The sequence below is a fragment of the Heptranchias perlo genome, chromosome 14, assembly GCF_035084215.1.
Source record: "Heptranchias perlo isolate sHepPer1 chromosome 14, sHepPer1.hap1, whole genome shotgun sequence".
Classification (NCBI taxonomy): Eukaryota; Metazoa; Chordata; class Chondrichthyes; order Hexanchiformes; family Hexanchidae; genus Heptranchias; species Heptranchias perlo.
The window spans coordinates 34,301,569-34,425,529 of NC_090338.1; the positions used below are offsets into that span (position 1 = coordinate 34,301,569).

The following is a 123,961-nucleotide window of genomic DNA, read 5'->3' on the forward strand; positions in this document are numbered from 1 at the left end:
AAAACAGAATATTTTTTAAATGGTGAGAAACTATTAAATGTTGGTGTTCAGAGAGATTTGGGTGTCTTCATAGAAGGAACACAGAAAGTTAGCATGCAGGTACAGCAAGCAATTAGGAAGACAAATGTCATGTTGGCCTTTATTGCAAGGGGGTTGGAGTACAAGAGTAAGGAAGTCTTGCTACAATTGTACAGGGCTTTGGTGAGACCACACCTGGAGTACTGTGCACAGTTTTGGTTTCCTTATCTAAGTAAGGATGTACTTGCCTTGGAGGCGGTGCAACGAAGGTTCACTAGATTGATTCCTGGGATGAGAGGGTTGTCCTATGATGAGAGATTGAGTAGATTGGGCCTATATTCTCTGGAGTTTAGAAGAATGAGAGGTGATCTCATTGAAACATATAAAATTCTGAGAGAGCTTGACAGGGTAGATGCTGAGAGGGTGTTTCCCCTGGCTGGAGAGTCTAGAACTAGGGGGCATCATCTCATGATAAGGGGTCAGCCATTTAAGACTGAGATGAGGAGGAATTTATTCCCACAGAGGGTGGTGAATCTTTGGAATTCCCAACCCCAGAGGACTGTGGAGCTCAGTCATTGAGTATAGTCATGGCTGAGAAAGATAGATTTTTGGACTCTTGGGGAATCAAGGGATAGAGCAGGAAAGTGGAGTTGAGGTCGAAGATCAGCCATGATCTTACTGAGTAGCAGAGCAGGCTTGAGTGGCCGTAAGGCCTACTCCTGCTCCTATTTCTCATGTTCTTATGATGAAATTTTGAAGCTGAAAGTGACAAGTCTAATTCATTTTTCTGTTAAAAGAAGCAATGCTCTATTATAAAATTGAGCTCTTATGATACTAAACCTTCATTTGTGTAAGTTATCGTTGAATTGATTCTTTTCATCGTTTAGTAGTCTAATTTGGAAAGAAATTTATTTCAATTTGAAGTGCACAACATGCTTTCTTAGGTATTTGGTGGAAATCTGAGAGAACGGAGACAAAGGCAGAAAGAAACAATATCTATCTATTGATCTATCTCATTAAAAATCTTGGTAGGATACACTCCATTGAAACTTGTTATAGCCAAAAAAAGGTTATTGCCTTTCAACCTGCAGCTGAAACAACAAATCAGATGTTGTAAACCAAAGGAACATATAACCTTGCTCAATTCTAGATAGGAATACTGAACAGGACAGGCAGCATCTGTGGAGAAAGAAACAGAGTTAACCTTTCAGGTCGATGACCTTTCGTTAGTTCTGATGAAAGGTCATCGACCTGAAATGTTTACTCTGTTTCTTTCTCCACAGATGCTGCCTCACTTGCTGAGTATTTCCAGCACTTTCTGTTTTTATTTCAGGTTTCTAGCATCTGCAGTATTTTGCTTTCAATTCTGGATAGGATAATTTCACCAGTTCGCCATATTCTGAATATCTGGAAAAGTAAAACATGTAGGGCTTTTTCATTAGAAGATTGAAAGGGGTTGTAATAGAGATTTTTTTAATTATGAAAGGTTTTGAGAGGGTAAATAGTGAAAGATTATTCCCACATTGGCAAGACAGTAACAGGGGAGTATAAATTTAGGATTATCACCAGAGAACAAAGGAGGATGTTGGAGAAAAATTTTCACACTGAGGGTAATTAGAATATGGAAAACTTTGTGACAGGTGATCATTGAAGCATGGTGTCTTACGTTCAGGCGTATGCCGATACTGTCCAATATATAATTGTACAATATTGTAACCTAGAGGCATAAGAATCAGGCACCGTTGTTATATAAATTGCCTATTGCCTCTTTTGCATGTGCCCTTATGTGCACTTCTCCAATTTGTTCGCAGGCAGATTGAGAAACTTAGTAAGACAAGGCCAGATATGAATCATTAAGCTGCTTTATTTCCCAGACAGCAAGTGAACATACAGAGGAACTATCAAAATAAATTCCACTTACTTAACTTAATCTTACTTCTCTGTGAAGCACCAAATGTCCAGGGCTCTTTTATGTTGCTGACTGTTTTGCACGTGGAAATTTATGAAATCATTGGCCCAGGCAAATAAGGCATCTGTCAATTTGTGGTGCACATTTGCATCTTACAAGTGTGAGATTTGACAGATATTTCCTGCTGTTGCTTGAAATGACTGAATGGCATAAAAATTCAAAGCAGGAGACACCTTGCCTGCCACTAACAGAGTAATCCCTGTCCTGGAAATGAATTATAGAGCTACCTGCACAGCTCTGTCATTGGCCTACTTGAAGATTTGCAATCTCCACATGCTGAGCTCCTCAAACATATCCAGGTTTGATTGCCTTGGCCGATATACAAGGTTGATGTATAAGGATGGATTCTTTTTGAGTACCTAAAGTGTAAACACACCTTCTTGCTACTGCAAAATCTGCAAATAGAGTGGGATGGCCAGTGGGTTACCCATAGCTCCTAATTAGGCTGTGCACAATTACAGTTCTCTTTGCAACCACCCTTAGGTGGGAAACGGGGTCCTGTTTTAAGAAGATCTGAATAGTTTCATTACTGAAATCAATATAATTAAGCAAATAAGAAGTCAAATACAGCTACTTGCCACAACTAGCACGCAGACAATCCTTAAGCAAGAGGCTGAATGGGCCTACCATAAAACTCCCAGGGTATATAGGCATTGAGCATCTACAGTAGAGTTGCCAACTCTGGTTGGAGGCACTCCTGGAAGTTTACCCACATCACATTCTGACCACATGATGCCTGATCATGTGATATCTGACCACGTGACATCTACAACTGTTATCGCACTTACCTTATAAAGGTTGGATCCCCTGTAGTTGAGTATTTTTGCTCATGGTTTCGCGTCAGCAGCTGTTGTGTGACAAGCTCCAAGAACCGGGAGACCACCAGTGGGCAAGCAAAGAGGGAAAACCGAGGGCGGTGAAGAGGGGAAACCGAGGAACCCCCCACCCTCATTTCAGAGACCCTCCCCCCATTTAAGAGGCCCCCACCGATTGCCGAGACTCCCCGAATGCCAACACCCCCGATTCCCGACTCTCCAGCCCCTCCCTCCGACTGCACTCCACGCGGTCGCGGATCTGCGAGTGACATCACTGATTCGGAGATTTCTCCAACAGCAGCTGGTGACATTATAAAACGGGAGGGGGCGCACTGCGGCAGGAAATTTCAATCGCTGATCTCCCAGGCTGCTGGAGGCAGCGTTCGGGGAGAAACCCCCGATTCTGGGAAACTCCCGGTCATTCCGAGAGGGCTGGGATCCCTAACCTACAGTAATGTCAACAGATTATGAAGCCACCTGACCATTTAAAAAGCTTTCAGAGTTTTAACGAGCCTAGCACACACCTGGTGCAGAGGCCCTTAGTGCTGTAGGCATTTGTCCAGGGAATTATTGTGTGTTGTGCGCAGTGATGCACAGCAGGCCCTGGGCCTTAGAACCTGATGATATAGCTTGCCTGCGGTAAGGGGCAGATGGGGCCTCGGTTTAACGTCTCATCTGAAAGATGGCACCTCTGACAGTGCAGCACTCCCTCAGTACTACACTGGAGTGTCAGCCTAGATTTTGTGCTCGTCTCTTGAACTCACAACCTTCTGACTCAGAAGCATGAGTGCTACCATCAATCAAAGGTTGAAAATCCTCAACCAGCAACATTTCACATTCAATATGGTGTGACTGACTGGTCAATATTTGTCAAACAAGTAGAAATTGAAAGACCAAAACTATTAATTTCAACATTTTATTTATCATTATTAGTTCAGTAGCTTTCAGTTGCAAATTACTGTAATGTAAATCCTACTCTGAACAGATTACATGATGTATTATGTCTACAGCTCACATTATGCATTCATCTTCTGCACCATGTCTTACCTTGGGACGTTAGTTAGAAATAAAAAAAGACAATAAATTATACCAAGTAAATTTAGAATGGCAGTGAATGAGTTATGAGAGTTAAATCAAGAGGTTCAGTTAACAGTAACGGCTGTGATACAGACTGGCATAAGTTAAATGTTATGCTCACTAACTAGCTACTGACAATTTAAAATTAGGAACTGAACCAAAACTAGCTAAAAATCCCCATTATGCCAACCATAAAGTAGAAAGTAGCTCTATGGGTAGGTAATTGATAGCAACTATTTACTTGTGTTATTGGTTTAAAAAAATCTTGCTTTGTATTCAACAAAGACTAATCATATGTGTTAGGGATATGATATGTATGTCAAAAGAGTTCTCTTGAAATTCCATGGCATCAGTGACAAGCGGAATGGGTTTCTTTAAAGACTACATCCAGGCATTTTAAAAATAATTTTTGGCCTCTGAGTGAAACTGCCAAGATATGCCATATTATGTGCTATGAACTCATACCCTCCAGCAGTGGGGTTCAGTGCCTAAACTCTTTACTTAGGACCATTATGGCCTACAGAAAGAGAGTCCTTTCATTGCTTCAGTTTGGGTTGGATCTAAATCCAGGTTCCAAAAGTGAAAGGACAATGTGCCACTTATTATTCCATTTAATAATCACACTCTCATTTTGCTTAGGCAAACTGTGGTAACGGAGTTAAAATTTCTACCAGTTTTTACAAATAAAAATGAATAAATTTGTAGGAGCTCAGAGTTCTGGGTGGGCTGAACAGTACATTGAAGCAGCCAAGTAAAGGTTTTAAACTTCAATCCTGGCACATACATTTTAATTTAACTCTTTCACTATAGCATAAGTTTCTTTCCTACATTCAGTCATTTAGACCATTTCGGAGTCAGGGTTGAACATGGGTCAATTCACATTAAATCTGTGGGCTCCACTTTGGTGGCAGTCAGCTAAAAGTTTTGAGCAATATTAGCATCACAGCAGAAATGGTGTATCCATTGGTACTGTTCAGCTTAGTCAATATTTCACGTATTTCATGATTTCTGTCTGTTTGGATGATGTGCCAGTCAACTGTTTTCTTTGTTAGCATTTACAATGAGGGATAAAAATCTACATTGAATAGTACAAATGATCCCACAAGATTTCCCTGCTAGTAATGTCATATCAATCTAAATAGTCAAGATGGGAATGATACTGCTTTCAAAAGGCAGTCTGAACCAGACAATAGCAAGTCAAGATAGTGTTTAATTACCTGATATAGTATCTCATTCATTACCATATAGAATACAGTATACACAATGTAATGCCAAATCAGTTTAGTTGCATAAATCAACATGGCAATGTGGTAGAAGTTAATTTTTTAACAAAATAAAATACATTTCTCAGGACTATAAAAGATACCAAGTTGAAACATTTAAGTTTCACAATAACAAATGTCATGTTGGGAATCCATATATTACACTCTGAAATTTTAGTCTTTTACGTGGAAGAAAACTTACTCATCATCACATTCAGATCTGATGATGATGCATTTAAAACGTTTCTGCGGTGGATTATCATGGATATGAACGTGAATGTCACCATGTAATTTATGAAGCTCAAAGATAGACTGGATCGTACTAGACATAATATCTGATGTATTACGTGAACTGACACCAACAGATCCTTTATTGATCTGTGATATACGTGGAAAATTTTCCACTTGCAGCTTATCAGGTGAATTGCTGCTCTGTGGTTCTTCCTTGATTTTTTTACATATGTTGCTGGAACTTGGAACATCTTGTAAGTTGATTGCATAAGAATTTCCAGTCACATTTGCAGCATTATCATAACAATGCAGATTAGGCTTAACCGTAGCATTTGGGCTGAAATTCTGTACAGATCGAGGCGAGATGTGCTCTCTTCCATCAGACAATTCAGAGCAGTTGTTAATATTCTGAAGATTTTTATTACCTGATATTTGAGGAATTTCCATTGGAGGAACACGAGTCTCCACGAGTTTCTGAATTGACGCTTCATTTGGGCTATGGTTAGTGAAATGATTATCATTGGGTAGGGTGTCCATTTGTTTCACGAGTTTTGCCATTGCTCGCAGGGTGTTTTTACCAATTCTCATGTTTCGATACCATAATGAATAAGACGGATTATACATGTAGTTTGGGGCAATATAGAAAGGAGAGTCTGGATTTTGCATATCAGGAGGGCGCTGGTCAGCGTACATTTTGTAGGCCTTTATAGGATCTCGTTCTGGGTTAGAATTTGTATACATGCGTAACCTAAATGCACATACATCATGAAAATTCTCCCCAGTTTCGGATCTGGTTTGCCTTTCCCAATACTCGAGGTATTCCAACCCTGACGAATCTATACATAATTTCACGTCTCCCCATTTTAAATCATATTGTTCCTTGGGACTTAAAGCAAAGTATATGCTGATATTGAAGAAAAGCATGTGAATTAATGCAGCTGGGTCATGTAGTCCAATGGCTCCACATTCATACAACTTATTTAATTCCTCCTCTGTTGGTGCTTCTGTACGATTCGGACGATTTCCTTTGCCTTCTTCCTTAAGCTGTTTTTGCTTTGCCTTTAGAGCATCTTTTGTTTTTTTGAACTGGTTTCCAGTTCCTTGAAAGATAGAATGGCCATACTTGTGACGTCGCAACCATCGGTCAATACTACCCAAAATTCCTCGTAATGAACTAGGTTCAAATTCATCTCCATTTTTTTTACGCACGGAGACAATAAAATCTGCCAAGATGGAATCAAGTGTGTCAAGCTTTATTTCATATATTTGCCTGGTCTCTCCAATGGAACTGAGGTATGAATTCAGTAGCCTCACATCCACAAGTGTCTTCCTCAATGTATTTTGATTTTCAGGCTCTGCAAGAGTTTTGTCTCTGTCTTCTTCAGACCCTGTCACATATGTACTTGTACAAGGTTGTTCAGGAGTCATTGTTCCCTCCCCCCCAACTCCCAACCCCCCTTCAGGATAACTTTGCTTCTGTGTAATACTTTTGGCAGTGTATGAGGAGAAGTTGAAAATCACCTGGCACTGGCAGCAAGCAGCTGGCAAGTTAAATCCTCGAACCAGACGACATTTTACAGCACTGCCCCCCACCCTCCCGCCCCCGACGTCAATGAATGAAGGTTACCCGTCAGGTGACCGCTTTCAAAACGCACCGGCCAATCGGCGCCCTCGCTCGCGCGACCTCTTTGAAACGGGCGAATGAGCGGACGTCACCGGTCGCACGGCGGCGCTGACGTCAGGGGATGCAAATTATCTAATCACGTGAGAGTGAGAGGACGGAGTGATGGCGGCGGGTGAGGGCCTGGGCTGTAGTCAGGTGGGAGCAGAGAGGCAGCCTGGCTGTTTGAGGTCGGAGCGATCCCGGGGCCGGCGGGATTCGAGTTGTTGTTTAAATCGGTTTAAAAAGCGTCGGCCCGGGAGGTGGAGGCGGAGGCGGAGGCGGCTCCGGCTCCGAGAATTTTTATTTCCAGTTGGGAGAATCCGTCTTGAGTTCACCTGCGGTTATTTGACAGCTTCTGAATGACTGGTAGCTCGGTAGGGTTTCTGGAGAACACCTTCATCTGGTGGCGCTTTAAAGAAACTAAAGGAGGCCAGTATACAGCGATAGAATATCTTGTCTCGTGGGAATGAGCCCAGACCCTCAGCAGGAAATAAACGAATAAATATGGCCCGGTCAGGAAAACTGAGAGACAGAGCCTTTTGATAGTTGAGGCACTGAACAAAAAACTTAATGTTACTTGAAGATTTAGGTGTCCATGTACACAAATCACTAAAGTCTAGTGCACAGGTAGAAAGAATAATTGAAAAGGCTAATGGAATGTTAGCGTTTATCTCAAGGGGGTTGGAATTCAGAAGTGAGGAAGGGATGCTTCATTTGTACAGAGCCTTGGGAGTACTGCATTCAGTTTTGGGCACCGTACTTAAGGAAAGATATACTGGCCTTGGAAGGGACACAGTGCAGATTCACCAGAATGATAGGGCTTGAAGGGTTAAATCATGAGGACAAGTTGCATTACCTTGGTTGTATTCCCTTGAGTTTAGATGGTTGAGGAGTCATGGCATGAAGTATTTAAAATGATGAAGGGATTTGCTGGGTAGATAGAGAAATAATTGAATTTATGCAAGGTGTCAGGCTTGACTTAGTGGTGCTACTCTCACCTCTGAGTCAGGAGGTCGTGGGTTCAAACCCTATTCCAGAAATTTGAGCATGTAATCCAAGCTGACACTTTTGTGTAGTACCGAGGGACTGCTGTATTGTTGGTGATGTTATTCAGATGAGACGTCAAGGCGAGGCCCTCTTCCCTATCCTGTAGACATAAAAAAATCCCATGGCATTATTTGAAGAAGAGCAGTGGAGTTCTCCTGATGTCCTGGCCAATATTTATCCCTCAACCAACATTAGTAAAACAGATTATCTGGTCATTATCTTATTGCTGTTTGTGGGATCTTGCTGTGTGCAAATTGGCTGCTGCATTTCCTTACATTACAACAGTGACTACACATCCGAAGCACTTAATTGGCTGTCAAGCACTTTGGGACATCCCAAGGTCCTATAGAAATGCAAGTCCTTTCCTTTTTCTTTTCATTGATTTGGTTACAACTGGAGCATTATGTGCAGTTGTGAGTGCTGTATCATAAGAATATTAAAGCCATGCAAAAAGTACAGCAAAAATTCACAAATTATAAAATGAATGTGAAATTATAATTATGAAGAAAGGCTGTGATTTTCTTTTCCCACGAACAAAGGTGATTGAGGGAGGGAGGGGTCTAAGAGATTTTCAAAATGATTGACAGCTTTAAGTGTGTCATTAGTGAAGGTTGTTTCCACTGGCTGGCAGATCTGTGAAAAGGGGGATTAGACTCTTATCAGTCGAAGAACAAGGGGGAAGTTAGAAGTTTTTTTTCCTTACAGGGCTATTAGAACAAGAATGCTTTACCAAAAGTGTAAACAATTTTACAACACCAAGTTATAGTCCAGCAATTTTATTTTAAATTCACAAGCTTTTGGAGGCTTCCTCCTTCCTCAAAAGTGGGTATTGAAGTAGAGACTGTAACATTTTAAGTGGAATTGAATAAATAATTGAAGAGAAAAATATACAAAGATATGATGCAAGATGGAGAAATGGGGTTAGAATAATTATTAAGAATAAGAATGAGCATCAGCACAGGTTTACAAAATACAAAAAATGACATAACAAAAGACCTATTGGTCCATCCAGCCTGTCCCCTGCAGTTGTAATGCCTAGTGCATCATAATACACATAATCCCCACCCACCCTGGAGCTATGTAATCTGGGAGAGGCAACAAACCAGCTTAAAAACTCAAGCCAATTAGGGGGGAAAATTTCTCTCCAACCCCTTAGGTGATCTAAATTGTCCAGGAAACCACCCTGGCTTTGATTAATGTTACAACATACCTATCCCTTATACAAGTTGATCTCCGCCCCAACCAGAAACATGTCCAGTTCTTGCTTGAACTAATTCAGTGTTCATCACATGAGTTGGCAACCTGTTCTACAGACCCACCACTCTGAGAAAAGAAGAACTACCTAGCATCTAACCTATTTATGCCCTTACATAACTTGTAAGAGTGACCCCTGATCCTTCACAACCTATTCAGTTGAAACAATTGGTCTACACAAACTCAATCATCGAGTCCTTTCATCATCTTATAAACTTCAATCAAATCACCCCCAGTACAGAGACCCAGTTCTTCAAGCCTATCTGGGTAATTAAGGTGCTTTAAACTGGGAATTAACCTTGTGATCCTTTTTTGCACCCTTTCCAAAGCCCCAATATCACCCACCATGTGAGGAGACCAAAACTCATCACAGTATTCTAACAGGCCTAACCAAGGTCTTGTACAAGAACAAAATGGTGTGCTTCATTTTATAGTGAATTGTCCTGTAAATACACCCGAGCAACCTATTCACTTTAGTTATCGCTTCTTGGCATTGGTTATGACCGTTAGAGAGCAATGCACTAAAATGCCTTAATGGGCTTAATTTTTTCCTGTGCTGCAATTTTATGATTGTGTTGTGTAAAATTTGAAGGGGTTATGTGTATGGTAATGTCACAAAGTGGCATGAAATGAGTGAAAACAATGAAAAATAATTTTAAATGCTAATTAAAATATAGCCACTTTTGTCCTGACAATGTGGAAAGCAGAGTTTAACATTGACAAAAACCACTGAGTAAATTACTGGTGTATAAGTTTGAGTTATCCTAATGTAGTGAGCTAACATGGGCTGCTAAGAGTACCTTTGCGGCAGTAGCATTGCAATGGGCAAAGCAAGTTTGATACCTCACACTGCTAATTTGGCAATCTAAATGGTGCACTTATAAGTGAAAATGAAAGGGAGAGTCATTTAAAGCTGCTGCCATGCACCTTCTAGTGGCTGTCTGAGATTGGCATTTGTGGAGACCTAAAGGAAATTTTGGATTTAATACTCCCAGAAAAATTACAAACAAATTATCTCTTGTATCTGGACTTGCTTTTTGTGTGTGTGTGCTGACCTTAACTTTCACATTAAACTGTCATGATCTTAAAAAGCCTGTTTACAAAATGAAAATTCATAGCTAAATATCAAAAGTACTTCAAGAGTTATGAAGCCTGGATAATGTTCCCTGACTTGATTATGTAAAAAAATACAAAGTATTCTGCATATTATTGTGTACATATCAAGTCAAAGATTGGAACCTTACCATAGCTCAATGATTCAGTGATCCAGCAGATTCAATTTTGGGCAGCAATGTAAACACAAATTTGTAAGAATAGGAAAAGGCCATTAAGCTTGTAACAACCCTGAGGAGATGGACAGCTCCACCTAGAGGAAGGGGAGAAGGAATTTGCTTATATATGTCAAAACCCAGAAGGTTCTGTAGGGAGAGAAAAGAAAGGCAAAATGCAAACTGCTGTTGCAGTTGCAGACTTGCACCATTGCTGGTATTATTAAATACAGTTTGTTCCATATATATATATATATATAAAAAACTGTGTTTGGAGGTTTGGAAGAAGTTGAAAACCCTGTTATCTGGTGCTTATGTGGGTCTTCACAGGTACAATAAGCCCATCATTTATTTGATAGGCTAATCCCACCGACTTTCTCACTAGCCCTCAATCATTTCTCATTCCAGAAATGTGCCTGATTGTCTCTGGAAACCAGTTATACTGGAGGCTTTAATGGCCTTCCTTAGTAAATGATTTCACTGGTTTATTTGAGTGAAAAAGGTCTGCCAAAAGAGGCTGGTATTACTTCAGTACCTGTAATGTGAGGAAACCTTTGACTATTATCGCAATCATGGTTAGTTTTTTTACTAATGTACTAAGACACATCTCTGCAGGTCACATGCGTATTGAAACCACAGATCATGCAAAATATTCTGAAACTTTGCTTTGGTTGAAAATTAAATTGGTTAAATAAAATGTTATAATTTAAATCTTTAAAAATGTTTCCCACTATAATTTTTGACTATGTTGATGGATATAAAAATATTAGTTAATTTCAGTAGCACTGTAGCTTAATACTGACTTATGTTGCTTGTGATTTATGGATTTTTGCACTCATGAAATAAACCCAGTATTTATAAATCACTAATATTGTTAAATGCATATTTCTGATACGATATTTATGAAGAAGCTTTCAGTTATGATAACGTTGTTTCAAAGCCTATGATAACATCTGTTCTCCTCTGATGAATAGTTTACTGTTTTAATCCTCAACAAATCAATACTGTTGAAGGAGCAATACTTTATTACAAGCAGCAATTAGAAATACGCATTCAATTAAAGCGGTGATTTTTAAATCATAGATGTGGAATATTTCAACAATTTTAATGATCAGGACCGTGCAAAAATACCAAATTTGTGTTGAGGTTCTAGAATATGCTGATTTTTATCCAGTGCCACATATTTAATGACCCAGTTCATAAATAACAACAACTTGCATTTATATAGCACCTTTAACGTAGTAAAATGTTCCAAGGCACTTCACAGTTATCAAACAAAACTTGACAAGCTCCTTTAGACCAGGGAAAACAGATGGAAAACAGCCTCAATAGGGGGCCTCAACAATGTATTAGGCCATTTATTATGATTCCTATTTTTAATGAAGGTATCCTGGGATTCTCTCTGAAGAAAGCATGTTCAACCTGTAGCAAATTCTGCAGGAAGGAAAGTGAGAGAGTCATTGTGAAAATTTAAGCACATTCGGAAGTGTATTAAAAGGATGGTTAGAGGGGAAAAATTAATCTTGAAATTAGCATAGTTTCAGACACTAAACACATTCTTTCAGTGCTATAAGAATAAGAGGGCAGTCAGAAAAGTGGTGAGAGTACTAAAGGATGCTAACAGCTGAAATGAATGAGAATATAAAATGATATATTGACCACTATCTCCAAGTATTCACTAGAGAAGACATGCTCTGTATTATCATAGATAATCCAAGTAGGATTAATGACTGACATAATTTAAGGTGAAGGTCCTGTACAGACCAGAATGACTAAAAACAAACAAATCCCCAGGGATGGATGGTATTGATCCAAGGGGACTAAGAGAAACAATGGATGAAATCTCTTGGTGTAGACGGCTATCGTGAAAGAAATGAGGACAGTGTGGAGCTTCTGCAAGATTGGAAACAAGCTAATGTGGTACCCATTATAAAAAACGGTGACAAAACAGACACAGGCAATTACAGATATCATAGTCTTGTGTCAATACTGGATTATTGGGTAAACTTGAGGATTGCCTGTATTATAATTGCATAGTTAACAACAAAAATGAGGGAGACTGGGGGTGGTGGTGGGAGAGGGAGACTGGGGATCGCGGGGGTCGGGGGGGGGGGGGGGGGGGAAGAGGGAGACTGGGGATCGCGGGGGTCGGGGGGGGGGGAAAGAGGGAGACTAGGGATTGCGGTTCGGGAAGAGGGAGACTGCTGGGGCTCGCGGCTCAGGAAGTTGGAGACTGGCGGTCGGGGTCGGGGGTGGGGGGGGGAAGAGGGAGTTGGGGTGATGGGGAAAGAGTAAGATGGGAGGTTGTGGAGAGGGGGAGACTAGGAGGGATGGGGAGAGGGGGAAACAGAGTGGAGAGGGAAATGGGAGAGGGGCTTGGGGGAAAAGAGAGGGATGATCAAGGGATGTGGGGCCTCAGGCTGGGGTCAGAGAGGGAGATGGGACTGGGGCTTGTGTGGGGGGAAAAGAAAGGGAGACTGGGGTATGGGGTGAGCATGAGTCCCTGCATTTCCTACAGCCAGGAGCAGCAGCAAGTTCATGAGTGGGAGTGGTGCTGAGAAAGGAGCAGCCAATAAAGGGGTGTGAAACCTGGGGATTTTATTTTGTGTAAACAGTGAAAGATTATTTCCAATGGTGGGCTAATTGGGAACAAGGGGACGGAGACTAAGGATTCTCACTGAAAGAACCAACGGGGAAGGGAGAAGGAAGGTTCTTAAACTGAGGATTATTAGACCATGAGATGCTTCACCACAAGTGCTTAATGAGGTAGAGACTCGAACATAATTTTAAAGGGAATGGGATAAATATTTGAAAAGGAGGAATGTAAAAGGACCTGGGGGGGAATGGGGTTACGGGAGAGACTGCCAACACTAGCAAAGGCACTGGGGGCCGAATTCTATGAAAACTTTCCTTTATTGAGTCCGAGCCCACAAAGTGGTTTAGAAATGTTGGTGCTGAGCTGCGTTTAGGATGATGTGACCTGTGAGAAATGTCCCAAACTCTGAGCCCGCTGCTCTTTGTGCAATATCTCAGTTTAGTTCAGGTCGGTCTGTGCTAACTGCTTTTGTCGTATGAAGTCCAAATAAAGATTGACTGACTGAGACTTCCAGTTCACACACAACCTGAGCCCAAACCAGTGTCCACGTAGATGGGAGAGATCGGGCCTATTTAAAGTGGTATCAAATGGGGAGACTGACCGCACCTTGTGCAGTGCTGGGGGGTTTCTGGCTGTAGTTTCAGGGTATCGGTGGGCTATAGGATTACTACTAGTTTATAGATAGGATAGCGGGGCATTTCACCTTTTACAACAAGTTACATATAGACGATCAGTGAATTATTGTTGACTTGGTTATAAGGGAAATCTGAGTGTTACCAGTATTACTATTAGTTATCGGTACAGTTCCAGTGAGTTACTATTAGTTAGTGGTGGAATCAAAGTTCCTTGCACCTCTGGTTTTCCTTCTTGCGAATCCCTCCCCCACCTTCAGTTTCCCCCATTTTCCACCCTCGGTTTCCCTTCTTTACCTGTTCATGGGTGGCCTCCTGGTTCTTGGAACTTCTCGCACAACAGCTGCTGGCGCGAAACCATGAGCAAAGATGCTCAACTACAGGGGATCTAATATTTATAAGGTAAATGCAAAAACATTTGTAGACTTCACATGGTCAGAACATCAAATGATCAAACCTCCAGGAATGCCTCCGATCAGAGTTCGCAACCCTAGGAAGAGCCAAGGATGGATTCTTGGGTGGGTGGCGGGTCTCCAGAAGTGATGGTGTGGGAGCAGGAAGAGAAGCCATTGGCAACGACCAGATAGGTAAGTGTGGAACCATGGAGCTGGACAATGGAGGAGAGGCTGCTTTACAACTGGAATTAGTGGAAAAACTGCTAAGTTTTTTTTAAAAAGGTTCGTCTAATTAAAACCGGAGTCTCAGCATTGAAGTTCATTCAGCACTTTGATGATCCTTGTAATTATTACCGTGTTTGGATAATTCGTATATGATTGACAGGTGCCATTTGGATTGGCCCCGCCCCAATGCACATTGCGCATGTTTGCTGCTGCTGTCTTTGTCCTTTCCTAATGAGCTCCGGGTGGCGCGGACGCTGCCGGAGTTGCAGTAAAAAAAATTAAACAAAAAACACTTGTTAGCGGGGGTTTCGCGCGCTCTGTGAATCGAGTTTTATTTACACTTGGGAGTTGGCGTCTACAAATCTCCTGAATCGGGAGCGGAGGTAAGCGGCGGGTTTTGGTTTGCAGTGACGAGCAGGAGGTAGTTTGAGAGCCCGGACTGGCCCGAGTGAAGCGCTGTGGGGAGACGGGAAAAGCCGCCATCTCGGGGGAGGGGGGCCGAGCTGATTAACTGGCCCACCGTTGAAAACGTTCCCGCCGGTACACGTGTGCAGCACAGATGTTCCGCGTCAACATCAAACGTATTTTTATTTTTGGTTTGATGCAATGACTTTTATTTCGGGTCTGATGCTGATGATTCAACGACGTACCGTATATTGTGTGTGCATTTTATGCTTCCGGCGTGCAGGATAAGTTGGATGATGCGCCATTACAGCAACCAGTATTAATAAGACACAATCAGTAAATGCATCATGTCACACTAAGGACTTTATTTTATATAAAACGAATGGTTGGAATAGTCAAGTCTAGATGGATCACAATTGCTGAAAAATCATGAGATTTTTCAGAATTTCTGAATTCTTCAATCACTGTGTATTTGGTGTATGATTGAAGATGATGGAATCATAGAATCTTATAACACAGAAGGAGGCCATTCGGCCCATCGTTCCTGATCTTTGAAAGAGCTATCCAATTAGTCCCACTCCCCTGCTCTTTCCCTGTAGCCCTATAAATTTTTACCCTTCAAGTATTTATCCAATGTCCTTTTGAAAGTTACTATTGAATCTGCTTCCTTCACTCTTTCAGGCAGTGCATTCCAGATCATTACAACTCGCTGCATAAAAACATTTTTTCTCATCTCACTTCTGGTTCTTTTGCCAATTATTGTAAATCTGTGTCCTCTGGTTACCAACTCTTCTGCCACTGGAAACAGTTTCTCCTTATTTACTCTATCAAAACTGATCATAATTTTGAACACCTCTATCAAATCTCCCCTTAACCTCTGCTCTAAGGCGAACAATCCCAGTTTCACAAGTCTCTTCATGTAATGTCTTCCATGCTAGTAAATCTCCTCTACACCCTCTCTAAAGCCTTGACATCCTTCCTAAAATTGGCCACAGTACTCCAGCTGGGGTCTAACCAGTGTTTTGTAATGGTTTAGCATAACTTCCTTCTATTAATAAAGCCAAAGATCCCATATACTTTTTAAACAGCCTTCTCAATTTGTCCTGTCACCTTCAAAGATTTGTGTACAAACACCCCCAGGTTTCTCTGCTCCGACACCACCTTTAAAATTGTACCATTTAGTTCATATTGCCTCTCCTCATCCTACCAAAATGAATCACTTCACACTTCTCTGTGTTAAATTTCATCTGCCATGTGTCTGCCCATTTCACCAGTCTGTTACTATCCGCCTCACTGTTTACCACATTTTGAAGTTTTGTGTCTTCTGCAAACTTTGAAATTATGCCCTGTATACTCAAGTCCAGGTCATTAATATATATCAAAAAGAGCAGTGGTCCCAATACCGACCCATGGGGGTTACCAGGGCACACTTCCCTCCAGACTGAAAAACAGCAAGCTGTTCACCACTACATCTTCCTTTTGGATCCCACGTACTCTGAGTTAAAATATGCAAGGCCGGTTCTTTAATATGAACAATTGTTTCTAAATACAGTAATATTTGGTGTGGGAACTTAGTGTTCAGAGTTTAAAGCTGCATCAGGTGTACAGAGTTTAAAGCTGCATCAGTTTATATTCTTTGCTGTTTCCAGTGCCCATCAGCCCACTTTGGCAACCTATTCAAAATGCCAGCTGCAGAAGACCACAGTCAGATAATCCGAGAGGTATGGGCAAATAACCTGGAAGAAGAGATGAGAAAAATTCGCCTGATTATTCAGAAATACAACTATATAGCTATGGTAAGTGTTTGTGAACCATGGGACAGAGTGGTCGAATTTTGACTACCTGATATCCTACTGCTGTAAATGGAGTGAAACAAACAGGTTATGAACTGAAAATAAGTATTGTCCTGTAAGAATTTTGACATTATGTATTTATCTGATAAAATTTGATTATGTGTATGTTTTGGGGAGACAGTAGAAGATAATAAAGCAGAGAGTGGAGTCCAAGCAATTCATAATTGAGGAGGTAAAAAAAAATAGACGGAAGAGTTAGTCTAGGCTGGAAATCTAATGCCTAGCTTTGAACTGGTACTGAAAAAAGCCTGGGAATACCTTACCTTGCCTGTTAGAAAGGGATGGTGAATGCATGGATCGGAAACTCAATTGGGAAAATAAGTAACTTAAAAAGGTTCTGAATTTGAAAATTTGTCAATTAAGGATGAGAAGAGGTATTTGTTTCCAAGAAAAATTGTTATACGTACAGTTTCCTACAATGAGGAAAGAGGAAAAAAAACTTGCATTTATATAGCACCTTTCACGACCTCAAAGTTCCAAAGTGGCTTCACATCCAATGAAATGCTATTGCAGTGTTGTAATGCGGGGCAACGTGGTAGTGAATTTGCATACAACAAGGTCCCTTAAACAACAATGGGATGAATTATAAATCTGTTTTAGTGATGTTGGTTGAGGAATAAATGTTGGTCAGAACACTGGGAGAAATTCCCGCTCTTCTTTGAATGGTGACTTGGGATCTTTTACGTCCACCTGAGAGCACCCCCTCAGTGCTGCACTGAATTGTCAGCTTGTATTATCTGCTCAAGTCTCTGGAGTGGGGCTTGAACCAATGACCTTTTGACTAAGAGATGAGAGTGCTACCAGTTTTTTAAAAAAGAACTGGGAGTAAATCCTTTATTCCTGTTCCTTCCTACTCAGTTTTTGACGGTATCCCAGAAAACTAAAAGGGCACATTGTTTGCATATTGCTAGAAAAACCGAGTAAGACCCAAGGGGCAAGATTGCAATAATTCCTTATTTCTTCTTCCTCGCACAAGAAAAATCACTTTTGACAAAGGAAATCAGAAATGCTTTTGTTGTTTACTATGGTTATTAGTAGTTGGTGTGCCTTGGTACTGCAAAACATCAAATACATAATGCCGGTGCTATACTATTTGATGATTTAGGGTGTACAAAGCATCCACGATTACCTGCACAAGTTTCTGATGATGCCTGCACCACTGGGCAAGGGGAATTTCTCTGGAGATTGAATAAGGAGAGGCAAATTATTTTTCAATAACATGAAAAGAGTACTCTCTCTATATTCTCAGGGGCGAATTCCAAACCCTTTTGGGCTGGTACTCTGTCGTTAACTAGGCCTAAATTCGGAACTTCAAACAATTTTTCTTATTTTCTGTCCATTCTAGGATTGTATGTTAATAATCTTACCTTGCACCCAGCTTTTTTTATTTTGCATTCCCTAAAGTGTCTACCCCTAACAAACTATCCAGTGGAAATAGTTTAAATCTTCCCATACTGTTTATTGTGACAAACAAAAGTTGGATTAGCCCTGAAATCTGATCTTCAAGTATCAACTAATTAATCACTGCAAGGATAATTAGTGGCAGTGAGAAACAGATGCTGATTTGGAGGTGTGACAATATGATAGAAGATTTTTGAGCACAAGTAAACATGGAATGGGAAATAGTCATTTGGTACACCAAGTGTGTTCCTTCTATACACAATATACTTTCTACCACGCATTTAAACTCCTTGAGGAAAGCGCTGCACATATGCTACCTGTTCCTAAAGATAATTAAATGAAACTCCAGAATATTTATCTGTTCTTGCATCTCCACTATTCATCCTAGGCCTGTTAACGCCCACACCTGTAATTCCAGCAGCGTAGAAATTATAGCAAAAGCAAAACACCGTGGATGTTGGAAATCTGAAATAAAAACAGAAAATGATGGACACCAAGCAGCAGGTCAGGCAGCTTTTGTGGAGAGAAACAGAGTTAACTTTTCAGGTCAATGACCTTTCATCAGAACTGCAGGTCGATGACAGTTCTGCTGAAAGGTCATCGACCTGAAATGTTAACACTCTTTCTCTCTCCACACATCCTGCCTGACCTGGGTGTTTTCCAGCATTTTCTGTTTTCATCAGCATAGAAACAATCATATTCTTTGAAGAATTTTGATCTCTTTCTATATCCAAATTGTTTTTGCAGGAATTAACTGGTATAGCATCAGCTTCTTTTGCTGGCAGATTTGTCCACATATTCACTGCTTTGGGGGAAAAAAAATCACCTTCCTTACAAGCATTAGATTCATTTTGAATCTGACTCAGTTTCACTGTGTCATCTTTTTCTACATTCATAGTTCAAAACTGCTTACATTTTTTATCAAGACCTGGACCCTGCATTTCCCCACCTGCCCCTCCATCTTTTCTACAATAAAAACAAGCTTGGCTCTGCTATTCTCTCCTTGTTACTTGTGTCTGTCCATTATTATTATTGCTGTTCAATGCATTAACGTTGTTTTCAATGTATCTACCCAAAATTTCAGACAGTATTACAAATATGACCACACTGGTGATTTTTTTTCTTCTGCCTCCTCTCCAGCTGCTTACTATGCTATTCCCACAAGCACATGTTTTTGACATTTTTATTGAAATTCTTGTCCTTTCCCCCCCTCTGCCTTTTTATGGTTGTACATCAGGGGTGGAATGCAACATGGGAATGACCAGTACTGAAGCTGCCCAACAGTATGAATGGGCAGCTATACAGACTATCCATTATGGATTTGGAACTGGATCCAGGATAACAGCACTGGGTCTCGGCATAAATGAGACGTGAGACTGTTCTGTGCTCCGTTAACAATATTTAACTTTCACTCTCATTTCACGAGCTGTTTGATTTTATCTCCCTTGGGTCATCAATTTACCGAGATTTTTTTCAAAGTTGTATTAATAATTGATCAACTATGATGTGTTCCATATTTGATCTTTTATAGGATACAGAGTTTCCTGGTGTTGTGGTAAGACCAATTGGAGAATTCCGTAGCACTGTAGATTACCAGTACCAGCTTCTGCGATGTAATGTGGACTTGCTGAAAATCATCCAGCTCGGATTGACTTTCATGAACGAAAAAAACCAGTACCCTCCTGGAACCTCCACCTGGCAATTCAACTTTAAATTCAACCTCACGTAAGTACAAATAACTTTGCCCAATTGTATGTATCATGTTTTTTTTTCCTTTACCTTCTTTCCCCATCTCTCGTGAATGCTTGACTTGTTGATTTTATTAGTGCTGGTCACCCTCTAGTATCTCATCCAAGTGGTCATTATTCAATGAACTATTTGACTATATGGCCCTTACAGCTGAGCTCTATCCCAGAAGTTCTTGCCCAGTGTCATGCACGTGCAGTTCCAGCAGGGTTTGCTGGATAGTGATCAGGAGCAGGACTCCATTTCCCCCAATCCTATGGTGCTAACGCCAATTATGGTACCCGACTGCCACCCTGGGTGGGATTGATTAACTCTTCATAGATTTGGCTCATATATGGTACCGTCCTGGTCTCTGTGGTACAGTTATTCACTGGATAAACTTACTGAGTCATTGGGGGTACCTTCATGCATTTTAACAGGATAACATTTAATTTCTTTAAAGTGATCCAGTTTCAAAATCTTATTTTATAATTAGTAACTGTTGTCTACAGAACTTTTTACTGCAGTGATTATTCTTTTATGTGGCAATTGTATAATGGGTGATACAACCTATTCATGGGTTACTTACTTTTACGGAAAAATAACTAGATAAAATTTGAGTTTTAGTATCAATCGAATGGTCATTGTTAATTTTACAGGTCACAATAGAGAGGAAAAACACACTTTAAGAATTTTTTTTTTAAAGGGAGGACATGTACTCTCAAGACTCGATAGATCTGCTGAGAACTTCTGGGCTCCAGTTCAAAAAACACGAAGAAGAAGGGATTGAAACCTCTTATTTTGCAGAGTTGCTGATGACATCTGGGGTCGTGCTGTGTGATAATGTTAAGTGGCTTTCGTTTCACAGGTTGGTCCCTGCAATTAAAACGGAGCTTTTGACATTGATTTATGTCATTGACCTGATCATGTGCTTTTTTTCCCATATTTCTCTTCTTTTTCTCCTCTCCTGAAGACACTGGTTCTTGCTGAAATACAGTTCAACAGGCACCAGCCGCCATCTGGTCCCTCTGATGGTTGGCCATTCTTCATGTGAGCTTAAACAAACTGTAGGCAGGCAATTTGATTGTTGAAGCCATCATAGCTGTGCTAGATTTTGTATCCACACATGCAAGGATGACTAGGAAAATGATCAGGAGTTGACACCTTGTTTGGTCTTCTCCCAATACTTGCTCTCCTGTTCATGGCTGAAAAGTAGTTTCGATAAGTAGACCAAGTCCCTGCTGATCCTTTCTCAGAACAAAATGTTAATTATTTTTAACACTCAAGTGGACAACATGTGAACTGACACTTATTGGCATCCTAATAATCTTTTTTGATAATTGATAACAATTAGAAAAAACAACTTCTGTCTCTGTGGTTGAAATGGAATCAGCATATGAATCCTTGTCAATCTATCAAGGAACCTACAATTTGATTGACAAGGGATCAAAGGTGACTGGGGTTTTGACTCAGGCATACTGTCTGTGGCAGTGATTAGTATGTTTTATATGTGTTTTATGGATCAAAAACTCTTATTGTCACACCCTGTATTTTTCCATTGTCCCTGTTTACGGATGCTGAGGCCAATTGTAGCAACTTCATTGCTGTCCTGGCTGAGCTTAGCTAATTCAGCACAGACCAAGGATTGAACCTGTAGGCTAAGTGACATGTCTGATCCTGCACTTACCACCTGAGCCACTCGAGCAACCAAGTGCTTTTAACTCGAGGCAAGAAAATCAAAATTGCATGTATTGCTTTATATTTTTGAAATTCCCTTCAGGAAGAGCTGGAGTTGGATATTAACTTCCATCTGTAGCTAGACCCCCATTTCCCTGGCAATGAATTGTCCACAGTCTTGCTAACCCACCCCTCCACCAATCCCTTTATTAACGTAGGGCCGGTCTTCAACATATGCTTACCTTTCTGAGATTTTTTTTAATGCATTGAATTGCACATGGTGACTGTGAAGCTGAAATCCTTTTTAAATTTCTACAAACTGTTGCAAACAGAATGCTTCCTTTTAAGACAGCTGACCAGTGATTTAGAATTAATACCCCAAGTTGACATTCCCCAGAACACCTCAAGTTGCAATTCTCAAACACTAGCAAATTACTTTGCTGCATAGTAAAAGAGAGGATTTGTTTTCTGTCCCATATGCTGGAGTAGTTCATATTTGTGAGGAATTATGCTGAGGAAGTTTTTTGTAGGAGAGTTTATATTAGAATTGATATGTATCACTCATAAACCTTTATGTACTAAAGCAAGGAAGTTATGCTAAACCTTTATAAAACACTGGTTCGGCCTCAGCTGGAGTATTGTGACCAATTCTGGGCACCATACTTTAGGAAGGATGTCAAGGCCTTGGACAAGGTGTAGAGGAGATTTACTGGAATGGTACCAGGGATGAGGGACTTCAGTTACATGGAGAGACTGGAGAAGCTAGGATTGTTCTCCTTAGAGCAGAGAAAGTTAAGAGGAGATTTGGTAGAGGTGTTCAAAATTATGAGGGGTTTTGATCGAGTAAATAGGGAGAAACCGTTTCCACTGACAGGAGGGTCACCAGAGGGCACAGATTTAAGGTAATTTGCAAAAGAACCAGAAGGGAGATGAGAATTTTTTTTTTACACACAGTGAGTTATGATAAGAACATAAGAAATAGGAGCAGGAGTAGGCCAATCGGCCCCTCGAGCCTGCTCCGACATTCAATAAGATCATGGCTGATCTGATCCTAACCTCAAATCCAAATTCATGTCCAATTTCCTGCCCGCTCCCCGTAACCCCTAATTCCCTTTACTTCTAGGAAACTGTCCATTTCTGTTTTAAATTTAAATTTGATCCAGAATGCGCCGCCTGAAAGGGTGGTGGAAGCAGATTCAGTGGTAACTTTCAAAAGGGAATTGGATAAATACTTGAAGGGGTAAAAATTGTATGGCTATGGGGAAAGAGCAGAGGAGCGGGACTAATTGAATAGCCCTTCCAAAGAGCCAGCACAGGCACAATGGAAAATTTGGCTGCCTCCTATGCTGCATGATTCTTTGATTCAATGTGGGTTTGCAGTTCCCCACATGGCTGAGATTGAGAAATTGCTTTTTTGGAGATGCTGAGTGGAGATTGGTTGCCACTTGAGGGGAACCTCAGAAAATCCAACAGCTTTTGCATACGTACTACTTAACAGTTGGAGAAAGGCATTAGCAGAGACTTCCCTACCCTCTCAGCTAAGGATTCATATGTAGCCTTTGGAGAAAATGTGGGGGGAGGCGGGAAAGGGAACCTCCCATCAGTGATCTTTATTTTAATAATCTTTGAGACCTCTATTAGTTCTTTTGTTCTTGTGGCATGAGTAGATTTTTTTTTTAAAAACTTGAAACTTTTCATTCTAACCATCAAACTGTGCAGTTCTAAAATATGAAAATTGTATTAAGCCTGAGAAATTTGTGTTTGGTGCAGTGGTTATGACTTTGGCTACTTGATTAAACTTCTAACCCACTCACGACTACCTGAAGAAGAGCAAGAGTTCTTTGATATCCTGCATTTGTTCTTTCCTGCTATCTACGATGTGAAGTACCTGATGAAAAGCTGCAAAAACCTTAAGGTACTTGTGTGAAATTGAATTTAAATTGCATGTTTTCTGGTTGTGTTTGGTATCTCAATTGAACAACAGTAAGAGCAGTAATAATGAAGAAAAGTGCTCTGATGTAGCAGGTGTACTTTTAATCTCACTGACGTCATTACAAGTAGGTTCACATAGTAAGACTTTTGTGTCAATGCGCATGTGTCTGGATGTCAGCGTTTTACAAAAATTAGGGAAATAATCATTGACTAAAATTGTTGTACTTCCATCAGATAAGTTTCTTGTCAAGATTAAAATTAAAGATTTATTATGTATGCAATGAGGAAGTCTCTAGTTTAAGTCAAGCATAGTGATTCATTTCATAAGAAATAGAAGCAGGAGTACACCATATGGCCCCTCGAACCTGCTCCGCCATTCAATAAAATCATGATGTGGAGATGCCGGTGATGGACTGGGGTTGACAATTGTAAACAATTTTACAACACCAAGTTATAGTCCAGCAATTTTATTTTAAATTCACAAGCTTTCGGAGGCTTCCTCCTTCCTCAGGTGAAGGAAGGAGGAAGCCTCCGAAAGCTTGTGAATTTAAAATAAAATTGCTGGACTATAACTTGGTGTTGTAAAATTGTTTACAATAAAATCATGGCTGATCTTTGACCTCTACTCTATTTTCCTGCTCGATCCCCATATCCCTTGATTCCCTTAGAGTCCAAAAATCTATAGATCTCAGTCTTGAATATATTCAACAACTGAGTATCCGCAGCTCTCCGGGATAGAGAATTCCAAAGATTCACCACCCTCTGAGTGAAGAAATTCTTCCTTATCTCAGTCCTAAATGTCCGACACCTTATCCTGAGACTCTGTCCCCTAGTTGAAGACTCTCCAGCCAGGGGAAACATCCTCTTGGCATCTACCCTGTCAAGCCCTCTTAAAATCTTTTATGTTTCAATGAGATCACCTCTCATTCTTCTAAACTCCAGAGAATATGGGCCCATTCTACCCAATCTCTCCTCATAGGACAACCCTCTCATCCCAGGAATCAATCTAGTGGCTTTTTCTTGCAGGTGCAGGAGTGCTTCTCCCAGCTCCACATTAAAACCACGGGCTAGCCACAGCTTGTGCCTCCCTCTCCATCCCCCCACTGCCACCACTCTCCCGTTCGCTGTCTCCTCCCACTTCTGGTGAAGCAGCGGCCCGAATTTCAAATGGTCTTCACTGGTGATCTGCATAAGGACACCCAGCAGGCACCTGTAGCTTGCTGGTCTGATGTAAACGAGGCCTTAGGCCTACCCGTTCCAGCGCAGGGGTCGTACATCCCCTGCGCCCAGTTCTCGTCGGTAGGTCGACACAAACCAATTTCTAGGCCAGTGGCTTCCTAATCACCCTCTCTTCTAACCCAAAGAAGAGTGTTATCAAACTTAAATTCTGCAGCAGCCATCTAGTCTGAAATTAAGCAGCCATACTTAATAGTTAGTGGACTTTTTTCACAGGGTGGTCTACAAGAAGTTGCTGAACAGCTTGAGCTGGAGCGAATTGGACGGCAGCACCAGGCAGGCTCAGACTCACTGCTGACGGGCATGGCTTTCTTCAGAATGAGGGAGGTATGAAAGTGACAAATGTTACAGCAAATTAGTTAAAAATAAATTGATCAACTGTTCAACTCCTTTTTCATGGCAAGAAAAATCCTGTACAGGTTGCAGAAAATAAATGCTTTAAGTAATGCAGAGTAATTTTTTTCCTACTTTTACTTGTTTTTCCGTCTTTCCAATTCTGTACCATACAACCCTTAACTTATATTTTGCAGCATGTTATTTATGCTCATCTGGATGAGTAAGGACGGTGCTAGAACACATGCAGACTATTAAATAGACAAAAGCAGCAGCCAAATCCCACAAACAGCAATGGCATAAATAACCAATGAACCTGTTTTCTGGTGGTATTGGTTGAGGGAGGAATGTTGACTGAGACATCAAGATAACTCAACTTATCTCGGGCACAGCTGGCTGATGCCATTTTAATATGAAGTTACCCTATTTAAAACTATATGAAACCAAAGGCAAAAGATCCAATTTTTGTCTGTATAGTTAGAAGAGGGTAAAAGAGGACACATAATAACTAAATAAAATGGAGCCATTTTAAAAAAAATACACATCTGGCCAGGCTACATCCAAATCCTAAGTGTGAGATGAAGGGACTGTTGTAACACACAGTGTCGTGCACAGCAGGCTTTCGTTCCATTTATTTTTGGGTGGACAGGTATGAGGCCTACAATGTTCCTGATTGGCTCAGTGCTGGTCAGCACAAAGGATGCTGGGAGCCTACACAAAGTGCAAGGCTTATTAAGGCCATAAAAATATTTAAATTGGGGATTTCAGTATTAGGTGACTGGAGTGCCTATGTAGTGCACTAGTTGTCAAGTGCCCGTTCCTAATGGTCTCTGAAGGGGAGACCTGGTAAACAGAAGCATTTTATGCTTTGGGGCCCCTTGCTCACTTATGGCTACTTAAATTACAACCTCGTCTGTATTTTGGCTTCCCTTACTGAAACAAAAATGTTACTGCTCTAGGGGTAGCCAATAGGCCTTCACTGGCTGCTGCTGCCCAAAATTTTGCACCAACCCCAGTGCTCCTGGCGAATTGATTGCTACATACTCGCGTACTGTCAAAATATTTAGATTAGCTGACCTCGCATTATGGGGTGAGGTTACTCATTTGTGCACAGGAGTTCTATTATGAACCCCATACCTCCCAGTGTTGGCTGTTGCTGTAAATGCATCCTAAATATTTATACTTTTATTTCTCAGTTATTTTTTGAAGACAACATTGATGACACAAAGTACTGTGGACATTTGTATGGTCTTGGATCAGGTTTAACTAACAACCACAATGGGACAGCTGGTACATCTGAAGAAGAAACCAACAGCAAACAGCACTGACCACAGCTGATATGTTTTACTGAACCTTGATGTTTTTAACAGACATTTTACTACAAAATGAGTATTCTTCTCCTGGCACAAATTTTGGAGATGTTTGGCAGTGTACTATCCAGAGGAATTAAACATGGGTGCTTTTTTAAAAAAAAACATTTTTGCCATTTAACATTTGTAAATGCTGAAAAGTTCCTGATTATTTTCTAGATCAGTAGAAGGCATGGGAGGGAAGCCACACTTTAGGCTAATCTGCAATGGTCCAGCAGGGCAATAGTGATGATCCTTTGGGTTGTATCCTGAAATATGTTTATTTTCTCTCTTTTCTTTTTCTCTATTTCCTCTCTCTTCCTTCACTTTCTTTCTGTCTTCTCTACGTCTCTTTCTTTCTCCTGTCCTCTTGATCAGGTGAATTTAGTAATAAAAATTACACATCACAAATGTTTTGCTGGCTTTGTGGAGTGCTGGGCCATAACACCATGGACTTGTGCATAGTGGTAACCTTTGTGTATTTTTATAAGAATTATTTACATATCCATGCCTAAAAAACATTTTTTTTACTGGTAGACTGTTGTGGGTGCAAAATAGTGGCTTCAGGAATAGCTTTTCTTTTAGTTAATGTTTATCCTGCGGTGGTGTTCATATAGCATTTTAATGGCATCTAGGGTGGAATATTCCTCTTCGACTGGAAGGGAAAATTCAGGACCCAGTAGCACTGTAGAAACCCCAAATCATCGTTGTCCTGTTCAATTGACTTAAACAATTAAAAGCAGGAATTTCAGCCGGGGGATTGAACTTGTTTTATGGTAGTACTGTCCTGTTGTTAATCTTCAACATAAATGAGTTCATTTAAAACGAGTTGTTCTTGTTTACGCTTTTATCAAATACCTGTTATTAAAGTTATAATTAATCCTGTTTAAAAGGAAGAAAATAGAATTAAGATTTTTTTTTACTTTAAATTTTTTAACAGGAAACTGTAGCTCTTGCTCTCATTTTCATCATCTGAGTATCAAATATAAGTATCCCTTTGTTAAAAGTAAATATAACTTTGCAATTGTGTACTATTACCATTCAAAGTATGTATCCCGAACCTGACTGACTTGAAATGTGATATTTGATGGCAGTTAGGGCCTCATCTTCCAACATGAACTGGATTGGATGCCTAGAGCAATGATCTTTTTGTTGTGGTATGATTAATGACTGCATTACTGATACCAGAAGAATCATAAATTGAACCAATGTCTCATTGGTTAAAGATTACAGTTTTGCTTTAAAATGATTTGAGTGAAACTAGGCCTTCGTACTGTTACTTTCACTTTTAAAGTGAGGAATCCGCTCAAACCTTTTCACGTTGCTTTGAAGGGGGTCTGTTGATGGAAGTATTTTTAAATGTAAAATGCTTCATTTACTTCATACATTGCTTAATTTGCTCCAACTTGCAAAAATGAATCTGGATGTAAAAAGCTGCTGCAGGACCTAGCGATTGATACTTCACGAGAGATTGGGGTCAATTAGTTTTAAGCACTTTCCTCTACAGAAATCTTCTTTTAAGAATTGGTTGTATTTATTTTAGTACTTTGGTGATGATGCAAGCTGTCCAAACTTCTTAAAAAAAAAATGGAACCAATGTATTTTAAATAAATTTGTAAATTAAAGATTTGTTTCATACAAGCACGAGATGTGTAATCTTTTGTCTTTGGAGGTGTAGCTTGGCGACAAAGAATAGCATATCATGACAATGTCTGCTTCACATCCATACAGACTTCATTGTATGGTGGATGTTATTTTTGTACATAGTTTGGAGTTGCAGAATGTAAGTATTTTTCTCCTCCCCTTTGTAAAGCACCATGGGATATTTTCTGTTAAAAGTTGTGATTTAAATGCGAGTTGATGTTTGCCACTTAATTTTTGTTCACTCTGTAATTGTGTGTCCACAACTTCCCTTTTGCTTTTTTTGTCTTCACATGTGGTCTAAATTACTCAGCCCATATGTATTTTTGTGTCATCTGCAAATTTAAGAATTGTACCATCTATGTCCTCATCAAAATCATTATTGAAAATGATGAACAATTTAATTCATTTCAATCACACTACAAATTCTGAACAGTTACATTGTGTGCTCTACCAGAATCAAGGTGCACTTGATCAGGCAATAAGCTAGACCAACAATCATGGAAGCTGTGCTTTAATGCCCTTCAAATTGTGTATGTTAAAGTGACTGTTTGTACTGCAAGTGGAGGCATTGTGTACTAATGTACACAAATGCAAAATGCTTAATTGTATGAGAAGTGGGCCCACTTTCCAGTATGGTCAATGGGTCCATGTTGACCAATCACTTGCCTCCATTCAGACTTTGAAAGGTGGTATGGCAGGTTGGACCTTTTTGGTTGTCTATGTAACTTTCTGTGATAGAACATGTGGTAGCCACAGTAGTGTTTGAAGTGAAATCATCATTATAGTGCCACTCTTGCTTCGGAGTCAGGAGATTGTGGGCTCAAGCTCCATGTCTGGATTTGAGCACATACTCTAGGTTGACATAGTGTTGCATTGTTGGAGGCCCAGCCTCTCAGATACAACATTAAACTGAGACCTATCTATTTATTAAGGTAGACACAAAAGGGTCCAAAAATGATGAGTGAATTCTGGTGTCCTGGCCAATATACATCAGTCAACTACTACCACCAAAACAGATGAATGGTCATTTATCTCATTACTGTTTGTGGGACCTTGCTGTGTGCAAATTGGCTGCTGCCTTTGCCTACAAACTAACAGTGACCACACATTTACATAAGAACATAAGAAATTGGAGCAGGAGTAGGCCAATCGGCCCCTCGAGCCTGCTCCGCCATTCAATAAGATCATGGCTGATCTGATCCCAACCACAAATCTAAAGAACACAAGAAGTAGGAGCAGGACCCGGCCACACAGCCCCTGGGCCCTCTCCGCCACCCACAGGGCATTGACCGATCCGAACTCAGCTTCATGTCCAATTTCCTGCCCGCTCCCCATAACCCCCAATTCCCTTTACTTCTAGAAAACTGTCTATTTCTGTTTTAAATTTATCTAATGATGTAGCTTCCACAGCTTCCTGGGGCAGCAAATTCCACAGACCTACCACCCTCTGAGTGAAGAAGTTTCTCCTCATCTCAGTTTTGAAAGAGCAGCCCCTTATTCTAAGATTATGCCCCCTAGTTCTAGTTTCACCCATCTTTGGGAACATCCTTACTGCATCCACCCGATCAAGCCCCTTCACAATCTTATATGTTTCAATAAGATCGCCTCTCATTCTTCTGAACTCCAATGAGTAGAGTCCCAATCTACTCAACCTCTCCTCATATGTCCGCCCCCTCATCCCCGGGATTAACCGAGTGAACCTTCTTTGTACTGCCTCGAGAGCAAGTATGTCTTTTCTTAAGTATGGAGACCAAAACTGTATGCAGTATTCCAGGTGCGGTCTCACCAATACCCTATATAACTGCAGCAATACCTCCCTGTTTTTATATTCTATCCCCCTAGCAATAAAAGCCAACATTCCGTTGGCTTTCTTGATCACCTGCTGCACCTGCATACCAACTTTTTGATTTTCTTGCACTAGGACCCCCAGATCCCTTTGTACTGCAGTACTTTCCAGTCTCTCGCCATTAAGAAAATAACTTGCTCTCTGATTTTTCCTGCCAAAGTGCATAACCTCACATTTTCCAATATTATATTGCATCTGCCAAATCTCCGCCCACTCACCCAGCTTGTCTATATCCCCCTGCAGGTTTTTAATGTCCTCCTCACTCTCTACTTTCCCTCCCATCTTTGTATCATCTGCAAATTTTGATATGTTGCACTCGGTCCCCTCCTCCAAATCGTTAATATAGATTGTAAAGAGTTGGGGACCCAGCACCGACCCCTGTGGAACACCACTGGTTACTGGTTGCCAGTCCGAAAATGAACCATTTATCCCAACTCTCTGCTTCCTGTTCGATAACCAATCCTCCACCCATGCCAGAATGTTACCCCCAATCCCGTGATTTTTTATCTTAAGTAATAATCTTTTATGTGGCACCTTGTCGAATGCCTTCTGGAAGTCTAAATACACTATGTCCACTGGTTCCCCTTTATCCACCCTGTACGTTATATCCTCAAAGAACTCAAGCAAATTTGTCAGACATGACTTCCCCTTCATAAAGCCATGCTGACTTTGTCCTATTAAATTATGCTTATCTAAATGTTCCGTTACTGTCTCCTTAATAATAGACTCCAAAATTTTACCCACCACAGATGTTAAGCTAACTGGCCTATAATTTCCAGCCTTCTGCCTACTACCCTTTTTAAATAACGGTGTTACATTAGCAGTTTTCCAATCTGCCGGGACCTCTCCTGAGTCCAGGGAATTTTGGAAAACTATCACCAAAGCATCCACAATCCCTACTGCCACTTCCCTCAAGACCCTAGGATGGAAGCCATCAGGTCCAGGGGATTTATCCGCTTTGAGTCCCATTATTTTACTGAGTACCATCTCCTGAGTGATTTTAATCGTATTTAGCTCCTCCCCCTGTCGAGTCCCCTGTTTGTCCAGTGTTGGGATATTCTTAGTGTCCTCTACTGTAAAGACTGAAACAAAATATTTGTTCAGCATTTTTGCCATCTCCATGTTTCCCACCATTAATTTCCCGGTCTCATCCTCTAAGGGACCTACGTTTGCCTTAGCCACCCTTTTTCTTTTTATATAACTATAGAAACTCTTGCTATCTGTTTTTATATTTTTTGCTAATTTCTTTTCATAATCTAACTTCCCTTTCTTAATCAATCCTTTAGTTACTTTTTGCTGTCTTTTGAAGAATTCCCAATCTTCTATCCTCCCACTAAGTTTGGCTACCTTATATGTCCTTGTTTTTAGTCGGATACTATCCTTGATTTCTTTACTTAGCCACGGATGGCTGTCATTTCTTTTACACCCTTTTTTCCTCAGTGGAATATATTTATTTTGAAAGTTGTAAAATAACTCCCTAAATGAACACCACTGCTCATGTACCGTCTTACCCTTTAATCTATTTTCCCAGTCCACTTTAATCAATTCCGCTCTCATACCATCATAGTCTCCTTTATTCAAGCTCAGTACGCTTGTTTGAGAATCAACCTTCTCACCCTCTAATTGGATATGGAATTCAACCATGTTGTGGTCGCTCGTTCCAAGGGGATCCTGAACTAGGACATTATTAATTAATCCTGACTCATTACACAGGACCAGGTCCAAGGTTGCCTGCCCCCTTGTAGGATCAGTTACATACTGCTCAAGAAATCCATCCCTGATGCACTCAATGAACTCGTCTTCAAGGCTGCTCTGCCCAATTTGATTTGTCCAGTTAATATGATAATTAAAATCCCCCATAATTATAGCTGTTCCCTTATTACATGCCCTGACTATTTCCTGATTAATACTTCTTCCAGCAGAGCTGCAACTATTAGGAGGCCTATATACTACGCCCACTAATGTTTTTTTCCCCTTATTATTCCTTATCTCCACCCAAACTGTTTCATTATCTTGATGCTTTGTCCCAATATCATTTATCTGTATTACAGTGATTCCTTCCTTTATTAACATAGCCACCCCACCTCCCCTTCCTTCCTGCCTGTCCTTCCTGATTGTTAAATACCCTGGCATATTTAATTCCCAGTGGTTGTCACCCTGCAGCCATGTTTCTGTAATGGCCACAAGATCATACCCATACATAGTTATTTGTGCCGTTAACTCGTCCATTTTGTTACGAATGCTACGTGCATTCAGATAAAGAACTTTCAAATCTGTTTTGTGACGCTTAGTTCCTGCTTTTTCCTTTTTTAACACTTTACCTATTACTCCATACCTTCTGTCCCTTCCTGTTACGCTTTCCTCTCTCTCCCTGCTCAGGTTCCCAACCCCCTGCCACTTTAGTTTAAACCCTCCCCAAGAGCACTAGCAAACACTCCTCCTAGGACAGCGGTCCCGGCCCTGCCCAGGTGCAGACCGTCCGGTTTGTACTGGTCCCACCTCCCCCAGAACCGTTTCCAGTGTCCCAGGAATTTGAATCCCTCCCCCTTGCACCATTCCTCTAGCCACGTATTCATTTGAAATATCCTCCTATTTCTACTCTGACTAGCACGTGGCACTGGCAGCAATCCTGAGATTACTACCTTTGAGGTCCTATTTTTTAATTTACCTCCTAACTCCCTATATTCTGCTTTTAGGACCTCATCCCCTTTTTTACCTATATCGTTGGTGCCTATGTGCACCACGACAGCTGGCTGTTCGCCCTCCCCCTCCAAAATGTTCTGTAGCCGCTCCGAGACGTCCTTGATCCTTGCACCAGGGAGGCAACACACCATCCTGGAGTCTCGGTTGCGGCCGCAGAAACGCCTGTCTATTCCCCTTACAATTGAGTCCCCTATCACTATAGCTCTTTCACTCTTTTTCCTCCCAGCCTGTGCAGCAGAGCTACCCGTGGTGCCAGGAAGTTGGCTGCTGCTGCCTTCCCCTGATAAGTCATCCCCCACAACAGCATCCAAAGTGGCATATCTGTTTGAGAGGGGGATGGCCACAGGGGACCCCTGCACTACCTGCCTGCACCTCTTACTCTTCCTGGTGGTCACCCATTCACTTCCTGCCTGTATACCCTTTACCTGCGGTGTGACCAACTCGCTAAACGTGCTATCCACGAGTTTCTCTGCATCGCGGATGCTCCACAGTGAGTCCACCCGCAGCTCCAGCTCCGAGATACGATCGGTCAGTAGCTGCAGGTGGACACACTTCCCGCACACATGGTCGGCAGGGACACTGGTAGTGTCCATGACTTCCCACATCTTGCAGGAGGAGCATATCACGGGTGCGAGGTCTGCTGCCATGACTTGCCTTAGCTGAGTTACCCCTTTTAAATTACGTTGAAATTAGAAAATGTTATCTATACTAGGGACCTAGGTTCACTAAAAAAAAACACTATCTGCTATAAAACCTGCAGATCTTCCCTTTCTTATTACTTTACTTACAGTAAAATGGTAGAAATACTCACCTGAACCTACTCACCAATCAGCTGCCTCCCCTGTGCCGCGTCACTTTCTGACTGGTGATGTCACCCCGAACTGCCGCTGGTCTCAGAGTCTCGCTCTCAGAGTAAGCTCTGGTCTCGCTCTCTCCCGCCGCTCACCGACTGAACTCTCGCTCTCTCCGCGCTGTTTATATCCCCGCTCTGGTCTTGCTCTCTCCCGCCGCTCACCGACTGAACTCTCCCTCTCTCCGCGCTGTTTATATCCCCGCTCTGGTCTCGCTCTCTCCCGCCGCTCACCGACTGAACTCTCCCTCTCTCCGCACTGTTTATATCCCCGCTCTGGTCTCGCTCTCTCCCGCCGCTCACCGACTGAACTCCCGCTCTCTCCGTGCTGTTTTTATCCCCGCTCTGGTCTCGCTCTCTCCCGCCGCTCACCGACTGAAGTCCCGCTCTCTCCGCGCTGTTTATATCCCCGCTCTGGTCTCGCTCTCTCCCGCCGCTCACCGACTGAACTCTCGCTCTCTCCGCGCTGTTTATATCCCCGCTCTGGTCTCGCTCTCTCCCGCCGCTCACCCACTGGTTGTGAAGTGTTTTGGGAGATTCTGAGGTTGTGAACAGTGCTATATAAATACAAGTTTTTTCCTTTGCACAGGGTATAGTTGGAATAGAAACAACTCCTCAAGAATGTGATATCCCCTGTGGCTGTCTGGTAGTCTCTGACATAAAGGTAGAGGTGGCCACTCCCACTGGCAGTGTATGAAAGATGGTTGATTGCTCCTGCAGGTCTTTTTGACCAATGGCACACTTCAGTTTTCATTTGCCATGTCCAAGTAGCTGAATCTGTTGTAGGACACCAGCTACCTTGGCTACTACTTGGTGTGTTGAGTGCTTCTTATGCCATTTGTATGGTGAGTCTTCCTGTTTCTTCTCTCTCTTCCCCCCCCCCCCATATGTGATAGACCCTCCTATGGGCATTACAATGATGCTATTGGGCAGAAAACTGTGTACTCTGATATTTGGAATATCCTTTTCATTGAACTGACCGAATCGAAGTCTGACTTGGAGTAAAGTATTGACTTTTTGATTTGACTGCAATTGCACGAGTTCACAAGAACATAAAAAATAGGAGAGTAGACAATTTGGCCCTTCGAGCCTGCTCCTCCATTCAATAAGATTCTGGCTGATCTTCTATCTCAACTCCACTTTCCCACCCTACCCCATATCCCTTAATTCCCTTAGTGTCCAAAAATCTATTGATCTCAGTTTTGAATATACTCTGGGGTACAGCATTTCAAAGATTCACAACCCTCTGAGTGATGAAATTTTTCCTCATCTCTGTCCTAAGCGGCCAAACCCCTTACCTTGAGACTATGACCCCTAGTTCTGGACTCTCCAGCCAGGGGAAACAGCCTCTCAGCATCTACCCTATCAAGCCCTCAGAATTTTATGAGATCACCTCTCATCATCTTAACTCCAGAGAATATAGGCTCATTCTCTCCTCTTAGACAACCCTCTCATCCCAGGAATCAATCTAGTGAACCTTTGTTGCACCCCCTTTAAGGCAAATATGTCCTTCCTTAGGTAAGGAGATCAAAGTGTACACAGTACTCCAGGTGTGGTCTCACCAGAGCCCTGTATAATTGCAGCAAGACCTGCTTACTCTTAGCCTTTATTGCAAGGGAGTTGGGAGTATAACATACCATTTGCCTTCCTAATTTCTTGCTATACCTGCGTGTTAACTTTGTGATACATGTACAAGGACACCCAAATCCCTCTGAACACAAACATTTCTTAGCCTCTCACCATTTAAAAAATATTCTGCTTTTCTATTCTTCCTACCAAAGTGGATAATTTCACATTTCCCCACATTATACTCCATCTGCCACTTTCTCGTTCACTCACTTAACCTGTTTATATCCCTTTGCAGCCTCTTTGCATCCTCCTCACAGCTTATTTTCCCACCTAGCTTTGTATTGTCAGCAAACTTGGATACATTACACTCTGTCTCTCATCTAAGTCATTGATATATATTGTAAACAGCTGAGGCTCAAGCACTGATCCTTGCAACACCCCACCAATTACAACCTGCCAACGTCCTCCTTATCTACCCTGCTAATTACACCTTCAAAAAGCTCTAATAGATTTGTCAAATACGATTTCCCTTTCATAAAACTGTGTTGACTCTGCCTAAGCATATTATGATTTTCTAAATGCCCTGTTACTGGATCCTTAATAATAGATTCTAGCATTTTCCCCACTACTGATGTCAGGCTACCCTCCTTTCCTGAATAGTGGGGTTACATTTGCTACCTTCCAATCCATGGGGACCGTTCTAATCTCTAGGGAATTATGCAAGAGATCAAAACCAATGCATCCACTAGCTCTGCAGTCAACTCTTAAAACTCCAGGATGTAGGCCATCAGGTCCAGGGGATTTGTTGGCTTTTAGTCCCATTAATTTCTCTAGTACTTTTTCTTTACTAATCTTAATTAATTTAAGTTCCTCACTCTCATTAGACCCTTGGTTCCCCACTATTTCTGGTATTTTTTTGTGTCTTCTACTGTGAAGACAGATACAAAATATTTGTTTAATGTCTCTGCCATTTCCTTATTCCCCATTATAATTTCTCCTGTCTCAGCCTTGAAGGGAGCTGCATTTACTTTTACTACTCTCTCCCTTTTTACATACTTGTAGAAGCTCTTACAATCTGTTTTTATATTTCTTGCTGGTTTACTCTCATTCAATTTTCTCCCTCTTTATCAATTTCTTGGTCATCCTTTGCTGCTTTCTAAAACCTCCCAATCCTCAGGCTTAGTACTTACTACTCTTTTAATCTAATACTATCCTTAACTTCTCTAGTTAGCCATATTCCCACTCTCTCCCCATACCCCTTGAACCTTTTGTGTCTAGAAATCTATCTAGCTCCTTCTTAAATATATTCAATGACTTGGCCTTCACAGCCTCCTGTAGTAGAGAATTCCAAAGGTTCACCATCCTCAGTGAAGAAATTTCTCCTTATCTCAGTCCTAAATGTCCTACTCTGTATCCTGAGACTGCGACCCCTCGTTCTGGACCCCCCAGCCAGGGGAAACATCCTCCCTGCATCTAGTCTGTCTAGCCCATGAACTCGTCCTCCAAATTACTTTTGCCAATTTGGTTTGCCCAGTCTATATGAAAATTAAAGACCCCCATGATAATTGCATTAACCCTGTTACGTGCTCCTCTAATTTCCTGATTTATACTCTGTCCAACATTATAACTACTGTTAGGGGGCCTGTAAACTACTCCCACCAGTGTTTTCTGCCCCTTGTTATTTCTTAACTCCACTCATACTGATACTACATCCTGATTTTCTGAGCTAAGATCCTTTCTCACTACTGCCTTTATCTCATCCTTTATTATCCCCCCTCCCCTCCTTTTCCATCTTGCCTATTTTTTCTTAAAATATGCTGGACTATTTAGTTCCCAACCTTGGTCATCCTGCAACCATGTCTCTGTAATGGGTACTAGATGAAACCCATTTATTTCTATTTGTGCCATTAATTCATCTATCTTGTTACGAATGCTTTGTGCATTCAGATATGGCGCCTTTAATTTTAACTACTATTTTTCCCTGCTGTGACCTTAGTCACTAATGCCTTATTACCATTGTTAAACTCTCTGTTCCTTCCTGACACACTCTGCTTGTTTTTACCCAAATCGCTACTCTGCTCTACAGCCTTGACTTTTCTCTTTAGACTTATAAATTTACCCTTACTTGAACCCTCTCCTTCCCTCCCCCCCCCCTTATTAATTAAAAACCCTATCTACCGCCCTAGTTATTCAATTCTCCAGGACACTGGTCCCAGCCCGGTTTAAGTGGAGCCCTTCTGAAAGCAACAGCTTCCTCTTTCCCCAGTACTGGTGCCAGTGCCCCGTGAATTGAAACTCCTTCTTCGCACACCACTCTGTCAGCCATGTCACCACCTAATCTGTTTGTCCCTATGCCAATTTGCGTGTAGCTCAGGTAGTAAACCAGAGATTATTACCTTTGAGGTTCTGCTTTTTAATTTGGTCCCTAGCTCCTCAAACTCCCTCAGCAGAACCTCATTCCTAGTTCTTCCTATGTCATTGGTTCTTATGTGGACCACAACAATTGGATCCTCCCCCTCCTGCTCCATGTTACTCCTCATCCACGAGGGGATATCCTTAACCCTGGCACTGGGCAGGCAACACAGTCTGCGGGACTCCATGTCGTGGCTGCAGAGAACAGTATTCATCCCCCTGACTATACCGTCCCCTAACACTACCACATTCCCTTTCGCTCCTCCCACTTGAATGGCCTCCTCTATCATGGTGCCGTGGTCAATTTGCCCATCCTCCCTGCAGGCTTTGTTCTCATCCACACAGGTAGCAAGTATCTCGTACCTATTGGACAAGGGCAAAGGTTGAGGCTCCTCCACCACTGCATCTGGGGTCCCCAAACCTGCCTGACTCGCAGACACATCCTCCTGTCCCTGACCACTAACCAAATCTAAACCACTGCCTAACCTAAGGGGTGTGACTGCCTCCTTGATAAGGTCACTCTTCCCCCTCCCTAATGCAGCGCAATGTCTGTACCTCCGATTGCAGCTCAAGAACTCTGAGCCGAAGTTTCGAGTTTCAGACACTTTGTGCAGATGTGGTTGCCTGGGATCACGCTGCTCTCCACAAACTCCCACATGCTGCAGTATGGCACACCACTTGCACTGCCATCTCCATCTAACCTTGTTTTATTTATTTTCTTGAAGTTTTTATGTAATTAATTCACTTGGTTTATTTTTTTTAAACTAATTAATTTATCTAGTTTTAAGTTATTAATTTAATAAAGTATTAGCAAGTTATAGGTTCCTAGTTTAGAGAGCAAAAAAATGTATTACTCACCAACCTGCTGTCCTGTGATGTCACTCTTTCAAACTTCTGCCTGTGTTTGAGTTGGTCTCAGCTTTATATGCTCTGCTCCTGCTCCTTCTGCTCTCTGGCCTCCGCTCCTGCTCCTTTTATCCCCAATAACCACAAAAAACACTAACTATTGAACTAACTACTTACTGACTTACCCTCGACGCTCCTCCTTGTCTTGTGACGTCAGTTGTTGACTTTTTCTTTATTTTTGATTCCTCATGCAGCTTCCTTTATGCTCTGCTCAGTCTTAATCTATAATTCTTTGGTTTAAATCACTTAGACCCTCCTTCAGAGGTTCACCCCCCTTTTCCCAACCTCTGTGCTCGAACTCTCATTAATGATCGTAACATGGCCTTAATGAGCAAACAAAAATCTATTTTTTAATCAGTCACTGGTCGTAAATCATACAATCTTACAGCACAGGAGGCCATTCGATCCATTGCGCTTGTGCCGGCTCTTTGAAAGAGCTATCCAATTAGTCTCACACCCCAACTTGTTCATTAATTAAATTTTGAAGAGTATGAATCTTCAAAAAAGCAGCACTGAACAAGAATAAGCAGTTTACTGGCACTTTTTGTTAATACTGCACCACCTTTCTTCTACTTTTTGGTTAGAATTTGCATAGGCAGGAACATTGGCCCATAGTCAGCAAATTGTTAATAAAATTGTATTAATTTAACCTGTAAATCCAATTAAAGCATAAATGGCCTTTGGCATTTTGTACCTTGTACATCTTTAACTTAGCATATATATGAAATATATTTTGGTAAATACTGGATTTTAAAGTCTTTGGTGGAAAAACAGCCACCAGTCAGTTTATTTTCTGAAATGCAGAATTACAGATTTATGAGACTTTAGAACTGAATGGGAGTTATTTGTTTTACCACCAGATGGTGCTCTAAATGATGAAAATACAATTTGGCTGCATATGTTCAAAATTGATTTAATAAGAAAGATTTAAACTTAAAGCATAAGAAATCACTTCTAGTCTTTATATTATTTTAAATGTATTTCATGTGCATGAAAAACATTTTGTTCAAGGCCACTGTTTACCAATGATGCTGTTGACTGCATATGGGGAAAAATTTGAAGTGTAACCAAAGATGAAACCAAAACGGGACACAGTATTATAAGTGAGGCCTAACCAAAGACAAAATGGTATGCTTTATTTTATAGTGAATACAACCTAGAACCCTGTTTGCTTGAGCTATAGCTTAATATCTCAACATTCTGATAAAACAGATTTAATACAAAAAGAAATAAGCAAGGAAACAAAATGCTACTAATTATAGTCAATTTAAATTGATTAAAATTTAAATTCAAATGTGAACAATTACATGCATGACAATGAGGGGAAGATGATATCAAATTGTGAGTAGCTTCCTTAAACTGAAGCTGATTTTGAAAGCCTGAACATTTTTGCATGAGTACATACAACCAACTATACTTGCCTATATCGTGATTTCTTAAACATAATGTTGCCAAGAATGCAATGAAGCAGGTGGGAGTAACTGCCCTTGACATCAAGACAGCATTTGACTGATTGTGGCACCAAGCAACCTTAGCAAGACTGAGGTCAGTTAGGGGTGGTGGGGGGGTCAAAGGAAAAACCCTCCAGTAGTTAGTCATATCTGATACAAAGGAAGGTGAGTGTGGTTGTTGGAGCCAATCGTCGTAATTCCAGGACATTGTTCTAGGAGTTTCTCTGGGCAGTGTTTTCAGCCCAACCATCTTCAGCTGCTTCATCAATGACCTACCCTAAGGTCAGTAGTGGGGGTGTTCGTTGATGATTCTATAGCATTCAGCTCCGTTCACAACTCCTGATAATGGAACTTCCCACACCAGCCTACCTCAGAACCTGGACAATATCCGGACTTGGGCTAACATAACACACCACAGATCTGCCAGGCAATAACAATCTCCAACAAGAAAAGGTCCAACCACCTCCCACAGACCTCCAATGGGATCATCACTGAATCCCCCACCATCAACATCCAGGGGATCACCAATGACCAGAAGCTTATCTAGATCAGCTGTATCAACAAGCAAGACACAGGTTGGGTGTTATGTGATGAGTGGTTCACTTCCTGACTCCTAAAAAACCTCTCCATCATCTGCAAAGTTCAAAGATGGGTGCGACAACATTCAAGAATTCCGACACCAATGAGAACAGAGCAGTCTGCATACCTGTAGTATGATCTGGTCAAAGAGTTCTCGTCGACAAACCTTGTGAGAACAAAGAGGAAAAAGTCTGAATTTACCTTGCAAATTGAATTGATAGAAATGCTTACGTTAGACCAGAACTTATTCTTATGAAAAGGTAGAATCATAGAATCATAGAAGTTTACAACATGGAAACAGGCCCTTCGGCCCAACATGTCCATGTCGCCCAGTTTATACCACTAAGCTAGTCCCAATTGCCTGCACTTGGCCCATATCCCTCTATACCCATCTTACCCATGTAACTGTCCAAATGCTTTTTAAAAGACAAAATTGTACCCGCCTCTACTACTGCCTCTGGCAGCTCATTCCAGACACTCACCACCCTTTGAGTGAAAAAATTGCCCCTCTGGACCCTTTTGTATCTCTCCCCTCTCACCTTAAATCTATGTCCCCTCGTTATAGACTCCCCTACCTTTGGGAAAAGATTTTGACTATCTACCTTATCTATGCCCCTCATTATTTTATAGACTTGTATAAGATCACCCCTCAACCTCCTACTCTCCAGGGAAAAAAATCCCAGTCTATCTAACCTCTCCCTACAAGTCAAACCATCAAGTCCCGGCAGCATCCTAGTAAATCTTTTCTGCACTCTTTCTAGTTTAATAATATCCTTTCTATAATAGGGTGACCAGAACTGTACACAGTATTCCAAGTGTGGCCTAACTAATGTCTTGTACAACTTCAACAAGACATCCCAACTCCTGTATTCAATGTTCTGACCAATGAAACCAAGCAAGCTGAATGCCTTCTTCACCACCCTATCCACCTGTGACTCCACTTTCAAGGAGCTATGAACCTGTACTCCTAGATCTCTTTGTTCTATAACTCTCCCCAACGCCCTACCATTAACGGAGTAGGTTCTGGTCCGATTCGATCTACCAAAATGCATCACCTCACATTTATCTAAATTAAACTCCATCTGCCATTCATCGGCCCACTGGCCCAATTTATCAAGATCCCGTTGCAATCCTAGATAACCTTCTTCACTGTCCACAATGCAACCAATCTTGGTGTCATCTGCAAACTTACTAACCATGCCTCCTAAATTCTCATCCAAATCATTAATATAAATAACAAATAACAGCGGACCCAGCACCGATCCCTGAGGCACACCGCTGGTCACAGGCCTCCAATTTGAAAAACAACCCTCTACAACCACCCTCTGTCTTCTGTCGTCAAGCCAATGTTGTATCCAATTGGCTACCTCACCTTGGATCCCGTGAGATTTAACCTTATGTAACAACCTACCATGCGGTACCTTGTCAAAGGCTTTGCTAAAGTCCATGTAGACCACGTCTACTGCACAGCCCTCATCTATCTTCTTGGTTACCCCTTCAAAAAACTCAATCAAATTCGTGAGACATGATTTTCCTCTCACAAAACCATGCTGACTGTTCCTAATCAGTCCCTGCCTCTCCAAATGCCCGTAGATCCTGTCTCTCAGAATACCCTCTAACAACTTACCCACTACAGATGTCAGGCTCACCGGTCTGTAGTTCCCAGGCTTTTCCCTGCCGCCCTTCTTAAACAAAGGCACAACATTTGCTACCCTCCAATCTTCAGGCACCTCACCTGTAGCGGTGGATGATTCAAATATCTCTGCTAGGGGACCCGCAATTTCCTCCCTAACCTCCCATAACGTCCTGGGATACATTTCATCAGGTCCTGGAGATTTATCTACCTTGATGCGCGTTAAGACTTCCAGCACCTCCCTCTCTGTAATATGTACACTCCTCAAGACATCACTATTTATTTCCCCAAGTTCCCTAACATCCATGCCTTTCTCAATGTAATTAACCCATTACATCCTCTTATTTGTACTTTTATTATTTGCTGCTTGTGCTTTATTTTTTAATGTGTTTGTAAATAAAGTCATTAGTGTTTGTAAACCTCTAGTCTGTTAGGTAATATTGACTTTTTCAGAGAGAATCTGGTAGCCTGGTGTGAAATTACAGTAAGTCCAATAAGCACTCTGCTAAGGACAGAGTATTGAAATGGATACAGTTTCCTGCAACAAAGTTTCACTTAGAGGAAGTGTTGAAAGAGATGTACTCAAGTGTGATGCACAAAATGATGAAAATGAATAGATCATAATTTTTAATTATTAGTATAGACCAAGCATAAACCTTTTGTATCCCTTCAGAGTACCTTTAAATACATATCTATTTGTAAATATAAAACTCTTAAAAGTGTAATGATGCATCAATGTATCCAACTAATCATAACTTATGTGACAAGTCTAAAAATGTTATCGTTGGACATGTATATATATTCAAAAGGACCCCCATCTCATTCATATCAAAGTCGTTATTTTGGTTATCTGTTTGGGGCAGTCATGTTACTCTTTACTTCCACCAAGTCTTCACAAGGGAAGATATTCAGAATATTAACAATCTTATGCTCATCCTCAGTTTTGGTTCCATTTGCATCTTTTATAGTTTTCACCTTCTCTGACTGCCCCTTTACTGTTACAGTACTGAAGTAACTTTTTACTATTATGTTTAGTCTGTGCTTAGCATTTTTCTAAGTCTCTCTTAGACCCAAGGAACACCCTTTTAACTTGTCTGCACTCCCTCTATTTAAGGCCTTTATCTTTTCCAACACTTTTTACTGCCTGGAATGATTAAAAAAACACATAAGACATTGAATCTGTTAGTCAATTGATGTGATTTGGTCAACTGCACTAATCCACCCACTTCTCAGTCTATCTATAATATTTTAACAGTCTAGAATGTGGCGTGCATTTCCTGGAAGCATCACACTTGCCCCCTATCACACTTCAGGCATCACACTGTTGATTAATTCAAAGTAAAACAGCAGTGAATCAGAATTGAAGAGATAGGGAATGTACTAAATAAAGGCAAGGAAAGCGGCTAGCAAAACAATGGCCCTGATAATACATTGGTGTGTTATATGACATTATTCCAATATTGTTAAAAATAATGTATCCTCTGACTCATTTTGAGCAATGTCACAGGAAATCTGCATGTTGCTTGTGTGTTTGTTATGTCTATTGTATCCAGCATGTTTGTCACATCTTAGATGTCATACTTGATATGCAATGTTTGTGCCATACTGGCATATGATTAGCTTAAATGTGTTCATAAAACAGCAACAAATCATGACCATACAGTTTGGGAATGTACCAATGAGCAAGTAACAAGCAGGAACAAACACAACCAATCATAAAGTTCAAAAGCTACCAATCAAAAATGACCAGTCAGAAAACAACTACCAGTAACAAACATAGAAGGGGCACCAATAAAAATTGCTTGAAATGCTTTAAAAATACTTTCAGCTGCTACCTTGGTTTTGTGCTGAGCTGAGGAACTTAGTATTGGAAATAAAGTTTGTGATATAATGAGCATATAAAAATTACAATATTTGCAAGAGAATTAAATTTTTCTATGCTGTAGCATTTTGTGTATGTTATTTGAAATGTCTGTAATGTTTTCTCTCAGGGATTGTGCTTCTCTAAGAAACCTAGGGCTTGAGTTCATGGGAGTTCCCAGAGCTATCACTCTGTCAGCTAAATGAAGAGAGTCAACAAGGTGGTAGACTATAGTGACCTGAATGCACCAGTGTCAATTTGTGTAAGCACTCTGTGGACAAATCTCCCAAGATGCACCCATGACACTCTGCAAGCAATCTGTGCCGTCAACTCATATTTGTTTTATGATTGATAGCAGGAGTCGCTATTCACAGAGCATAACAAGACTTGATGTTCGTAAGACCTGCAGCCACCCGTCCTATTCAACAATGGAAAAGTATTGGCAAGCCTAACAGCCAGGTGACCATTATTGGGTTCAGTGCAGGTAACTGGAATTTGTGGGTTTTTTTGTAAAATAACATCAAACCAACATAAAGCATAACAGGAAAAATCATGTAAGTTACTATATGCAAGAGACTGTTTGCTTAGTACAAATACACCATGTTACTTGTGTGGCGAGTCAAACTTTCACTTTGAAATGTTGCCATTGTTTTACATATACTATAATGTACAGCAGCTGCATTTATTTTATTTTTGTGTTTATTATATATATTTGATATGTTTTATATTTCTTGGTTCATTTTATAAAAACCTGCATGCTAAACTGATGGGTTACTCTGCCAATTTGATATTTTAGGTAAAGAGTTGTTGTATTAAGTCTCTCTCCACAAAACTTTTGAAAGGAATCATAATTTATATTATTTTTTCAAAAATTTTTTATTTTATATCTCTAACCATGAAGGAACATAATGAACTGTATAATGTTTAAAATGTAAAGTTTTTTAAAAATTAAAACCAGGGAGTCATAACCTGGTTGAAATGCTTTAGTTTATGTAATATGGGTCATATAACTGCAAATTCTTATATGTGACTTTTGGTTTCCTGAGAAAATGCCCATTTTTAAAAAACAGTCTGCCCATTTGATATCTAGTGGGCAGTGGTAGCCTGGCCTCAATGAAACCACCTTTCCGGCTGAATAAAAGTAATTACTTCGATGCCCATCTAACTCCTGTGCCTAATTGTGTATATGTGTGTGAGAGGTACCTGCAACTACAGATGCACAGTGGAAGGCCAAACACTGATGATGTGGCAGAAACTGCAAATGCCTTCCTCATACCTCTCCCCCATGATACATACACAGTTTCATTATGTGAGGGGAACGAATTTATTTCTTTGCCTGCAGTGGATAAAGAAAACAGTTATTTTCCAGGAAACAATCAAAAAACACTTCACTATCTCTGAGCATATCTGTCACAAATTTCTACCCAAATACTTTCAGCAGTCACCACTATAAATAAAGGGGAATGCCTTCCTTCTTCTCAATGTTTCATTTTTGTTTCTGAAAATAATTGATTCTTTCCACTTGCCCAAGAACCACATATTTAATCCTTTGAAACAGATCCAGGCTCTTCCTGAGGTGTTATTTCATTTCAAAGGAGAGATGATTGATTTAACACAGTTACGATGGCAGAATTGCAATACCGAATTATTCTCTTTGGAATTAAAAATCCCTGTCCGAACCAGTGGATCCTCTAGTTATTACAGCGACAAGTGGAGACCGTAGCATCGTGCTTCACGCCGGGGAGTGAAGTTATGGCGGCTGGGCTGGAAAAGCCCCAAGGAAATTCACCTCCATGATCTCTCGCTGATCTAAACCAAGCAACATGCTAATTTGTTAGATCAGAAATTTCCAATTCAAAGATACCTTCACCCATTCAAAATGTGCTAAAATTACCATTTTAATGTCCAAATATGCTCACAGAGATAACATGAATAATGACGATGCAACAATATTTAATATCAATTGTTCAAACAAGCTCAGTTATATATCAATGCATTTAACTTACAAAACGTATTAAAGTTTAAAAAACGAATACAATGAACATATCGATTTATCTAGCTATTATATATATATATTTGCATTGGAAGGAGAAAAATACTCGAGAATTATTACGGAGCTAGTTTTAAAAAATCGATCAGATCAAGAAACTACCTAAAAACCATGTTGAACGATATTGATTATTCAATGGTTAATCATATTCGTGAAAAACCCCTCTGTGTACGATGAATTTACCGATAATGTTCAGAACCGCCCTTGTAAATTGTAGCATCTTTTTTAAAATCATGCAACAACTTAAAAAATAAAGTCCTTAACGTAACTTTTTTGAGTGACGTTAAATTACTACTGAATCACCTGGACAGTTCCTGTTCAAACTTCAGATTTTGTACTGTTTTGCGGTGATGTGGAAAGAAGTTCGCTGGGATTTTGAATCGCAGACTTCGCGTCGCCAATCTCCCCAACGTCATGTAGCCACTGGGCCAAAAGCAAAGAGCCTGATCACAGCCCTGGAATGAGCAGGAAACCCAATACAAAGAGGAGAGCTTCATCCGCCACAGAAAATAGGGAGACAAAGAAAGAAAATCAGGATCGCATTGCATTAATACATTCCCATGAACGCTTCTAAATGAGCATCCGTTCTCAATTCTTATGTTTAAACTGACGTATAAACTGCATTAAGATTGCATTTAGCGGTTCAGTGTATATCAAGTTTCTAGAGCCATTAGCCAGTATCGCTACGATTACTTTTTAATGTTTATAGTATCTATTTCACCAGTTCAAAATATGCAAAAACAAATAAACCCGGCACTGCAGTCTACTTCCTTCATTTTATTGAGCTATTTTAATGACTAAACGCGATTTTGTTAAAAGGACAACCACTCACGCTTAAGAACACTCACGTATGTGTGCATTCTGAGAAACTGAAATGAAACCCGGTAACGTGTAGAAAAGATCAACATTTTTGAGGTGACGCTGGAAGCCTGTGTTAAATCATTCTTCTCAAAATGTTTTCTTTAGGTCAACATTCAACCGGCCTACAGTTCACAACAGAAAAACAATAAATTTGTAGTGTTTTTACAAGCCTGGTAACTTGCTCCTCGTGACCTTAAGCTGTAATAAATATTTTTAATATGGTATTTTTGTCATACATTTAATGATTTATCTGAATCTTCAAACGTAACATTGCTAAGCACTATCTTGCTGTTTTGCGTTTTCCAGAGATTTTGTTGACGTGAGCTAATAATTCGACAATATATGCACTTTTTCGAAATATATTTCGAAATATTCATTTTCGAAACTCCATAAGCACAAAATTACTATTCGCAATTAAAAGTTTAGAAAAATAATCAATTGCTAACTCACATCGAAAAGACTATTTCCGATATCAAGCTTCAATATTAAAATCAGATTGTTATTAGAAAAATAAGCAGAATTTAAAATAGTAACTTGTTCTGGAAAAAAATACGGCAACTTTACATTTCAGAAAACGTCCAGAATGCCGCGTTTCCTACATTACAACAGCGACTACGCTTCGAAGGTATTCCATTGGCTGTAAAGCGTTTAGGACGTCTTGAGGTCGTGAAAAGCGCAAATAAATTCAAGTTCTTTCCTTTAGCAGTCCTTTGCCAACCATCACTGAAATTATAACACTAGCATTCAGTATCAAAGCATTCACAAAAGAAACAAGATTCTGGCTTTAAATGTTTCATAAATTAATATTATATAAACTATAGTCCAGAATTAATTCATTCTTAGTGTCTGTTTAAATCCTTGTCTATTGCATCGTATTTTCAGAAATGTTAAATCGGTCGTATTTTACAGATAGAAATATAAGTATCTTAAATGTTGCATATGATGGGGTAATCATCTCCAAAAGTCAACATAGTATAAAATAAAGCTGGACAATTGAGATTCTTCTTTTTGCTTTTAAATCCCGTTGTGACCATTATAAAGTCACGGCGGTATCATCAGTACAATGGCGGATTCGACCGATTCATTATGACGTTGTCAGAAACCCTTCTATACATTCTGCAGACAAAGCCTGATCGACAAACGCGTCATTTCCGGCCTGTCGAGGTGGGCTTTCAGCTCGGCGGTTCCAGAACTTGGATTGACAGAGGGTGCGCGAGACTAAAGTTTTAATTGCCGAAGGTAAAGTGTCTCCGACTGTGAGTGTAAGCTATTTCTACAACTTTAACCCACAAAAGCGCTAAATTTTATGTGAGGGGAATTTTAAACATACCTCAAGTTAACTTTCATAGTTGCGGCTCAGAACTTTTTTTTTTTGCTGAGCGTTGGTGGTGGCTGTACGGTTTGATTCGGATGGATTTTGCCCGTTGCCGCCTCCTCACTCACTCTCACCGACAGCCGGTCCAATAATTATCCTTTTATTCCCTGTCTCTTCCCCCCCCCCCCCCTCCACGGCGGAAGGATACAGTGACCGGTGCTCCGCCTCCAGTCTGAGTGTCGCCAGCGCTTCAGTGGAATCGAGTTAAAGTTGGAAAAAGGGGGGAAAAGGGCGGAATAAAAGGTAAAAAGGAGAAGAAGCTGTTGTTTGGGAGCGGCCTGTCGGCTCCGGCGGCTGTTATGGCGGCCACAGGCTGGCGCTGATCGGCCGGCCGCCCGCCCGCTTTGTGAAGCGAGAAGTTTTCAGTGCCCGACATGGCGTCACCTCCAGCACTGGGAGTCGCATATTTGTTGTCGTTTCTCTCGGTGAATTGGATTTAAAACTTTGGGTAATCTCGGGCTTTAATCCGTCCCTGATCAACTCATCGCTTTCGCCCCCCCCCCTCCCCCAACTTCATTTCCCACCCCCTCTTCATTTGAATCCGTCTTTAATTCGTTTGTGATGTGTGGGTTAAACTCCACCGGGATAGTTGTGTTTGCGGAATGGAGCCCGAGCAGGGCTGCGGACGAAGCTCCAGCGTGGGGGGTGGGGAAGAGAGAAGTGTGTGTAAACTTCGGCAGATTGGCTGTAAAACTTAACTTTTTTTGGGGGGGGGGATATGTCAAATAACATTTCAAAAGCGATTATAAGGAAAGTTTTCCAATTCCGTAACCGTGTCTTATCCTCTGTTTAGTTGCGGGTATTGCGCACTTTGTGAAGAGGGAGCGAATTGGGGATGGGTTTTTTAAAATAAAAATAAAACGTCTCCTCCGAGCCATATCTGACGCGTGCAATCTCAGAGAGCGGAAAAGGATGGTGTTGTCAGTGATTTACATGAAACTCGATCAGACGATAGTGAAGCTCGGGGTGGCGGGTGGAGGGGAAAGACCAGATGAAGGTTGGGTTCTGTTCTCGACAGGAGAAAGGCAGCTGCTGTAGCGTTGAACGATACCCAGATTCTGCCAAACTGAGGACACCGCACTTCGCAGATGTTTAAAGCAGTTTTAGATTTCATCGCTGTTAAGGTGGTCTGATTTACGTGCTTGGATATAATAAAACGGGTGTACATCGAAGTTTTCAGTGCATTATTTAAAAGCAGTTTTGCGATGGGATAATATGGTATGTTGTTGGGAGACATGTTACATCCAAGTTTATTATTGAAAGGTGATAGAATTTGTGATTCTTTTGAATATGAATAACAATATATTTCGGAAGATGTGTGTACCCTAAAATACTTATCTATATTGGGTTATAGAAAATTACAGAAATCAATTTTTTTTGTTAATTTTTTGAGACTGACACCTTCCCGCCTAATATAATGAAATCGTGGGTGTTTCTAAATGCTGATTCCAATAAGTCACAGTACAACCCAACGTTAATCGTTTCCCACTGTCACTGAGCTTTAGTGAGACAAATAAAATAAAAAGTACAACAAATTTCAAGGTATGTATGTATTTAGGTGTTGCTACACAGTTGTCTATTGTAACAATGGTATCTTAAAACTTTGATAGCAATGACAAATGTTGTGTTTCCACTGGAATTGTTAATGTACATGAGACTACTAAGGTCCAGATTTTAAAATATTGGCAATGGAATTTAGAATTCAATTGTTTTGGAGAGATGAAAAATTAAGTTAGAAGTCACAATTTCATAGGATAAGTGACAAGTCACAATTTGTGTTAATGGTGATAGTATTTAAAAAAAATTGTACTGCATATACAATTAGAGGAGATCTAAAAAAAGGGAATAAGAGGGGCAAAGAGAGTATGAGAATAGGTTAGTGACTAACATAATAGGGAACCCAAAAGTCTTTTATAAACATATAAATAGTGGAAGGGTGGGACTGATTTAGGAATAAAAAAGATGATCTTGTGGAGGCAGAGGGCATGGCTGAGGTATTAAATGAATACTTTGCATCATCTTCACTAGAGAAGAGGATACTGCCATTGTAGCAATAAAGCAGGAGGTAGTGGTGATATTGGATAGGATAAAAATAGATAAAGAGGAGGTACTTAAAAGATTGGCAGTACTCAAGTGGAAAAATGACCCGGTCCAGATGGGATGCATCCTAGGTTACTGATGGAAGGGTGGAATTTGCGGAGGCTCTGGCCATAATCTTCCAATCCTCCTTAGATATGAGGACGGTGCTGGAGGATTGCAAATGTTACACCCCTGTTCAAAAAAGGGGAGAGGGATAAACCTGGCAATTACAGGCCAGTCAGTATGAAGTAATGGATAGGGTTGATAAGGATAGTGCAGTTGATGATGTGTATATGGACTTTCAAAGGCATTTGATAAAGTACCACATAATAGACTTTTAAGTAAAATTAAAGCCCATGGGATCAAAGGGACAGTGGCAGCGTGGATACAAAATTAGTTAAAGGACAGAAAGCAGAGAGTAGTGGTGAACAGTTGTTTTTCAGACCGGAGGGAAGTATACAGTGGTGTTCCCCAGGGATCGGTGTTTAGACCATTGCTTGTTTTGATATATATTAATGACTTGGACTTGGGTATAGAGGATATAATTTCAAAGTTTGCAGATGACACAAAACTTGGAAATGTAGCAACCAATGTAGAGGATAGTAACAGACTTCAGGAGGACATAGGCAGACTGGTGAAATGGGTAGACACATGGCAGGTGAAATTTAATGCAGAGAAGTGTGAAGTGATGCATTTTGGTAGGAAAAATGAGGAGAGGCAATATAAACTAAATAATACAATCTTAAAAGGGGTGCAGGAACAGAGACACCTTTGGGTGCACATACATAGATCTTTGAAAGTGGCAGGACAAGTTGAGAAGGCTGTTTTTTTAAAAAAGTCTATGGGACCCTGGGCATTATTAATAGAGGCGTAAAGTACAAAAGCAAGGAAGTTATGCTAAACCTTTATAAAACACTAGAGTATTGTGTTCAATTTACCACACTCTTAGGAAGGATGTCAAGGCCTAAGAGGGTGCAGAAGAGATTTACTAGAATGGTACCAGAAATGAGAGACTGGAGAAGCTGGGGTTGTTCTCCTTAAAACGGAGAAGGTTAAGGGGAGATTTGATAGAGGGGTTCAAAAGCATGAATGGTTTAGATACAATAAATCAGGAGAAACTGATTCCAGTTACAGAAGTTTCGGTAATCAGAGGACACAGATTTAAGGTGATCGACAAATGAGCCAGAGGTGACATGAGGAAACTTTTTTACTCAGCGAGTTGTAATGATCTGGAATGCACTGCCAGAAAGGGTGGTGGAAACAGATTCAATAGTAACTTTCAAAAGAGAATTGGATAAATACTTGAAGGAAAAAAAATTACAGGGCTATGAAGAGCAGGGTAGTGGAACTAACTAATTGGATAGCTCCTTCAAAGAGCCAGCAAGTGCATGATTGGCCGAATGGCCTCCTCCTGTGCCGCACATACTATGACGTGCATTCTAGTTATACGTAATACATAACCTGTATTTTTATCAGCACAATGAATGTATCCCTTTTTAAATGGTTGACTTTAGTTATTTTCCTTTGTGCACTGTTATAAGACAGAGTGGGTAGACATGAATTCTGTGTGTTTGATGCCCCAGCATTTTTCATCTTTAAAGATAGACAGTAATTGTACATAATTTGTTCATTAAAATTACTTCTGACAATCTCTTGATGTCCATGTCACAAGCCATTTTGAATGCTGACTAGATTTTGTGGTGACTTTCAATCACATTACATTCTTTAAATGGAAGCAGTGGTCTACGTTGCAATATTGAGAACAGTTACTTGAACAGATAATCCCCTTTCTGTTTGTTGCATTCTCTTTGTGTACCATGCATTTCCTGTTATGTATGAGCACTTTCCCTCTCACCCTAGTGTTTATTTTCTCCCTTTCCATCCCCGAGTAGGCTCACTTGCTTTTTCGACCTACCCAACCCCAACCCCACCTCCTTGCACACACCCTAGCTTATTAGCGTGTGATCTCTGTCCCTTCTACATCTATGGTCATCGTCCTCCTGTGCCCCATCCTCCTCAACCACTGCTTTCCCTTTTCTCCTTGGCCACCGCTTCCTTCCTCCACCACTTGTCTTTTGACTTGACGCTCCAAGTGTGCTCTGCATACTCCCTCTTTCTTTGCTTTTTCTCGAAGATTAAGCGGTACATATTGGGTGATGTCATTAATGGATTGTACTACAGACGCTTGCTTAGAGTGACAAAGGGCTGTTAGGTATAATTATACTGTTGGCTCTGCATTGGTTCCTGGGTAGGGAAAACTGAGTTCTATGCTTACAACGAAGTATGTGCAAAGGTATGCTCACTGGCATCTCGATTCTGGTTAAATTTTAACGTTAAAAGTGCCAATAGGACAGTTGTCTTTGTTTAAATTAAATGGATTAGAATGAAGCTTAAAAGTTCCCAGGTGGTTTAACAGCTGTCTGGGAAATTTTTAAAATACAACTTTGCAGCTGGTGCAGAGTTGCAGTGGTCTTGCCTAAGCTCTGTTCGGATGACTTCATACCCGAGTTAGACCACACAGTGTTGAAACAAAGCCAAAGCTGCTTTGTATCGATTCAAATTATGTAGTATGTGACTTATAATTAGCAACGGTTAAAAGTACTTTTCAGAATACTTAATTTAAATTTACTGTACAATGTGGAATTCTTTGCCACCAACCATTATTTAGCTTCTGTAAGGAAAAACAGCAGCGTGGACATGATGGGCTGAATAGTCTATTTCTATGCTGTAACATTGTGATTCTCTGAAATAGTTCAGGCAAGATGTATTACATGAGAACAGATCACAAAAGATCAAGTACATTTAAAATACCCCAGGTAGTTCAGTATCATAGATGAACAAACCTACTGTAAAACTTCATAATGTAAAACTAAGTTGCATAGGGATGAAGTAGAGCTGAAAGTCTGAATAGGAAAAAAAGTTATGATCCACCTCATCACTTGTAAAAGTAAAATTTGCAAGGAACCTTCTGTCGACTGACCTAGTTCAGTAAGTAATTTCAACCAACTTCTGTTTTCTACAAAAGTTGAAAATGCATGTTAATGATGTTCATGGCAAATGCAGCAGTGTATGAGCATAAGTTTTTTTCCTAAAAGCTTTCATATAATCTAAATATCTCCATCTGTTCTGTTTAAATTTGGCATCTGAAGAACCTATAGTTGCTTGATATTTTTATTCAGATTGCTATTTACTAGAACCTACTGAACGCTGCAGTGTTGGTATTTTTAACTAAATCGACAATACATGGAAACAGGCCATTTGGACCAACCAGTTTGTGTCAGCATTGGCTCTCCATGCAAGCAGATAGTTGTAATCACATTTACCCACGCTGTTCCCAAATCCCTTGAACCCCTTTTCCTTCATCTGCCTGTCCAATATAATCTTGAATGATGGCATAGTTTCTGCCTCAACCTCTAACCCTGGAAGTGAAATCCACGGCTTCACTACTTTGCGTGAAGAAGCTTCTTTTGCTCTCTGTTCTAAATCATATTTGTTCATCTGTGATACTGAACTACCTGGGGTATTTAAATGTACTTGATCTTTTGTGATCTGTTAAATTGAGCTCATACTTCAGTCCTCATGTAATACATCGTGCCTGAACTATTTCAGAGAATCACAGAATGTTATAGCATAGAAACAGACCATTTAGCTCATCAAGTCCACGCTGCTTTTTTCCTTACAGAAGCTAAACAATGGTTCGTGACAAAGAATTCCACATTGTACTTGCCCTCTCTGTAAAGAAATGTTTTCTAACCTTCCCTTTAATTCTTTTTGTAATTTCATTTCGTGCCTCCTCATTACCGTCTCGTCAACTAGTGGAAACAATCTATTGCGGTTAACTTTATCATCATCCTGTATAATCGTGAAAATCTCTGTTAGGTCATCCCTTAAATGTTTTAACTCCATTGGGGGGGACAAAAGCACTAATGTCTCAAATTTATCTTCATAACTATCAACTCCTCAGCCCTGGTAACAGTGAATCTATACTGCACCTTTTCCATTGCTTTTATATTCTTCCTGTACTGGGATGCCTAAAATTCTACCCAGTTCACCAGCTGCAGCCTAACTAAGGTCTTATATACGTTCACATTACCACCTTGATTTTGTGTTCTGTGCCTTGACATACAAAACCAGGAATTTTGTTTGCATTTTATATGGCTTAACTACCTGCGCTGCCACTTTTTTAATAATCTGCATACCAAGGTCACTCTGCTCTTCTACTCCATTTAAAATCTTACAATTGAATGTGTATTTCTTTTCCCTATTACTTCTAAAATGTACTGCTCCTCAAATTTTCCACATTGAACTATATCTGCTACTCCTAAACCATTTTATCTGTCCATCTTGTTGGCCTGTGTCCTCCTGCAAACTGTTCATTCTTCAGCACAATGTGCCATATTCCTCATTAGGTGTGATCAGCAAACTTTGATATTTCCCCAGATTATTTTTATGTATGTATATAGTTGAGTGGACCCCTGTGAGAAACCACTCGCTGTATATTCCACTCTGAGAAACATTCTTTTATCTTCGCTTTCTGCACTTCAACAATCTCTCTATCCATGTGGTTACATGTCCCTTAATTCTGTGTGCCATTATCTTTGCCATAAGTCTTTTTTGTAGTACCTTATCAAATGCTTTTTGAAATTGTATAAACCATCTACTGCATTTCTTTTATTCCATTCTTTTTTTATAAATAATTCTTGGATTGGTCAAACATGACCTGCCTTTTAGAAATGTATGCTGACCGGCTCTAATTAGTTAATTATCCAAAAGCTCAGTATTATAGGCTGTAATAATTTAACAACTGAAGTTGGATTTATTGCCTTATCGCTGCCGCCTCCTTTAATGGGAGATAGTCACGTATGCCCCCACCTTCCAATTCTCTGGTACAATTACAGTTAGAGCTGCTGTTTCTTCCCTAGTTTCCCGATGGATCCCGGGGATGAGGGGGTGGACATATGAGGAGAGGTTGAGTAGATTGGGACTCTACTCATTGAAGTTCAGAAGAATGAGAGGCGATCTTATTGAAACATATAAGATTGTGAAGGGGCTTGATCGGGTGGATGCGGTAAGGATGTTCCCAAGGATGGGTGAAACTAGAACTAGGGGGCATAATCTTAGAATAAGGGGCTGCTCTTTCAAAACTGAGATGAGGAGAAACTTCTTCACTCAGAGGGTAGTAGGTCTGTGGAATTTGCTGCCCCAGGAAGCTGTGGAAGCTACATCATTAAATAAATTTAAAACAGAAATAGACAGTTTCCTAGAAGTAAAGGGAATTAAGGGTTACAGGGAGTGAGCAGGAAATTGGACATGAAGCTGAGTTCGGATCGGTCAAGGCCCTGTGGGTGGCGGAGCAGGCCCAGGGGCTGAGTGGCCGGGTCCTGCTCCTAATTCTTATGTTCTTTAGATTTGAGGTTTGGATCAGATCAGCCATGATCTTATTGAATGGCGGAACAGGCTCGAGGGGCCGATTGGCCTACTCCTGCTCCTATTTCTTATGTTCTTACAAGCCATCAGATCTCAATCCTCTTAAATTATAAATTATTATTCTTTAAATAATAACTTACACTCGTTAGTGGTGGTTCTAATCTGAATGTCCACCTCTTCTGTGAAAACTGAGGCAAAGAATTATTTAGTATTTCTGCCATTCAGCTAAAAGCTTACCTCCTTACTCTCTCAAAGCCCTTACTTGACTATTCTTACTACTAATGTGCCTATAGAAAACCATGCCTTTTTTATTACCTTTTTTGGCTAATTTTCTTTTATATTCCCTCTTGGCCTTTTTAGGTGTCAGCCTTGGCTCAATGGTAGCACTCTCACCTCTGAGTCACAAGGTCATGGGTTCAAACCTCACTCCAGAGAATTGAGCATATAATCCAGGCCGACACTTAAATGCAGTACTGAGGGAATGCTGCACTGTTGGAGTTCTATTTGCCAGATTTTCCTTCCATATGATTTTGGGCAAGATGTCTTTATCTCCCAATAATTAGCTTTTTTCAATCAACTACATGTGTCCTTGATTTTTAGTTTTCCTTTCTATTCTTACATTGTGGTCAATGTTTCCCTATTTTTTTGGGTCGCCCACTTGTTCAATGAGTGCTTCCTTCATTGTTGGAGTAACAACAAATTGAGAAACAGTCCTCCTGGACATAATGCAAAAAAGGCTATATTACTACAAACATTTTCCCTATCCCAATCTATTTATGGATAATTAAAATCTCCTACATACAACTCTATTGTTAAAACAAATCTCCCTAATTTGTTTTTAGAATTTACCTTTGACTTAACTTTCTGCTGTTTGGCCGATTGTATTAGACTCAAAGTGATTCTGTTTGAATCACTTCTCCTATTTAAATCCTTATGATCTAGTGCTTAAGAGAACGACTTTGCCACCAAGGGCATTTAGTTCTTGAATATATTTCTCACAAGTGCCAAGAAATGATGATCTCCCAGGGCCAAACTGTTTTGTAAGTTTTCAGCGCTCTCAATGAAATAAACACGGTATTACAATGAAAAAAATGCTCAAATGGTGAAGATAGTTTCATTGGCGATATATTTCTATTCATTCCATTGTCTCTCTTTCCTTCTCTTTTTTTATTCGATATTTTAACCTTCCTTTTTTCATCCTGAACTAACAAATTTTGTCTCGCTGTTTTCCTCCAGAAGTTAAGTTTAAATCCATGGGATCGGGTTCTACATGTATGCTGACGACACCCAGCTCTATGTCTCCGGTGCCTCTGAGTTGTCAGATTGCTTGTCCGAGAACCAGTCTTGGATGAGCTGCAATTCCCTCTAGTTAAACTTTGGGAAGACGGAAGCCTTTGTCTTCAGAACTCACCATAAACTCTATACCCTCACCTCCGATTCCATCCCCCTCCTGGCCACTATCTCTGGTTGAACCAAACTGTTTGCAACCTCTGTGTCCTATTTGACCCCAGACTAAGCTACAGACCTCATTCTCTCAATTACAAAAACCGTCTGCTTACATCTCTAACATGACCAACCTCTGCCCCTGCCTCAGCCCCTCTACTACCGATACCCTCATCCATGCCTTTTGTCACCTCCAGACTCAATTATTCCATTGCTCTCCAGTCTCTCATCCTCTACCCTCCATAAACTTCAACTTATCCAAAACTGCTGCCCATATCCTAGCCACATAAAGTCCCGCTCACCCATCACCCTTGTCCTCGCTGACCTACATTGGGCCCCAGTTCCCCAAAGCCTCAAATTTACAGTTAGCATTCTTATGTTAAAATTTCTTCATGACTTTGCCCCTCCCTATCTCTATAATCTTCTCCAGCCTTGCAACTCTCCAAGAACTGTTGTGTTCCTTTGACTTTGGCCTCATGCATCCCAAAATTGACAGCCATGCCTTTAGCCATCCAGGCCCTATGCTCTGCAATTTCCTCCTTAAACCTCTTTGCCTCTAGCTCCCTCTCTTCCTTAAGACCCTCCTTAAAACCCATCTCTTTGGCAAAGCCTTTAGTCATCCCCCTAATATCTCCTTTGGCTCAGTGTCCATTCTTGTCTGATTAGTTATTTGAAGTGCCTTGGGAAATTTTTCTTTGTTAAAGGTGCTATATCATTACAAGTTGTTGTTAATTACCTTGGTTTGTTCCCTTTTCTTCCTGTCTCCCACCATCCAATTTGTTAAAGGTAGCAAGTTTGGGGGAAAAAAATGGAGGTTTCAATGGTTAAGACTGTCTTGCCAATCTAAAGCCCAGATTTGGAATAGGGACACATTGTTGTTTAAATAAGGAAGAGGCTCTGCTGACCAGCTTAGTGATGGTAATTGTAATAGCTGGAGGAGGAAATGCATCCAAAACACTTGGAGGGTGGGTGCTTTTGCTGTGACCAATTATGCAGGACTATCTTTATGGTGCAGTTGAGATGCTCAACCATGAGTGAAAGAAATGTAGAAAGAGGGAATTGTGGGGATTGTCACTGCAGTGCTTTTCCTTTTTTCTCCTTCCCCCTCCCCTTGGTGACATATTTGGGTTTAGTCCACCACAGATGGCAAAAGCAAAAGTATTGGATGACTAGAGCCCTATGATTCAGTGGTGGTGAATATAGATTTAAGAACATTGCCTAAGTTTTGGATGAGGTGGGGAATGACCACTAACCTACTAATGTCCTCAGGAAAACATCACTAATTAAATTCTTAGACTGAGTAACATCTTCAAATGGTACTTTGCTGAGGTTGAACATTTGTTTGCAGGTATTAGCTCTCTACCATCCTTCCCATCTCTCTAGGATCCTCAAATGTAAGGAATCTTACAACACCAGGTTATAGTTCAACTGTTTTATTTGAAAATCACAAGCTTTCGGAGGCTTTCTCCTTCGTCAGGTGAGCAAGTGTGGGATTCCATGGAAGGTTACCGCATTTATAGTCAGAGAACAATACCTGGTGATTACAGATAATCTTTCCAACTGCCCGTTGTCAAGGCAATCAAAGTGTTCAGACAGAGTGATGTTACCTACAGGACCTACAGCTGAGGCAGTGTTGCATGCGGTAACCTTCCATGGAATCCCACACTTGCTCACCTGACGAAGGAGAAAGCCTCCGAAAGCTTGTGATTTTCAAATAAAACAGTTGGACTATAACCTGGTGTTGTAAGATTCCTTACATTTGTCAACCCCAGCCCATCACCGGCATCTCCACATCTAGGATCCTCATCATTTATCACTACCCCTGCCGCATACTCAAGCTCATATGTATCTTCCCTGTTGATATTTTCTTCCATTTGCCCTTGTTCAGCCTCTGCTGTAAGTGACCACTTGTCACAATTTTTAGCCTTCTGAACTTGCTCTGCCTTGTGTCCTCCAAGTTCAGCCCTCCTTTCCTCCTTCAGTCTCAGCGTCCACATAACCTCTTCTGACCCAGATCCAGAGCAACCCTTTTGATCTTGCTGTCACTCGGCCTTGACACTCCAAGGCCTTGATCGCTGACCATGCCATATTCAACCACTTCACCACCCCAAGGCATGCACCCCCACCGCCCCACGCACGTACAAACACCCACCCCCACTCACGTGCAAGCACACACACCCCCATCATACGAGATGGCTATGCTCTCTTTTTGTTCCCCCCAATCCTGCCTACTGGAGGGAAAAAATTACCATCCATCTCCTTCACCAGCACACTCCAACTCTCTCTTTCTTTGGTCCGCTACTTGCACTGACATCAGTGTTTCCATTGATCTGCTTACTAACTGCCATGCCTCCAACATGCTATCATTCCCACCACGTCATGAACAGTATCCCATCTTACACCATAACACTGATGCAGCAGCCACATCTGTTGTCCAGAGACTAGAGTGCATGTGGCATTTGCCTGCCTTGGCTGCCTAACATCATCCTAGAGGTCAAGACAAACCCAGACTTCTCTTTGCGACCTACCATTTACAGTCTCCGACTCATTCCCCTGCACACTCCATCCTCGGCTATGATTCTAGATGCGAGTAGATTATGGCTGGCATAATTTCTAAAGATTGTCAGCTGCCTCTGCTTCCCTGCACCCTTCCTAGCCCTGTTCTCCCATGCTCAAGTTTCTTTCCCATCTGCCCCAACTCTGAGACTAATTTCCTTCATGAAGCCCATCACCTGATCCTTTAACTCATTTCCAACCCAGTTCCTGATCATCCAACTCTCCCTTCTTGGCCTCCATGTTGACCTCAAGGTTTCATCCTTGGTCCCCTCCAATTCTTCTATACGGAATCGCTCAGCAATATTATCAGCAACCATGAAGTTAGCTGTGATAGGTTGGCTCAGTATGTGGTATTCTCATCTGAGTCAGAAAACTATGGATTCGAACCCCACTATGTACTTGAGCACATTATAGGGTCTGACACTACAGTGCACTGCTGAGGCAGTGTTGCATTGTCAGAAGTGCCATCTTTCAGATGAGATATTAAACTGAGGCCCTGCCTGCTAGCTCGGGTGAATGTAAAATATATCATGGTACTATTCAAAGAGGAGCAGGGAGTTTGCCTGCGTAACAAGTGACAGCACTTCAAAAGTAATCCATTGGCTATAAAGTATTTTGGGTCATACAGTGGATTTAATACGATGCCATAAAAATGCAAGTTCGTTCTTTTGTTCTTTCGGTGAGGTCCAACTCTTATCTTTCCACCACAACTGATGAATCCAGAGCAGCTGTCGTATTATTCATCTGACATCGTCCTGGATGAGCTGTAACTTCCTACAGTTCAATGTAACCAAATCTGAAGCCATCCTGTTCTAACCTTGATAATACCTTGTGACTGATAGCCTGACATCAGTAGTCGGGGAAAATGCTGGAATCCATTGTTAAGGACACGGTGACGGGGCACTTAGAAAATCATAATGTGTTTAGGCAGAGTCAACGTGGTTTTATGAAAGAAACCGTGTATGACAAACCTATTAGTTTTTTGAGGATGTCACTAGCAGGGTAGATAAAGGGGAACCAGTGGATGTCGTATATTTGGATTTTCAAAAGGCATTCAATAAGGTGCCACAAAAAAAAGTTATTACACAAGATCAGGCTCATGGGGTTGGGGGTAATATATTAGCATGGATAGAGGATTGGTTAACGGACAGCAAACAGAGTAGGAATAGGGTCATTCTCAGATTGGTAGGCTATAACTACTGGGGTGCTGCAAGGATCAATGCTTGGGCCTCATCTATTCACAATCTATATTAATGACTTAGATGAAGGGACTGAGTGTAATGTATCCAAGTTGCTGATGAGACAAAGCTAGGTGGGAAAGTAAGCTGTGAGGAGGGCACAGTCTGCAAAGGGATGTAGACAGGTTAAATGAGTGGATAAGAAGGTGGCAGATGGAGTATAATGTGGGGAAATGTGAAGTTATTCACTTTCTAGGAAGAATATAAAAACAGAATATTTTTTAAATGGTGAGAAACTATTAAATGTTGGTGTTGAGAGGGATTTAGGTGTCCTTTTAAGTGAAATACGGAAAGTTAACATGCAGGTACAGTGTGCAATTAGGAAGGCAAATGGTATGTTGGCCTTTATTGCAAGGGGGTTGGAGTACAAGAGTAAGGAAGTCTTGCTGCAATTGTATAGGGCTTTGTGAGACCACATCTGGAGTACTGTGTACAGTTTTGGTCTCCTTACCCAAGGAAGGATATACTTGCCTTAGAGGCAGTGCAACAAAGGTTCACTAGATTGATTCCTGGGATGAGAGGGTTATCCTATGAGGAAAGTTTGGGTAGAATGGGCCTATACTCTGGAGTTTAGAAGAATGAGAGGTGATCTCATTGAAATATATAAGCTTCTGAGAGGGCATGACAGGGTAGATGCTGTGAGGCTGTTTTCCCCTGGCTGGGAGTCTAGAACTAGGGGGCATAGTCTCAGGATGAAGGGTCGGCCATTTAGGACTGAGATAAGGAGAAATTTCTTCACTCAGACTGTTGTGAATCTTTGGATTTCTCTACCTCAGAGGGCTGTGAATGCTCAGTGGTTGATTATATTCAAGGCTGAGATGGATAGATTTTTGGACTCTAGGGGAATCAAGGAATATGGGGATTGGGTGGGAAAGTGGAGTTGAGGTTGATCAACCATGATCTTACTGAAAGGTGGAGCAGACTAGGGGGGCTAAATGGCCTACTCCTGCTCCTATTTCTTATGCTACTGCTCCCATCAACCTCCATTGCAATTTTAAAGATAATCTGCTGAAATACCAGCAGAACAGACCCACTGAGTGGAGAGCCTACCAAAAGAACAAGAAACATGGGCATAGACTTGATGGAAGGCGTTAGGAGCCTTGCAGAATGGCTCATTAAGGTGTTACACATTATGTCAGTCCAGCTTTCGTTTTCCCCTACATAGATAAAACACAATTTAAACACACACACGCTGAATCTCCTTGCAGGTCTGTCAACTGTCACTCACTATTCTGCATTGTTTTTATGTTTAAAATAAATGGAACATCAGTATCAAGACAAAATAACCCATCTCTTTTAATTAGTCCCTCTAACCTTTTCGGAAATAGCAGATGTTTCATAGAATTTCCGTGAGTGCTGGTTTGCAACTCAGCTTTCATGTGCCTTGTAAAAATGCTGAAATCGTGTTGAACACCTCACTAGCTAACCTAAAATATCCATTGTTAACTGATCATTGAAAGGAGCTATATGTTCCTTCATCTGGCTTCTGGAAATAGATTTTTTTTTTGAAGCATTTCTTTGCTGCCTGGTTTTAAACACTGGTACCAATCATGACCTTGTATGCGTTTGAAATTGTTTTGGTTGTCTTGTTACATTATGTTGGAGGCAGTTTCTCTCCTCCAAAGCACTGTTTGCATGACTTCATATCCACAGTCCGCAGTATAGATACCCTGATATCTTGTTGCAGGTTTCAGTATGGATTTCCTGTAGTAATTGATAGTTGTCATTGGAGTTTTGTGTTTTACGGCTGTCACAGTTCAAGGTTATATTTACCGGCAACCTGTTCCTCTATACTGATGACTCCTTCTCTTTCTCCATCCACTGCTGCCCCCCCTCCCCCACCTTTCCAGCTTTAAAAAAAAAGTGGGTTAACTGGATTGTTTTCTCCTAATGCACACCATTCCTTGGCCTAGACAACAAGTATCTCCAGGGTTTTGCAAATCATTCAAACTTAACTGTTAACGTTTATACAAAATTTGCATGTCGACCTTTAATCTTTACCTCTATTTTCTGAGAAGCCAGAAACTTGTTGTGTGGGAAATTGCAGCCGCAAGTCTGCTGCACCATTCAATAGCAAAGTACACTGGCAGTACACTCCAGTAGAAATTGAAACAAAATTTAATTTTTTTTGTGATCTGGAGATGTTGAGATCTTCATGGAGCACATACTAAAGGCCCAAATGAAGACATAATTTAACCTTTATAAATAATGCACTCATTTTCTAAATATGATCTCCCTGGAGGTCATAGTAAAAGCAAAAATTATGGCATTTTCTGACCTATGGAAATCTTGTATTGATTTTGCAGCAAAGAATATGACTGTTGGAAAATGAAACGTTGTTTCCCGTTAGTATGGTTCAGGAAGTCTGATTATATTGTTGTAAGATTGCTGAATAATTCATGTGCTTGGAAGACATGACAGAGGGGCAGAGCTGCTCTAACTGTTATTGTAAAAGGGAGGATTATGAAGTAACTAATACTTTCTTGTGCATGAAGAAAATCTTTGTGTTCTTTTGCCAGAGGATTTTTCACTTCCAGTTTTGTATTTTGCTGCTTGACCATCTTTTCAAATAGTTGTTGCACTTGTTGTGATATGAGCTAAATACATTCACATTGACTTCAAATGTCATGTTTAAAATTGCTGGTCTAGAGAATGATAGTTTAATAATGGCAGTGTCATGGCTTGAATACCTTTCTTCTGATGGCAACTGGTATTACTGTTTGCAGGTAGAATGCCTTGGTATTTAATTTGAGGTTATCAACTGTTAAAATGCTTTATTTTTGTACAACACTGTTAGGTTTTGCTATGTATATTTTTCATTTTATTGAACGGTCCATCTTGTCGTTTACAGTTGTGCCCATAATTTTAAATCATTTGTCTGAATAATTCTAATTAAGAATAAATTGTTGCTATGTTCATGTACAAAATCTGAAATTGAATGTATACAGAACATTTATATATTGATCTTATATGTATGTATAAAGCTTTGTGCTTATATATGTCTTTGAACTATGTAGTTCCCATACTTTGTGGTATAGTTTCTGCATTTACATATGCTCTGTTTCAATTTCTATGGAGTTGTCTTTTGTGTTGCTGGTGATTAACATTGAACTCACTAACTTCAATTTTACTTCCATGATATTTAATGGTTAGAGACCTAACATAGCAATGAAATGAAATTCAGTGTTAATCTGCAATATAAAATGTGAACTACTATTCAGTTCATTTGAGATACTGCAATTGACGGTCTTTTTCCATATTCTTGCAGCGAGGCTAATGCAGATCCTCACACTTAATAGTGCATTTTTACTTGTTGATTTAGCTCCCCAGTAAGATCTACCAGCCTTGTGATCTCCTTTTAAAATTGGGGAAAGTACTTTTGGTAAGTCTGTTCTTTAATTTCAATCTATATATAATTTAAAGTTATGCATGTAGTGTTTAATGCATGAAATTGGTGGGAGGTGCATTAAATCTGTCCATTGCAGATGTGTCAACACTTTACTCGTTAGCTAAAATAAGCAACTGTAGCGAAACATATTGATTCGCTACAGTATAGATCAATAAAGATTCCACATAAAATAACCACTTCAGTAGTTGAAACTGCATCATATCAAGCTGTGACTTATATATTTTCACTACCACCATTTTTCTTTTTAATTAGTGGATATATAGCTATAAAATAACAATTGTAATGCTCAAAACTATTTTGGGGAAAAATAAGTCTTGGGGAGGGGGAGAACACTAAACTACTTACAAAATTAGGTATGATGGCCATGCTTGCAACAAGATTCCCTCATATAAGCTTGTTACTTTTTCTAAAGCTGCACTTGAGTTCTGTATTTGGGTCTTCTCTAAGTGAAGAGACTTAATCAAGTGGCAGCCTTCCAGAATGCACCGCCAGCATCACTCTACATATTGTACTGGTGGACTACACCTCTGGGAATGCAGTTTTAGGTGGTCACTTTTCCTTTTCAGTCTAATACAGTACTTGCCAGGGAGAAGCTTACAAACAAAGTTGTGGAATGCTCTGTCAATATCTAATCTTGCTATCAAGAATCTGTCTATATTTAAAAATCTTATGTCTGTGCACTTCCTGTCTGTATAATTTGACTTCCTGTTGCTGTGTTTTTGTTACGCTTTTTGTGCCAGCGTTATCATTATAAATACCCATGTCCACATTTATAATGGGTTTTGCCTGTAAAAATTCATTACTGTGCAGACTGGCTGTTGGATTCCCATAAATCGCTTTCTGAAATTTATCTCCTCTACCCTTTTTTTCTCAATAACTGAAATTACTAATGCCCAAAATAATGGTTTAAACAATTTAAAAAAAAATGTTTCTCAGTATCATGATTGCGTATGGTATGATGGGACTCTGGGATATTTTTCCTAATTCCTAGTACTTTTTTTCCATGCAGCTTTTCTCAAATTATTTTGTAAAAGAGGACAAATTTCAAACGCTTTAGTGAGATAAAATTATTTATATTTTTTGCAAGATGTTGTGTCGGAAAGAATGAAATGAATGTTGTGATTATACACCATTGGTAGCTTTTGTTTTGCATTCTGTGAACTTTAAAAATTGTACTTAGACTAGGATGGGCGTCAGAGTGTCTTCATTTAATGGTACTTCAATGTTCAAAAAAACACCAGTTGAATTTTGAAGCTACTCATCTTTTCCTGTGTTGACAGAAAAAGTCAATGTTAATTGTGTACACCTGAAAGGTTCTAATTTCTAACAGTCTCTTTTGTAGTGTTAATATAGCTGGTCCAGTTAAGCTTCTGGTCAGTAGTGACCCTTAAGATGTTGATGGTGGTACAGTTGAAGGTTAGGGGGAGATGGCTGAGCTTTCTCTTTTTGGTTATTATCTGGCAATTATGTGATATGAATGTTAACTGCCACTTGTCAGCCGAAGTCTGGATGTTATGCAGGTCCTGCTCTAGGCTAGTATGGGTTAATTTATCTTAATCTCTTGATGGTGTTAAACTACAGATCAGCCATGATCTAATTGAATGGCAGAACGGCCAGCTCCTGTTCTTGTGTTCCAATGCTGCGAATGTGACCAATTTCCCCTTTAACATAGCGATCCTCTGCTTCAGTGATTCAATTTTCTGACACTTAGTGCAAATGTGCTCCCTGTCGATATACTGAGGATCTATTAAGGCCCATATGTCACGCTGCGTGCATATCATGAGGATTCCCTGTGCTTCCATCCCTCTGTATCTGTCTAATTTAAATGTAGGCAGCATGAGCCTGAACACTCCCCAGCACCAAACTCTTTCAAGAATCAAACGCCACTTACTCATATTGCACAAATATTTATAGAAAAAATAAAGCTCCTGTCCAGCTGAATTGCTGTGGCTGAAGTCCACACTCTTCTGGCCTTTCTCACTCAATTCTATCCCTGGTCTGTCCTGAGTTAGCTGCTGATAGAGATGCTGCAAAAGCCTGTAGCTTGGGGGAGAGGTGCATATGCTGGTAGAACTGTATGCTGTCTTCAGGAAAAGCAATGAACACAATTGCACTGAACCAATATCATTAACCATGTCTTCAAGAATGGCTTAGGCCACAGACCTGAAACAGAAGAAATAGCCGAATAAATTCTTCATCTCCGAAATTGCAATCTATTTTTGAAAATTAAATGGACACACGAGTACAAGAATCAAATTTCTAGATACTTTAAGATAGTAATTTTAAGGCCATATTTTAGAGGATTTGTTTAAAGTTACCCGTTGACCATGATCATATTGTAGTACTAATTTTTTTTTACAGAGGGCAAGTTATTTTAGTCCGCTGATCTCATGTATTGTGCTTCACAATGGAGGCAGTCTGGGTGAAAAACATTGGTGTCGAGTTTCCGCTTTGGGTGCAATCGGGAAATTGCGCCCAAAATACGCTCGAAATTGTGCTGGTTAGGTTACAGTTGAAATTTCTAATTCATTAGCATAATCACAAACTTAAAATATTCCATGAACCAGCGCAATCAGGCAGTGTAATAGAATGTAATCACTTTTTTCTTTCCATTTTAAAAAGTCTTCCTTGATGTATTTGAGTGGTAACCTTTTATTGCAGCTGAAAATGGGTTTGTCACCAAAAATAAGTTTTTAATAAGTGTCCAGTCCTCCACCTGTGAGTAACCTCCTTTAAAATCACTGAAACTGACTTTAAAAAGCTATACTGAACCATTTACTAGTTTCATTGGTGTACACTAGTCAGTTTCTTAGAAAAATAAATATTTTTGATATGAAAAACTTTTAAAACATGCCTACTTGTGCCAGTTGCCTAAGAAAGCAAGTGCAATTTGAAGAGCCTTCCCAAACCAATGGAATCTCACAATGTCGAACTGAGGGCGTGGCCAGTTTTGTGGGGAGTGCCTGATCAAGGCAGATTGAATCTTAAACCAACGTAAAAGATCAAGGAAACCACGAACGTATAGTTTTGGGCATAACTCACGTGTGTTTAAAATTCGCAGATCTTTTGCGCTGTTTCAGCCGATTGCGCGGAATCTCGCGTAAAGCAAGTGGAAACTCGACCCCAATGTGTATAATTTTGCTGTGATATGTCTGCTCCCGGGACATCCTGAGTAGAGATGTTTTGAGCCTTCACATTTCTGAAGAGTAAATTCACACATGTTCCCAGGCTGCCTTTGATGAGTACTTTTGAAGTGTAAAGCTCAAGATCGACAGGACTGTGTAAGGACGCATTCATGCTCCAACTCCAGCCGTTTCACTGCGAATGCAGCCTGAATCCAACATTGGGGCCTGATCTGAAATAAAATCTAGTGAGACTCCATAGGGATGCTAATCTCCACTTTGCTTTGGAGTTTGTTTTGTGTCTTGACACTCCAGTTTAGCATTAGTGCAGAACTGAAACTGCTTTGTACTGATGCTAAACTTGTATGAATGCATTATAAGTTTACAGATACGCTCCCTTTGAGTACAAGTGTTAACCTTGTCTCTTTAGCACTCGTCATCTAAGTTAGAAAGCCCCTCTCAAGACTTGAGTACATGGTCTGTGTTGATACTTTAGCGCAGTCCTGTCAAGAGATGCTGTCATTTGGATGCGAATGTTAAACCGAGTCCCTGTTTGTCTACTTGCGTGGACATAAGTTCCCACAGTACTATTTGAAATAGATCAGGGGAATTTTCCTGGTCAACATTTATCTCAACCAACAGCATCAAAAACAGATTAACTGATCATTTATCTCCGCCATTTGTGGGACCTTGCTGTGTGTGAATTGCCTACATAACAGTGGCCACAAATCAGAAGTAATTCATTGGCTGTCATGTGCTTTGGAACATCCTGAGGGCGTGAAAAGCTTGTTCTCTTTCGTATCTCTTTCTAGTGAGTTCTGTAGGTGGAGGGAGTTCAAGAAGGAAATGGTCAACTGAATTCCAGCATGGTCTAAATTCCAGGTTTACCAAGATATTGTAAAATAGCTGAGTGTGTGGTTTTTTCATAGAAGACTGTTTATAAGACAGCATTGATTCTTACTTTAAAAATATAGTGAGCTTGTGATATTTGTAGTCATGTTTCTAGATCAAGTGACACAGCAGACACAGAAATATTTTCACAGCCTGCTGCTTTTTTTTTGTTCAGTAGTTCTGAAAAGGTAAGGATATAAATTCATGAGTAATTTTCAGAGTGGAAACAATGTTGTTTGTCAGCCGTTGCAACAACAAAGGAAACATCTTTACAGCAGACATCCTCTTGCCAGTTCCATATGTGCCTTCTGCCAGCTTTTAATTGTTCGTACTTGCTTATGCAGCCATTCACTAGGGAATCTGGATCAGATTTTACCATTGCTTATCAACACAGTGGCACGGCACATTGCTTCCGTCCTATCACCCTCCCTTAAAATAGTGGCCTGTAAATGTACTGGAGTATTGTTTCTTGTGAGAATCTGTTGTCCAAGCAGAGCACAAAGCGGTGTAAACTTTATAAAATGAACTTTGTCTAAAATTGTCAATTCAAATCAATAAAAGGAAGGCCAATGAGTTCAGAATTTATATTGCTCATGTATGCTGTTGTGTTTGGTAGGGAGTTATTTCAAGAATAAGGTTAAATAGTTGTGAAGCTATAAGATTCCCAACAAATCCTGCAGTAAATTTTCATTGGGTTGGTTTCAGTGAAAGGTTAATCCTGCTCAGTGAATGACTGTGGAAGATGCCATTCTATTTCGAAACCAGCTTTGCTTAAAAGTAAAAATTCTGCGAAGTCTAAGGAACCGCTGGTAGCTTTTATATTTAAATAGTAATGCTGCTCCATGCAGTGACAGTCCTGCAATAGTGTAAATGATTTCCTGAAGTTTTTTTTTAAAATTTGCTGGCTTGACCATTTTTTCAATGCTGTATGTTGTTTCTGAATTTAGTTTAAAAAGGAAACTAGAAGTTGTTTTGTTAGAAATGGTGCATCCTGCTCCTAATTTGATTTTTTTTATCTATGTATTTATTCATTTCCTATCTACAGTTTGGATTTTAGGATCTTCCAACAGTCACCATCTTGACTGCCACATGAATAGCTACTTGACCAGATATTGGTCGAGGAACTGTGGACTAATCGTCATCATCAGAAGAGATGGCGAGGGAAAAGGGAGGAAAATTGGTGGCTGACATGGAGTAATTAAAAATGGGGGGGAAAAATGCACATCTCAAACTTATTTCTCGCATTTTTTTCCTGATTATTAGTTTGAGATTTTGTCTTAGCTTCCACCTGTATCTAATTTATAATAGCTGGGTGAGGCTGCTAATATGAGGACTTGTATTTGAAAAAGAAGTAACAGTTGAACCTAAAGTCATTCACCTAAGATCAGGAATTTCCAGCTAACTTAGTTGCCTTGTTTTCATTGACTAAAGTCACAATAACAGGTTAATTATCAAGCATAAAAAAGAAATCTGGCTTTAGAATCCATTTTGTAACAAAATATTAGGTGGTTTATTAGTCTGCTTAATAATTTGTGTATTTCAGCACACGTGACAGAAGGCTCGAGGGGCCGAATGGCCTACTCCTGCTCTTAATTCGTATGTGCATATATATGTTTGTATGTGACTTGCATTGAAAGGTTAATCCTGCTCAATGAATGACAGAATAGTATCTTTCACTGTCTCTAAACCAGCATTTCTTAAAAGCAGTAATTCTGAAGTCTAGGGAACTGCTGATAGCTATTATATTTCAGTATTAATGTTGATATTTTGTAATTATGAAGGGGCAAAAATGTTTTTGCTACTTGACCAGCGAGGAAGACACAATGCTCATTGATGGATGATGGTGGATTCTTCAGGGAAAACGTAAATTTGAGATCCCTTCAAAAATTACAGGTGTATGGATGATGTCATTGAAATAGGAATTTGTATTTTTTTTAGGAATCTGAATCATTTTGTGTAAAGTGCATGGAGACTATATATCATCTGTATCTGTTTGTTGACATTTTAAGATAGTCTCATCCCTTTTTAATGGTATCTTTCAGATGATTTCTCTGTAGCACAGAACTGTTATAACTTGGGAAACTTTGATGGAGAAACTTTTCATTGTGCATTTATTTCACTTTTTTTTTTAAATGAGAAGAACTTCTCGATCTCTGAAAGAAAACCAAACTAGCATGAGATCATGGTTAGCACAGAACAAGTATTTGTTAATTAGAGTAACTTGGGTGAAGGGCTCAAATCCATAGTTATGGATTATTAAAGCATAGATCAGAAAGAAATCTCAAAACTAGGATCTTATGCCACTGCACTAGCTCAGATTGTCTTTGATCAATGACTCTAATCAGACATTTTACATCCAACAGTAATTGTATTCATCAATAAAACTCTTTGAAGTCCTTTGCTTATTTTGAGTTTTAGTGATTGAAAAAATATCAATTTATTTGTACCATGATTTTCTCTTGATTTACTAAGGTCTTTCAAGATCCAGTTTTCCCCCTGATTTTTCTGCTGGTTTTTGCTTCTTAAAAATAGAACCTGAAAACCCCCTGAAAAAATTCCAGGTTTTTAAATCCACAATAAAACAAAACAACTTTAATGATCCTTAAGTATTGGATAGATGGGTGTTCATTTTGTTTCTCCTTTTGATCTGCCAAGCATTATGTTATAGCAAACTAAATTTGAGCAGAAGCTCAAACTTGCAAGACAGTCTTCACTTTGAACATGAGGTAATCAAAACTATGAAATGGATGGCTTTCCATGTGGCTGTCTGCTTCTCTGAAGTCTTATTTTGGGAAGTGTTTAATATCTGGAGTAAATTGCAATTGATCTTCGTTTATGTTTCAGACTAACTTTATACATTTTTTTGCCATTTGACAAATTCTTACAAATGGATTTTTTTTTTCCCCCCCCCAGGTGCTGTTGTCTGAGGAAGCAGTCAGGAAGCCAAGACTGGGATGTCCAGATTTTAATTTTGTAAGCTGGTAAAAAGACTATTGTGACAGCTGAAAAAGGAATAGTTGCTCATTCAACTTCAATAGGTTTGAGGTTTCCTTTTTCTAAAACAAAAGCAGTCATCTTTTGAATCAGTTGATTGCTGCTTGCAGCTGCTGACCTTGCTTCGGAAACACACTCCTGCGTGCTTGTGTTTGTACCGTTAATTTTTTCATAATGACAATGGCAAGCTTGTTCTCCTTTACCAGCCCAGCTGTAAAACGCCTGTTGGGTTGGAAGCAAGGGGATGAAGAGGAGAAGTGGGCAGAGAAAGCAGTTGATGCTCTAGTAAAAAAGTTGAAGAAGAAGAAGGGAGCCATGGAGGAATTGGAAAAGGCATTAAGTAGCCCAGGTCAGGCCAGCAAATGTGTTACCATCCCACGATCTTTAGATGGGCGACTTCAGGTATCACACAGGAAAGGCCTGCCTCATGTTATTTACTGTCGTGTGTGGCGCTGGCCAGATCTTCAAAGTCACCATGAGCTGAAGCCATTAGACAATTGTGAATTTCCATTTGGATCAAAACAGAAGGAGGTTTGCATCAATCCGTATCATTATAAGCGAGTGGAAAGTCCCGGTATGTACTTAAAATACACCACATAATTTCTGATGCTTTTTGATTTAAGTTAGAATTTGTAGTATTGTTGGGCTGGAAGTGAAATAACGTTGCTGTTAATTTGCAGTGGAATCAAGATATAGCCTAGATGGTCATTTTCAAACTGTTCACTTTGATGTCTTTAAATGATCTGGTCAATATAACAAAAGAAAGTGCTCAAAAATCAAAGAAAAATGAGCGGTCCAGTGTTGTTAATGGTGCTAGCTTTTTTTTAAAAAAAAGAGGATATTTTTTCCTCCATTCTGTTTATCCCAAACCTTCATACTGCACATTGAGTAGACATCTTAAAATTACAGAAATCTCAAGAATAAGAACCAAGTGTGATTCACCTGGGACGATCCTTAGAAAAGTAAGCAAATGCATCACTTCTGCCATGTAAATGTAGGGATTTGTTTCTGCATTAAATATCAAGTCATATTCAGTTGCATTCAGTTTTCCATATTACTGTATTATTTATAAAATTGATTTACACATTTGTGTGTTGTGTGTCAGTCACACTTGGCAACTGCAGAGTATGTGTTTGCACTTGCACATCAACTGTTGTATACTGAATGAATTATTTTCACACAAATATTGTTTTACATTTTGCATATAAATGAAGGACCTTTTAGGCTTTCATGAAGGTCCACTGGGAAAATGCATCAGATGGTGTAGCCCTGAATCATACAGATCAGATGATGTCGCCCTGGATCTCAGATCAGTAGGGTCTCTTGTTTGATCCCTGGTCTGTGCCGAATTAGATAATTTCAACTAGGGCGCTGTTCTGGGGGGGGGGGGGGAGAAGATGTTGCGATGCAAAATATTGACCATGATTCTTGCTTTTGAGCATTATCTAGTGACTCCTATACGAAGGTGCATGTTTCCGAACATCAGCTGAGGATATGATTGGGCTTGGCTGTGATACTTCCCAAAGTCTGAAAACTGGCTGTGCTTCTGGTTTTCTTTCATAAGTGAAGAACAGTCATTTAAGAGACATTGGAGGGTTGCCAGTGCCTGTAGAGCTCTACCAAAGTATAAGATGCTGCCTTTAGGAAAACAATGAAGAAAATTGGGGAAAAGTAGCAATATTTCATTATTGATTTTTCTGTATATTAATATGTATTGCAACAGCATATATTAATAACAGACTTTTACTCAGGTTGTAAAATTATGCCACTTGTATGAGTGATACAGCACTAAACTTTAGGGAAGTGTTATCATTGTAAAAAAAATTAAGTTTATAACCAAAACTTTAACTTCTTGGTAGCTCATTGTGTAAATGCTCCATGTGGTATTACACCAAGCCACACAGAGGTTTCAGTCCTTTTTTTATTGAGAGCTGATCTCTGCTAGAGCAGTAATGGGGCACTGCAGTTGGCATCATCATACTTGGGTTGGGGAGGGCAGAAGATAATTTACTTCAGTCTGGGTTTCTGATCGCTGTCCCCTGAACTCTGTTGCAATATATGTATGTTTGGATGTCTAGTGTGGACAGAGTTTGGTTAGCAATTACGTGTGTTTGAAACTAGTCACTGCCTAGGCTCCGACATAAGGTAGGTCACTGGGTCAATGATCTACCGGCACCATAAAACTGTAATCCAATGTGAATCTCCACCACCTGTGTTTGAAGGGACAATACTTTTCAACCTGTCTCGTTTGAATGGCTGTTACCTTATCCTCTAAGCAACCACCAACTAAACACTACATTGGTGAAAGGAACAGGAGTATATCATTCAGTCCCTTGAGCCATTCAATTAGATCATGGCTGATCTGTATCCGAACTCTATCCACCCCCTTTGGCTCCATATCCCTTACTACCCTTGGCTAAGAAAAATCTATCAATCTCAGATTTAAAATTTATTAATTGAGCTCGATCTACTGCTTTTTGCGGGTGAGAGTTCCACACTTCTACCACCCTTTGCGTGAAGAAGTGTTTCCTACTTCTCTCCTGAATGGTCTGGCTCTGATTTTAAGATCACATCCCCTTGTCCTAGACGCCCCACCAGCGGAAAAAGTTTCTCTCCCTCTACCCTATCAATTACTTTCAAAATCGTATAGTGAAACACAATTAGACTGAACCTCGATCCTGCACTGTTCATGGGATTAGGCTTTAGGGAATTGTTAGAAAATATTTTTCTCCATTGGATCAATTCTAACCATAACTTTTCGACTTGATGTCTGCTGAAGTACAGTTTATAATTGACATAACAGTTATACAATTTTGAAATTACATCACTGTTTGGTCATAACAGCTTTTACTTTATGGAGAGGATGTAGCTACTTTTGAAAAATATAATTTTATAGGATATTAGGTCTTCCATGTACGGAAAATCTCCGCAAGGTGAAGTGCCACTTTCTTCAGAAAGAGCCAAGTGGTTTGGATAACTGGTGGGAGAAAAAAATTGTACTCTAAGGACTTGTGGTTTTGTACCAAACTCACTACTCAAAGGTGTGAACGTTTCTGCAGGAACTCTCAAATCCCTGTAGGAAAATGCATGAGGTCCAATGTAAAAAGGGTCCACTTCCAAGGCAAATTAGTACTTTGGCCTCGAGTTAATATGCTATGACCTTATGTTAAAACCTTGAATGTTCAAGTGCCTTTCTGTAACGGCACCTACGTGCCTACCTCCTAGATGGCTAGCTCATCAGCGTTCACCTTTGAGGTAGTGTGGGATCCATCAAACAGTTATGCTGAATATTTAGAAAGCTGGGCATTTGTAAATTGAGAATATTCTCAGTTACAGTCGGCAAAAGACATTGCTGTCATAGCAGCATGGATTCTTACCACTGCAGGCATAGTTTTGCTACCACTGGAATGCTTGAGGCTCATTCAAGTTGTGATGCACAACATTGCATTGAGACGTCTTCACATTTTCCACATTTGGCATTCAATTCTTTTATTAGCTAAGTAGTTTTCAGCTGATGCCCGAAGATGGTGATTTTTGATCACAATGTATTCTTCAAATTGCAATCGTAGTTGCTGTCCTATCTCTGATACCAGAGACCATTATCTTTCTCGCACCTCCTTGTGGACCCAAGTATATCTGTCTTGCCACGTAGTTTGACATCAATGTGGGTGCTCTCTGCAAGGACGAGGTCAACTCATGAATGGCCCATCTACCAAGAAATTACTGGGATCACCGTTGACTATCATAGTATGGTACAGCACAGGAGGAAGACATTCCACCTATTATGCATGTGCTGGCTCTTTGAAAGAGCTATTGCTATCAGTCCCACTCCTTGTTCTTTCCCCATAGCCCTGTAAATTTTTTCCCTTCAAGTATTTATCCAATTCCCTTTTGAAAGTTACTATTGAATCTGCTTCCACCACCCTTTCAGGCAGTACATTCCAGATCATAACACTGCGTTTTTAAAAAAAAATGTTTCCTCATGTCGCCTCTGGCTCTTTTGCCGATCATCCTAAATCTGTGTCCTCTGGTTACTGACCCTTCTGCCATTGGAAATTGTTTCTCCTTATTTACTCTATCAAAACTATTCATGATTTTGAATATCTCTATCAAATCTCCCCTTAACCTTGTCTGTTCTAAGGAGAACACCCCCAGCTTCTCCATTCTCTCCACATAACTGAAATCCCTCAACCCTGGCCCCATTCTAGTAAACCTCTTCTGCACCTTCTCTAAGGCCCTGACATCCTTCCTAAAGTGTGATGCCTAGAATTGAACACAGTACTCCAGTTGAGGCCGAACCAGTGTTTTATGAAGGTTTAGCATAACTTCCTTGCTTTAGTACTCTTTTTACTACATTTCCAAGTTTCATGTCATCGACAAGCTTTGAAATTATGCCCTGTATACCCAAGTCCAGATCATTAATATATATCAAAAAGAGCAATGTCCTAATACCAACCCCTGGGGAACACCACTGTATACTTCCCTCCAGTCTGGAAAAACAACCGTTCACCACTACTCTCTGCTTTCTGTCCCTTAGCCAATTTTGTATCCACATTGCCACTGTCCCTTTAATCCCATGGGCTATAATTTTGCTAACAAGTCTATTATGTGGTACTTTATCACATCCCTTTTGAAAGTCCATATAGACAACAGCAACCGTACTACCATCGTCAACCCTCTCGATTACTTCATCAAAGTTAGTCAATCACTATTTTCCTTTAACAAATCTGTGCTGACTTTCATTTATTAGCGTGTACTCTTCCAAGTACCATCATTTTGTCCCAGATTATTGTGTCTCAAAGCTTCCCCACCGACGTTAGGCTGACTGGCCTGCAATTGCCGGATTCATCATCCTCCCCTTTTTTGAATGGGAGTGTAACATTTGCAGTCCTCTGGCACTGCCCACTATCCAGAGATGCACCTGGTGGTGACCTCCTGAAACCTGAGGTTCTGTGTTGGTAGTCATGAATGGCTGCAATCTTATTATCTTGTTTCCCGGAACTAGAAGTTTACCTGTCCTTCACCCCCACCCTCCACATTTATCAGTGGAACATTCACAAGATTCAGATGGAGATTCTCTTCTGTTCCTATTGACAGAGAAAAGCAAGAATCTTTTTAACCTCAAGGCTCAATTGACCCTATTGAACCAAGATCTGCCAACTCGGCTGAAATGCCAGGAATCTCCAATTAATGAAATGACTTTTTTTTATGTCCTTACTTTCCTGTGGCTCAAATTTGAAAACCTTTCCCTATTACCAGTCACAACTTATGCCTCCTGTGCCATACCATGACTTCACAGCCTGTAAGATCTGAGCAAACATAGAGAGAGTCTCTGTGGACACCTGGCTCAGAAAAGATTTTTAAAGAGTACATCCTTGTGACAGTCTGCCTTTAACAGTTAATGACTAAATTGCTGCTATTTTAAATTGTTATAGGCATCTCGCTTGTCCATTCTTTTGCATGGTCAGGAGACTATCCAGATATGTCTCACCTTTGAACCAACATCCAAATATTCATTTGCTATACTTGGTAGTTGCAACTATAAATGAAATGTGTCGATAGCTCTTTTCCTCCCCCTCTCGCGCGCCCCCCCCCCCCCCCCCCCCTGGCCAATAAACCAAAATATCTTAACTCAACAATGTGATTTGTCTGGTTCACCATTGGTCAGGTTGTTGACTTCTTCCTTGGATATGGAAGCTGCTATTGGCTTTCACATCCACATACATTGCCAGCCAAACTGCTGATTCCTGCATTGTACCAATATCCAAACTCCTATTCAATCCTGGACTCATTCGGAGTCACATACGTGCCATTGAGCTCTGAAAGCCTCAACCCTGTCTTAGGCTTTCTTTGAGGAGCAGCTAGAGTAAAGAAAGAGGCATCAGTAGATTCTGTCATGAGGGTAGGCTGTTGCAGACGTATACAGTAATATATATTTTCCATGACCTGGTAATATGTTGGGTGACTTGTTAACCTTGGGCTTTAATATCGCCTGTGTTTTTGATGGGTCCTAGCTGGTGAAATTGAGCATTACTGAAACTGAGGGAAGCCATTTAATTTTTGTGATTGAACTTTAATTCCCCCCTTCTCCCACTTCAAATGGCTATATGAAGGAAATATAATTGTTGTATGTAATGGTAGTTAATGGACACAGTATCAGAAGTGCCTTTATTTTGGTTAAAAATCACTAAAATTTCTGTGGACTATTTCCCTCCATTGTATTTACAAATAGCAATTATTAGCCTCAATTATACACTATTTATTAACGACTTAGATGAAGGCATAGAAAGTCTCATCTAAGTTTGCCGATGACACAAAGATTGGTGGCATTGTAAGCAGTGTAGATGAAAACATAAAATTACAAAGTGATATTGATTAGGTGAATGGGCAAAACTGTGGCAAATGGAATTCAGTGTAGACAAATGTGAGGTCATTCACTTTTGGATCAAAAAAGGATAGAACAGGGTACTTTCTAAATGGTAAAAAGTTAAAAACAGTGGATGTCCAAAGGGACTTAGGGGTACAGGTACATAGATCATTGAAATGTCATGAACAGGTGCAGAAAATAGTCAATAAGGCTAATGGAATGCTGGCCTTTCTATCTCGAGGACAGGAGTACAAGAGGGCAGAAGTTATGCTGCAGCTATACAAAACCCTGGTTAGACCGCACCTGGAGTACTGTGAGCAGCTCTGGGCACTGCACCTTCGGAAGGACATATTGGCCTTGGAGGGAGTACAGCGTAGGTTTACTACAAAAATACCCAGACTTCAAGTTACGAGGAGAGATTACACAAATTGGGGTTGTATTCTCTGGAGTTTCGAAGGTAAAGGGGTGATCTGATCGAAGTTTATAAGATATTAAGGGGAATCGATAGGGTGGACAGAGAGAAACTCTTTCCGCTGGTTGGGGATTCTAGGAGTAGGGGGCACAGTCTAAAAATTAGAGCCAGACCTTTTCAGGAGCGAGATTAGAAAACATTTCTACACACAAAGGGTGGTAGCAGTTTGGAACTCTCTTCCGCAAACGGCAATTGATACTAGCTCAATTGCTAAATTTAAATGTGAGATAGATAGCTTTTTGGCAACCAAAGGTATTAAGGGATATGGGCCAAAGGCAGGTATATGGAGTTAGATCACAGATCAGCCATGATCTTATCAAATGGCGGAGCAGGCACGAGGGGCTGAATGGCCTACTCCTATTCCTACGTTCTTATGTATTGGTCTAAGCAAAAATCTGTTGTAATTTAGATGGTCCAATTTCTTCAAAATCAACTCATTGCCTGTACAAATCTTTCTCTGATTCACACTTAGTCTGCTCTGCATATACAAATAGCCACTCCTGAAATTTGAGGCCGTTTTTTTTTTAAATGCAGATTCTCCAATATATGTTATTTAAAATTGACCTCACTGTTCAGTGTGTATGTGTATATGTATTATTTTTTAATCTGATAATATAAAGATTACCAGGAGCAGAATCAGCAAGATGTTCTGTCATAAACTGTTGGAGTTTGCAATTTTAAAAAATCTTCTGAGTGATTGAGCAGGTCTTAAATGGGGTTTCATTACAGATGACTTTTGCCATCCCTGTAGCAGCAGAACAAACCATAGTTGGAACGTAACTACCAATGCATCAAAATTCAAATGTACTTGAAACAAACTGATCTCTAAGTTTTAATCTTACTGCTAAAGAAAAATACTTTTTTAAATCATTATTTCAGTTGTTACACGGAAGTATTGTTTTTTAAAATGCTTGTTCACGTTCAGTCAAGTTTACCTTTAGAAGAAAGTAGGATATACAGTCTGAGGATACTGCTTTCTGGAAGGATTTTTAGGAATGGAGGGGAGAGATGGTGTTCCTGTACAATGCAAGGACAAGGTGTGGCCTAGTTCAATTAAAGGAAACCGATTTGTTGCAGTATTTTAAATTTGTGCTGCTTCTGAAGAATAGAGTATTACAAAACATTAGAAATGCATCTCCACAGTTTGTTAAATAAAGCTTTCTTAAAACAAGTTCCTGGTTGGGGGGGGAAGTCTGGTATGAAGTTGTGCCTGCATAACCTATCTTAGTCCTAACTGATAAGTAGCATTGTGGAAGATCACCAAATGTGCAACACATTTTGCAATGATCACTTTCTATTTTTTGTTTTGCAATAACAGATGGAAATCTCAGTTTATAACTGCAAACAGCAATGTACTTTGTTTGAAGCCTGGGCCTTTCCTGTGTTGCTTATATAATTATGTAAATCACTGATCAGGATTGTGCACAATGTACAAAATTGGACTAGGGATGTTGCTGCTGGGGAAAGGTGGCAGGAAAAATACAGATAGGAAGAAATAGTGGAGCTCAGAAAAGTAGTGAGCAGATGTTTGTGCTGATATGTATAATGAAACTGCATCTGTGGCATAAATTGGAGTCCAACATGCACTCTGCCATATTGTTTTGATTGGAGGGCTAATTTGTTTATAATATCATGTATCAACATAAATGTCTGTTTTTAAGTATTCTGTATTTAAATGAATTTTTAATACATTTTTCATTTTAAGTCAGTGAAATGTTCAGATGGGCTTGTTTCTAGACTGTAGCAAAATGTATATTGCAGTCAACACTTAACAATTAAGATGTCTACCTTTTTTTGTTCTAGTTCTGCCTCCAGTTTTGGTCCCAAGACACAGCGAGTTTAACCCCCAGCACAGCCTTCTAGTCCAGTTCCGGAATTTGAGTCATAATGAGCCCCATATGCCACACAATGCCACGTTTCCAGACTCCTTCCAACAGCCAAATAGTAATCCATTTCCTATTTCACCAAATAGCCCATATCCCCCATCTCCTGCCAGCAGCACCTACCCCAGCTCTCCAGCCAGTTCTGGACCAAGCAGTCCTTTCCAGCTGCCAGGTGAGAACCGATTTAACACTTTAAGGAAAGTTAATACCAGGGAATTGCTTTATTTTATTATGAAGTATTGTTTGTTCAGTGAAACTTATTTTAAGGCAGACTGATGCTACATTAAAATTTATGTCACGCGTTATCCTGAAAATATCAAAAGAAATATGCTAGATGTAAGGGAGGAGTGGAAGAGTGAGTCATAGGTCCTATCCATGAACATTAGTTTATTTGCAAATGTGTGGTTAAAATCTGATTTTTTTTTAAAGCAGTATCAAGTAAGCTTTTCACAAGTGGAACTGTTCAGGATTTACCGCTGAGTTTAAAATGCTTTTGTTGATATTAGAAACTGTTTTGAGGGAATTCTGTCATTCTTCATCAATACCTTCCAGACACTATAGGAATTAAAAGTAACTTGATTTGGTTCTGGGGAAAATGCCTGTTTTTACACCTAGGAAATAATTTGGGATTTTTTTTAATGTTAAAGGTGATATATAAATGAAAGTTGTTTCATCTTGCATATAAATTGATGTAATGTTTGAGATGGGCTGTGGTGCCTGTTGCTGCGAACTCCTACATCCTGTAAAGCCCCAGTACCTGTGCAACAGCATTAATTTACTCAGCTGGGTATAGAGGGTATAATTTCAAAGTTTGCAGATGACATGAAACTCGGAAATGTAGTAAACAGTGTGAAGGATAGTAACAGACTTCAGGAGGACATAGACAGGTGAAATGGGCAGACACGTGGCAGATGAAATTTAATGCAGTGAAGTGATACATTTTGGTGGGAAGAATGAGGAGAGGCAATATAAACTAAATGGTGCAATTTTAAAGGGGGTACAGGAACAGCGACATGGGGTTGCAAATACACAAATCGTTGAAGGTGGCAGGACAAGTTGAGATGGTTGTTTTTTTTTTAAAAAAAGCATATGGGATCCTGGGTTTTATTAATAGGGGCATAGAGTACAAAAGCAAGGAAGTTATGCTAAACCTTTATAAAACACTGGTTAGGCCTCAGCTGGAGTATTGTGTTCAATTCTGAGCACCACACTACAGGAAGGATGTGATCGCTTTGGAGAGGGTGCAGAGGAGATTCACCAGGATGTTACCAGGGCTGGAGCGCTTCAGCTATGAAGAGAGACTGGGAAGATTGGGTTTGTTTTCCTTGGAGCAGAGGAGGCTGAGGGGGGACATGATTGAGGTGTACAAAATTATGAGGGGCACAGATAGGATGGATACTAAGGAGCTTTTTCCCTTCGTTGAGGGTTCTATAACAAGGGGACATAGATTCAAGGTAAAAGGTGGGAGGTTTAGAGGGGATTTGAGAAAGAACTTTTTCACCGAGGGTGGTTGGAGTCTGGAACTCACTGCCTGAGAGGGTTGTGGAGGCAGGAACCCTCACAACATTCAAGAAGCATTTGGATGAGCACTTGAAATGCCATAGCATACAAGGCTACGGACCAAATGCTGGAATATGGGATTAGAGTGGACAGGGCTTGATGGCCGGCGCGGACACGATGGGCTGAAGGGCCTCTATCCGTGCTGTATAACTCTATAACTCTATAACACTTTAGGAAGGAGGGTACAAAAGAGATTTACTAGAATGGTACCAGGGATGAGGGACTTCAGTTATGTGGAGAGACTGGAGAAGCTGGGGTTATTCTCCTTAGAACAGAGATTTAACAGGAAGATTAGATAGAGGTGTTCAAAATCATGAATGGTTTTGACAGAGTAAATAAGGAAAAACTGGCAGAAGGACAAAGATTTAAGGTGATCAGCAAAAGAGTCAAAGGTGACACAAGGAAACAATTTTTTAAACGCAGCGAGTTGTAATGATTTGGAATGCACTGCCTGAAAGGGTGGTGGAAGCAGATTCAGTAGTAACTTTTAAAAGGGAATTGGATAAATACTTGAAGGGGGGAAAAATTTACAGGGCTCTGGGGAAAAGAGCAGGGAAATGGGACTAAATGGATAGCTCTTTCAAAGAGCCAGTTCAGGCAAGATGGGCTGAATGGCCACCAACTATGTTACTATGATGAAAAGATTATGTTCTGCACTCCCAACAGCATGTCCTTTCAATTCAAACTTGCCACAGTTTGTAAGTTAGTTTAGCTAGCCCCTCAGTTTTTACAACTTGCATGCTTAATTTTAATTTTTGTCAGCATACTTTGGGTTATTTTCTCTTTCAGGTTTCCACTCTGGGGCTCAAAACATCAGTGTCAATTATTACCAGATGACTTGTTTTTAAATAAAAACTCATCACTATCTTTCTTGTAGCACAGTACAAAAAATGCTGCAAAGCCTGTTTTGTAGGCTCAGCAACAACCAGTGGAGATTATTTCATCACACTCCTGACTGGTGCCATTAAATAGTGGAGAGGCTTTGGGGAGTCGAGGTGAGCCACGCACTGCAGAGTTCCCAGCTTTTGACTTGTGCTAGTAGCCATGGTATTTATGTGGCTGGTCCAGTTGAGTTTCTGGTCATTAATGACATCCAGTTGATGGTGCCAGACCCAAGGATGGTAATGCCATTTAATGTCAGGGATAGGTGGTTAGGCTCTCTTGCTGAAGAAGGTCATTGCCTGGCACTTGTGTGGTGCAAGTATTACTTGCACTTACCAGCCCAAGCCTGGATGTTGTCCAGGTCTTGTGCATATGGACATGGACATGGACACCTTCATTATCGGTGATATTATGAATGGAGCTGAAGGCTGCAATCATTAGCGAACAGCCCCATTTTTTAGTTTATGATGGAGGGAAGGTCATTGATGAAGCAGCTGAAGACAGGTGGGCCAAGAGCGCTGCCCTGAGGAGCTCTTGCAGTGATATCCTGAGGCTGAGATTGACTTCCAACAATCTCAGCCATCTTCCTTTGTGCCTCCAGCCACTGGAGAGATTTCTCCTGCTATCCGTTGACTTCAGTTTTACTAGGGTTTCTTGGTGCCACACTCGGTGGAATGCTGCCTTGATGTCAAGAGCAGTTACTCTGGCCTCGCTTCTGGAATTTAGATTTTGTGTCCAGGTTTGGACCAATTATTGGTGACTGCTGCTTGATAGTACGGTTGACGACTCCCTCCATCACTTTGAGATTAGGCTCAAAGGATGGTAATTGGCTGTGTTGGGTTTGTCCTGCTTTTTGTAGACAGGGCTACCTGGGCAATTTTCCACATAATTGAGTAGATGCCAGTGCTGTAGTTGTACTGGAACAACTTAGCTAGAAGCGTGCTTCTTCCAGTGCACTCAGCTGTTTCTTGATGTCACGTGGAATGAATCGAATTGGCTGAAGACTGGCATCTCTGATGGTGGGGACCTCAGGAGGCCAAAAAGGATCATCCACTCAGCACTTCTGGCTGAAGATGGTGGCAAATGCTTCAGGCTTGCCTTTTGCACTCGTGTGCAGGGCTCCACCATTGTTGAAGATGGGGATGTTTGTGGAGTCTCCTTACGTTGGTTGCTTAATTGTCCACCACCATTTGTGACAGGATGTGGCAGGGCTGCAGAGATTTGATCTGATCTGTTGGTTGTGGGATTGCTTAAATCTGACAACAGCGTGCTGCTTTCACTGTTTAGTATGCATGCAGCCTTGTGTTGTAGTTTTGTCAGGTTAGTACCTCATTTTCAGGTGGTGCTGCTGCTCTTTGCATGCTCTTCTACACTCATTTAACCAGGGTTGATCATCTGGCTTGATGGTGTTGGAGGAGAGAGGGATATGCCACGTCATGAGGTTACAGATTGTGGTGGTATACAATTCTCCTGCTGCCGATGGCCCACAGCACCTCATGAAGGCCCAATTTTGAGCTGCTAGATCTGTTCTTAATCTATCCCACTTAGCATGGTGGTTCAGACAGATCACCTTCCACTTTAGGCAGGATACTGCCACAGATCCAGGGGAATAACCTCAGACCCAGCCAGTCTTGGACCTTTATAGAACCACATGCAGCATTGCCCATCTTTAGTGTCATGATGTTACTTTATATGCATTCTAAATCACATGGCTTCCCAGAACTTGTTAAGCTAAGTGTGACTGCTAGGGCGTTTGGAGAATGAAGACAACCCTCCAAGGTAGGTAATCGATCTTTACAAAAATCAGAGGACTTATTGTTGCTGGCATATTCTTTACCAGCTTAAGGATTTTAACTTGCTGCAAAAACTTGCTTTGTCCTTCTTTGTTGTAAGGCTCTGCAACTGCCATGGTCAAATTCAGCACATGTGCCTCGGGCTACATCTTGTGCTACTAATATGCAAAAAGTAAGAAATTTCCAAGAAATGTTGCATCTAGTAAGAACTAACTTTCCTATGACTATCTTGCATTCAGAATTAGCTTGTAGAAAGCTTTTTTTTTTAAAAAAAAAAATTGCTGTTAGTCCTTCTGGTTAAAAATCCTGCTTTCTTTTCTTAATTTCAGATCTTTCATTTTAATGGTACAATTGTTGGCCTTTTGAGCTCACTTTTCTCTCTCAACTCTAATCTATATGATCTTAGTAAAGGACCATTGTTCAATTCTGTCCACCATTATGACTGCCATCAAATTTTAATTCTTTCCTCTATTTCCCCCCTCCCCCACAAGATTATTGGATGCCTTGATTTCTGGGCTGCAATGGTTCCTTCCTTCCTTTGTTTTGTCTACCTTGATCTCTTCTTGAAAATTTGCTAGTATATTGGAAACTTTTATAACTTTTTTTTAAAAATTGTTGACAAAAGCATTAGTTAAACTCTTAATTAATTTTGAACTGTAAATCACTGATCCAGTCCATGCAGAAATTCACAATATTGGAAATTGTGAATGACAAATCTCACTATCTCCAATGTATAAATAAATCTTTCAGAGAGTTTTTCAGTCAATCCTAGATTCCTGAAATCTAAATAAATTAAGGATTTGATTGCTTCACTATATCCTGGAGCTGTAACACACAGACCAGTCCGTGAAGTGCTTTGAATGTTAGAAGTAATTGAAGTTCCTGTATTGCCCTATTTAAGAGTCAGAGGACTGGTCTTATAATTCTTCAGTATCTGTAAACGCAACTGCTGGAATAGTGATAGAATAGATGCTGATGATCATTCACAGATTACGATTGATACTAGTTCCTTATCCACTAGTGTGAAAGTAATTAAACAATGCCAGTCCAAAGATTTGCAAGATTGAATCCCGAAATTGTAATAGTCATCCAGAATTGAAAACCCTAACAGTCTCCTACTCAATCTTTCCCAGGACCCCAAAACTGCGGAATTCCTTATTTCCTACCGTTTGTCTTTTCTCCTTTCTCCTAGAGAGTTGGGCTTTTAAAACCCAACCTTGGCATTACTTAATAACTTGCTGTATTTTGATTTTCTTCTTTCTACTACTGCAATTTCAATCATGGTAGTGTCCCATACTATGTTCCTTTACCTGGGTTTCTTAGTTGAAAGGTTATTCTTGACTCTTCCCTCATGTCATATTTTACTTCCTGACATCTACCATCACATTCGCTTAACAAATAGGAATGTATTATATTTGTATCTCCATCGTAACACTATTATGACTGAGCATACATAAATATGTACTTGGTGCTGAGTATAACTACACTTTCTCCAGTTTCTGTGTATTGGTTAGTATGACTTTTGTATCTGAGAGATTTTAGAGGAACCTGTACAATGTGCGTGCGTTCAGAATGCAGTGGCAAAGTATAATGGGGTTTGTTCTTCCAGCTGTTAAACATGGATGCGATTGCAGTGTGTTTTTTTAAATTTTTGGTTGGAGTGAAGGGTTGTCTTCTATCCATTTGACTGAATTAGAATTGCTCTCAACTCAGTGCCTTATTAGGCACATTGTGTATGTCAGGGTTCACAATAAACACTGATATGCCAGGGAGCGACCAATACAAAATTAATGCATGCGATTGCTCCAGTGGAACAACTTTTCAAGACATGCCTATTAGTGTGCTTTATTGCTCAGAAACTTGTTTAGAATCTTTTGAATGCACAAAAATTTGTTGGTGTCAGTTTGCGAAGTGTGTACATTTATATAAAAAAAAATTATCTTGAGCTAGTGTGTTACTTTTTGTTATAAACTGAGTGGATATTCTGTGGTCTCTGATGTTGGTGATGTTTAGCTGCTTCAATTTCAAGCTCCAGCTCACAAGAACCCAGGATGAATTGCCTGGCTTTTTTTGAAGATTACTTTGCATCTGCGATAGTGATGTCTGGAGTATGACAGATGTGCACAAGACATGAGACTTAATATGCCAGTAAATACAATCAGCTGTTGGTGGTGCTGACTTAGTGGTTCTAAAGCTTATTTTGAGCGCTGGTATGGTCTTAAGTCATAAATGGTCTCTCTTTCATACAGCTGATACGCCTCCACCTGCTTATATGCCACCAGAAGAGCAGATGAATCAGGACAGTACACAACCTATGGACACAGGGAATGTCATGATGACCTCCAGCATACCCAATTTGCCTATCATCTCTGCTAGAGGTAAGATCCCAGAACTAATAAATAGTCAGCCTAAATTAGTGCTGCTGAACTGTTGGTCTATTTCTGGTCTAATCATGCAGAAAATTAAAAGCTGGCTTGATCCCTTTTTTAAAAAAAAACTTTCTTCAGACCTGACAGCTTTCTGTTCCCACTCCAGTCTGTGAAGGTAGGGAAGCAGTTTTAGAGTAAACTAGTAAAAACAGCATATTTTTTATGATCGATTTAAATTAACATAATTCAAGTTTTATAATGTGCTAAATAGCAACATACCACTTGAATACAGAGACATTTAAAACTATACCAGTTGCATCATGTTTGTCTTAGAGAATTACTTCTGCAAGGGGTATATAGAAGCTAAATGTTAGCATCGCTAACAACTCATTCAGATTTATATTTACATACAACTGTTAAGCAGTCCCCATGTTATGGATGGACACTCCATTATAGAATTGAATAACTTTATTAAATATATTCTAATATTGATGCTAACATGCAGTTTCTGCAGAACTACAATGGGTAGTTCTCAGTGGTGAGAATGTGGAACTCGCTACCACATGGAGTGGTTGAGGCAAATAGCATAGATGTATTTAAGGGGAAGCTAGATAAACATATGAGAAAGGAGCAGAAGGATATGTTAATTGGGTGAGATGAAGTAAGGTGGGAGGCGGCTTGTGTGGAACATAAACACCGGCACAGACCAGTTGGGCCAAATGTCCTGTTTCTATGCTGTAAATTCTATGTAACTCTTTGCGTCATTCTACAGCCCGCATTGAAATAATAATCTAATGTTCTCCCTCTTTTTAAAAAAAAAATGCGTAAAGCATTTCATGCCTACAAGTTTGCTTTGACAGGACTGTGGAGTTATTACACTGAGATGGATAAAGTTGAACAGCATACTCCAACAAATTTGCATTCAGCATTTGTAATGCCGTTTCATATTCAACAACTAAATTTTAGTAAATTATAAAACTCTGGTCCTAATTCAGGGGATGGAGTTCTGTTATATTTTAAGCTACCTCAATTGTACATTTTTGTTGCTCATTTCACTGTTTGCCATTCTTTGGTTTTAAAATTGCTTTTGTACCTTCCTAGACTGCAGAGAATGACTTAAGTTTAGTGATCCAGCTTGATTTTAAACATAGCTATCATAAACAATCAACTAAAATTTCAACAATACTGTCAGAAAATAAATACTTTCAGTACATAGGATATCCTTTTCCCTTCAACTGACAAGTCTAAGATTATAAACTCTACTCATTTATTTGTTCTCCTCCACACACCAGAGGTAGTGCCACAGGGAACGTTTATTTAGATGGTTTTAAGAGCAATGTTGCATCTCAGCAACAGGAGTAAGCCATTCAGCTCCTCAAGCCTGTTCTGCCATTCAATTAAATCATGGCTGATCTGTACTTCAATTCCATTTATCCACCTTTGTTCCATATCCCTTGATATCTTTACCTAATAAAATCTATCGATCTCAGTCTTAAAAATTTCAATTGACCCAGCAACTACGGCCTTTTGATGTGTCGGTCTTGGCTCAGTGGTAGCACCGAGTGTAACGTATCCAAGTTTGCTGACGATACAAAGCTAGATGGGAAAGTAAGCTGTGAGGGAGACGCAAAGGGATAGAGACAAGTTAAGTGAGGGCAAGAAGGTGGCAGATGGAGTATAATGTGGGGAAATGAGAGATTATTCACTTTGGAAGGAAGGAAGGATAGAAAAACAGAATATTTTTTAAATGATAAACTATTAAATGTTTGTGTTCAGAGGGATTCGGGTGTCCTTGTACAAGAAACACAGTTAACATGCAAGTACAGCAAACAGTTAGGAAGGCAAATGGTATGTTGGCCTTTATTGCTAGGGGGTTGGAGTAAAGAGGTCTTGCTGCAATTGTACAGGGCTTTGGTGAGACCATACCTGGAGTACTGTGTACAGTACCTATGGAAGGATATACTCGCCTTAGAGGCAGTGCAATGAAGGTTCACTAGATTGATTCCTGGGATGAGAGGGTGGTCCAATGAGGAGAGATTGAGTAGAATGGGCCGATACACTCTGGAATTTAGAAGAATGAGAGGTGATCTCATTGAAACATATAAGCTTTTGAAAGGGCATGACGGGGTTGATGCTGTGAGGCTGTTTCCCCTGGCTGGGAGTCTAGAACCAGGGGGCATAGTCTCAGGATAAGGGGTAGGACATTTAGGACTGAGATGAGCTCACTCAGGGTTGTGAATCTTTGGAATTCTCTACCCCAGAGGGCTGTGGATGCCCAGTCGCTGAGTATTCAAGAATGAGATCGATAGATTTTTGGTTACTATGGGAATCACCAGATATGGGGATCAGGCGGGAAGTGGAGTTGAGGTCAAAGATCAGCCATGATCTTATTGAATGGCAGAGCAGGTTTGAGGGGCTGTATGGCCCACTCCTGCTCCTGTTTCTTACGTTCTCTTGCCTCTGAATCAGAAGGTTGTGGGTTCAAGTCCAGTTCCAGGGACTTGAGCACATTATCCAGGCTGACACTTCAGGGCAGTACTGAGTGCTGCACTGTCAGAGGTGCTGGCCTTCGTATGAGATGTTAAACCTGCCCTCCCGTGGACGTAAAAGATCCCATGACCGTATTCGAAGAAGAGCAGGGAAGTTCTGCCCGGGTGTTTTGGCCAATGTTTATCCCTCAACCAGAAAGTTTATATAAAAAAAATTATCTGCTCATTATCCCATTGCTGTTTGTAGGACCTTGCTGTGTGCAAATTGGTTGCCACGTTTCCTACATTTGAACAGTGATTACACTTCAAAAGTACTTAATTGGTTGTAAAGAGCTTTGGGACATTGAGGTCGTGAAAGGCGCTACATAAATGCAAGTCTTTTTTTTTGGGTGGGGGGGGTGGGTGAGTTTCAGACTTCTGCTATTCTTTGCTAAATGGCCTAGCTCTAAGTTTAAGATTATGCTCTCATATCCTGGATCCCTCACCAGAGGAAATAGTTTCTATATCTACCCTATCAAATCCCTTTATCATTTTAAGCACCTCTAAGATTATCCCACAACCTTCTAAACTCAAAGGAATACAAGCCAAGTTTATGCAACCTGGCCTCATAATTTAACCTTTTAAGCCCTGGTATATTTCTGAAGAATCTACACCGTACCCCTTCCAAGGCCATTAACTCTTTCCTGAGGTGCAGTGCCCAAAACTGAACACACTACTTCAGATGGGATTTGACCAAGGCTCTGTACAACTGAAGCCTCACTTTTGAATTCCAACCTCTTGAGAAGGCTAAAATTCCAATAGTATTTTGCTTGCTTTTTGCACCTGTGCACTAGCTTTTACTGACTTGTGTACACTGACACCTAAATCAGTTTCCTTCTTCACAACTTCTAGTATCTCGCCATTAAGAAAATATTCTGATTTGTCTCTCTGATCCAAAGTGAATAACCTCACACTTCCCCGCATTGAACTCCATCTGAGTTTTGCCCACTCACTTGGTCTGTCTGTCCCTCTGCAACTTCCTGCTCCCATCCACACAACTTACTATGCCTCCTAACTTGTTAAATAATGGAGTGACATTTGCAATTTTCCAATCCTAAGGCACAATTCCTGAATCGACAGAGTGGAAAGTTATGACTAATGCTTCTGCAATTTCCTCACTTATTTCTTTTAATACCCAGGGATGGGAATCTTCAGGTCCTGGTGATTTGTCTATCTTAAGTCCCATTATTTTCTCTGTTACCAATTTAAAAAAAAATTAAATCCACTAAGTTCCTCAGCTTAACTTATTTTTAGGTTCCATGTATCGCAGATCTTTCGTCCTCTTCCTCCACTGTGAAAACGGGTACAAAGTACTCATTTAACAAGTCTGCCATTTCCTTAAAATCCATTATAGTCTCCTAATGAAATATATTGCGCCACTACTCTGCATCTACTTATCTTGGCTTCAGTTGCATTCATAACATCGCATTCATGGAGATATGGAAGAAACGCTGGCCTGAGTTTTTGAAACTTTATCTTCTTGAATATTTGTGGGGTGTTCTGAGACTATTTGAGATTTGATCAGAATTAGTGCTCCAAACCACCTTGAGCTGACAAGTTCTGCAGGATCCCACACTACCATTTGGGGAATTGTTTACCAGGTTCTCTTATAGGGCTGAATTCCTTATATCCAGTATACCCAAGTGATTGCAGCAAGGATGACTAGTCTCAATGTGGTCCAGTGCTTCTACTTTGAAGTACATGGCAGAACTTTAGATAAGGGTGGCAGTGTACATCTATCACATCATTTGATGAATCGGCTATAGAACATCGATTGTGTACTTATGCTAGAAAGGCTGCCCTTCACCTTTGAGGAAAGTTTTCAGAACGCCATGCAGTAATTTTGGGAGGCATGTTGATGCTTGATATAGGACTCCGAATGACGTTAAGACGACAGCTGTATGGAAATGAGAAAGTCATTTACCCAGTCCAGGTCTTTAGTAATCTGTTTTAGGATTTTGTGCTTGGTTCAAGATGTCTCGGCTAAGATGAGAAAACCTCCCTGTATGAAGCGGACTTCCGTGACTATATTTGGCAGCCATGCCTTCAGCTGCCTAGACCCGAAGCTCTGGAATTCCTTCCTTAAACCCCTCTATCTCTCGCTCCTCCATTTGAAGACCCTACTTAATACCTACTTCTTTGACCAAGCTTTTGATCACCTGTCCCAATATCTTTTTTATTCGTTCATGGGATGTGGGCGTCGCTGGCAAGGCCAGCATTTATTGCCCATCCCTAATTGCCCTTGAGAAGGTGGTGGTGAGCCGCCACCTTGAACTGCTGCAGTCCGTGTGGTGAAGGTTCTCCTATAGTGCTGTTAGGTAGGGAGTTCCAGGATTTTGACCCAGCGACGATGAAGAAACAGCAATATATTTCCAAGTCGGGATGGTGTGTGACTTGGAGGGGAACGTGCAGGTAGTGGTGGTGTTCTCTTGTGCCTGCTGCCCTAGTCCTTCTAGGTGGTCGCGGGTTTGGGAGGTGCTGTTGAAGCCTTGGCAAGTTGCTGCAGTACATCCTGTGGATGGTACACACTGCAGCCACGGTGCACCGGTGGTGAAGGGAGTGAATGTTTAGGGTGGTGAGGTGGGAGCTGAGTCACTCGCCGCAGAATACCCAGCCTCTGACCTGCTCTTGTAGCTACAGTATTGATGTGCTGGTCCAGTTAAGTTTCTGGTCAGTGGTGACACCCAGGATGTTAGTGGGGATTTGGCGATGGTAATATCGTTGAATGTCGAGGGGAGGTGGTTGGACTCTCTTGTTGGAGATGGTCATTGCCTGGCACTTGTCTGGCACGAATGTTACGTGCCACTTAGCAGCTTAAGCCTGGATGTTGTCCAGGTCGTGCTGCATGCGGGCATGGACTGCTTCATTATCGGAGGGGTTGCGAATGGAACTGAACACTGTGCAATCATCAGCAAGCATCCCCATTTCTGACCTTATGATGGAGGGAAGATCATTGATGAAGCAGCTGAAGATGGTTGGACCTAGGACACTGCCCTTCCTCCAGAAAACCACTGCTTTGGGAGAGTAGTGGATACTATGTGAAGGATAACCAATGCAAGCTAGATTGGTAAGCACGTGTACAGCAGTTCTCATTCTCCATATTTAAGCATTTTTATCTGCCAAGTTTGTCTGGAATGAGAAAGTGACTGATTCCTCTCAGTGAATAATCTTTAAGGTAATCTAGCAGTTACAAGATAAAGAAAATAGGGATAGGGTTGGAATGAAGATCAGGTATTTAATTCTATCGCAACTAACTGCTTGAATGGTTTCCCTTATTTCAGAGTTACTCAGGTACTCTAATCATCTCCTTTAAATAGGTTGGAAGTGCTTAAATAAAACTACATTTGAAAAACAAAGATAAGTGACGATGGGAGTTTTACTTAATTTCTTAGCGCAGATGTTGCTAGATAGGCTCCACCAGAATAGCTGGTAAAGTCTCTGGGCATGTACTATACGAGTCACACAGGCAACATATAATATCGTTTTGGAGGCTTGCAATCTTCTGTGGGCTGAGGGTTATGAATTTGAAAATTTTCAAACCAGGCCAGCTGCACCTATGAGTGATCTTCTTGTTTAACTTTAGCAGTTGAATTAAGATTTTTTTTGTGTTTAAACAGAAAGGGGAGTATTTTCAGAAAGCATACCACAAAGAAGCTTCAAAAATATTTCCTAAACATAGTTACATTTTCCAGTTATGAAAATATATTGAAGTGTAAAATTCCTTTTCTTCCACCCCTGCACTATAGTTCAAATGCAAAATTACATGGGGTTCTTTTCAGAGATAGAGAAAAATATGTTTTATGTGATGCAAAATATAACTTCATTTAATCTGCTCTGGCTTGCTTTATTTCAGATGTTCAACCCGTTGCTTATGAGGAGCCTAAGCACTGGTGTTCCATTGTGTACTATGAGCTAAATAATAGAGTTGGAGAGGCCTTCCATGCTTCCTCTACCAGTGTTTTAGTGGATGGCTTTACTGATCCGTCCAACAACAAAAACCGTTTCTGTCTTGGTCTTCTTTCCAATGTAAACCGCAACTCCACCATTGAGAACACTAGGCGGCACATTGGTAAAGGTATGCTTAACTTTCAACGTCAAAATATCAGAGGATTAACTTATGTTGTCATTAAACAGAATTAGTTTTCAGTTCCTGGCTAAGATCTTGAAATAAATCGATGTGACGCATTTGTTTACATGAACACCTTCAGTGAACTGGTGATACTTTGTTGCATACGTTTATAAAAACTTGAATATTTTTGTACCAAAAAAAAAGCCATAAAATGTATTACCTTGTGTTGCTCCTTTGCAGAGCAATACCCACCATAGAAACTGGAGCTACAGCTTGAGAAAATGTAAACGGTTTCCTTCAATGTTGTCTGTATTGCAGCGACCCAGAATGATTTATATGCTTTTACTAAGCACTATTGAATGCTTTAACTGGTCAGGATGACAACTGCTCTGCTGCATCAGAGATTCCACTATCAATTTCTATTCTATTTTGCTGAAATGTTTGTGATGAAACTGAGTGATGAATATTGAATTACTTACAGAAGTATGGCCTTCCTCATTGAAAGATGGTCAATCTTTGCATTTAAAACTTTCTAACCTGCCCCTTGCTGAGAGGAAGATTATCTCTTCTCTCCTCCTTCTCCCCCCACCCCCTCCACCAACAATGTAAAGGATATTGGCAATTCCAGTTTATATGTCGAGACTGAACTTTTAAGGAAGACTGTATCCATGATACATAATATAACTTAAATAATCTCTTGTATTTGATTTTCTAGGTGTCCACCTATACTATGTGGGAGGTGAAGTCTATGCCGAATGCCTAAGTGACAGCAGTATTTTTGTCCAAAGTAGGAATTGCAACTACCATCATGGCTTTCATCCAACCACTGTCTGTAAGATACCTAGTGGTTGCAGCCTAAAGATATTCAACAACCAAGAGTTTGCCCAGCTTCTAGCTCAGTCTGTAAATCATGGCTTTGAAGCAGTCTATGAACTCACCAAGATGTGTACCATTCGCATGAGCTTTGTTAAGGTGAGGAAAAAGGACAGTAAGTTGATCCATGAATTAATTCAGAGCATTTAATTTAAAGCTTTTTAATTTTAAATATAGCTCTGATATACATTAAAAACATTTATTGTGAAAGCTGATGAGTAAATGTTTTATTTGACAAAGTTAACATGGCATCAACTGAGGGTTGGAAAGTGGCGCAGTGCTGAAGTTCCAAAGCACATTTTCACAGAGCAATTGGATGTAGGTTCATGCTTAGAATTCCCCACAGAATGCATTCCTGAAATCAGCTGGAAGGTCAGTGTAATCATAAACAGAGGCCAGGGGCTTTTTCAGGGGAAAAATACAAAGGCTAGCCATGCGAGGTGGCGCTTGTGTACCTTGTACTAGCCAGATTAGGAGCAACACAAAAATGATCTGTTGAACAATAAATTCTCACAAGGGAATGTATTTATAACTACTGCTGGTCAGTGAACATAGCTTTTTAGTCTTCATTTGCTTCCGAGTTCCATTAAACTTTTTTGGGGGTGGGAGGAAAAGGGGTAGTGACAGTGTCATATCTATCCATCTATTTGTGAAAACTATTAAGCATCTCTGTTGACACAAATCCATCAACATCCTGGCACTCACTAAAACATGACTTACTGCTAGAAATTCCATCTCCCTCACCAACGCATCTCTGCCTGGTTATACCTTCACCACTTGCCCATGCCCAAACTTATTCAAGCTCCTCACTCAACTCTATCCTGCCCATCTTTCATTCAAAGAGGATAAGTACAGTTTTTTTGATATTGAGCTGGCTTCAAGATGAATTACTCAGTAATCCAATATCTGAGAAAGCCAGGCCTGCTGTAGTCGAGTGCACTGTTGATGGTCAACTGGCTCATTATGGGGACTTGGAGGGGTAGACCTTCGAAGGAGGAGAAATTTCCTGGGGTATAGGTGGAGAGGCCAAGTGTGACTTGATGGAGCTACACCACAACTGTGGCAGTTTGGGCAGGGCAATTGGTGGAAGGTATAGTCATGCAGAAAAGTTTTGTTGAGGACATTTTCAGCCTTGAGTTATGTTTGTGAATGGCAGAATATCAATGGATTCATCCACAATTAGGTGAAGTGGTAGTGATGCTTAGCAGTTGGAGGGGTAAGTTTGACATTGGGGCTGGGATTCTTTCCACTTAGAGCATTGGTTTGCAGGCCTATGTGGGGCTAACAGTTAGGGTGCCTTAACTGGACAAGGGTAGCAGTAAGCTTACTAGTGCTCTACTTCTTGGTCTTGATCACTAACCAGTGACACCTGCTAGAAAATAACTATTTGTGGGATGAAAGTGTCGGCCTGCTGTAGAGGGTCCAACATGAAATTAGTTTGGCAGTTTCAACCCAGTTTTGGGGAGGTTTGGGCCCTTTAGCAAATCTGACCATAATTTGGCATAAAATTAGCAGGACAAAGAGAGTTCGTGTGGGAAATGGAAATATTGGTACAGTGGGTGTGCTTTTCTGTGGTTGGAGCAGCGTTGAGGCAAATTGTTCTGCATCTGACCGCAGAGTACTTGATACTGATGCGACATGCAAACAGGCAGTTCCATTCTCCACGACTGGTATTCCTCACCTTGTCCATAAAGTTCACCATAAAAGTTACAGGGATGCTACATGAGACTTAAGAAGGCAAGGTATGATGGGGCTCATATGGAAAGTAAACCTTTCCTCGTCATCTCCCTCCTGGTCTGAGACTTGTTTAAATTGGATATGGTGTGAAATGCTGCATATTAACAATGTTCTAAGAATTTTGTGTTCATAATTAGTTTCTATCTTGTGGCACCAATGAATCCTATTGTCAATGCAAGTAACGTTTTAGTATTTTGTTCCCTATTTCTGCAGGGCTGGGGTGCAGAATATCACAGACAGGATGTAACTAGCACGCCATGTTGGATAGAAATTCATCTTCATGGCCCACTTCAGTGGCTGGACAAAGTACTTACCCAGATGGGTTCTCCTCATAATCCTATCTCCTCTGTATCTTAACAGTGAAATATGATCTACAGGCTGTGGAAAACACCAGAGGGGGAAACTTTATTTAAACTGGACACTGTGAAAGATCTACTGGACAAAGAAAAATAAAAAAACTTCAATTAGCAATCTTTGAGATTTGATAACCAATCATTGGTTGCTTTACCATACTCACTAATTATATGTTGAGTGGTATTTATAGTTTTTTGCCATCTGCTTATATGCAGCTGTTAACATTACAAAACGATTGATGGACATCTTTAGAATCTTTGATACTTTCAATCTGATTTGAATGCTTCAACACTTTGCTTTGCTGTGAAGTCCAACTGTTTTGAATGAGCTGTTATGTACATTTTTAGGTGGCTAATTATGGGCAGTAAAACTAGAATCCAAGTTGCAGCATGATGATGCTAATAAGATGTTCTCTTTTCAATTATATTAGCATCCTTTTAAAAAATATATTTTTTAAACTGTTCTTACCACAAATATTAATATTCCAGGGAAACTAACCATTAGTTGAGTTTCTGATTAACCAAGAAATGTCCCAGTTCAGAACACCGTTTCTCACCTTTACCATAATTAACATGGTCATTTTCTCAGAAATGCATTGAAGTATGAACCTGTTCTGAGCATTGTTTTTGAAACATTGAGCTGTCTGTGTTTGTAGAAAAGTATTGCCATTTGTCATCTTATAGATGTAAATTGCATCCGGTATTGGAACAAGTCTTAAGTTTTGTATTCTATATTCCTCATGAGCTTGGAGTTGTATAATAGTAAGTAGCATTTTTTTGGTCCAACAGCATTGTAGCGAAGTTAATGAAGATGATCTGTGTTGTACTACTGTAGGAGTTAACGATCCTTAGAGCTGAAGAAAGTGCTGGAGGACCTAAGAATGCAGTTTATAGTGCAGTGTGTTCATTGCATCATGACTGATCATAAATGCAAGCATTTCTATTGCTGTGCAGATGGAGACAGTTTTCAAACTTGCATGCGTTAAAAGCTTTAAATTTTTTAATACATTTCTTACCTGTCTATTCATAACAATGGATAATGTAAGAGAGCATTAAAATTTACTTTAGTGTAGGTTGAACTCTTCTCTATAGCTTAAGTCAAATGAGCAACAGTCTAATTTGGAGTTCATTATATACTAAATAACCCAAAATTTCTTTGCTTCTCTTTGTAATTCCTGAGTGCCTGATATAAAAAGCAAGCTATTTACATGAATTGTAGGTTAGGAAAGTGGATTGTAATTTGGCATGTATATATTAATTTGTCATGATAATCTGGAGTAAAACTACACTGTACCTACTCATTTGACATTTGGAAGATAAATTTCACTAAAGAGCAGCACAAGAAAAGGATTGGAGGGTATCTTATGATTGTTGCAAGTTATGGCATTCCTTTCACAAGTATTATTTCCCATAGCAGATGAATGCTGCAGGCAGGAACTCAGCATCAGGTTTGTTTCTTTCAGGTGCTTAGGTCTTTGTGGAACCAGAAGTACCTCCCTTTTAAATTGTTGTATGATTCATATTTTGCTGGCTTATTATTCCTTGATGTGCTTGAAATATCAGCACTATTGGCAGTGAAAATTCTCAACTGCACAGCATAAACCGGTAAATCCTGCATAATGGGGTTATGCATTCAGTGTATTTGTATAAAATTTTAAGTTGTATTTTTATTTACTGTATTTCAATAAGTATGTTTGGGTTATGACCAGAAATTGCAAAATACTTTCTAAGCTACCAACTCTTGGACAGAATTGTTGTGGTTCATTAGGGAGTTAGTAACTTTGTGAAATATAATGGGAATTGTCCATGCATCTTAGAGTCATAGTCATACAGAACGGATAGAGGCCCTTCGGCCCATCGTGTCCGCGCCGGCCATCAGCCATTTCTTTTGGACATCCACATTTGTTAAACAGATGCTGAATAGGATTTAACAGTACTAATGTAAAATATTTTTGGAATGATAAATTGGAGGATGTGATATTCTGTTGTAAAGTTAGCTTTTTTGTTTAAAGATAGCAATCTGGAAAAGAAATGGTCATTAACAGCTGGAAAATAAATGCTGAAAGTCTTTAAATGCACCTTTCAACCCCAACCCCCTCCCCCTTCCCCTCCCGCTTGCTTTTTTTAAAAAAGAAGTTGCAACTTAAGGTAGGGGAATAAGTAAGATTGACCACATCCTAATTGAGATGGGATTTGGTCATTGCCTTTTGGTATTCTTTATTGACTTTTCATTTTTGATGTCTGAACTTTTTTGGCAGTGCTAATTGCTTTGCTGTTCATAAACATTTGCATTTTTATATTTGTGAATCTGTCATTGCTTATCCCTTATTTTACACACATGGTGGAAAGGTTTGAACATGTTTGAGTCCACAGAGCATGGATATTTGTGTACTGCCAAAATTCTTCTAATAAAGGCAATACATTTGTCTGTTAATGGTGTTTTTATTTTTTGTGGTATGGTTAATTTGGAAACTAGTCAAACTACATATTTTATGCTCAATTAATTTATCACTACAACAAATTGCAATTATATAGCACTTTTAACATAGATGGTCCAGGTCAATTCACAAATGGAAATGGACACCGAGCCATGGAGGGAGAGCCTTTGAATGAAGATAGAGAAATATAGAGAAGCAAAACGGGTTGAGGAGGGTGTTCGAGTGGGGGTAAAGTGGCTGAAGGTTCTGATACCATGCCAGTATATATAAGCTTGATATACATAAATATTTTTATGAATATGCAGATGCATGAAATAAATGCAAAGCAATTGAAATCCAAATATCAAACTGTGGCGGGGGGGAAAAGTGAGAGCGTCCCTTAAACCTCAGAGGAATTATTTTAAAATTCTTAACAATTTTGAAATTGTTCAGTATAGAATTTTTTTTTGTTATAGTCTGCCTATTGTAGGTTCTGGCTCAATCTCCCTTCTCCAAACAACTGTCTTGTGATAATCTCCAATCCTCCATAAAACCTCATATTCTTCAGGTAGTCCAAAAGCATCCTTCTTCCCTCTTGGTCTTTTTTTCAGTATTTTACAAAGGTGTGTTTTTTTTAACCACAGACCAGGCTGCTTAGAACTAGTGTGTGAATAAAACAGCAGTTCAATTATATTGCTTGACTAGGGAATAATATATACATCATATAACACTGAACATTAAAATGAAAGGAAAATGCAACTATATTTTCACACTTGAACTGCATTATGAAGAAGCAGTACATCTTTTGCTTGCTAACCAATTTTCCACTTGAATGATCCTAAGTCAGACTGATTTCCAAACCCACACTTAATTGAAAATATATATTTGAGATGAGTACCATATTCAAGTGTAGGGTCAAGGAGGCAGAAGAGGGATTAGGGATGTTATGAATGGCTTCTGATTTCCAATAGCACAGCTTGCAAAACTAGTTTGACTTCTATACACCCATTACATCAATTGTGATTTTTTTTTTTCAGCTGTCTTTCATTGTTTCTATTTACTTGAGTGGGATGTGCTGCAGCAGATAAAATACTCCAAGCAAACAAACAGCCTTTACTTTGAGATATGCTATTTCTCTCCATTGAGGATGTTCTGAAATTTGAGTTATACTTTGTGTAGATCAACAAGAACAATTTGCATTTATTTAGCACCTCTAACATAGTAAAAGTCCCAAGAATCTTCACAGGGGTGTTATACAAAATTTGACACCGAGTCTTGTTAGGAGATCTTAGGACAGGTGACCAAAAGCTTGGTCAAAGAGGTTGGTTTTAAGGAGTGTCTTAAACAAGGAGAGGTTTAGGGAGTTGGGCATGAATTATTGGGCCAGTTTTTGCTGTAAGCAGCAAACGAATGGCGCTAGCCGTTCATTAGACTTGCACTTGCCATGCAAAACCTCAAGTTTATGAGTAAGTTATTGTAAATTAGAGATCCGTTCAATGTGGCACCCTCTACAGGGCATCTGGGACCTGTGCACAGGGCAAGCAGCTGTGTATATCTTTAACCATAATCAGATTGAAGAATTATTAATAAGCAGCATAGAGCCTGAACCAGGAAGTGTAAGACAGGATCAGAAGGGGGTTATTCGGCCCTGTGCCAGCTCTTTGTAAGAGCAATCCAGTTAGTCCCATTCCCCTGTTCTTTCCCCATAGCCCTGCAAATTTTTTCCCTTCAAGTATTTATCCAATTCCTCTTTGAAAGCAATGATTGAATTTGTTTCCACCACCCTTTCAGGCAGCACATTCCAGATCATAACTACTCGCTGCGTAAAAGTTTTTCCTAGTCGCCTTTGGGTCTTTTGCCAATCACCTTAAATCTGTGTCCTCTGGTTCTCGACCCTTCCACCAATAGGAATAGTTTCTCTATGTAAACCCTTCATGATTTTGAACACTTCTAAGTTAGAATAGTGAATTCAATGTCAAATCAGGTACAGAAGGTGAAAGATAGATTGGATTGAGAGATGAGACAAAAATATTTAATTTTTTTAACAAATCTCCAACAATAATTAAAAGCTGAAGTAATGAGACTCTGCACTTGTAAAAGTTAATTTTCAGTGCCAGAGGAGTTGTTTGCCAGTAATTAAGACTTACCACGCCGTTAAAAGGGTATGTAGACTGGAATGGACAAGCCCTAACTTTTTGTGGTGAGTTCAGTCTGTATCTGTGACATCAGTACAGGAACTTCATGTTTAATACGTTTGAATGGTGAGAGATAAGATGCCATTATCGCACAGCTTAGGGCAGGGCAGCGCATCATGGGCAGCAGCTTCTGGATTTCTGCATTTAACTGCGCATGTGCGCTCGCCAGCAGGTGCTGTCCAATTTACGCATTAATAATGGTGAGCGCTGTTAGCCTCACCGTTATTTTCACAGCAAAATCTGGCCCAATAGACTAAATATACAAATATGTATATTAAAAATATGTCCTTTCATTCTACAAGAGCTAAATCTGATCAACATTTCATCTAATCAAAGGTGCATTCCCATATAATGACTCCAGAACACTTAATGTATTAGTAATCTCAGTCAAAGTTTGTTTCGGATCTTAAAACACAATGCAAGGTGTATAAAATGCAAAGCTAGTTCATATAAGAATTTCAAATTTTTTTTTGACTGGAATTTTATGGTCAAAGTATTAACACTGCAAAAAAAATTCTCCATCCTAAAATAACATGTACTCCATTCAAAATGTAAAATCTTAGTTAGAAATAGTTATAACTCCTCATTTGTATAAACTTCACATACAAATTCTTTGCAAATAGGAATTGTACCAAAGGACTGGAGGGTGGTGAATGTTACATGCCTGTTCAAAAAAAGTGGAGAGGGATAATCCAGGTAACTATTGACCAGTTAGTCTCAACAGTAGTAGCTAAATTGATGGAGACAAAAATAAGATAACATTTCGAAAGGTATGTAGCAATCAGAGATAGTTAACATGGATTTGTAAGGTGCCGATCATGCTTGACTAATTATGTTCTTTGAGGAAATTCCTGACTATAAAGATGAAGGGAATGCAGTAGATGAGGTATGTTTGCATTTTGAAAAGGCATCTGATAAGATGCCACATAAGAACTTGTTGGTAATAAAGGTAATATTCACTGATGTCAACAGTAGAGACTAAGCTGGATTTGGGCTAATCTCACTTCTGAGTCAGAAGGTGGTGTGTTCAAGTCCCTCTCTGGACTTGACTACATAATCTAGGTTGCTACTTCAGTGCAGTACTGAGAGAGCTAGTGCAAGGAAAAATGTGTAGATGTCCAGGCAACTGAAAGCAGAATCACAACAACTGAAACCTCACTAAACTTACTGGCCAATCTCAAAACAATAGCCATTTTTAAGAGAAGGGCAATGCGTGTCGAGTTCAGAGACTAATAAAGCCTTCTGTTAAATGTTTTTGGTGCACTTTAGAAGAGCAATATATTGTTTAGATACCATTTATATCAGGGCTACTTACAAAGGTATCATCAAGCGAGTCATAAATAGAAAACAAATTTGTTGTAACACATAACTTCATAGCTGCTGGAATTCCTTCCATTCCTTCCTTGTTAAAGCTTCACCTATTAGCTGATGTCACCAATACTGTAATACAAGAGCAGTGACCAGAAACTTATCTGGACCAGCCACAAATACTGTGGCTACAAGAGCAGGGCAGAGGCTGGGTATTCTGAGGTGAACAACTCACCTCCTACCTCCCCAAAGCCTTTCCACCATCTACAAGGAGTTTGATCGAATAGTCTCCACTTGCCTGGATGAGTGCAGCTCCAACAACACTCAAGAAGCTCGACACCATCCAGCACAAAGCAGCCTGCTTGATTGCACCCCATCCACCACCCTAAATATTCACTCCCTTCACCACCGGCGCACCGTGGCTGCAGTGTGTACCATCCGCAGGATGCACTGCAGCAACTCGCCAAGGCTTCTTCGACGGCACCTCCCAAATCCGCGACCTCTACCACCTAGAAGGATAAGGGCAGCAGGCACATGGGAACAACACCACCTGCACGTTGCCCTTCAAGTCACACACCATCCTGACTTGGAAATATATCACCGTTCCTTCATTGTCGCTGGGTCAAAATCCTGGAACTCCCTACCTAACAGCACTGTGGGTGAACTTTCACCACATGGACTGCAGCGGTTCAAGAAGGCAGCTTACCACCACCTTCTCAAGGGCAATTCGGGATGGGCAATAAATGCTGGCCTTGCCATTGATGCCCACATCCCATGAATGAATTAAAAAAAAGTTAAAAACCAGAACAAGTTTGAAATAGTTTTTAAAAAACAAAATGGAAGGTTAAAGCTATTACTAGCTCAGAGTTGTCAAAGTTGAAACAGATATTAAATAAATCCCTGACAACACTTATTTTCATTTGGCTTCTCAGCAAATGATTATTAAACTAAAGTTTATTATGTTTTACCTTTGCAGCTTACTTTTTTTTATAGGTCTCCCTTTGCCTCTCTGACCACCCTTTTAACTTATTTTTGCATGATCTTATATTCATCCCAGTGAGTCTCTCCTTTCTCCCTGCAGGATTTGTAGAGGTCATTTTCATCTTTAGTTCACTTTGAATTTGTTTGTTAATCCATTTAGGGTCACACTTGTTTAGTCTGAGTTTGTTGATCCTAGCTATATCAACAACAACTACTTGCATTTATATAGCACCTTTAACGTAGTAAAACATCCCAAGGCATTTCACAAGGGCATTATACCACTTACCTTGCACGTCCATTGTTATTCTCTTAAAGGTGTTCTACTTGTCTTCTACTCAAGTGTTGTTAAACATCTTCCTCCAATCAATTTGTTTTAAATCTTTCCTCATCTCTTTGAATTTAACCCTTTAAAGTTATAAACCTTGTTCATGGTGTTAGGTTTAATTGAGTTCCAGTTCATGTTAAATGTAATCATTCCATGCCTTAATTATTCCAACCCTGTTCCCCAAGACTGTTATGACTTCCATTTCCTCTTCATTGTCTGGGTCATTTTGTGAAAATCAGGTCAAGATGAGTACTGCCTCTCATGGATTCCCTAATGCACTGAGTCATCCTTTACATTTGCTAACTCTGACTAGACCATTTGGATTTTCCCAATTCATATTGATTGATTGAAATCGCCCATTAAAATAACTTTCTTGTTCTCTCGAACAGTCCTCCTCCTGTGCTAACGTGGTGATTTTTTAAAATTCGTTCATGGGATGTGGACATCGCTGGCGAGGTCAGCATTTATTGCTCATCCCTAATTGCCCTTGAGAAGATGGTGGTGAGCTGCCTTCTTGAACCGCTGCAGTCCGTGCGGTATAGCACACCTGCAGTGTTAACTTCGATTTATTAACATTAAAGATTTCTGTCCAGAATAGTTCTTTCTGTAGCTTACTCCCTGCCACTAGATCAACTTCATTTACCTCCCAGTTGGCCCTGACATATATAGCTACACCACCTCCTTTAGCCTTGATGTGGAGATGCCAGTGATGGACTGGGGTTGACAATTGTAAACAATTTTACAACACCAAGTTATAGTCCAACGATTTTATTTGAAATTTACAAGCTTTCGGAGGCTTCCTCCTTCCTCAGGTAAATGTCAGGAACTCCTCGAATCCTACGCATTTATAAATCACAGAACAATACATGGTGAGAGGAGCCGAGCCGAGCGGAGGGAGCGTCCGATAAAAGGCGGGATTTCAGAGAGCTGAGAACAGCTGAGAGGAGCCGAGCCGAGCGGAGGGAGCGTCCGATAAAAGGCGGGATTTCAGAGCGCTGAGAACAGCTGAGAGGAGCCGAGCCGAGCGGAGGGAGCGTCCGATAAAAGGCGGGATTTCAGAGCGCTGAGAACAGCTGAGAGGAGCCGAGCGGAGCGGAGGGAGCGTCCGATAAAAGGCGGGATTTCAGAGCGCTGAGAACAGCTGAGAGGAGCCGAGCCGAGCGGAGGGAGCGTCCGATAAAAGGCGGGATTTCAGAGCGCTGAGAACAGCTGAGAGGAGCCGAGCCGAGCGGAGGGAGCGTCCGATAAAAGGCGGGATTTCAGAGCGCTGAGAACAGCTGAGAGGAGCCGAGCCGAGCGGAGGGAGCGTCCGATAAAAGGCGGGATTTCAGAGCGCTGAGAGGAGCTGAGAGGAGCTGCGACCGAGTTCGAAGTGACGTCAGGAATCAGATCGGGACGCGACACAGGGGAGGCACCTGATTGGTGAGTAGGTTCAGGTGAGTATTTCTCCTTATCTGCAGTAACTGAAGTAAAAGGAAAGGGAAGGTCTGCAGGTCTTATAGGAAGTAGCGTTTATTTTTTAGTGAATCAAGGTCCCTAGTGTAGTTAACATTCTCTAAATTGAGAACAATTTAAAGGAGTAAACTCCTTAAAGGGAGTGGTAAGTAGTTTTTCTTTCCTTTTTTTTTCTCTTGACATTGTAGTTGTTCTTAAGCTAATTTAAGGGTTAAGTCATGGCAGGAGATCCCAGCGCCGTGTCATGTTCCTCTTGTGGGATGTGGGAATTCAGGGCTCCTTCCTGTATCCCTGATTCCTTCACCTGCGGGAAGTGTGTCCAGCTGCAGCTATTGTTTGACCGCTTGACGGCTCTGGAGCTGCAGATGGATTCACTTTGGAGCATCCGCGATGCTGAGAAAGTCGTGGATAGCACGTTCAGTGAGTTGGTCACACCGCAGATAAAAATTACTGAGGGAGATAGTGAATGGGTGACCAACAGACAGAGGAAGAGTAGGAAGGCAGTGCAGGGGTCCCCTGCGGTCATCTCCCTCCAAAACAGGTATACCGTTTTGGATACTGTTGGGGGAGATGGCTCACCAGGGGAAGGTGGCAGTGGCCAGGTTCATGGCACCGTGGCTGGCTCTGCTGCACAGGAGGGCAGGAAAAAGAGTGGCAGAGCTATCGTGATAGGGGACTCGATTGTAAGGGGAATAGACAGGCGTTTCTGCGGACGCAACCGAGACTCCAGGATGGTATGTTGCCTCCCTGGTGCAAGGGTCAAGGATGTCTCGGAGCGGCTGCAGGACATTCTGGAGGGGGAGGGTGAACAGCCAGTTGTCGTGGTGCATATAGGCACCAACGATATAGGTAAAAAACAGGATGAGGTCCTACAAGCTGAATTTAGTGAGTTAGGAGTTAAACTAAAGAGTCGGACCTCAAAGGTAGTAATCTCAGGATTGCTACCAGTGCCACGGGTTAGTCAGAGTAGGAATGACAGGATAGCTAAGATGAATACGTGGCTTGAGAGATGGTGCAAGCTGGAGGGATTCAAATTCCTGGGCCATTGGAACCGGTTCTGGGGGAGGTGGGACCAGTACAAATTGGACGGTCTGCATCTGGGCAGGACTGGAACCAATGTCCTAGGGGGAGTGTTTGCCAGTGCTGTTGGGGAGGGTTTAAACTAATGTGGCAGGGGGATGGGAACCGATGCAGGAAGTCAGTGGGAAATAAAGTGGTGACAGAAACAAAACGCAGTAAGGGAGAGTGTACAGAACATGACCGGACAGATGGTCTGAGAAAGCAGGGCAAAGACCAAGGGAAGTCTAGATTAAACTGCATTTATTTCAATGCAAGAAGTCTGATGGGCAAGGCAGATGAACTCAGGGCATGGATGGGTACATGGGACTGGGATGTTATAGCTATTACTGAAACATGGCTAAGGGAGGGGCAGGACTGGCAGCTCAATGTTCCAGGGTACAGATGCTATAGGAAAGATAGAGCAGGAGGTAAGAGAGGAGGGGGAGTTGCGTTCTTGATTAGGGAGAACATCACGGCAGTAGTGAGAGGGGATATATCCGAGGGTTCGCCCACTGAGTCCATATGGGTAGAACTGAAAAATAAGAAGGGAGAGATCACTTTGATAGGATTGTACTACAGACCCCCAAATAGTCAACGGGAAATTGAGGAGCAAATATGTAAGGAGATTACAGACAGCTGCAAGAAAAATAGGGTGGTAATAGTAGGGGACTTTAACTTTCCCAACATTGACTGGGACAGCCATAGCATTAGGGGCTTGGATGGAGAGAAATTTGTTGAGTGTATTCAGGAGGAATTTCTCATTCAGTATGTGGATGGCCCGACTAGAGAGGGGGCAAAACTTGACCTCCTCTTGGGAAATAAGGAAGGGCAGGTGACAGAAGTGTTAGTGAGGGATCACTTTGGGACCAGTGATCATAATTCCATTAGTTTTAAGATAGCTATGGAGAAGGATAGGTCTGGCCCAAAAGTTAAAATTCTAAATTGGGGAAAGGCCAATTTTGATGGTATTAGACAGGAACTTTCAGAAGTTGATTGGGAGAGTCTGTTGGCAGGCAAAGGGACGTCTGGTAAGTGGGAGGCTTTCAAAAGTGTGTTAACCAGGGTTCAGGGTAAGCACATTCCTTATAAAGTGAAGGGCAAGGCTGGTAGAAGTAGGGAACCTTGGATGACTCGGGAGATTGAGGCACTCGTCAAAAAGAAGAAGGAGGCATATGACATGCATAGGCAGCTGGGATCAAGTGGATCCCTTGAAGAGTATAGAGATTGCCGGAGTAGAGTTAAGAGAGAAATCAGGAGGGCAAAAAGGGGATATGAGATTGCTTTGGCAGATCAGGCAAAGGTGAATCCAAAGAGCTTCTACAAATACATAAAGGGCAAAAGGGTAACTAGGGAGAGAGTAGGGCCTCTTAAGGATCAACAAGGTCATCTATGTGCGGAACCACAAGATATGGGTGAGATCCTGAATGAATATTTCACATCGATATTTACGGTTGAGAAAGGCATGGATGTTAGGGAACTTGGGGAAATAAATAGTGATGTCTTGAGGAGTGTACATATTACAGAGAGGGAGGTGCTGGAAGTCTTAACGCGCATCAAGGTAGATAAATCTCCGGGACCTGATGAAATGTATCCCAGGACGTTAAGGGAGGTTAGGGAGGAAATTGCGGGTCCCCTAGCAGAGATATTTGAATCATCCACCGCTACAGGTGAGGTGCCTGAAGATTGGAGGGTAGCAAATGTTGTGCCTTTGTTTAAGAAGGGCGGCAGGGAAAAGCCTGGGAACTACAGACCAGTGAGCCTGACATCTGTAGTGGGTAAGTTGTTAGAGGGTATTCTGAGGGACAGGATCTACAGGCATTTGGAGAGGCAGGGACTAATTAGGAACAGTCAGCATGGTTTTGTGAGAGGAAAATCATGTCTCACGAATTTGATTGAGTTTTTTGAAGGGGTAACCAAGAAGATAGATGAGGGCTGTGCAGTAGACGTGGTCTACATGGACTTCAGCAAAGCATTTGACAAGGTACCGCATGGTAGGTTGTTACATAAGGTTAAATCTCATGGGATCCAAGGTGAGGTAGCCAATTGGATACAAAATTGGCTTGACGACAGAAGACAGAGGGTGGTTGTCGAGGGTTGTTTTTCAAACTGGATGCCTGTGTCCAGCGGTGTGCCTCAGGGATCGGTGCTGGGTCCGCTGTTATTTGTTATTTATATTAATGATTTGGATGAGAATTTAGGAGGCATGGTTAGTAAGTTTGCAGATGACACCAAGATTGGTGGCATTGTGGACAGTGAAGAAGGTTATCTAGGATTGCAACGGGATCTTGATAAATTGGGCCAGTGGGCCGATGAATGGCAGATGGAGTTTAATTTAGATAAATGTGAGGTGATGCATTTTGGTAGATCGAATCGGGCCAGGACCTACTCCGTTAATGGTAGGGCGTTGGGGAGAGTTATAGAACAAAGAGATCTAGGAGTACAGATTCATAGCTCCTTGAAAGTGGAGTCACAGGTGGATAGGGTGGTGAAGAAGGCATTCAGCATGCTTGGTTTCATTGGTCAGAACATTGAATGCAGGAGTTGGGATGTCTTGTTGAAGTTGTACAGGGCATTGGTGAGGCCACACTTGGAGTACTGTGTACAGTTCTGGTCACCCTATTATAGAAAGGATATTATTAAACTAGAAAGAGTGCAGAAAAGATTTACTAGGATGCTACCGGGACTTGATGGTTTGACTTACAGGGAGAGGTTAGACAGACTGGGACTTTTTTCCCTGGAGAGTAGGAGGTTAAGGGGTGATCTTATAGAAGTCTATAAAATAATGAGGGGCATAGATAAGGTCGATAGTCAAAATCTTTTCCCAAAGGTAGGGGAGTCTATAACGAGGGGGCACAGATTTAAGGTGAGAGGGGAGAGATACAAAAGGATCCAGAGGGGCAATTTTTTCACTCAAAGGGTGGTGAGTGTCTGGAACGAGCTGCCAGAGGCAGTAGTCGAGGCGGGTACAATTTTGTCTTTTAAAAAGCATTTGGACAGTTACATGGGGAAGATGGGTATCGATGGATATGGGCCAAGTGCAGGCAATTGGGACTAGCTTAGTGGTATAAACTGGGCGACATGGACATGTTGGGCCAAAGGGCCTGTTTCCATGTTGTAACTTCTATGATTCTATGACTTCTATGATTACAGATAGTCTTTGCAACTGCCCGTTGCCAAGGCAATCACAGTGTTCAGACAGAGGTGTTACCTACAGAGCCCCCGAATATACAGTCAACAAAAAGAAAACAAAGAGAAAAAAAAAACTTTTTTTTCTGTGTTTTTTTTGTTGACTGTATATTCGGGGGCTCTGTAGGTAACACCTCTCTGTCTGATCACTATGATTGCCTTGGCAACGGGCAGTTGCAAAGACTATCTGTAATCACCATGTATTGTTCTGTGATGTATAAATGCGTAGGCTTCGAGGAGTTCCTGACATTTACCTGAGGAAGGAGGAAGCCACCGAAAGCTTGTAAATTTCAAATAAAATCCTTTAGCCTTGACATATATAGCTACACCACCTTTTCTGTCCTTTCTGAATACTTAATGCACCTGAATATTAAACTAATCTCCATCTTCTGAATTTAACCATGTTCAGATATTCCCAACAAATAAGAACAGGAGCAGGCCTTTCAGCCACGTGAGCCTGTTCCGCCATTCAATTAGATCATGGCTGATCTGCATCTCAACTCCATTTACCTGCCTTTGATCCATAGCGCTTAATACCCTCCTTACCTAACAAAAATCTATCATCTCAGTTTTGAAAATGGTTATCATAAAATGTTTTTGCAGGACACTTTTGAAAAAACAATTTATAAGTTAACGTTCGGAAACCATTACTTGCTGAAAACAGTGCCCTTTAACTTAACTGGACCGGTTATGCAAATACATTTATTTTAACAATAATTGTCTTGTCTTAATTTTTTGGTTTTCCCTGTGGGAACAAAAGTCTGGGAGATTGAGCGATTTAGTGTAACACTTTACACAATGAACTGTTAAAAAGGTGAATAGTGTAATTACAGTTAGGGTAAAGGCAAAAGAGATTAGATGGCACGTTTTAAATGGCTTTAACGTTACGCAAGACCTCCACTGCTGCTGGTTATTGAAAATGTGTTTCTTGCACAGTTGACATGCAAATCAAATATAAAACTACCATGTCTCACTAGGTCCAGCTGCCAGGAACACTAATTTTTAGTGAGTACCTGCAGTTTTACATTTGGCTTGCAGCTGGTTGTGCAAGAACCGTGTTTCAGGAAACGGGTGACTTTGGTGTGGGTCTCGCGCAATATGAAAATAGCTTTTAAGCAGCTTCTATTTATCTTGGCATTGATCTGTGTTTAGCGTTACATTGGATCTTATTTAACTCTTGAATCCAGTGTTCTATACCTGATGACTTGAAAAAGTGCCTTGTAAATGTGGGTGCCACCTCCTCTACCCATTCCCTCCCATGGTTGGATTCCTCTGCAGCTGTTTCTAATTTACTAAAGTAATCATCTTGGATGTGTGCACAAGCAATTGTTAATTTTTTTTTCCACCAGTCCCTCTGCAGCGGCAAGGTAAGTAGGGAAAAACTGATGCATGAGGTATGAGCTGGTCAGAGGAAGGGGGGAACATGTAGAGAAAGTGTCTGCCAAAATTTGAGGAGCATGGAATTCAGGACTAAAGTCAATATGGCCATTTAATATAATATATGGTTATTTAATTGCAGTCTTGACAGGCAAGTGTGGTAAAGTAAATAGTGTAGTTGCCTCTGGAGAACCTGGGCTACATCAAAATACATGTTACTGTGGGGTGCGACTGGAGTCTGTGGCACTTCTAATGGCAATACCGTATAAACGTTGCTTTTGGAGGTAGGCACAGCTGTGTTTTTTGTCACCAGGAGGCTGAGTGGCGCTCAGCCCATCTGTACAGCCCAGCAATTCAGCTTTTCTCTTGTTGGCCAGCACGAATAGCACAGCAACCAGGAAAACAAAGTTACAGATCACGACTTCACAACAACTTGCGTTGTTTTTTTTTACTGCTATAGAAGCTATCCCTAAGTCTAAACATCGTAATTTCCATAGTGGCCAGACCCCAAGACAGTATTGCAGAACCATTTCTTAGAATGTTTCTGCAATAGAAAAATACCTGGACCTGACCTGATACATGTACAGACACATATACTATCATCACAACAGTGAATTTTAGAAAACCTGTGGAGATGGGCACTCGCAGATTCAACTTAAAGGAGGAATCTTCTTATTGATAAGATAAGATATCTCCAGCTGCTTCTCGTCAGTTTGCTCTCAATGGCTGATTCCATCTTTATGAAAATGTTTCGTAAATCTGGTCCTATGTTTACAAAATGTAAGGATGCAAAGTACATCATTTGTATGTGATTTAATTGGAGCACGTTGCATCGAACTTGTCTCCCCTCTTTAAAAAAAAGTTTTCCACACTTTTGTAAAGACAGTAGCCGTTTTAGGAGATGATGTTTTGTGGCGTTGTTTCTATTAACATCAAGTTCATCAATGTACAATCTTCGTGACAAAGTAGCAAGCCGACCACAACATTGTGTGCTTTCTTATGTATTGTTAAGACGGTGTCCTTCATGTTAAATCTCAATGTTCTGTGACCTGGTATGTGTTCCTGTTGGGTTACCAACCTTCCCAGATTGCTCTGGCCTCTCCCAAGCAATGCTACTCACAGCCAGGAGAACTTCGGGTTTTAAATTTCCCGCCGCAGCATGTGGGAGGAGGAGGGGGGAGGGAGAGAGAAGAGGGGAGGGGGGAGGGAGAGAGAAGAGGGGAGAAGGGGGGAGGGAGAGAGAAGAGGGGAGAAGGGGGGAGGGAGAGAGAAGAGGGGAGAAGGGGGGGAGGAGGGAGGGGAGAGAAGGGGGGGAGGAGGGAGGGGAGAGGAGAGGGGGAGGGGGAGGGGAGGGGAGGGGGAGGGAGAGGAGAGGGGAGAGGAGGGGAGGAGGAGGGAGAGAGAGGGGAGAGAGAGGAGAGGAGGAGGAGGAGGGGGAGAGGGAGAGGAGAGAGAGGGGAGAGGGGAGAGAGAGGAGAGGAGGAGGAGGAGGGGGAGAGGGAGAGGAGAGAGAGGAGTGAGGGGAGAGAGAGGAGTGAGGGGAGAGGGAGGGAGGGGAGAGGGAGGGAGGGGAGGAGGGAGGGGAGGAGGGAGGGAGGGAGAGAGAGAGAGGAGAGGAGGAGGAGGGGGGGAGGGAGAGGGGAAGGGGAGGGAGGGGAGGAGGGAGGGAGGGAGAGAGAGAGAGGAGAGGAGGAGGAGGGGGGGAGGGAGAGGGGAAGGGGAGGGGGAGAGGAGGGGAGGGAGAGAGGAGGGGGAGAAGAAGAGGGGAAAAGGGAAGAGGGGGAGGGGGAGGAGAAGAGGGGAGGGGAAGAGGGGAGGAGAGGAGAAGAGGGGAGGGGGTGTCAGAGATGGGGGATGGGGAGGGGTGTCAGAGATGGGGAGGGGGGTGTCAGAGTTGGGTCGGGAGGATGGGGGAGGGGGGGTGTCAGAGATGGGTCGGGGGGGATGGGGGTGTCAGAGATGGGTCGGGGGGATGGGGAATGGCTCAGGGGAGATAGGTGACTGCAGAATGGGAGATGAGTGGGGGTGGGGGGGAGAGTGGGGGTGGGGGATGGTGAGGGTGGGGGTGATGGGGGAGAGAGGGGGTGGGGGGAGAGAGGGAGACTGGGGGGATGGGGAGAGGGATTGGGGGGGGAGACTGGGGGACGGGGGAGGGGAGAGGGATTGGGGGGGGAGACTGGGGGACGGGGGAGGAGAGAGGGATTGGGGGGGGAGACTGGGGGACGGGGGAGGAGAGAGGGATTGGGGGGGGAGACTGGGGGACGGGGGAGGAGAGAGGGATTGGGGGGGGAGACTGGGGGACGGGGGAGGAGAGAGGGATTGGGGGGGGAGACTGGGGGACGGGGGAGGAGAGAGGGATTGGGGGGGGAGACTGGGGGACGGGGGAGGAGAGAGGGATTGGGGGGGGAGACTGGGGGACGGGGGAGGAGAGAGGGATTGGGGGGGGAGACTGGGGGACGGGGGAGGAGAGAGGGATTGGGGGGGGAGACTGGGGGACGGGGGAGGAGAGAGGGATTGGGGGGGGAGACTGGGGGACGGGGGAGGAGAGAGGGATTGGGGGGGGAGACTGGGGGACGGGGGAGGAGAGAGGGATTGGGGGGGGAGACTGGGGGACGGGGGAGGAGAGAGGGATTGGGGGGGGAGAGAGGGAGACTGGGGGAGGAGAGAGGGAGACTGGGGGAGGAGAGAGGGAGACTGGGGGAGGAGAGAGGGAGACTGGGGGAGGAGAGAGGGAGACTGGGGGAGGAGAGAGGGAGACTGGGGGTGGAGAGAGGGAGACTGGGGGAGGAGAGAGGGAGACTGGGGGAGGAGAGAGGGAGACTGGGGGAGGAGAGAGGGAGACTGGGGGAGGAGAGAGGGAGACTGGGGGAGGAGAGAGGGAGACTGGGGGAGGAGAGAGGGAGACTGGGGGAGGAGAGAGGGAGACTGGGGGAGGAGAGAGGGAGACTGGGGGAGGAGAGAGGGAGACTGGGGGAGGAGAGAGGGAGACTGGGGGAGGAGAGAGGGAGACTGGGGGAGGAGAGAGGGAGACTGGGGGAGTAGAGAGGGAGACTGGGGGAGGAGAGAGGGAGACTGGGGGAGGAGAGAGGGAGACTGGGGGAGGAGAGAGGGAGACTGGGGGAGGAGAGAGGGAGACTGGGGGAGGAGAGAGGGAGACTGGGGGAGGAGAGAGGGAGACTGGGGGAGGAGAGAGGGAGACTGGGGGAGGAGAGAGGGAGACTGGGGGAGGAGAGAGGGAGACTGGGGGAGGAGAGAGGGAGACTGGGGGAGGAGAGAGGGAGACTGGGGGACGGGGGAGGAGAGGGGGAGACTGGGGGACGGGGGAGGAGAGGGGGAGACTGGGGGACGGGGGAGGAGAGGGGGAGACTGGGGGACGGGGGAGGAGAGGGGGAGACTGGGGGACGGGGGAGGAGAGGGGGAGACTGGGGGACGGGGGAGGAGAGGGGGAGACTGGGGGAGGAGAGGGGGAGACTGGGGGACGGGAGGGAGAGAGGGAGGGGGAGACTGGGGGACGGGGGGGAGAGAGAGAGAGAGTCTGGGGGAACGGGAGGGGGAGAGTGGGGGAGACTGAGGAACGGGGGGGGAGAGGGGGACGGGAGGGGGAGGGGGAGACTGGGGGACGGGAGGGGGAGGGGGAGACTGGGGGACGGGGGGGAGAGAGGGAGACTGGGGGACGGGGGTGAGGAGAGAGAGTCTGGGGGACGGGAGGGAGAGTGGGGGGGAGAGGGAGACTGGGGGACGGGGGGAGAGAGGGAGTCTGGGGGACGGGAGGGAGAGTGGGGGGGAGAGGGAGACTGGGGGACGGGGGGGAGAGAGGGAGACTGGGGGACGGGGGGGAGGAGAGTGAGTCTGGGGGACGGGGGGGGAGAGAGAGGGACGGGTGGGGTGAGAGGGAGAGTGGGGGACGGGAGGGAGAGTGGGGGACGGGAGGGAGAGTGGGGGACGGGAGGGAGAGTGGGGGACGGGAGGGAGAGTGGGGGGGGGGGAGACTGGGGGACGGGAGGGAGAGTGGGGGGGGGGGAGACTGGGGGACGGGAGGGAGAGTGGGGGGGGCGGAGAGTGGGGGGGGAGACTGGGGGACGGGAGGGAGAGTGGGGGGGGAGACTGGGGGACGGGAGGGAGAGTGGGGGGGGAGACTGGGGGACGGGAGGGAGAGTGGGGGGGGAGACTGGGGGACGGGAGGGAGAGTGGGGGGGGGAGACTGGGGGCGGGAGGGAGAGTGGGGGGGGAGACTGGGGGCGGGAGGGAGAGTGGGGGATGGGGAGAGAGGGATTGGGGGGTGACTGGAGGAGACTGGGGGACGGGAGGGAGACTGGGGGACGGGAGGGAGACTGGGGGACGGGGAGAGAGGGATTGGGGGTAGACGGAGGGAGACTGTGGGACTGGAGGGAGACTGGGGGATGGGGAGAGAGGGATTGGGGGGGAGTCAGGGGGAGACTGTGGGACGGGGCGAGAGGGATTGGGGGAGGAGACTGGGGAACTGGGGGATGAGGGGGAGCGAGACTGAGGAGACTGGGGGAGGGGAGGGGGAGTGGGGGAAGGGGGCTGAAGGGGGGAGAGAGGCGCAGACTGGGGGAGGGATGGGAGGGAGAGAGAGGGAGATTGGGGGAGGGATGGGAGGGAGAGAGAGAGGGAGATTGGGGGAGGGAAGGGAGGGAGATTGGGGGAGGGAAGGGAGGGAGATTGGGGGAGGGAAGGGAGGGAGATTGGGGGAGGGAAGGGAGGGAGATTGGGGGAGGGAAGGGAGGGAGATTGGGGGAGGGAAGGGAGGGAGATTGGGGGAGGGAAGGGAGGGAGATTGGGGGAGGGAAGGGAGGGAGATTGGGGGAGGGAAGGGAGGGAGATTGGGGGAGGGAAGGGAGGGAGATTGGGGGAGGGAAGGGAGGGAGATTGGGGGAGGGAAGGGAGGGAGATTGGGGGAGGGAAGGGAGGGAGATTGGGGGAGGGAAGGGAGGGAGATTGGGGGAGGGAAGGGAGGGAGATTGGGGGAGGGAAGGGAGGGAGATTGGGGGAGGGAAGGGAGGGAGATTGGGGGAGGGAAGGGAGGGAGAGTGGGGGGGAGGGGAGGGAGGGAGAGTGGGGGGGAGGGGAGGGAGAGTGGGGGGGGAGGGGAGGGAGAGTGGGGGGGAGGGGAGGGAGGGAGAGTGGGGGGGAGGGGAGGGAGGGAGAGTGGGGGGGAGGGGAGGGAGGGAGAGTGGGGGGGAGGGGAGGGAGGGAGAGTGGGGGGGAGGGGAGGGAGGGAGAGTGGGGGGGAGGGGAGGGAGGGAGAATGGGGGGAGAGGGGGAGAATGGGGGGAGAGGGGGAGAATGGGGGGAGAGGGGGAGGATGGGGGAGAGGGGAGGAGACGGGGAGGCTGGAGGGAGAAGGGGAGACTGGGTGACGGGGGTGAGAGAGAGGGAAAGGGTGACTGGTGGAGGGAGGGAGGGAGGGGGACTGGGGGAGGGGGGGGACTGTGGGATGGGGGAGTTAGATAGACTGTGGGACGGGAGGGAGAGGGAGACTGGGGGAACGGGGGGAAAGAGAGAGGGAAGGGAGAGGAAGAGGGTAGCTAAAGTAAACATTGGTCCCTTAGAGGATGAGACTGGGAAAATAATCACAGAAAACAAGGAAATGGCAGAGGAATTGAACAGATATTTTGTATCTGTCTTCACAGTAGAAGACACTAATAACATACCAATAATAGTAGAAAATCAAGGGGTAAAGCGGAGGGAGAAACTAAAAACTATCACTGGAGAAAAAGTACTAGGTAAACTAATGGGTCTAAAGGCTGACAAGTCCCCTGGACCTGATGGCTTGCATCCGAGGGTCTTAAAGGAAGTGGCTACAGAGATAGTGGATGCATTGGTTGTAATCTTTCAGAATTCACTAGATTCTGGAAAGGAAAGGAAAACCGCAAACGTAACACCCCTATTCAAGAAGGGAGTGAGACAGAAAGCAGGTAACAATAGACCAGTTAGCCTAACATCTGCTATTGGGAAAATGCTAGAATGCATTATTAAGGAAGTAGTAGCAGGACATTTGGAGACTCATAATACAATCAAGGAGAGTCAATATGGTTTTATGAAGGGGAAATCATGTCTGACAAATTTATTAGAGTTCTTTGAGGAAGTAACGGGCAGAGTGGATAAAGGGGAACCAATGGATGCAGTATATTTGGATTTCCAAAAGGCATTCGATAAGGTGCCACATAAGGTGTTGGGGGTAATATACTGGCATGGATAGAGGATTGGCTAAATAACAGAAAACAAAGAGTCGGGATAAAAGGGTCATTTTCAAAATGGCAATCTGTAACTAGTGGGGTGCCGCAGGGATCATTGCTGGGGCCTCAACTATTTACAATATAAATCAATAACTTGGATGAAGGAACAGAGTGTCTTGTGGAAAAGCAAGTTGTGATGAGGACACAAAGTGTCTGCAAAGGGATATTGACAGGTTAAGCGAATGGGCAAAAATTTGGCAGATGGAATATAATGTGGGAAAATGTGAAGTCATCCACTTTGGGAGGAAAAATAAAAAAGCAAAATATTATTTGAATGGAGAAATATTACAAAATGCTGTGGTACAGAGGGATCTGGGTGTCCTCCTACATGAAACACAAAAAGTCAACATACAGGTGCAGCAGGTAATCCGGAAGACAAACCGAATATTGGCCTTTATTTCTAGGAGGATGGAGTATAAAAGCAGGGAAGTCATGCTACAACTATACAGGGTGTTGGTGAGACCACACCTGGAGTAGTGCGTACAGTTCTGGTGCCCTTATTTAAGGAAAGACATACTTGCATTGGAGGCAGTTCAAAGAAGGTTCACTAGGTTGATTCTGGGTATGGAAGGGTTGTCTTATAAGGAAAGATTGAACAGGTTGGGTCTATACTCATTGGAGTTTAGAAGAATGAGAGGAGATCTTATTGAAACATACAAGATTCTGAGGGGAGTTGATAGGGTAGCTGCTGAGAGGACGTTACCCCTCGTGGGGGAATCTAAAACTTGGGGGCATAGTCTCCGACTAAGAGGTCACCTGTTTAAGATGGAAATGAGGAAGAATGTCTTCTCCCAGAGGGTCATGAATCTTTGGAATTCTTTACCCCAAAAAGCTGTCGAGGCTGAGTCATTGAATACATTCAAGGCTGAGTTAGACAAATTTTTGATCAGCAAGGGAGTCAAAGGATATGGGGAAAGGGTGGGAAAGTGGAGTTGAGGTAAAAATCAGATCAACCATGACCTCATTAAATGGCAGAGCAGACTCGAGGGGCCGAATGGCCTACTCCTGCTCCTATCTCTTATGGTCTTATGGAGACTGGGAGATCAGGGGTAGGGGGGGAGGGAGAGAGAGAGACTGGGGGACGGGGTGGAGAGAGGGAGACTGGGGGACGGGGTGGAGAGAGGGAGACTGGGGGACAGGGTGGAGAGAGAGAGGGAGACTGGGGGACGGGGTGGAGAGAAAGAGAGATTGGGGGACGGGGGGGAGAGAAAGAGAGATTGGGGGATGGGGGGAGAGAAAGAGAGATTGGGGGATGGGGGGAGAGAAAGAGAGATTGGGGGATGGGGGGAGAGAAAGAGAGATTGGGGGATGGGGGGAGAGAAAGAGAGATTGGGGGACGGGGGAGAGAAAGAGAGATTGGGGACGGGGAGAGAGAAAGAGAGATTGGGGGAGGGGGAGAGAGAGTAGGAGACTGGGGGAGGGGGAGAGAGAGGGAGACCGGGGGATGGGGGGTGGGGGGAAAGAGAGGGAGACCGGGGGATGGGGGGGGGGGGGGAGAGAGGGAGACCGGGGGACGGGGGGGGGGAGAGAGGGAGGCCGGGGGATGGGGGGGGGAGAGAGGGAGACCGGGGGATGGGGGGGGGAGAGAGGGAGACCGGGGGATGGGGGGAGGAGAGAGGGAGACCCGGGGATGGGGGGGGGAGAGAGGGAGACCGGGGGATGGGGGGGGAGAGAGGGAGACCGGGGGATGGGGGGGGGAGAGAGGGAGACCGGGGGATGGGGGGGGGAGAGAGGGAGACCGGGGGATGGGGGGGGGGAGAGAGGGAGACCGGGGGATGGGGGGGGGAGAGAGGGAGACCGGGGGATGGGGGGGGGAAGAGAGGGAGACCGGGGGATGGGGGGGGGGAAGAGAGGGAGACCGGGGGATGGGGGGGGGGGGAGAGAGGGAGACCGGGGGACGGGGGGAGAGAGGGAGACCGGGGGACGGGGGGAGAGAGGGAGACCGGGGCACGGGGGGAGAGAGGGAGACCGGGGGTCGGGGAGAGAGAGGGAGACCGGAGGACGGGGGTGGGAGGAGAGAGAGGGAGACTGGGGGACGGGGGGGAGAAGGTGGGAGGGAGGGAGGGAGACTGGGGTACGGGGGGGAAGAGGGGGAGAGCGAAGGAGGGAGACTGGGGGACGGGGGGAGAGGGACGGAGGGAGACTGGGAGGGTGGGGGACTGGGAGGAGAGGGAGGGTGGGGGACTGGGAGGAGAGGGAGGGTGGGGGACTGGGAGGAGAGGGAGGGTGGGGGACGGGGAGGAGAGGGAGGGAGGGAGACTGGGGGACGGGGAGGAGAGGGAGGGAGGGAGACTGGGGGAGGAGAGGGAGGGAGGGAGACTGGGGGACGGGGGGGGAGAGGGAAGGAGGGAGACTGGGAGAAGGGGGGAGAGGGAGGGAGACGGGCGGAGACTGGGGGACGGTGGAGTAATAGGAAGCGAGACTGGGGACGGGTCGTGAGAGAGAGAGAGAGAGGGGCAGGCAGGGAGGGAGGGAGGGAGGGATGGGCACCGGGGGAGAGGGAGGGAGGGAGTGAGTGAGGGTTGGGGGACAGGTGAGTGGGGGACGGGGGGAGAGGGAGGGGGACTGGGGGAGAGGGTGGGGGACTGGGGGACTGGGGGAGAGGGTGGGGGACTGGGGGACTGGGGGGGGGGGAGAGGGAAGGAGACTGGGGGAAGGGGAGGAGAGGGAGGGAGACTGTGGGAGAGGGAGGGAGACTGTGGGAGAGGGAGGGAGACTGTGGGAGAGGGAGGGAGACTGTGGGAGAGGGAGGGAGACTGTGGGAGAGGGAGGGAGACAGACTGTGGGAGAGGGAGGGAGACTGTGGGAGAGGGAGGGAGACTGTGGGAGAGGGAGGGAGACTGTGGGAGAGGGAGGGAGACTGTGGGAGAGGGAGGGAGACTGTGGGAGAGGGAGGGAGACTGTGGGAGAGGGAGGGAGACTGTGGGAGAGGGAGGGAGACTGTGGGAGAGGGAGGGAGACTGTGGGAGAGGGAGGGAGACTGTGGGAGAGGGAGGGAGACTGTGGGAGAGGGAGGGAGACTGGGGGAGAGGGAGGGAGACTGGGGGAGAGGGAGGGAGACTGGGGGAGAGGGAGGGAGACTGGGGGAAGGGGGGAGAGGGAGGGAGACTGAGGGACGGGTGGATGAGGGAGGGAGACTGAGGGACGGGGAAGAGGGAGGTAGGGTGGGAGACTGAGGGACGGGGGGAGAGGGAGGGAGGGAGGGCGGGAGACTGGTGGACAGGGGGGGGAGGGAGGGCGACTGTGGGAGAGAGGAGAGCGGGACACTGGGGGAGACAGGGATACTGTGGGGGGGAGAGAGAGAGAGGGAGGGAGGGGGGGGCTGTGGGAGGGGGATAGGGTGGGGCCCAACATTTCCTGCAGAGCCAGGAGCAGCAGCAGCAATGTGGTGCGTGGGAGCGGTGCCGAGGGAGGAGGAGCCAGTACAGGGGTGAGTGAAACCTGGGACAATATTGTCCGTAGCCCTCTAGGTTACGGCACTTCAGGTGCACATCCAAGTACTTTTTAAATGAGTTTCGGGTTTCTGCCTCTACCACCCTTTCAGGCAGTAAGTTCCAGACCCCTATCACCCTCTAGGTGAAAACATTTCTTCTCAACTCCCCTCTAATCCTTTTACCAATTACTTTAAATCTATGCCCCCTAGTCACTGACCCCTCTGCTAAGGGAAATAGCTCCTTCCTATCCACTCTATCGAGGCCCCTCATAATTTTATACATCTCAATTAATCACGATAACATCAACAAGTTCCATCCCACCATCAAGCTCACCATGGACTACTCCTCAGAATCGGTTTCTTTGTTGGACACACGAATCTCCATCAAAGACGGGCACCTCAGCACCTCACTGTACTGCAAGCCCACGGACAACCTCACGATGCTCCACGTTTCCAGCTTCCACCCTAACCACGTCAAAGAGGCCATCCCCTATGGACAGGCCCTGCGAATACACAGGATCTGCTCAGACGAGGAGGAACGCGATGGACACCTACAGACGCTGAAAGACGCCCTCGTAAGAACGGGATATGACGCTCGACTCGTCGATCGACAGTTCCAACGGGCCACAGCGAAAAATCGCATAGACCTCCTCAGAAGACAAACACGGGACGCAACCAACAGAGTACCCTTCGTCGTCCAGTACTTCCCCGGAGCGGAGAAACTACGCTATGTTGTCCGCAGCCTTCAACATGTCATCGATGACGACGAACACCTTGCTAAGGCCATCCCCACACCTCCACTACTCGCCTTCAAACAGCCACCCAACCTCAAACAGACCATCGTTCGCAGTAAATTACCCAGCTTTCAGGAGAACAGCGTCCACGACACCACACAACCCTGCCACGGCAACCTCTGCAAGACATGCCAGATCATCGACACACATACCACCATCACACGAGAGGACACCACCCACCAGGTACATGGTTCATACTCCTGTGACTCGGCCAACGTTGTCTACCTCATACGTTGCAGGAAAGGATGCCCCGGAGCATGGTACATTGGCGAGACCATGCAGACACTGCGACAACGGATGAACGGACACCGCACAACAATCGCCAGACAGGAGGGTTCCCTCCCAGTCGGGGAACATTTCAGCAGTCGAGGACATTCAGCCACCGATCTTCGGGTAAGCGTTCTCCAAGGCGGCCTTCGAGACACACGACAACGCAAAATCGTCAAACAGAAATTGATAGCCAAGTCCCACACCCATGAGGACGGCCTCAACCGGGATCTTGGGTTCATGTCACACTACACGTAACCCCACCAGCGAAAAAAAGTTATCTGTTTTTAATACAACGGGTCATTCTCTGTCTTTCTCTTCCTTTCGGATGTTTCTCTCCCTCTCTCTCTCTCTCTGTTTTGTGTTCTCGCCGTTTGTGTATTCGGTGGTCCTGTAGGTAACATCACTCTGTCTGAACACTTTGATTGCCTTGACAACGGGCAGTTGGAAAGATTATCTGTAATCACCAGGTATTGTTCTCTGAATATAAATACGGTAACCTTCCATGGAATTCCACACTCGCTCACCTGACAAAGGAGAAAGCCTCCGAAAGCTTGTGATTTTTAAATAAAACAGTTGGACTATAACCTGGTGTTGTAAGATTCCTTACATTTGTCACCACAGGTGGCTATTGAGGCGAAGACTAGAACAAAATTTGAAACTGAATGGGATAAGTATTTCACAAGAAAGAATATAAAAGGATCTGGGAATAATGGGGTTACAGGAGAGAGCAATGGTATAGGCACCAAGGGCTGAATGGCCTCCTCCTGCGCTGTAATTTCTCTCATTTATTGAATCCAAGCCCAGGGAATGGATGTAATAAATGTTGGTGCTGACCTGAGTTTAGGATGATGTGACAAGTGCCCCAAACACCGTGCCCACTGCCCTTTCTGCAATCTTGCGGTTTCGTTCAGGTCAGTCTGTATCGGCCGATTCTGACGTGTGAAGTCCAAGTACAGATCTGTCTGAGGCTCCCAGTTCACAGTCGTCACCTTCACACATAACCTGAGTCCAAGGAGATAGGGAGGAGGATGAGGCCTTTTAAAAGTGGCATCGACTGGGGAGCCTAACCGCACCTTGTGCAGTGCACAGGGATTCTGGCTGCAGTTACGGGGTGAATATCAGAGGGTTATCGGATTAGTACTAGTTACAGGTAAGATATCGGGGTGTACCAGTTACAAATGGACTATCAATGAGTTATTGTATTACTGTTGGTTATGAGGGGAATCTGAGTGTTACTAGTATTACTATTAATTATCGGTGCAATTTCAATGAGTTATTGTTAGTTACTGGTGAAAACAAAGTTGCTCCCACCCCTGGTTTCCTCCCTGTGAATCCTTCCCCCACCCTTTGTTTCCCTTCTCCTACTCGCAGGAAGCCTCCTGGTTCTTGGAACTTCTCGCATAACAGCTGCTGGTGCAAAAACACAAGCAAAGGTACTCAACTAAAAGGGACCAAATCTTTACAAGGTAAATGTAATAACATTTGCATATGCCATGCGATCAAATGTCAGATGTCACATGATCATACCTCCAGGAATACCTCCAACCAGAGATGTCAACCCTCGTTCCTGGGTTGCAATTGAGGAGCGTTTGGCCTTTTGGCCCCAGGTTTGTAACTCAGGAATGTTCTGCACTATGCAATGTAGCCTCAAGCCTGTGACTGAGGAACATTCTGCAGCATGGCAAATGGCTACCCTTGCTTTTCTTATGGATCAAACCTTTATTTGAATCACCACATGGTAACACAGAGGAGATACGACTATCCTGGTTGATAAAGATGGATGTGGACTCCTGTTACAATACATTATATACTTTAAATGCTGGTGCTTCAATTGAGCCTATTTTTCTGGGCTTCAAAAAAGACGTAACACCTCTCACTGTAACTTCTAATCTGCGTTGCAGTATTCACATTCCGTGTCTTTGGTCTGTTTGGCTACACTGCGATCCAGAGGTGTTTGAATAACTGACAGAATACTGCATATGTTAAAACCACAGTGGATGTGGTTAGTATACCAAGTATTGTGGCAATGTTTGAGGGTTTGTACATATTTGGCACTTGGATGTGTTCAGTGACAGTGGTAAAATCACTCCAAAGGCTACTTTTATTTTGGTTAAAAATAATACAATATACAAGAGACTTTCAACATTAACCAGTTAAATATTGGTGAAAAATACAGTACTCAAACAATATTCTCTTAAATGTGCTAGCTACTTGTACAACTTTTGTATTTATGACTAGTGTTGAATCAGCCTAGACTTACTGCTCTTAGTCAGCAAATAACTTTAAGTTCCATGTATTTTTGTTTTCTGATAGTGACACTCGTAGAGAACTGATGAATTGTTAAGAGTGTCGAACAGCATTAGATGAACAGAGAAGCCCTGTGTGATTGTGAAACCAATTCAAGATGATGGATCTAACCATAAATTATGTAAATCAGCATTTAAAGAGAGGGAACAATGGGTGCAGTATCAGTTGGGTTGGCACCTTTCGCCAAGTCCAAAACTGAACAAAAGGTGGGATAGAGGCAGGGCAGAGGTTGCGATCATGGTATGAGTTCTAATGCTTACTTTGCTGATGAAAGTTAGTTGAAAGTCTTAATAACTTATGCTTCATGTCATAATCCACAGAAGGCAGTGGCAAAAAGACTTCTGTGTTTAAAATTGGGATTTTTCATGTCTATTTGCATTTTTGAATTTTTTTCAGCATTGCAGTCCAAAATGGGATAGGTAGAAATCCTTGGCATCAGTGACATT

At 42.3% G+C, this 123,961-nt stretch overlaps 2 protein-coding genes and 1 long non-coding RNA gene across 8 annotated transcripts; 2 read left to right on the forward strand and 1 right to left on the reverse strand.

Moving 5' to 3' along the window:
* The first annotated feature begins 7,166 nt into the window (after positions 1-7,166).
* On the forward strand, positions 7,167-28,007 carry cnot8 (CCR4-NOT transcription complex, subunit 8). 2 transcript variants are annotated; one of them, XM_067996243.1, is made up of 7 exons: positions 7,167-7,191; positions 16,507-16,653; positions 19,643-19,836; positions 20,543-20,704; positions 23,284-23,428; positions 24,898-25,008; positions 26,211-28,007. In XM_067996243.1, the coding sequence occupies exons 2-7, from the start codon at positions 16,540-16,542 to the stop codon at positions 26,340-26,342; spliced, it is 858 nt and encodes a 285-aa protein (XP_067852344.1). In that variant the 5' UTR covers positions 7,167-7,191; positions 16,507-16,539; the 3' UTR covers positions 26,343-28,007. The 2 variants fall into 2 exon arrangements, with proteins under 2 accessions (XP_067852344.1, XP_067852345.1); XM_067996244.1 differs by lacking the exon at positions 7,167-7,191 and adding an exon at positions 14,689-14,835.
* An 11,541-nt stretch (positions 28,008-39,548) lies between these two features.
* On the reverse strand, positions 39,549-48,195 carry LOC137332425 (uncharacterized). Its single transcript, XR_010965661.1, has 6 exons — positions 48,059-48,195; positions 47,293-47,451; positions 46,716-46,850; positions 46,171-46,358; positions 45,021-45,153; positions 39,549-40,489 (listed from the first exon to the last, which is right to left on the reverse strand). It is a non-coding gene; the product is annotated as an uncharacterized lncRNA (long non-coding RNA).
* Positions 47,883-98,582, forward strand: LOC137332423 (mothers against decapentaplegic homolog 5). 5 transcript variants are annotated; one of them, XM_067996247.1, is made up of 8 exons: positions 47,929-47,967; positions 64,169-64,228; positions 71,182-71,836; positions 79,905-80,156; positions 86,469-86,597; positions 92,970-93,191; positions 93,901-94,157; positions 96,009-98,582. In XM_067996247.1, the coding sequence occupies exons 3-8, from the start codon at positions 71,437-71,439 to the stop codon at positions 96,150-96,152; spliced, it is 1,404 nt and encodes a 467-aa protein (XP_067852348.1). In that variant the 5' UTR covers positions 47,929-47,967; positions 64,169-64,228; positions 71,182-71,436; the 3' UTR covers positions 96,153-98,582. The 5 variants fall into 5 exon arrangements, with proteins under 5 accessions (XP_067852347.1, XP_067852349.1, XP_067852348.1 ...); XM_067996246.1 differs by lacking the exon at positions 64,169-64,228 and having other exon boundaries at positions 47,883-47,967; XM_067996248.1 differs by lacking the exon at positions 64,169-64,228 and having other exon boundaries at positions 47,922-47,984.
* Positions 98,583-123,961: the final 25,379 nt, after the last annotated feature.

Coding starts and splice junctions, on each gene's coding strand:
- cnot8 (XM_067996243.1), top strand. CDS start 16,540: ATGCCAGCTGCAGAAGACCACAGTCAGATAATCCGAGAGGTATGGGCA. Junction 16,654..19,642: donor AATACAACTATATAGCTATG/GTAAGTGTTTGT, acceptor GATCTTTTATAG/GATACAGAGTTTCCTGGTGT. Junction 25,009..26,210: donor CTTTCTTCAGAATGAGGGAG/GTATGAAAGTGA, acceptor TTTATTTCTCAG/TTATTTTTTGAAGACAACAT.
- LOC137332423 (XM_067996246.1), top strand. CDS start 71,437: ATGACAATGGCAAGCTTGTTCTCCTTTACCAGCCCAGCTGTAAAACGC. Junction 80,157..86,468: donor CAGTCCTTTCCAGCTGCCAG/GTGAGAACCGAT, acceptor TCTTTCATACAG/CTGATACGCCTCCACCTGCT. Junction 86,598..92,969: donor GCCTATCATCTCTGCTAGAG/GTAAGATCCCAG, acceptor GCTTTATTTCAG/ATGTTCAACCCGTTGCTTAT.